Here is a 127,694-nt window from a genome sequence, read left to right on the forward strand (position 1 = left end):
TTTGGCTTCGAGGTCTCTTGGTAGTCTCTGTCGCAATACTAGACTGTTGACGGCAGAAGCAGTATAGTAAGGAAAATTCATAATTTCTTTACAATGTCTGTGGAATCTGTAATTGTTTTCAAGAATGTTTGAAAAGAACTTTTAAGAGTTTACATCAATTATAATTTTTTTGGATAAAAAGAAGCACTGATCCGTGCGACCTGATGACCTGGAAACAGTACAAATAGGAAGCAAGTTAAAAAAGAAGCCATGTGACTGGCGGACACAAAGGAGAGTTGCAGACACAAAGAATGGCTACAAGTAGAAGAGCTGGAGGATGAAAGCGATAGATACACAGATGCAGACACAAAGAGAAAGCAGACAGAGACATAAAGAAGAACACACAGAATTCTTATGAGGAGATGAAACAAATAACTGTCAGGAGGAGGCAATAAAAACAGAAAGTGCTGGAAAACTCAGCAGGTCTGGCAGCATCTGTGGATAGAGAAAAAGAGTTAATGTTTCGAGTCCAATATGACTCTTTGTTCTCAGGAGGATATTAGTTTTGCTGTTTGACAGTAAAGCAGACAGAATCTCTTGAAGGCACTGTGCAAACTGACTAAAAAGGTTTAAAATCTGGAAAGCTGTGTGAGTAGCTAAGGAGATGAGTGTTTTCCCAAAAGTGGTCAAACTGTGAACTTGGGATTGGTCAGTTAAAAAGGAACTCTGGAAAGCTATATTATCAGGATTGTCATGACCCAAGGGAGAGAGGGATCTTGGATGTGTGTCTTGCTGATGATAATCGTACCCAGGAAACTCGAAGGTGAAAGCTATTTTTGAATAGGATTCCTGGCCTACTTGTGTGAATGAAGAACAGCATATTGTGGAACTGTAGCTCTGTAGTATCACATTTGTGTGGGGAATGATGTGAATGTTTGTGATTGTGTAAGACATATCTTTGTTGTATCGACAATTTAAAGTGAAATTTACCTTGTTATTTGAAGTATCATTTGCCTTTACTGTTAATTCATTTGTGGTTTGCATTGGTTCTGATTCATGTTAAAGTCAAAGCCTCAAAAAATGGAATCTTATTGATAATCTCTTCATGGGGGTCATTCAGTAAATTTGCTTATTTTGGTTTGTGGTTTCCCAAAGGGATTGTAACTCTGTTTTGTTCCATAAAGTGACTTCACCAACTAGATGTGGTCTGAGCTTCCAATGATTTCTGAGGTCCAATTCCAAGACATGATTTTCTAAATCAGGCCAGTGGTTGGTCCCTGTTCTGATGGTGTATTTAATCTTGGGCATCTTCTTCAGGGCGGATTCTTCCTTCTTCCATTCTCGGGCCAGTTTTTCACAAACACTGAATTCCCTTGCGACAGCACAATTATTCGATGAGTTAGCAAATGTTACAACTTTTAGTTTGAAAGCAGCTTTGTACACCATTGTTTTTGCTGGGAGACCTATTTCTGTTCTTCACTCGCCATGACATGCGCAGTCTGTTTTGTGTGGGCGTGCCTTAAACTCCAATGCTTCTTCTTTCCAACACGGTTTGTATCACCTGCTTGATCCCATGCGCTGACTTACAGTATAAGGTGAGTAAAACATGCATTTCTGGGGTGAAAAACTGAGGCCGGCTACAAATGCAAGGATAGCATTTCGTAGCTGAAAAGGGGGATGGCTGGGGGTGGGTGGTGACTTATACGCTGGGTATATGCTAAAGCATGATTTTTGGCACTGAAAAAATGGGGACCTCTTATTTGCTGCAATCTACAGTACTAGGTTCCTGTTCTGTGTCCATTTGTACACGTTCTTGTTTGAATTTGCATTTTGTATTACTTATATCAGTTTTTATGTTAGGTCTGTAAAGTTTTGATCCAATGTCACATCAATGGAATGGGAAGAGGCTGCTTTAGGTGTAATTCAAATGTCTGACCTCATAAATGGAAAGGATGATTTTAGTGAAAAATAATATGTTGTTTTTGTTAGGATAATAACGGAAATTGAATTTTACGCCATTGCGGTGAGATGTAAAATTGAACATTTGTTGATCCTTGGCACGCAGTCCCTTCCTGTCTTTTTTTTTGAAAGACGGCATCAAGGAACAAAACGTCTATTACTGTTCTTGCTTCTGGCTGGGTAAAAAATTAGGCTGCAGCGCTAGTTTTAAATAATGATAATCCATTTGTAACACATTGCTTACCACTCCAAAATTGAACGTGTAGTTAAGAAGGCAAAGAAAAATAATATATATGTGGGCCAGAATTTTTCAGATGGCGGGGTCTCGCCATCCAAGAATCGGTGGGGAACACCCTCCGTCGACTCCTGTCCCGCTGCCAATTTACGCTCTCAGCATTGATTGGCATTAGGTGGGACTCTCGCCCCTCATTCAGAGGGAAGTCCTGCCTTAGAGAGCTGCTGGCCAATCTGATTGGCCGGCAGCTCTCCAGTCTCTGCAGTAACAGCGCTGCAGTGGACCAAAGAAGAACTGCGCCAGGAGGCCTGAGACCAGGTCCGGGAAGCGGACGAAGAGGAAAGTGTTAGGGGTCCCAGGGTGGGGAGGGTAGGCAAGGCCTGGGAGTGGGGTGGGGGGGGGGGGGTCACAAGGAGGTTGTTTGGGGTCCTGGAGGAGAGGCTGGGGTTGGGAGGGAGGTCTGGATATCACCAGGCCTTCAATGAGGGGCGCCCCCAGTCAGGAGGCAGCTCCTTATGGAGGCGCACCCCACCCCTGCCCACCACCCCACAACCCCCACCCCAGATCTAACTTGGACTATTTCCAGCCTTCTCCAAAGGAAACTCAATCCACCCGCCAGCCTAAAATTTGAGGCTGGACAGGAAATGGCCCTTGTGGCCATCAATTTGGCCACTTAAGAACCTTAACTGGGGTAAGGGCAGGCTTCCCATCCATGGCCTTGCCTGCCCCAGCATAAAATCACTGCAAGGTCGGGGCAGATGGGCACCTGGAGGAACTCCGTCCCTGCAATTTTACTAAAAATTTACTAAAAACATAAAAAATTGTTGGAGGGTGGGGGGAGTGTAAAATTGGTGCTTTTTTTAAAAAAAAAAATTCCAGGTACTGTTAGAAAAGTACAAAAAAATTGAATGAGGAACTTCAGTCACAAAGTAAGATTGGAGGAGTCTTCCTTGGACAAAAGAAGGCTGAGAGGAGATTTGATAGAGGTATTCAAAATCATGAGAGGCCTGGACAGAGTAGACAGAGGGAAACTGTTCTCACTTGTGAAAGGATCGAAAACCAGAGGGCACACGTTTAAAGTAATTGGCAAAAGAAGCAAAAGCGATATGAGAAAGAACATTTTCACACAGAGAGTGGTTAGGGTCCGGAATGTACTGCCTGAGACTGTGGCAGAGACAGGTGAAATTGAGGCACTCAAGAGGGAATTAGAGGATTATTTGAAAAGAAACCATCTGCAGGGCTTCAGGGAGAATGGCACTAGGTGAAATGCTCTTCGGAGAGCTAGTGCAGACATGATGGGTTGAATGGCTTCCTTCTGCACTATAACAATTCTGTGATTCTGTAGTGGAAAGATAAGAGAAAGAATAGGAAATTGAATCTGATTAAAAAACACAAGCATAATTATAGTGCTTCAAGTATTGTCATTTTCAATATAATTATGTTTTAGTGTTAATCTTTGCAGCTTCAGGTTTATATTGCAGGAATAAAGTTTTGCCCTTAAGATTTAGTACAATTCCTGTAATAAAACAAAACTGCGACCCAAGGAGACAATCATTTTGCCAAACATGCGTTCGATCACAACAATAAAAGTTAGTAATTTTATGTAAAAGAATTGCAGTTTATTAGTGATATTAACATTACAGACAAAAGGGAAAAGTACATGGTTATCATCAAGTATGCACAAGTAATTATAATAGTTTGATGTCAATGCTCATGAAAACAGATTGAAACATAATTTTGGCATTTTAGTAACAAAAGTTTTTTTTCGTACAGTGGTAAAATTTATATACTGTAGACATAACATAGGAGGTCTTGTGGTGCAATGGGTAGTGTCCCTGTCTCTGAGCCAGAAGCTCTGGGTTCAAGTCCCACTCCACGACAAGGAAGGTGTGTTCATAACATGGCCAAACAGGTAGAGTATCAACCTGAAAATTCTTCCAACACACACCAATTACAGATGGTAAGAGTGGGAGAGATTCCTGGTCAGCCATGTGATGGAAAGAAAGTTAGAGCCTCTACCCATCATGATCCATGGCTCCAGGCTGCAATGTGCATGTAAAGGTGCATGTTGCCACAACTCAGACTCCCTGAGTGAGCTGTAGCACACCACCACCCAGATATAACATATATTCTACAATCTAGAGTTTATTAGTGAGGATCCTCAAACATGTTGAAAGTATTACAGATTTGTATTTTTTCTGATACATTTGCAATTGCATGTTCTATGCACCTTAAAGTGATCTGTACCATAAATGTGACAAAACTAACACATTGCTTGAATGAATTTTAAAACAACAGCATGTTTAAAAAAAACAGAAAATGTTTGAAATACACAGCAAGGTCATCAATCGAAAGGTCCCACCCAAAATATTTACATATCTTTCCTTTCTGATGCAGACCGACCTGTTGTGTATTTCCAACATTCTCGAGTTTTAGTTCTGATTTCCAATTGCTTTATTTCATTCTTTTCCAGAAAACCTATACGTTGTTATTTAAAAATAATAAAAAAATACAGTCTACTGTGTTGATACATTGGATTCATGATAGGGTAGTTTAATTCTTTCAAGTCCTGATCCCAAAGTGACAATTCTGTCAACATTATGAAGACTTACATCAATAAAAAATTAGGAAACAAAGCTAATGTTAGAAAAAAAGTGGAAAGGGTTTGTTTGTCAAATAGTTACTTACAGCATGTAACAACTTTAAGAAGTTCTAACTAATAAAATCCCACAAACAGTTGACCAGCACAGGTCAGATTTAGTGTTTGTTCTTTGTTGTATATGGTAATGTCTTCCCTTTACAGAAATTGCTGATTGTATACTTCCTAATTTAAAACTGTGACAGAAAATTGGGCTTTAATGAAAGAAAATAAACTACTATTAGGCAAAATCATTTAAAATTTTTGTTAACCATTTCCCAAAGCAAGCCCCAGCGGTGCAGGCTGCCACTGCTCATTAGACACAATAACCTCTCAAGAGCCCAGTGCAACCTTGCACAATGTTGATGCAGGGTAGTGTGGATTGCTTGAATTTCTTTTGTGGGTTTAAATTGAACCTAACTAATCATATTCACTATCATACTAAAACAGTGTTGTTATTTTAATTCCTTTGGACCATATTTAGAAAACGTAAATCTGGAGTTAAGGTAGAGATTAGTCAAATTAATAGTGAATCCCTGTTTTCGACATGATGATTCTATTAAGCTGTGCAATTATGCCAATGACATGTTGGTGCATTTCACATTGCCTTCCTAGAATTGTAATTCAATTTAAGTTTACACAGCTTGTTCACTTGTTCATCAAATTATGCCTCCAGTCCATTCGTCAGGTAGCTGATGCCAAACAAGATTACAAGTCATTAATAGTTAGTTAATAAGAGAGAGTTAAGTATAGTTGTTATGTATAACATGTTAACAAAGCAAAATATCCATCTACTACTCAAGCTCAATGATGCTTGCTCTATTATTTACTACTGCATGCATCTAGCATCTCAAAGATTTAGTGGCCACCTTTACTCAGATTCAAGTACCTACACCTAGACCACAGTTTAGTAAATTAATACATTTAACTGTCCTGCAGTAAAACTTGATTTTTTTCTCTAATATCACAAAACCTTACAATATTTTCTTTACCAGTATGGGATTTATGTATCTCATCTGTTTATAAAACACTACAGTAGACATTGTTATGCATCACCAAAAAGTACCTGTGCCCTGAAGCAAAAAGTACAATCTAATTTGTAAGGAATAAAGTAGATAACCAGAATTATATAATTTGATGTGGTCTGGAAAAGGATCTGGCCTCTTAATATTTACACTGAAATAACTATAAAGTGCTTAACATCCAGCAGGCAAGCATTTCCAAAACCGAATAAAGCTCTTAAATGTTTTCTATGAGCTATTATCTGCAGTTAAAACTATTATGCAGATCTTGGCATAAAGAACATCCTGCTGTTTGGTAGCTAGCTAATAAATTGTATAAGAAGAGCAAGTTCAACTATACATGTTTGAAGAACAGAATAACTTGGGTCACAACCTGCACACAACTCAACAAAGTCCCTCTGCAACATTTTAAAATTCAAGGCTAGCAAGAACGATGCCTAGATTAGGACCATTGTTTAGGCAGAGCACAGTTTAGGGTCACTAACCCTATACAAAAGAGCTCAAGTATCACTAAAATCACAGCTCAAAGTTCTGTGAATTAATCAATTACGAGGTCAATCATTGTCAAATAGCATCAAGCAGCAACTTTATAGAGTTGTCTCACAGGTCAACCAGCCTTTGGCTTTAATTACATTAATTATGTATGAGAGCCTCTTCACTAGCTGTGGTTTCATTTCGTTAGAAAATTTATCTTTAACTATAAAAATTAAACAAGAACCTTGTTACCTTGGTGCTGATGGTCAATGCTATCATCTCGCATTCTGAAGTATATGGTAAATATGAAGAATAAAATCATGTAATTAAGTTTGTAAAATACTATTCTGAAATAGAAATCCTGACCTGGAATTTCCTGCGTATTTGCACCCAGAGACATGCACAACCATAGCATATAGCAAATAAGCAGCCTAAAAGATTATGGAATTTTGGGTGTAAGTGAGCTGTGTGCCTATGTACAATACACCCAAAACTCCATCTTTTACAACAAATTATTGAATTTATGAAAGCATCTCTGCTCATACATAATAATACTGCTCTTGCCTCCAAGTTAAAAGCCTGATGTGTGGGTTTCCTTTAGTTCCACTTGCTCAGAGGTTTTCTTCAAATTATGACCAGATTTTCAGGCGCAGCAAGAAATTAAGTCACTTTTCAGGTGCTTAATTGTGATTTTGTTTGGGGCTTTAAAAAAAAATATTCTCACTGAGACCTGCTCTGTATTTTTGTTTCTTTGACTGGATTTTCATGACATCACTGTAAGCGACATTACAAACGGAAAAGCTTTCCCAATTACAGGTTCTTAAATATGTTGTAACTAATCTGCACGAATGATGGTTAAATGAGTTGAAACATTAACTTCTAGTTAAAAGAAAGAATATATGGCGCGGTACTCAATTAGTGCTCATTTGACATAATGACATTGGCAGAGAATTTGGATGCAATCTGATGTTGGCAAAACAGTTCGGAAATGGGCATAATTTCAGGTGCTACCTCTGGGTTGTGTGACCACAGGAAATTCAAGGCCCCAACGATGATCAAAACAATCAGTATCACCATCAACAGAATGCATACTTGAGCATCAAAAGTAGGTGTTAGTGATTTTTAAATATTGATCTTTAAACAATTCTTTTAACCTTCAAAAACAATGCAAATTCTGACCTATGTATTAAATTTTCACAAGATAAAAATGCAGGGTTTATTATAACTTGAAATCAAGCTTATAATTATCCAGAATTCAAACATATGGATAGTACATTAGGTGGACACGATATTATCATCAACTCCAGAGAGAGGTTCTACTGATTTGGGTTTTCCAGATGGAAACTTGCTGCACAGCAACAGATTTTACCCTTTCAAGGAAGCCCATAAATTCAATAAATATTTGGTTTGAAGTCCAGTAGTATTCTCCTTTTTGGCCTTGTCTTTTCTTTCTTCTTCGCAATGTTCTTTTTACCAACATAAATCCTAGGGAGGTCAGGTTCTTACCGCAGGGCGAGGGGGAGGTCGTGAAGGAGGGGGTGCACGAGATGGCGGTGGTCCAGGAGGTGGACTCCTCACACTTGACTTGGCTGATAAAGCAGGAGGGCTGGGAAGTTCACGGGTTAAAGGAATATATTCGTTGTTAAGTGGTGGCATGTGAGAAGCAGGAGCATTGCATGAAGGAGATGGAGTTTCATTTTCTTTTACTCTGGTGAAGTTTATGCAGCGGCCCTAGTTGGAAAAGAGAAATAACAAAATTACAATCTGTACGTGTTTGTTCCTGCACTTTAGACGAAGGTGACCTATGGAAAAATGGTTCACAGCAGTGGAATTTGTATTTTCTTCACAACGCATTTATTTGCAACTACTTTTGTTTATGTATCAGCTCACTAACAGCAAGGTTTAGCTTTGAGTTAATTTGTTCTTCTGGATAGCATATTGGTTTAGTTCCTTTTTTGATTTTTTTGTCCCTAAATACCAACAATTTGTTTATACATACACAATATTTAGTATAAAAGAGACATGTTAATCTCCACAATGCAAAAACCTAAATTGACAAATGTAGATGATGCAACAAATCACAAAAATAAATCTGGACTATTGATAACCATTGTCTAAACTCCGAGGATAATGAAAATCTTCAAGAACAACAACTTGCAATCATATAGCACCTGTAACATCATAAAACATCCCAAGGCATTTTATGAGCATTGTCAAACAAAAGTTGATAGTGAACTATATCAGGAAATATTAGGCCAAATGACCATAAGGTTGGTCAAACACGTAGCTTTAAGGAGCTTCTTAAAGGAGGAAAGAAAGCTACAGAGGCAGATAGATTAAGGGAGGGGATTCCAGGGCTTAGGACCTTGACAATTGAAGGCATGGCCATCAATGGTGGAATGATTAAACTCAGGAATGGTCAAGAAGCCAGAATTGGAGAAGCATAAGAGATCTCAGGATACAGGAGGTTACAGGGATAGGAAGGGGAGGCTGTGGAGAGATTTGAAAACAAGGATGACAGTTTTAGGATCAGGGCTGAACTGGGAGCCAAGGTAGGTCACATGGATGATGGGTGAGCACTCAGTTCCCTGCCCTTAATAAGCTCACAATTTCAATTTTGTGTGAGGATTTTTTTCTGTTTTTGACCATCTTTTGTTCTATCAATGCAAACACAAACTGCTAGTATGCTCCATGATCTTAATTAATTATGTTTGTACCAAAAGGACAAATAATTATGACGGAATAATTCTTCAGTCATGCTATCTACCGTCTGTTACAGGGAATCAATATTTTCTTTAAAAACCCTGCAATAAAGCAGTACCAGCTGTGATCTCATTATTCTTCAGACTTAATAATTAGATTTTTCACTGGCAATTGTCCTTTGTAGCAGCATAAGTTGGGAGACAAGTATAGAACAAACCATTCCCTCATCCACAGAGATTTTTATTTTTGTGGTGACTATCTGTGGCATAAGAAGCACCAATCTCAAATAGGCTGATGCTTCCTTTAAATACTCACTCTGGTGCAGGGATATCCTACATGTCATACTCTGAAGTTCAGGAATGTAGGACTTCTAAAGGATGCATGTGTGACAATTGTTGGCTTTTAATGTCTCTAACATCATTACTGGTAGCTGTCAGAGATACTTGGAAGAGGAGGACCTATGAAAGGATGTCAGGCAAGTCTGGCACTCAAGAAGCTTGACACCGTCTAAGACAAAGCAGCCCGCTTGATTGGCATCACATTCACAAACATTCATTCCCTTCACCACCAACGCACAGTAGCAGCAGTGTGTACCATCTACAAGATGCACTGCAGAAATTCACCAAGGCTCCTTCGACAGCACCTTCCAAACCCACGACTACTACCATGTAGAAGGACAAGGGCAGCAGATAGATGGGAACACCATCACCTGGAAGTTCCCCTCCAAGTCACTCACCATCCTGACTTGGAAATATATTGCCGTTCCTTCACTGTCGCTGGGTCAAAATCCTGGAACTCCCTTCCTAACAGCACTGTGGGTGTACCTACACCACATGGACTGCAGCGGTTCAAGAAGGCAGCTCACCACCACTTTCTCAACGGCAATTAGGGATGGGGAATAAATGCTGGCCCAGCCAGCGAAGCTCAGATCCCGAGAATGAATAAAGAAGACTGTGAATGTTTCTCTGAGCCGACCCATTGTGTACCTGACCTAACACTAACCTTACCCTTAATACTCACATCCCCATCTGTAGACAGAGGTAGCTAGAAGCTGCTTTAGCAGATAATTGATGCACCCAGGGGCTCCTCTTTCCAAAGGAAGCTGGCACAATAGATCTGATGGCACCACTGAGGTATGTGAATGTCTGACTAGCCGTATGCTTCCTCAAAAATGTCATCAGTTGCCTGACATCAAGCTTGCAGTGAAACTGTATGAAAGACAATATGCCAAGGTGATCAGGGCAAAAGGTTTTGTGAAAGGGGTATTGTGTTTGACTGAATAATTAGAGTTGTTTGAGGATAAAAGGGAACCTGTGGATGTGCTGTACTTAGATTTCCAGAAGGCATCTGACAAGGTGCCTCATCAAAGGTTACTACACAAAGTAAGAGCTCATGGTGTAGGGGCAACATATTAGCATGGATAGAAGATTGGTTAGCAAACAGGAAATAGAGAGTATGCATAAATAGGTCATTTTCAGGTTGACAAGATGTAATGAGTGGAGTGCTACAGGTTACAGTGCTGGGCCCTCAACTATTTACAGTCTGTATCAATGATTTGGATGAAGGGACCAAATGTATAATTACTAAATTTGCTGATGACACAAAAATAGGTGGGAAATTAAGTTGTGGAGAGGGCATAAGGGATCTGCTAAGGGATAAAGACGGGTTAAGTGAACAGGCAAAAATTTGGCAGATGGAGAAAAATGTGAACTTGTCCATTTTGGCAGGAAGAACAGAAAAACGGCATATGATCTAAATGCAAAGAGATTGCAGAACTCTCTGGAGAGGGTAGAACCGTCTTAGATTTTTACTAATTGCATTAGCGAGCGGGCAAAATGCAATAGCTGCTTTTTACGATGTATTGTCCCACACCTGCTGTATCAATTATGCATTCCCGGGAAACATGCTGTTTCCATGGCAGGTGGAATTTGCCTGCCATTCATAACCTTGCTGCTTCATCACACCCGGCTGCCATATTTAAAGTCCAGCTGCATGCACACCTCTCAGTGCTTCCAGCCCGCGACTGCTGCAAAGAAGACATGGCCCCGAAAGGCAAAATGACTGCAGCCCCCAGGTTTAATGACGTGTCCCTCCAGCGCCTTTTGGAGGCAGTGGAGACTTGCCATGATGTCCTCTACTCCCACTCTGGCCGCTGAATGGGCAGAAACCTTACTAATCTGGCTTGGCAGGTGGTGGCAGCGATGGTCAGCGCCAATACCTTGCAAAAGGGGACAGCCATCCAGTGTTGCTACAAAGTGAATGGCCTCATCCATTCCACCAAGGTAATTCACTCTACTCATCATTCTCAACTCTCACACTCACAAACCCATAACACATCCACAGGGATCTCACAGCTCAAGGGACAACACCACTAACTCTCATACACACCCTCACATTTCTATCAGGCTCATACACTCTCGAGCTCGTGTCCTCAACCTGTCCATGGCGCCACTCACCACCCAAACATTCCATGCAGTGCTATGTTTCTTGCTCACGCTCTCTCTGTTTTCATGCAGGAGAAGCCTGTTCACATCAGCAGGGAGAGGTCCCAGACCAGGGGTGGAGTGGCCCACATTAGGCTCCACACTCACTTTGAGGAGCATGCCATCGCACTGACTGGTAAGGACATGGACTGTGCCTGCAGTGACAGTGAGGTCGGCGGTGAACACCCTCATAAGGATCCTGCAGCACATCATCCCTCCCTTAACACAAATATGAGTGCTCTCACTCCTGCTTTTGACTCTGTTGCCATGCACTACTTATCTCTACTTTGGTTCACAAGGAGCTCTGCCAAGTGACCGATACCTTCAGCCAGCCAGTCCCTCAGCTCCATCCACGTCCTCATCTCCAGCCAAGAGGGCACCTCCTCCAGTGAAGAGGTGGAAATAAGCAGCTTGGAAGACCCATCACAGCGCTTACTCACACGCTCCACCAGTGTAGAGACACACATGCTTGGTGGGACCCAGATCTAGAGCAGGCTCGGGCTCACAACCTGGTCACCGCATGAACACATGTCCGCAGCAGCAGGAGGCAGGTTCATGTGAACTCCCCGGCACTCAGAAGACTTCTGGTAATCAGGCATCTGTGAGGTCCGAGTCAGATGACGAGCCCCTAGATTTGGCCTTCCAACTTATCCTGGAAAGTCAGCAGAAGGTGTGGGAATATCATGTAGAACTGGTGGAAACCTTCAACAGAGTGGGATGTGAGTTGGAGCACTGAGTCCACTTCCTCTCTGATGAAGTGGTGCCCACATGCACGTGTATGGAAGTCTCCATGGGAAGGATGGCGAATGTCATTGAGAGCCCGGTCCAACAAAATGTGGAGATGTGTGCAGACCTGCACTCTATCGCAGGAGCCATGGGTGAGTTCCTGCAGTGGCAATGCGAGAGGGAAGCGGGACATCTCGACGTGCTGCCAGGTGCTCCTTCCCCTCAAGAAGTCAGGCTGGGGTCCCCCAGGCACCTGAAAGGAGCAGCAGCTGGACACTTCAGGGTCAACCACACAGGAATCTCAGAGGCTGTCCCTTCCCTCCGAGAACCTGTGCTTGTGAGCCCCTCAACCTTGTCCTCTGTCAAAGGGAGCAGCTGACCAATGAGTGATTCTGGAGGGGAAGTGTGTTTGTGGTAGGGTCTTTCCGAGCCTTGTGTAAGCAGTCTCCCATGCAGGTGGATCCTTCATGTATCATACTCACCTCAATATCATGAACATTTTCAATGCTGTCTGCTGGAGTTCGCTTTCAGTTGTCCATCTGAGCTGACCGGCCTCTCTGTTCACCCAATGATCACACTACCATGCAGCAACTGATCTCGCCCACCACGATTGTCATTTCACTTTCGATTTGGACAGCATGGTCTGGATTCGCAATTTCGTCAGCTCCCCTGTCTTTTCTCCTCCTCAGTCACCCATTTCATTTCCTCCATTACAGTTGACCCCCCGGTATCACCTTCCACCTAATCTCCATGACCTACCAGCCACAACCCTTTTCCTTCAGTAATGTCCAGGTGAAGGTGCACCTTCCTTCCCTAAAAGAACACCCCCATCCTCATTCACCTCCTCCTTCCCAACCCCAGGGTCCGTGTCTGACTCCGAGTCCCCACCAAACACAGGAGGGATGGGGATCCGGGGGGCTGGAGAAGGGGTCTGGAGTAGGGGATGTCCAGGTGAACGTGCAAGGGAGGGGTCTGATGGGTCCAGACTGCCTCCTGTGGAGCAAACTGAGGGTGGGCGTGGTATGAGGAAATGGTGAAAATGACTGAGGGTAAAGTGAGGTGGTGAGGGGTTGACGGTAGCAGTAGTGCGATGGCATACCTCTCAAATTGAGTGAGGGGCCTAATGTGGCCCCCGGTCTGGGACCACTCCCTGCTGTAGTGAGCCAGCTTCTCCTGCATGAAAACAGGTGGAAAGAGTGTGAACAGGACACATGGCACTGCGTGAGATGTTTGTGTGGTGAGCAGAAGCGTGGACAGGATGCGGACGTGAGCTCCAGAGGATATGAGTCTGAAGGAAATGTGACGGTGTGGGTGGCGGTTAGCGGTGTTGTTCCTGTGGATGTGTGATTGGTTTGGGAATGAGAGAGTTGAGAGTGATAAGGCCGTTGACTTACCCTGGCTAAACGGATGAGAGAATTCATCGTCTTCCTGCACTGGATAACTGACCTCCTCTGTGCTCCAGTGGTGCTGTCTGCAGCTGCCACCGCCTCTCAGGCTGGACTGGTGACTCTGGTCAACCTCCTGTGGCCAGAGCAGGGGTAGAGGACATCGCGACGGCCTTCCACTATGTCCAGAGAAAATTCACTAAATTTGGGGGCTGCCGACTTCTTTGCTTTTGGGGCCATCGATTGCCTGCAGCAGTCCTGGTCTGGATTCGCTCTGGTGCACTTTAAATATTGTGCCCAGAGTGTTTCTGTGAATGCATTATTAATGCGGCAGGATGCGCCGGGAATGGGACTATACAGTGTAAAAACAGGTCACTGCAAGCAACGGGTGAAAATATTTTTTCCTGCTCATTACTGCACTTAGTGCAAATTTAGGATGATTCCAGCCCCTACTGGTGTAGCTGCCCCCTTTTTATTTCTGAGATCAACCCATATAGCCTCATTTGATGATTAATTTAGTATATTATCCCTCCTCACAGCTGTAATTGATTCTTTAACCATTAATGCTACACCCCACCTTTTTTTAGCTCCCTCTCCTGCCTGAAAACCCTATACCTAAGGATGTTGAGCTACCATTTTTGTCCCTCTTTAAGCAAGTTTCCGTTATAGCAATGATATCATGCTGCCATGTGTCTATCTGTGCCCTCAGCTCATCGACTTTGTTTGCTATGCTCCTTGCATTTAAATAAATACCTTTTAACATTGCCAAATTCCTGTGCTATAAACCTTTTAACCTTTGCTTCTTCTGTCTTTCAGAGTCACTCACTAATTTTCTGTCTCCTGTTCCCTGCTCTGAATTTGTCCAATCTGAATCTGCCCTCAGGTTCCCATCCCCCTGCCAATCTAGTTTAAACCCTTGCCAACAACACTAGCAAATCTCTCTGCAAGGATATTCCTCTCTCGCTCCTAGGCAGTGTGCTGAAGGCTGAATTAAACTGTGTCAGGAAAAAAATGCTATTCATTGGTAGTATGCAACTTGAGTATGAAGTTTGTTGAATTTTATTAAAACTCAAAAGACAATTGTAATCAACACGTTGGTCAGTAGGAATATTATTACAATGAACATTTAACATGGATAGGTGGTCAGTAATGCCTGTGGTGTGTGAACATGCAATGATGTATCCTGGAATCAGAAATATTTAGTGGATCTATGTTCCTATACACTATACCCATATCAATGACTTTCTAGGTAAATAGAGAGAAAAATTACCACCAGTACAAGTGATACACCTTGATGCTCTGAAATCCAATTTGAAAATAATCTCTTATATCTGTCCATATTTAATTAACAAAATGAGAAATACAATATGGCTGATCAGTGTACTTCCCCAGTACGCTGCAAGAATACAAACAGCATTGCACTTTTTCATTATCTACAATTGTAAATGCTAACTTAAAAATTACAAACACACACAGGATACAAACTTGTCCAACAAGTTGTTCAAACACTGCAGAAAAGATCAGCAAAGAAAAAATAATTTCAATCTGGTTTGAAGATCTGATTCTGCTCCCCAAAGTCTCTTTTACCTTGTACATCAAATTCATGAGCTGCTTGTTTACATGTTTCCACACAAATAAAATATTTGGCAGCAAATACCGTACTTCAAAGTTAAATACGTTCTATTCCCCTTAGTGACAGCTTCATTTGGGACTTTTATTTGCAACAACCTGATATTTGTCTAGAACTTAGAATTTATTCAGACCTCTTTTTCTGCCTGCTAAGTGACTGTTCTTGGTTCACCCTGTATTAACCTAATCCTCATTTATTGCTTGTGGGTTTTGATCTGCTAGGGTATCATTATATTACAATCAACAGGAGCAATGATGCAATACCATAACACTGCTGATTTAAATTGTGTTTGACTATGTACTTGAACTTGTTATTTGTTATTAATTGTTACCTGCATTAATATGGTGTGAATGAAAACGGAAAATGTTGCAAAAAGCAGATCAGTCAGCATTTGTAAAAAGAAAAAAATGGGTTATGACATTTCTAGTATTTTCTTTTTATCAAGTGCTAATGGTCTGTACTTCCAGAATTTTCACTTTTTAATTTTAAATTTGGATCAACTTACGTCAGTGTGACGTGTCCTGGCTTAAATGAGGATAAAGTACGTGACTGGAATCTTTGTACAATATGACAGTAAAAAATAAATGTGCATGCTTGATTTGGGTCAGACTTGATGCACAACCTTTTTCTGATATGAAAATATGCATGTGTATTAACATTATTAAATGGAAACACAAGTTTATTCTGATATTACAGCATATACAAAAAATTTCAGTAAAACTCCCAAATGAAGCCGATTTTAATTTGACCCCTTTCAATCGGAATGGAGGTGCAACCATGTAAATATTTACATACGGGTACATATGTAACTCAGAGTCACTCAGCGAGAGTTTAATTTCAAATAATTGCACCTCACAGTGTTTATATTTTAATTAAAACAACAGTTAAAAATAACTGTGTAACACGTTAAATGTTCCTTTGGGCAATCCGCTGATTAAAGAATATAACCATGGTTCCAAAGTGTCTGTGCTCATTTCATGCTATGTTAATCAAACACAAAAATACTCAGTAGTAAAAAAAAATCATAGCTAACCCATCACTGGTATACAATCAAGTAAGAAACCATGAATCTGTTCAAATTACTCTCACTCCAGTTAAAGTGAGAAGGGCCGTCAAAGTGCTGCCAGTTCCTGCCACGCGCTTTGATTACTTGTCAGACAAACAGATGGAGAGTTTAAAGGCCACGAGCCATTTTGTGACAGAAAAGATTCCCTTCTTTGTTTGGCACACTCTTAGGTCTTTGCAAATGAGGAAAAGGAATGCCCTTCTGCTTTAACTGCAATCAACAGTTTTGTTGCTTCTGCACTAAAGCAAATTACATCATGTCTATGCACAGGCTTCTCAATTAGTGAAATATTTCAGCAAACTACAATATGATTAAATTACTGCTTATTTTATGTGTGTGTAAATATAACTAACATCAATTGTCATGCGTGTCCCAAATGACTGTACTGAAAATGACACACTTCTATGGTCAGTGTTAGACTGAATAGTACACTTTCTATTTAGTTACACTATTTTACATTGGATCATTGTAATCACCAGATGTGTCACGCCATGATAAATATTATATGTTTTTCCATGTTTGCTTTTGCTTTTAGACCTGAATTTTCCTATGGCGTAAAATCTGTTTGAGTTATTGCTGTCCTTCATTGAAAACTGTAGAATTTACTCATTAAAAATTTTTTTAAAGTTGAATTCTTAACAGATAGTGGCATGATAATTTTTTTTTCAAGCAGATACAGCTTCTCTAGCTGACAAATTCTCTTTAGTCAAGAAGTCAGTTCTTAACTTGCCTGGAAGGTACATAATTGAGTTAGTGATTTAAGAGATTACTGGTTTGCAGTTTCCTTTTAATTCTCAAATTAGATGGGCAGAATGGGGAGCACGTAAGTGAATGCTATGAATGCTTTGTCAGCATGAGATCTACTTTGTGTTGCTCACTGATGTGTTGAAATGCAGTTCAATAAAGTACTGACAAACATAAATAAGGTAGCCACTTTTGGGCATAAGATGGAACTCATAAGATTCACCTAAGTTAAGAACTGACTTCTTGACTAAAGACAATGCAGCCAACAATTCTTTTGATAAACATACCACAACCATATCTTTCCTGGTGCAACACAATGAAAGTGACTTTTTAATATCAGATTGCTACTTGTACAAGATGATTTGATCAAAAATATGCCATGTTTATAAGTGCAAAAGTTCTCCTCAAGTCTCGAATGTTTGTGTTTTTCAATGGACTTTGAGGATATCATCCTTAATATTACAAGCTAGAAATCTTAATCTAACAAATGCTGATATTCAAACAGAAATCATTTCCAGGGCAATTTGATTTTAATCATTAGGTACAATATTTTTTAAATGTTTCTGTCTCAGAGGCTCAATGGATCAAATAGCCACTTTTTATGCTTGTTATTACTAATTTCTAATGTGAACACATTAAACTAAATGTAGTGAGATAAACTGCACAAAGGACAGGATAATACAATTTGTGTATCCTAGCAGGAATAGGTTTTAAATGATTACCATGACTCACAACCAGACGAGATAATGAGAAATCATGACACCATATTACATCAACAGCACTCTGTTTATTATAGGAACATATAAGAACATTTTTTTAAATCACAATGTTTGTTAAAAATGTTTCCTTGGGTTTTCAGATGAAGATGTATTAATTTATATTTTTGTTTTGTGGCTAATTTCTCCACGTATAATTTCAATGACAATCAAATCAGCCAAATGATCACCCCCTCCCCCACAATGATTTGGTAAACAGATTAATGAGGTATGACGGGTAATAATTACTCTAATGCAATACCCCTGGCATATTGTTCTCTTGCAGTCTGGTATGCATTAAATCTTTAAACCAAGGTGTCAGAGATGCATTGTCGAAGACTGGACTAATGATCCTAACCGTGACAGCTGTCCATTTCCCAGTTTGCATTTAGTAGCTCAGCCTGTCGCCCCTAAGAAGCAGCTTATCAGTCTGCTTACATTCTGCTCTTCGTGCTTCCATCATTAGTTCTGACAGTAAATCTCTCTGCTGTCTTGAACTGAAGCTTGTTGCCATTCATGACCAACCGAAGACCAGTAAGGCACCATATGGAACGACTCCCTTACCTCCACTCACATCTGTGCGGTATTCATACTGCACCATTCTGCTCTTTCCCATATGTTCATCCTTGTGTTTGGCTGTTGGCCGTACTGCTCACCAAATTGCCTTTTCTCTACCCAAGTGCTGAGGCAGCAGGCGTTACCCTCACCCTGACTTAAGCCCAATCAATCACAGCAATTTGTTTAGTCCTTGCCTAAGGACATCACGCCTGAATGCCAGCCCCTGATTATCATCTTGTGAATGACCTCATGTCCTTTTTAGGTCCATCTATTGAAGTATTCATTTCATTAGACCACCTAGATGCTGACTTGTATTGTAAATTACCTCTAACTGCATCACAAAGCAATCTCTGGTAACAATATATGAAGCCATTTCATTCAGCTGTTCTAAGAACTCTGTAATCCATGCTTAATGTTCACCTCCAAGACAATATGTGTGTTCTTTGAAACAGAGTCATTTTGCCTTGCTGTTGTTAAAGAGACATTCCACAATTAAAAATTCCTGCAGAGAATATGCTGGCTAAAACACATTAATGTGTTTTATTGTAGGTCAAAATGCATAACAATGATCCGTATTGTCACCTTCATTTTGTTGATAACTGACTAGTCACAATCTTATTTAGTTTTGCATCATTTTAGTTTTTGTATTTGCCCCAGACCAAACCGCAGCCATTGTAAGATACGATTCTTAACCGTTATAGAAGTGCCTATCATCAGCCAGAACAGTTAAAGTGAGGCTTTTAAGGGAAATATTTAACCATAAAATAATTACAAATGAGAAAGTCAATTTGGCTTATCTTAGTTCATTCATCCAGAATGGTCCTAAATGTCCTCCAGTGCAACATCCAGTTGGTTTTCAATTCCATTACTCTATTTAGACTCTATTCCAAATACTTATCACTTTTGTGCAACAAGCTTTTCGTTAAGTGCTAAGTTTGCCTTTTATTAGTTTGAAGCTCTTCTTTTCTTCTAATTTAATTTAAAGCTTTGGCTAAAGATTTACAATTTACTGTCTTGTATATCTCTAAGACAGCATCTATTGGACATCTTTCTACACGGAGAAGCCCATATCTCTTCTTTCTTTCCTCAAAACTCCAGACCTCTAACACTGGGGATCAGTCTTCATTGAATGGCTCTCTTGATTCTCAGTGATTAGAACTAAGCAGAGTACTCAAGATGGCATTCACCCAAAGCAGTATACAGTTTGATTGTGATTTTCTCACTTACATTCTATATAGTCCAACATTTTATTGGCTTTGTATATTTGGATCAGTCCAGTACGTTAAATGTTGAGTATACCAAGATTGGTCTTTTTCAACTTCATCCTTCTCATACATGAAGTATGTATACTGACCATATTTTCTTCCAATGCTCAGCTCTTTATGCTTGTCTGCATTAAAATCCATCTGCCACTGTTCTGCCCACTCACAAATTTATCTAGCTCATTCTGTATTTTTTCAGCTGTCTCCTCCAATTCCATTGCCCCTCCTATTTTTGATATCATCTGCAAATTTGACCAGTTTACATTCGGTTTCTGAATTCAAGGTACTGGTGTAAATTAGAAATAGTGGTCAAACATCAATCGCTTGGGCACCCCACTCAGCACTACCCCAACCCTGAAGTAACTCTTTGCACAAGTACCTATTGTTTTCTGTCAATTTAGTATCTGTAGCCAAGATTTACTCTAAATTCCAACAGCATTGAGCTAAACTAAGGTGGGATTTTCTGGCCCTGCCCACTGCTGAATCTCCCACAGCGGGTCCCGCCACGAGGGGCTGGAAAATCCCAGCCATAGCCTTTCTTGTGGAACTTTGTCAAATGCATTCTGGAGGGCTAGGCACAACATGCAATAAAACTTTCCACAGTATCATGGGATGTCACTTCCTTAAAGGAGTCAAGGAAGCTGTCAGGGAGAATCTTCTCCTTCGAAATCCAGGTTGACGGCTACTTAATAATCTTCAAGTTTACACTGGATTGTCAATTCATCTACTTACACAGAATTGGAATAAGACAAAGCAGCCCACTTGACTGGCACCCCATCCACTACTGGTGCACAATGGCATGCAGTGTGTACCACCTACAAGAGGCACTGCAGCAACCTGCCAAAATTCCTTCAAGAGCACCTTCCTTACCCATGACTTCTATCACCAAGAAGAACAAGGGCAGCAGGTGCATGGGAATGCCACTAGCTGCAAGTTCCCCTCCAAGTAACACACCACTGTCATTGCTTCACTGTTGCTGTTTCAAAACCTTGAAACTCCCTCCCAAACTGCAATTTGAGTAAACCTACTCACATGGACCGCTGCATTCAAGACAGAGGCATACCTTTACCTTCTCAAAGGCAATTAGAGATAAATGCCAGCAATGTCCACATTCTATGAATTAATTTTAAAAAAACTTATGAGTCTGCAGTTGCCTCGTTCCGACTTGTCACCCTTTAGAAATATAGGAACCACACAGGTCTACTTCCAACCTTCTGGGACCTCCCTGGTGTCATACATGGAGAACCTCTAAAAGATTCTCTGTGAAGTGGTAGCACTTGCCTCTGAGTTAGAAGGTTGTGTTTCAAGAGTCACTTCAGGGATATTGGGACATAACCTAGATTAACATTTCAGAGACAATTTTAGTGTTATTCCTTTATACTGGTTGGAATGAGACTAATTCATTATAAATAACAAAACTGTAAATTGAGAAACAGTGAGCTGACTCTCAGGTATACACTGAGTTTTAGTACTCTAGTTCAGCATGACAACTGTGGCAATCTTTGACCCAGAAACATCAAAATAAAGAAAAAATGTAATTTCTTTAAAAGGTCTGGGGAAACCATAATTCTTTCAAAAGGACTTTTAAGAGTTTATATCAATGGTAAAGGGATCAATTGGAATTTGCTTGGATAATAAGGAATACTGGCCCATGTGACCTAGAAGCAATGCTAACAGGAAGGAAGTTAAGAAAGAAGCCATGTGGCATGCAAACACAAAGGAGAGCCGGAGACAAAGAGGGAGCTGCAAGCAGAGGAGCTGGAGGTGAAGGCATTCAGTGCACAAATGCAGACACAAAGAGAAAGTAGACAATGACAAAGGCCGGAATTTCCCAGCTATGTTGGTGTCAGGCATCATGCGGGGGCGGGGGGGCCAATATGGCGGCAAGGCCAGAAATCGGTTTTACGCTGTCATGAAATCAGTTTGCAATTGTCCACTCCACCTGCCAAAGATGTTTCCCGCCACCTCATTGGGAACATCATTTTAAAACATTTGCATCTAATTATAAGCCCTGCTCGCCGGAATCCAACATAAAACTTACTGTCCACATCAGCGTGACTTCGGAAAAGCATACTTCACGACTGCCTTTAAAAGGCGTGCACCTGGTGACCTGAACTTCGAGGGGAACTTGAAGGTGAGTGCACACAATCTTGTGCGGCACTCGCGAAAATTGTCTGTAGGACATCAAGGTAGAAACGCTATGCACTTTTTCCCAGCTGGCTTTCAGTGCAGTGCCCGGGCAAGGGCTTCAGTGTAGGTCAGGCCAGTGGAGGGGTGGGTGCGTGGGTGGGCAAGGCAGCACAGATCAAAGGAAATTCTCAAGCACATGCCGGCGGGGGGCAAGGCAGCACAGGCTGAAGGAAGTACTCAAGCACATGCCATAGGGGTTGGGGTGAGGGGGGCTGGTGGTGAGGGAAGTGGCCACACACTTGGAAAAGTTTGTCAGGAATGAGTATTCTTCCAGCGCTGAGGCAGTTCAGCTGCAGTTCCATTCACATGCTTGTAGTCGGACCTCTGAAGCTTTTCTGCCCACTCAAGCAACACAAAAACATGAAAATGCCACCAAATGCTCTAGATCTTTTCACCTCTTGGATGCAGACTGCAAATTAATACACATTTTAGAAGGCAGCAGAGCAACTGGTTGACTTGGCAAGTTGTAGAAGCCACTTGAAATGTCTTTGTTATGGTTTGGGCAAGTATCCATTATGCAGCAAGCTAACAATGCGGCCTTGCAGCATGGGTTAGGAGAATGACTGCGCCTAAGCTGAGAGCACAGTATGCCATCCAGTGGCTGAAGCTGCCACCAATCAGTCAAGTGGAGTAGGGCAGAGGTGGGTGGGCTTTTGGGCAGCCAATCAGCGCATTTCACACAGGCCTTCCAAATGATGCCTAGTACGCTCCTGCATGCATGAAGGGACCTACAGAATCAACCAAGACAGGTTCTTAGTACACCCCTGCTAACCCACACATCTCTCTCTTTGATCCTGAAGGAGGAGAACATCAGGATCATGGAGCCTGGTGATTTAGCGGTATGCCTCATGGCTTACAGAGACCAGGGAAGAAGGAGAGAGCAGCGGAGGCGACTGGCTTGGCAAAAGGAGGAGTATCTCCCTCAAGATGAAGGGACAGCAGGGCCTGTTGCGCACGCAACTAAAGATCCATAGCGAGCCATCGGTCATTGGTGCCACCTCCAAGACCCAGGATCTATAGATGCTGCATGTCATTCCTGCAGCTGACTGAGAATCAGTGTTGCTTAAGACTGTGCATGTCTGAGGAACTGGTCGGTCACAAATGCCACCTGCTGCAGGATTTGATGCAACGGGAACATGGAGGGTATCCACTGCTGTAAAAGTGACTGCGGCACTCAATTGTTACACCAGTGGCTCCTTTCAGCTCTCCACAGGTGACCTGTGTGGGATCTCACAAGTCTCCACACACAAGTGTATCCAAGAGGTCACGGACGCTATCTTCATGAAGGCATTTTGCCTGGAGTCAGGGAAGCCAGGAGTAAGAGCACTGGGATTTGCGCAGATCTCTGGATTTCCACAGGTGCAGGGCGGCATTGGCTGCACTCATGTGGCGCTTAGATCTTTGTGGCAACAAGCAATCAACTATGTCAACCGCAAGGGCTTCCACTTGCTGCATGTTTAGCTGGTATGCAACCAACACAAACACATCCTACAGGTCTGTGCACGATTCCCAGGGACCGTCCACGACTCCTACATCCTTAGCAGGTCTCAGGTCCCTGGCATCCTCCAGGGTCCAGAGAGGCTGCAGGGTTGGCTCCTCGAGGAAAAGGGCTACCCAGAGAGGACGTGGCTGATGACGTCAGTGCGGCGGCCTCAGACCACAGCAGAGCGACGGTATAACGAAGCTCATGCTGCAACCTGGACTTTGGTGGAGCAAACAATAGGCTTTTTGAAAATGAGATTCTGAGTGCCTCAAAAGTTCTGGTGAAGCACTGCAATACAGTTTCTAGACAGTGTCACGCATCATCGTCGCTTGGAGCTCCCTCTACAACCTGGTGCTGCAATGGGGGGATGACCTGGCTGAGAACAAGGAGGAAGAGCTGCACATCTCCTCCAACAAGGATTCGTCGAAGGGGATGACAATGATGAGGTCCTCAAAGGTGAGGATTCCTGCAATGAGGCTATCACACTGGCTAGTTGAGGCTGGCCCGCTCAGGAGGCCCTCATAGCTGCAAGATTCATGAAGGATGAAGTTGAAATGCAGTGAGGACAGGCCTGACATCCTCGCCTTACATCTGTGAACGTTTGACTTGATGGCAGTGCACATACCCTCAGTGCTCAGGCTCATTTCATAGAGATGCAGTAGAGGCCCTAACAGTTGCTAGATTCAAGGAGGATGATGATGACATTCAGTGAAGATACCACATAGATCTTCACATAGCCTCTGTGAATATCTGACTCCTGTATGACTGAGGATAGCTCACTTGCACTCTGTGGTCAGGATCATATCAGCCGTGAAATTTTAAATGTACCTGGTCCTTTGTTAATCTTCAGCACCTGATCATTTCAGGGGCACAGCATCACTGGTCTCAGAAGCTGAAGAGACAGGGGGTGCTGAGAGCACACAAGAGAGAATGACTGATAAAAGCAAAATACTGTGGATGCTGGAAATCTGAAACAAAAATAAAAATAGCTGGAAAATCTCAGCAGGTCTGACAGCATCTGTGGAGAGGAATACAGTGTGCAGAATGACAGAACTCTGTGATGCCTGCTGACGACATTCTGGCAGCAATGACACGCATCGTCGAAGTGCAGGCATTACTAATGTGTCTGGTGAGTGTGAAGCTGAACCATCACTTTGGTCTGAACTTACAAATGGCACAGGAAAGAGGCCCTTGACTGAGGCTCCTGCCTTTGTCTTGTGCAGGAGCCAAGGCGAGTAACACAAAAACTGCTCATCATAACATGGAGCCATAGTCAAGGAGCCATTCTTGGGGGTTTATTTACAATTGTTAACATTTAATACAAGTGATTAACACCTGTGCCATGGCTGTGCAACTGCCTAAATAGCCAAGTGGTTATGGTACTGGGTTTGTAACCCCAAGATCAAGAGTTCAAATCTCACAATGGCAAACTATGAAACAATATAACTTCATCTGAAACAGATGGAAACAGGTTTACTCAAAAGAGTATCAAGAGTTCAAATCTCACAATGGTAAACTATGAAGCAATGTAACTTCATCTGAAACAGATGGAAACGTGTTTGTACTCAAAAGAGTTACATTCTCCTAAACTACCTAACCCTGCTCCCCTGATGTTCACAGTGGAGGTGGAGGCAGTCTGTGATGACCTTGGAGGGTGTCCTCCGGAGGGCAGAGACCTGGGCTCTGGCCTGTTTTTGGGGTCCTGCTGTGTGGCAGTGGCATCCTCCTCAGCCTGTGGAGGTGCTGGGGTCACAGGAGGAAGGGATTCAGGTGGGCTGGACACTCCTGGGGTCACCTGGGTGGATGGCCTCAGGGTGTTCACCTGAGGATCCTCCTCCCAATGGGTGCCCAAGGGCACCCTGGCTGACTCCTTGAGGAGAAGGGGAAGCTGGAATGAGATCAAGCTTCCCCATGCCCCTCTTGTGTTGACACTGTTGGAGGCCAACTATGGTTTGGCGAGGGAGTTCAGCCAACCAAGGTCTCAATGGTGACTGCCATCCTACCAGTATTGACTTTGGTGGATTGGCATGCTAGCACTATACCTCAGACTGAAGGCAAATGGACTCCTCCATTGTGCCTTGTGATCTGAGGAGTGCAGTAGACGTCCCTTCCTGATGTTCCCGTGCTTGCCTTTGCAGCTCCAGCAATTGAGGTATGACCAAGTCCAGAGGCTCTTCATCTGACTCAGACTCAACAGATTTTTGGCCTCCAGCAGTCCTCCAAGTGCCAGAAACCTGGGAAGTCCCTGACATCACATGCTCTGGATCAGACAGTGCGATGTGCTCACCAGATTGTGACTCCGAGGCTACGCTAGAACTAGGTCCTACTAAGGTCTCTGCACTGGTGGAGGGGGTGGGTGAACACTGTGATGGGTGTTCAATTAGGGTGTCATCAGATTCTTCTTCCAAAGAGTCTTCAGGGCTTGAGTTAGGAACCTGGCTCGTGGACCCCCTTGGCTGCTTCCCAGATGTGCCTATGAATGCATGGAGAGACAATTGGAACATGACAGGGAACTGCGGAATAGGGGAACTCACTCACAGCATGGTTGTCTGATGGAAGTTGCACTGCAGGATTCTCACTTGATTGAGCACCGCTGACCTCACCGTCAGCACAGGAACGGTCCAGGTCATCGCCGGCCTGCTGGATGACTCTATTTTTAAAGCCTGCGAGGACCTTGGTGTCAGGCATTTTTTCATCAGTCTGCGACCTCTCACTTTTTTGTGTGCTAGCTTGACCTGCATGAAGACAAATGGAGAGAGTGTAAGCAGGATGCCTGCCAGGCCAGATGTAGAGGATGCTTGGCATATGTGGATGGTGAGTGGTGCCATGGGCAGGATAAGGACATGATCCGCAGGGCAGATGAAGGCATGAGTGAGAGAGTGAAAGGTGATGTCCCTTGAACTGGCAATGAGTGAGTGATGAGTGGATGTGGAGTGTGAGTTGAGAATGATGAGAAGAGTGACTTATTCCTGACAGAACAGAGGAGATCATTCATCCTCTCTCAGCACTGGGTAGCTGTCCTCTTTTGCAGGGCGCTGGCACTGACCACCACTGGCACTGCCTCCCATGCTGGATTTATCACTTTGCTTGCTGATCTTTGTCCAGAGCGGGGGTAGAGGACTTCACAGCGGGCCTCCAGTGCATCTAGTAGGCGCCCGACGGAAGCGTCGCTAAATTTGGGGGCAGGATGTTTCGCCCCTTTGGTGGACATGAGCTTGCAGCAGCCTCTAAGAGTGCTAGCTTTGTGCAGGCATTGTGCTTTAAATATGGTGCCTAGATTACTAGAGGCCTGAGGTGATGGCTGAGCAGGCGAATCAGAGGCCGCGCTGCCAGCGATCCAGTGTGTTTCCCCAGAACGCGTGAGGCAGGATGTGGCGGGAATGGGACAATATAGCGTGAAAACTCACCATTGCGACCGGTGGGTAAAACGTCAATTTCCCCGCCTGCTACTGCACTTTGTGCAAATCTGGACAACTTTGCCCAAAAAGAGGAACACAGAGAATTCTTGTGAGGGGAAGAAGCAAATCACCCTCAGGAAAAGATCACTTTTTCTGTTTGGCAGAAAAGGAGGCAGGAGCTCTAGGTGGCAATACGTGAGCTAGCTAACAAGGTCTAAAACGTAAAAGGCTGTCTGAACATATTAGAGATGCTAAAGTTCTGGTTGTTTTCCCAGAAGCGGCTCAACTGTGAACCAGGGTGTTATTGGTTGGTTGGCTGAAAGAAACACTGGAAAGCTACACCATCAGGACTCTTATGACCCAAGGGAGAGAGTGTTTGTAGGAGTATGCCTTGCTGATGATAATCATACTTGTGAAACTTGGAGGTGAAAACTGTTGTGAGATAAGACTCCTGACCCGCCTTGCATGAATAAAGAAAAGCATACTGGGAATTCTACAGCTACATTGTGACATGTGTTTGCAGGGAGTGATGGGGGTGCTTGTGGTGGTATAAGACCTATCTTTGTTGTATTGACTACTTAAAGTGAAATTTTTCTTTCTACTTAAAGTATCAGTTGCCTTTTAATTCATGTTCAGTTTGAATTAGTACTGATTCGTATTAACATAAAAGCTACAATAAGTGGAATCTTGCCAATAATTTCTTCATTTCAGGGTCATTCAGTAAATTTGGGCCAGGATTATTCAGTCGGTATGCGGGGGTGGGCCCAACATGCTGGTGTGTAAAATGATGCGCAATGTCGTCGGGCGTGCGTCCCGACATCATCAGGCTGTCTTACGATGTTTCGTTCAGCGGGCGCACATCCATGAGCGGGATGAGGTTTCCTAAAGTTTTTATGAATGAAATAAAAAGTTTTTCAGAAAAATAAAAACATGCCCCATCTCATGTGATACAGTCACATGAGGGGACATGTTTCAATAAATTTTTATTACATTTATTTATGTTTTTCAAAAACGCTTCAACCTCTGTGCATCAGGGAGATTGAAGTGCTCTTTCGCGCACGTGTGAAAGAGCATTGGCCCCGACTCTCTCTCCTCCTCTCACCCACACAGGTAGTGCTGTGTGCTACCGCTCGCGTCTTACGCTGGGCGGGCCTTAATTGGTTTGCTCGCATAAAATGGCGGCACGGAGCTGATCGGGGGGTGGAGGTCGGCTGCACGACTGCCCCCGCCCACTCCCACCAAGTCCGCCCAATGTGGGAAAAATTCTGGCCTTGGTTATTTTGGTTTACGGTTCCCCCACGGGATCATAATACAATTTAAGTGTAACAGCATGAACTCATTTTGAAAAGGCTTTTTTATTCTTTCATGGGATGTGCATATGTTGCCCATGCCTAATTGCCCTTGAGAATGTGGTGGTGAGTGGCATTCTTGAACTGCTGCAGTCCATATGGTGGTTTATTATAAATTAGAATGAATATTTTAGTTCTGTATGATAGATGGAATTATATAAGGGGATTTGGGAGAGGAAGGGATGTAGACAATAATTGGCTGAACTGTTTATTCTCCTTATATTGAGCCAGAACTTGCTGAAAAAATAATGACGCAATGCACAAGGTTATTAATGTGCAAATCAGCCAGAAAATTCAGGGGACTAAGAGATACACTTGTGGAATGAATCTCCAGAACTCGCTGGTCGAGTTACATCCTTCTGTTTACAGCATGTTGTCCTTGGCCTCCCAATTATTTTTAAGAACCTACTGGATTTGCACATTAATTATCCATTAAACTCGCAGCATAATTTTAAGTCTGGCAAGCAACTGTACATATTTGTTTGTCTGTTTCGTATCTTCATGCACACTTTTTTACCCTTTGGGGAATAATGGGGAATCTTGGAAGGATTAGCAAACTAATTATCAACCTGTTGAATCATGCCATGAACACTCCTTCTGTGGTCAACAAGTCCTGCAGTGGGACTTCAACTCAGAGCTTCTGGCCCAGAAGCAGGGGCACTGCCTACTGAGCCACAAGACCTACCTTTGCACAAATATCAAGGTGATAATTGTTAACACATTTCTAATCAACTTCTCTGGCCCAGCAGGGGAATAATTTAAAGTGTTCAATCTCATTCTTGTATGCATCAATTATTGTTTAAGGTTTTAAAAATGTCAAAAAGAGAAAGATAATTTTTTTCTTACTTTTCCTTTTCATCTTCTCTTCTTTCTGTCAATCCAACCTTTCTTTCCTTTTCTTTATTTCTCTTTCTGTACCTGATTTGACATTGGTTCACCAACTGTAATTCACTAATTTCATCCTCCCTCTCAGTCTGTTTCTTTCCTCGTCCTTCAATCGTATTAGGTAAAAGATACACCACTGGACCAACCAGTCAATGAAGTCCCAGATACCCTGTTGCCCTTGCGACTCTATTATCAGCTCACACATCCAGGATGTTATGGCACAAAGACTTTTTGAGCTGAAGAGGACAGAAGAAGATCTAACAAATGGGGCATCCACACACGACCACACTCCAAGAACTGGCCTACCGATAAATTACTCTGTGGTTGTAGGTGTTAAGAGTGATCCTGCATCACTTTTCTCAAAGAATTATTATAGCTAATTTGTTGAGGGAAATACTATGAATTACTTTTATTATGATGGCATTTTGGAAATGCAGTCCTGTTTCTCCATGTCAAAGGTTTTGTCATGCTGTATTTATAAAGAGAGGGGACAAGCTTTTCCAACAATTTTAGAGGGGCACACGATTCTATTCTGCGCTTGAATCTATTGCTGAATTTTTTTAGGTGGAGGTCTCAGCCTCTCTGGAAAGGTAGAGCAGGATTTTCCTCTCGTTGGGTGGGTGCGGCGGGCAGGCCTGGGAGAAGCTGCTAAACAGTCCGCCACCTTTGATCGGGCCCTGACAGAGATTTCATGCTGGCTGGCTAATTAATGGCCAGCCAGCGTGAAACGGGCGCTGAGAGCCTCAGCACTGCTGGGATGGGGGTGGGAAGAGTGTGAGCACTGAAGTTTGCGCATGTGCAGGGGTGCGCTCAATGAAAGCTCCCTGAAGGCACAGAGCTGTCTCAGGAAGCTGAAGATTTTAAAAATGAAAAATGAAGATTTCACAAATAATATAAACATGTCCCCACATGTGACACAGTCACATGAAGAGGGGCATGTTAAAAATGTGTTTTAAAAAATGTTATTTTTTTTATTCATTGCTGGAAACCTCATCCGACCCGTGGATGAGGTTTCGCAAAAAATGCAAAGACCACCTGGCCTATTCGCCTGCCCGCCAACCGTAAGGCTGGACACGCAGCAAACAAACCTATTTAATGAGCTGCTTAAGGGCCTTAATAGGCCTCTTAATTGTCGGTGGGTGCGCTGACGACTTTTACGCACACCTGAAGACTGAAATATTGCATGAGTGAGCGATGACATCGGGATGCTCGCCTGATGTCATCGAGCACTATTTCATGCTTGGGCGTGTTGAGCACGCGCCCACATGCCGAACTGAAAATCCTGGCTGTAAAGGTTTGGATTGATTTTTGTTCCAGGCTGCAACAACTTGCATTTATGTAACACATTTAACATAGTAAAATGCCCCAAGGTGCTCCACAACTGCGCTGCATAGAGATATCAGGGCAGTTGACCAAAGGCTTTGTTAAAAAGGTAGGTTTTATGGAGTGTCTTTCAGGGGGTAAAAAAGGCAGAAAGGTGGAGCGGTTTAGGGAGGGAATTCCAAAGCTCAGAGTCTCGGCAGCTGAAAAACATGGTGGAATGGTTAAAATTGGGGATGTGCAAGAAGCTAGAGTTGAAGGAGCACAAACATCTCTCTAAAGTTGCAGGGCTGGGGAAGGTTACAGAGATGGGGAGGGGTGAAAGTATTTGGAAACAAGGATGAGAATTTAAAAATCAAGGTGTTACTTAATCAGGAGACAATGAAGGTCATCGAGCACAGGGGTGATGGGTGAAAGGGACTTGGTGTGAGTCAGGACATGGGCAACTTGTTTTGGATCAACTTAAGTTTATGGAAGGTGAAAAATGGGAGGCCGGTGATGAGTGTGTTGGAATAGTCAAGGTTATCCCTGGCAATTCAAGTGATGATCCCCAGAGTGCTGCAGTCTGAGCAAGTCTGAGAAAACTCTCAGCAGGCAAAAATCGAAAATAAAACAGGCAGAGCCTCTGGAATGACTCATTATAATAATTACAAGTTTACTTTCCTGAAAACCTCAACAGAAGGTAAATTGTGAATCCTGGAATTTTTTTTGGAGGCAAGTTTTGATAGGTAAACAATTTCTACAGTTTGTTCATTTAAAGACAAAAAGATAGAAATTAATAAAGGTGAAGGAGAGCTCAGATGGTCAAAGATGAAGTGAAAGACGGGGGTAGGACTGATAGGCAGGTGCACACACAAGAGAGAATGAACGTGAAAGAGAGAGAGGGAACAAATGAAAAAGATAGAGAGAATGAATGAGAAAGAAAGCGTGAATGAATGAGAAAGAGAGAGAGAATAAATGAGAGAGAGAGAGAGAGAGTGAGTGAATGGGAGAGAGGGAATTAATTAGAAAGAGAAAGAGAATCAATGACAGAGAATGAGTTTATTTCCAATTTCTGTTTCAACTGTAGCTCAATAGCACTCTCACTCCTGAGTCACCTGATTCCAAGCTCAAGACCCACTCCAGCCCATTTACACAAAAAATTAGACTGACACTCCAGTATAGCATTGAGGGAATGCTGCACTGCTGAAGTGCTGTCTTTCAGATAAGACTTTAAACCAAGGCCCCATCTGCCTCCTCAGGTGAATGTAAGAGAATCCAAAGCACTATTTTGAAGAAGAGCTGCAGAGTTATATCCTATGTCCTGCCAACATTTATCCCTCAATCAACATCACAAAAACAGATTATTTGGTCAATATCACATTGCTTTTTGTGAGGGTTTGCTATGTGAAAATTGGCTGCTGGATTTCCTATACTGGAACAGAGACTACATTTCAAAAGCATTTCACTGGCTGTAAAACTCTTTCAGACATCTAGTGGCAGTGAAAAGTGCTATATAGTTGCAAGTTTTTCTTTCTTTCTGTGAATTGTACTTTTGACAAATGCTTTGCTTACTTGCACTTCAATCCAAACTTTAATATAAAACAGTGCAATGAGCTGGACGCTTGGTGACTGTGCAGTCAAGTGATGCAATCATGAATTGTAAGTCTCCTTCAATGTTATGGAGACTGAAATGGTCAGAACACACATTTTAAAACATGTTGCTAATAAAAAGTAAACTGCTGGAGAGAGGAAACTTTGACGAGACCTATGAGAAAAATATTTGCTACAACCAATGTTTTGCCAGCAACAGTTTGTGACTTTTGGCAAGTTTAGAATTACCAAAGCAGTTGCCTAAATCATGGGTTATTTGTCCTTCATTCTTAACATTGTGGGGATCTCAACTGACCAGAAGCTAAACTGTAACCACCAAATCAACACTGCGGCAGGCTGCGCACTTGATGGCATGGGGTTCATCTCCTTCAAAACCCAGCCATCACTTACAAGGCTCAAGTCACAAGTAAGGTGGAATACTCACCACTCGCCTGGGTGTGTAACCACAGTACCACTTAAGAAGTTTGATACCATCCAGGAAAACACAGAGAACTTGATTGGCATCCCTGACACTGATTCAATACTCACTTCTTCCATCACCAGAGCATTGTGGCTGCAGTATGTACTATAGCAACTCACCAAGCTTATTTTGACCTCACAGCCCCACAATCTCAATGTTTGAGAAAGACAATTGCAACAATAGTACGGGAACATCATAATGGGCTCCTCTCCAAGTCTTACACATGCTTCATTTGGGCATAGATCATTATTTCTTCATCATCGCGAGGAATATCCTGGAATTCCCTACCTAACACCACTGTAGGAGAATACAAACAAGGAGCAGGAGTAGGCCCTTCAGCCCCTCGAGCCTGCTCCGCCATTTCATAAGATCATGGCTGATTTGATAGTAACCTGAAATCTGTATCCCACCTACTGCCGATAACCTATCACTCCCCTTGCTTCCCAACAATCTATCCGCCTCTGCCTTAAAAATATTTAAAGACTCTGTTTCCACCACTTTTTCAGGGAGAGAGTTCCAAAGACTCACAACCTTCTGAGTGAAAATATTTCGACTCATCTCTGTTTTAAATGGGTGACCCTTTATTTTTAACTGTTAACTCCTAGTTCTAGATTCTCCCACAAGAGGAAACATCCTCTCCACCCTGTCAAGACCCCTCAGGATCTTATATGTTTCAATCAAGTTGCATCTTACTCTTCTAAACTCCAGCAAATACAAGCCTAGTTTGTCCAACCTTTCCTCATAAGACAACCCTCCCATTCCAGGTATTAGTCTGGTAAACCTTCTCTGAACTGCTTCCAAAGCATTTACATCCTTCCTTAAATAAGGTGACCAATACTGTACACAGTATTCCAAATGTGGTCTCATTAGTGCCCTGTACAACCTCCCTACTTTTGTATTCAATTCCCCTTGCAATAAATGATAACATTCTATTAACTTTCCTAATTACTTGTTGTACCTGCAGACTAGCCTTTTGTGATTCATGCACTAGGACACCCAGATCCATCTGCACCTCAGAGCTCTGCAATCTCTCACCACTTAGATAATATGCTTCTCTTTTATTCTTCCTGCCAAAATGGATAATTTCACATTTTCCCACATTGTAAACCATTTGCCAGATGTTAGCCCATTCACCTAACCTATTTATATCTTTTTGTAGCCTCCTTATGCCCTCTTCACAACTTACTTTCCTACCTATCTTTGTGTCATCAGCAAACTTGGCAACAATACCATCCATCCCCTAATCCACGTAATCCAAATCATCACCACTATATTGGTTCAAGAAGTTCTATTACTAACTTCTCAGAGCAACTAATGATCGGTATTAAGTGTGCATTGTCAGCATTACCCAAATCCCATAACAGATTTAGGAAACTTGAATGTCATATACCTCTCCATATCTACTGCCACTCTAAGAACTGGCAAGGTTACTTGTTCAAACCACACAAGCTTTCTTGTTAATTACAGCTGAGATTTGTCTAGCTGAGTGATTTGAAAGTTCAATACACAGCTAATAAGGCTGATTACACCTGCAATTTTATTGAAACTGGACAACTGTTTTTATCGTTAAATCAGTTACAAATGAAATATACGAAGACTCCCCAATTTAACAAAAACTGTTGTTTTTCCAGCTTGCTGGTCCTGGTTTCAAAATACTAATCATGCAGTTAGCATTTGTTCACAGATTGAAAACATATGCGAGCTGCTAATGCTGTGGTCACACATCCTGCTAGCATGTCAATATTTCATAAGTCTTTTCCTTGGTGGAAAGTTCCTTAAAACAGTTTTTTTTTAAAAATTTGCCATTAACAAAACAGAGAAGTTGTCTGTTTCTGTGCTCTTCCCCCTTGAGAGGCTCACCAGGATGTGTGAGAATAGTTTGAAAAATGAACTTTGCTTACTTTCAGTGTGGTGTTAAAATACTAGCAGAACCACATCAAAAGCTTACGGTGTCACGGCTGCTGAATCACTTGTTTCGTGGAAGGAAATTGGTCCATTGCTGATCTTTGAGGATTTATATTTTGAATCACTGACATCATGTATTATTTCAAACACATGTCCTAATCCTGATTACTTGTTTCCCACTCTGTGTAAATATTGGTTGACTGCCACGTCTCTGTTTTGAAGAAAATCAAAGCATGTACATAATCCTGCAGCTGGGAGTTATGCAAAAGATTTTTTTATACCACTTTTTATATTCACTTTTTGCAGTTTCCTGCCAGTCACTCACTAGCTGTTTTTATTTATTTTTTGCATAATACACTATTCTTTCACCATCTAAAAGTGTTTTAATTTAATTTAAACCCTTTTCCCTCAATGCTGGTTCTGTGAATCTTTAAGGAGGTTATGTCCAAACAGAAGCTCTAATGTATTCATTGTGAGAAGTTGGCAAAAGGAAGAAGTGGGCTTATTAACTAGAATTTGTGTGTGAGACAGGATGTACATTGCAGAATACAGCTGGACGATACAGCCTATTCAGAAAACTCAATAGGGCTATATTTGCAAGAGGAAGGGACATATCCATACATTATGTAACAGCTGACTGAAATCGGAAACCAATTTCTTCTACAGAAAGTCAGTGACGCCTTCCATCTGGCATTTTATTAATCATTAGCAATGCCCTGATTTTAGCTTCCTTGATTACTATTCACTGTAAAAATTGTAAGGTAAAAGATTTGTGCTGCAAAGAATTCTAACAAATGAATTCATTACTTAACAATGTACGGTTGCTCCCAACATGATGCACAACTGATTGACTATTTGAGGATTTGACCAATAACGCAATTATAGGAAACTCATTGGTTTTAACTGTTGGCTCAGTTGGTAGCACTCTTGCATCTGAATCAGAAGATTGTGGATTCAATTCCTACTCCAGGACATGAGCTTAAAAATCTAGACTGACACTCCAGTGCAGAACTGAGGGAGTGCTGCACTGTAGGAGGTGCCATCTTTCAGATGTGCCATTTAACTGAAACCCTGTCTGTCCTCTCAGGTGGATGTAAAATATTGCATGGCACTATTTCGAAGAAGAGCAAGGGAGTGTTGGATTTCTTCATCCTACCTCTAAAAGACTTTCATCCTGACTTCGCTTCCTGGTTTGGGTCTTCCTGATCTTCAGTAGGTAAACAATCAGTAGGCGAAGAGATCTATTCTAAGACCTCCCTCTCAATTTGTCCCTTATAAGCCCATGCCCACCACTACCATGGCTCCACTGCCATGGTTCACCTAGTGGACCTGGGGAGTAGTGTGGAAAGGATAAATGGGAGGGAAATGGGCTGCAATTCCAGGCCCTGCCCAATGGTATTTCCATTTGGGTTGGGCAGGAAAGGATCAGATTTAAAAACAGCAACAAATTCAGGTCAGGGCAGTAATAGCTCTCAACACTAAGGTTTGTCTATCCTACCTGATTCTGATCAAATAGAGTCTTATAAAGAACTTTGCTAAAATACCAATGCCAAATGAATGTGTCACAGCAACACATATTATACAATATAAAGTTTATAAATAAGTTGAACTGATTCAGAAGTTTTGTCAATGAACATCAGTCTAGTTGCCAGAATTGTTTAGTTGGTAATGCATATTACAAACATTGTTTGTAACTGGAGAACATCTTTCAACGTTCAAGGATCAAATTAACAATTCAAAAGTGGAGCTCCATGCACTGAAAGTAATATGATTGATCATTTCTGACCCAATTTCTGACCCACATACTATCACTTAAAACAAAATATTTACAAAACGATACCTTTTCAAAAGCATCACCAAGTCAAGTTTCATTGCCTTATGGTAGCTTTTACTAGGATCTTGTTACTGAATCATAGATATTTGGCTATTTAGAAAATAGCAGAGAGTAATGATCAATGGATATTTTTCAGGCTGAAGGAAGGTTTATAGTGGAGTTCCCTAGGGGTCGCATTGGGACCCTTGCTTTTCCTGATATAAATGGTCTAGATCTTGGTGTGCAGGGGATAAGTTCAAAGTTTGCAGATGATACAAAGCTTGGGAGTGTTGTAACCTGTGAAGAGGACAGTGTAGAACTTCAAAAGGACACAGGCAAGTTGGTGGAGTGGGCAGATAGGTAGCAGATGAAGGTCAATGTGGAGAAGTGTGAGGTGATACATTTTGGTAGAAAGAACATTTAAAAAAAAATTCATTCATGGGATGTGGGCTTCGCTGGCTGGGCCAGCATTAATTGCCCATCCCTAATTACCCTTGAGAAGATGGTGGTGAGCTGCCTTCTTGAACTGCTGCAGTCCATGTGCTGTAGGTACACCCATAGTGCTGTTAGGAAGGGAGTTCCAGAATTTTGATCCAGTGACAGTGAAGGAACAGCGATATATTTCCAAGTCAGAATGGAGAGTGACTTGGAGGGGAACTTCCAGGTGGTGGTGTTCCCATCTATCTGCTGCCCTTGTCCTTATAGATGGTAGTGACCATGGGTTTGGAAGATGCTGTTGAAGGATCCTTGGTGAATTCCTGCAGTGCATCTTATAGATGGTACACACTGCTGCTACTGTACATCGCTGGTGGAGGGAGTGAATGTTTGTGGATGTGGTGCCAATCAAGCGGACTGCTTTGACCTGGACGGTGTCAAGCTTCTTGAGTGCTGTTGGAGCTGCACTCATCCAGGCAAGTGTGGAGTATTCCATCACACTCCTGATTTGTGCCTTGTAGATGGGGAGTCAGGAGGTGGGTTACTCGTTGCATGATTCCGAGCCTCTGACCTGCTCTTGTAGCCACAGTATTTATAAGGCTAGTCCATTTCAGTTTCTGGTCAATGGTAACTCCAGGATGTTGATAGTGGGGGATTCAGTGATGGTAATGCCATTAAACATCAAGGGGTGATTGTTGGATTCTCTCTTGTTGGAGATGGTCATTGCCTGACACTTGTGTGGCGCGAATGTTACTTGCTACTTGTCAGCCCAAGCCTGGATATTGTCCAGGTCTTGCTGCATTTGGACACGGACTGCTTCAGTATCTGAGGAGTCGCGAATGGTGCTGAGCAACATGCAACCAATAGTGAACATCCCCACTTCTGACCTTATGATGAAAGGAAAGTCATTGATGAAGCAGCTGAAGATGGTTGGACCGAGGACACTACCTTGAGGGATTCCTGCGGTGATGTCCTGGAGCTGAGATGACTGACATGGACAGACAATATAAAATAAGGGGTGAAATTTTGAAGAGGGTGCAGGAGCAGAAAGACCTGGGTGTATACGTGCACAGATCATTGAATTTGACAGGACAGGTAGAGAGAGAAGTTAATAAAGCGTATAGTATCCTGGGCTTTATTAATAGGGGCATAGAGTACAAGTGCAAGGAGATTATGCTGAACTTATATAAGACACTCGTTAGATCTCAGCTGGAGTATTGTATACAGTTCTGGGTGCCACATTATAGGAAGGATATGAACACATTGGAGAAAGCGCAGAAGAGGTTTGCAAGAATGGTGCCAGGGATTAGAAACTTCTGTCACAAAGATAGATTGGAGAGGTTGGGACTGTTGTCCTTGGAGTGAAGAAGGCTAAGAGGAGATTTGATAGGGATGTTCAAAATCATGAGGGGGCTGGACAGAGTAGACAGGGAGAAGCTGCTCCCACTCATAAAAGGATCAAGAATGAGAGGGCACAGATTTAAAATGATTTGCAAAAGAAGCAAATGTGATATGAGAAAAGACTTTTTCACACAATGGGCAGGATTTTACACATCAGTGAGCGGGGACAGGGCCCACTCCCTGACTCGTAAAATGATGCGCAGTGACATCGGGGGGAATTCCCGACGTCACCGTGCCCCATTTAAATTTTCAGGAAGGTGGAGGCGCAACAAAATCAGCTGTGCACCTGCCGATCTGCCAATGGCCAATTGAGGCCATTGACAGAGGCTATTAAGTAACTAAAGGACCTGCCCGTCCAACCTTAAGGTTGACGGGCAGGCCAGGAGCCCCAGCATGAATTAGAAAAAGCATGAAACCTCATCCACCGGCGGGATGAGGCTTCATGTAGCTTTTAAAAAATTTTAATAAAGTTTTTGTGAAAACTATGGACATGTCCCAACTCATGTGACATTGTCACATGAGAGGACATGTTAGGGAAATTTTATTTTTCTATTTATCTTATTGACATTTACAGCTGATCTCCGTGAAGCAGCACTTAGCCTCAGGGTGATGAGTGCGCTCTATTGTGCTCATGCACATGCACAAAAGAGCATACTCTCGATTTTGTGATTCCACCCCCCCACCACCTGCATAGCGCTTCTGTGTGGACGTTATGCTGGGCGGGCCTTAATTGGCCTGACCACGTAAAATGGTGCCGTGCCCCTGATTGGAGCCGCCAATCGGAAGCGTGCCTGTGTACGCCTGCCATTCAACATCCCCCCAACAGTCGGTGGGGGGGAATTCAGCCCAATGAGTGGCTTGGATTTGGAATGCACTGCCTGATCTGGAATGCACTGCCTGGAAGTGTGGCGGAGGCAGGTTCAATTGAGGCATTCAAGAGGGCATTAGATGATTATTTGAATAGAAACAATGTGCAGGGGTATGAGGAAAAGGCAGGGCAATGACTCTAGGTCATAATGTGCATTTGGAGAACTGGTGCAGACACAATGGGCTGAGTGGCCTCCTTCTGCGCCATTAAAATTCTGTGATTCGGTGATATACATTGCATAGGTATACTTACATACACACACACACAAATACACACTCACGTATGCACATACACACACAAACACAAGCAAACACACACTCTGAAAAGATCCATGTAATTGAACTTCCATAAATACCAAAAAACATACAATGAGTTTATTATTATGAAGTTATTTTTGCAAGTTACAATGGTAGAACATTGTCAATTATTCTCAGATCCTTGGGGCAATATCTTAATGCAATAGCTGAAAGACAACACCATTGTGACATTCTGTGTAGGACAAGAATTATTTGTTCTATTGTTTCATTTCATCACAGTCCAAAAACAATAGGCCTTTCAGAAAAAAGCTGCACTTTCATCAAAGAGAAAAGTTAACTAGACCTTTGCATAATCAACAAGCTGAAAATAATTGTCTTCACCTAAGATAAAAGCAAAATACTGCGGATGCTGGTAATCTGAAATAAAAACAGAAAATGCTGGAAAAACTCAGCAGGTCTAACAGCAGCTGTGGAGAGAAAAAAAGAGTTAACGTCTCGAGTCCGTATAACTCTTCTTCAGAGCTAAAAGACTTTGACGCTTTGAAGGCTTTAGCTCTGAAGAAGTCATGCAGACTCGACACGTTAACTCTTTTTTTTCTCTTCACAGATGCTGTTAGGCCTGCTGAGTTTTTCCAGTATTTTCTGTTTTTGTCTTCACTCCTTGTTGGTTGATTATTTATTTATTTATTTATTTATTTGTGAGGATTTTTTCAATATATTTGCAATCAAGGTGAATGCTGATGAAATTGAGACAACTAACCTGACAGAGGTGCTGAGTCCAAACATTTGAAGTATCTGAACTAGAACCATACTGAAATAACCCATTAACTTAGGATACTGATCATTCCATTTCAATTTCCCGGCACTCAGCCACTTCCCCTAGTCAATTTCCCCATTTTCTTCAGTAGAACTCACTACACAAAAAAAAATGAAGAATCATTTTATTGCCAATTTAAAAACCTATATTTTTCAGGAGCTTTCTTATCTTGACAGAAAATCAGAGAAAAGCTGAACCTGAAAATAACCTGTAAATTTGGGTGGGGGGGGGAAGTCAGTTTTCATTCTGTGTATTGCTAAATTTTATAAAAACAAGAAAGCTTTTAGTGTAGCTACTACTGTGGACAAATTTGGATAAACACGAACATTGTAATAATTGTAAATTCAGCCAAAGGCTGTGCAGCGTCTGTTATGCATTGATGGGAATAATTAAGTCAACTATATATCAAATAATTTTCTATATTATATTTGTTTGCCAAAGCAAGGTGAATTGGCAAAATTGTTTGCAATACAGATTCACATATTATATAAACTCATCTTAGTGCTGAAAATGGGTCACAAGATGCACATGTAATGCAGGACATAATTTTCAGTGCAAAAAACCGGGATGATCAGTTTAAAAAAAATCGAGAGAAAATCAGTTTCAGATCTACTAATCTGAAAAAGCCAGATTTTATGGTGAAACTTGGTAAAAACTTACCTTAATGATTCCTTAAAATAATCAAAATTGCAACAGTACAATTAAGTAAAATAAAAATAGAATGTTAGAATTCTTTATTACACTTAATGGCACCAGGAAGGGTGGAAACTTGCTCTTTAATTATAATATAGCTCACCCTACAAAAAAAAACTACAGGCGGAATTGTCCCAGATTTGCACTAAGTGCAGTAGTGGGCGGGAAAAATAACGTTTTGCCCGCCGGCTGCAATGGCAGCTTTCACACAGTATCGTTCCAAGCCTGCCACATTAATAGTGCATTCCCAGGCTGTTTCGATGGTGGGTGGGCTCTGATTTGCCTGCCATGCCGTCACCACATTTAAAATGCAGCAGCGCTCAGTGCTTCCAGCCCAGGACTGCAGCAAAGAAAGCATGGCCCCGAAAGGCAAGAAGGCTGCAGCCCTCGAGCACCTTTTGGACACTGTGGAGTCCCGCTGTGATGCCCTCTACTTCTGGTCTGGTTGCAGGAGGAGCAACAACATTACCACTCAGGCTTGGTAGGCAATGGCAGTGGTGATCAGTGTCAATGCTGCACAGAAGAGGTTGACCGTCCAATGCAGATGGAGGATGAATGATCTCATCCGTGCAGCTAGGATATGGCAACCATCTCATCATTCTAAACTCACACGCTCAAGCCCATCGCATATTCACTGGCAACTCACTCACTGCCAGCTCAAGGGACATCACCACCCATTCTCATACACATACCCTCACATGTCCATCTGGCCTCATCTCCTCTGGAGACTGCTTCCTCAGCCCTCACCATCTTGAGGCCCCTTGCACAGATCAACATGTGTCCCCACACACACCCTGGGATACCCTCCTTCCCTAGTAAAGCCCTCGTATTGCAGCCTCTTCCCTTGCCTGAGGCCACTTCTCCCCATTCCCCAAGCAAGCCCTGGCCCTGCAGCCATTGAAAAGCCACCCACATCTGGTAGGTAGAGACCTGCCCATGAGTACTTGGGTACACCACGTTTATCTGTTGCCAATCTCCACCTGAATGGCCACGGGCAGGTCATGATTTGCAATCATATGGCTAAAAATTTCTAGTGCTGTGTCATTTTTTAATTCATTCACACAGGATATTTGCATTGCTAGCAAGTGACATCCACCAAGTCTTTGATGAAGATGACAGGCACAATGATGCAAAGTATACTTCTTTGAGGAGCCCTGAATAATTGTTGCACTAAAAAACTGAATAACCTGCATGCATTTCTGGTTGGCCAGCTCACCATATATGACACAAAACCTTAGTTTTTCAACAATGGTATGGTGACACAGGCTGGAAATCTCCACCCACATTGGCGTAGGAGGTCATGGTGGCTGGGGGAAACAATATGGCAAGAAGACCAAAAATCGGCTTTGTTTGCGATCGTCCACTCCATCAGTCAATGGTGGGCCATGATTCCTGCTGCCACAAATCAGGAGCTTAATAGCAATACTTTAGTATCTCATTATAAGCCCTGCTCGTCGAAGTCACCCCCCATGTCAAAGTAACCGCCCATGTTGGCTTTACTTCAGAATGTCGTGCTTCACAACTGCCTTTAAAATACACCTGGTGAGCTGAGCTTTGGGGGGAATTTGGATGTGAGTGCACACAACCTTGTGCAATGCTTGCGAGCATTGTCTGTAGGACATCAAGGAAGTGGCGCTGTGGATTCATGGGGGGCACAGGCAAGTTGCTTTTTCCCAGCTGGCTTTCAGGGGGTGCCAGGGCAAGGAATCCAGCGCAGGTCAGGCTGGGGGTGGCGGGGCGGTGTGCGGGTGTGCAAGGCAGCACAGTGCAAAGAAAGTAATCGAGCACATGCCCGTTGTTGGGTGGGGGGGGGGGGAGGTTTGGAGAAAGGGAGGGGGGGCGGTGGTGAGGGAAGTGGCCATGCACATGAAAAAAACATCAAAAGTGAGCATTCTTCCACAGCTGAGTCCCTTCAGCTGCAGCTCCATTGACATGCTTGGAATCTGAAGCTTTTTTGCCCACTCAAGCAACGCAAAAACATAAAAGTGCCACCAAATGTTCCAGAACTTTTCAGCCTTTGAGCGCAGACTTCAAGTTAATGTGCATTTTATGGGGCAGCAGAGCAATTGGCCAACTGGCCAAGTCGTAGAAACCCCTTGTGAAAGTTGGTCATGGCGCAGTCACTGGAGGAGGCACTCACAGCCCCCTGCAATGTCTTTATTATGATTTGGATCAGTATCCATCATGGTTCAAGCTGAAAGCTTGAGCTGAGAGCACAGCATGCAGTCCAGTGGGTGAAGCTGTTGCCAATCGGTCAAGTGGAGTGGGGCAGAGGTGGGTGGGATTTCAGGCAGCCAATGAGCACACTACACAGATGCCATTCAAGTGGTGGTCAGCACTCTCCTGCATGCGTGAAGGGGCCTTCAGGTTTAACCAAGAGAGGTTCTTAGGACACATATGCTAAGCCACACGTCTCTCTCTTTGATCCTTGTGTGAGTTGAGAGTGATGAGAAGAGTGACTTACCCTGGTACAATGGAGGAGATCATTCATCTTTTTACGGCACTGGGTGGCTGTCCTCTTTTGCCGGGGATTGGTGCTGACCACTGCTGCCACCATCTCCCATGCTGGATTGGTGACCTTGCTTCCTGGTGTTTGCCCAGAGTGGGGGTAGAGGACTTCATGGTGGGCCTCCACTGCATCCAGAAGGTGCCTGAGGGAGGCGTTGCTAAATTTGGGGGCAGCATGTTTCATCCCTTTGGTAGCCATGACTTTCCAGCAGCTTCTGATCCTTTAAGAGAGTGCTGGCTCTGTGCAGGGGTGCCTTTTAAATATGGCGCCCAGATTACCGAAGGCCTGAGGTCATGAATCAGAAACTGCCCCACCAGCGATCTGGCGTGTTTCCCAGGAAAGCATTATTAATGAGGTGGGAGGTGCCAGGAATGGGATGACATGGCATGAGAAACCTGCCACTGCAGCCGGTGGATAAAATGGCTTTTTTCCCATCCGCTACCACACTTAGTGCAAACCTGGAACGATTCCGCCCATATCTTTTTAAAGACCACAGAAATGACCACAAAAATGCTGGGCACCAATGGAGTTGCTCTATTTTGGAGCATCATGGATCAGCATTTGATCTGAAATCAAATTGGCAATTGGAAACAGGCTATATACAACTTGTCTGTTCACCTTGACTACTTCACATAAGGAGACTCCAGTCGGAACACAAAAGGGCAGGAATACAATATCCTGTCCACATCAGAACATATTTTAAAATGTGAAGGTGCCCTTATGGTTTTAGCAGCAATATAAATTACCAAAAGATGCTCCACCAACAATATAGTAAAACATCGTCAGGTAGCATTCTAAACAACATCTGACTCTCTCTGCTTACAATTCACCAAAGAAAGAACAGTCCTACATATTTATTTAATAGAGTACAATTTTTTCTTAGAAATAACATTATCATCGATATAAAACAAAGCTAAGATTTTGCAGATCAAGAAAAATTGCATTTTGTCTGCAGTTCACCCTCAGTCTCAAAATAACTTGCAATTATATAGTTCCTTAATATAGTAGAACAACCTGAGGTGCTTCACATAAGCGTAATCAGATGACAATAGACAGTGGGCCAAAGGAGGAGTTAGCTTGGTCAAAGAGGTAGGTTTTAAGGAGCAGCTTAAATGTGAAAGAGAGACAGAGAGGTTTAAGGAGAGAATTCCAGAGCCTAGGGCCTATACAGCTAAAGGCACGATCAGCAATGGTGGGGCAAAGGAAGTGCAAATGCACGCAACCCAGGTTTAAAAGATCACAGAGTTCTTGTAGCATTGTAGGGCTGGAGGAGATGACAAGAGATATGGAGGGGCAAGACCATGGAGGAATTTGAACAGGAGAATGAGGTGGATAACTCAGTGAACCAAGTTAAAATTGGTCCTTTAGAGTGCTTGACTTAACACATTGTTCATAGTTAGCAAAATGCAGTCAAATACATTTTACTGGAGAAAAATGCTTTTGAATATTTTCTGCTGTTTTCACTAAGATTGCACTGCTAAATACTTTGAATGTCTGAAGTGCAACCAGATGCAAATTGGCTGTTCTTGTGGTTTACAAAAATCATGATCCAAGTAAAATCTTGATTCAAACATGAAGTGCTCAGTAAACTAGTTATAGAATGTGTGTAGGAAACCAGTTCATCTGCCCCTGCTGTTTTAGTTCTACATCATGCCATCACCTTGTTCCCTGTGGATGACCACACAGGTTAAAAGGTAGGAAAAAAAACGACATATTGATTTATGCACCCCTTCCCATACCTCCCCATTTAATATTTATTTTGCCTAAAAGGCAAACAATTTTAGAAGGTTCTTTGAAATCCAAAGATTACTGCAACAATAGACAGGAAATAGCTCAGAGTGAAACATTCACTTCATTTTTAAGAGCTTCTTAGTGAAATATTTATAACTCACTATTTTAAAGTTACACTTAGTTCTAAAATTTATTTGGTCATGATTTTAACATATACTTTTTACTGACTGGGTAATTTGTTCATTATTGATTCAGTTGGCAAAATGTATCAAAATATCATGCACCAAATATCCAAATCATTAGAAAAGCTGATGGGATAACAAGTTCAGTGGAATTACTAACTCAAAACATCGTTTTCTTCAGCTTACTTAACCAAGCTGACACAGTACAATCACTAAATCTTCCTGAGTTAATAATGATATTTGTGCTATTAAAATAACAATATTTTATAGTGTAGGGGTTAGTAACTCCTCCAATCCACTTTCCCTAACAATATCAAATAATTAACTGCAAAATAGATAAATATAAATTCTTTTAGCTATTGGATTTTTAACAATACAACTGATCATAGAATGATATGTGTGTGTATACATATATTTCACATATGATATATATAACATATATAGACATAATGTATATTTTGAGAAATTAATAATGCAAAATTGGCATTAAACTTCTAATAATTGATTGGAACTGATTGCACCAAGATTGCTAAATACAGTAATCAGAAGGTCAATTAACATGTCATTCTGTTCAGTAAAGATGTTTAGTTATGTTTATGACTGATCTTACCTTGTCCCCAGGCTGTGGCCTCATCAGAGATACTTGATCATAGCCTCTGCGAAAAAGAGCCCACAAGGCATCCAATTTTCCCTAGATAAATTATTACAACAAAATGAGGAACAAGATTTACTGTTGCTTATCAAAAGGTTATCCTATCACACTTTTGAAATGATAAACATTAACTCAAAAATCTAGTCTACATTAATCTTATATGGTACTGATGATCACTACATTTAGCACCGAGCCGTTCAAATAATGACTTGTGACTGGCAGTTCAGGGGTCTCATGTACATTGTAGGAATAAAGTGTCATTTTGTATACTGTGGTCAAACAGAAGAAATGGAAATACATTACAAAAATTTAGTGATTTTGAATGTTATTCAGAAATGTTTTAAAAGATATACAAATTATTTAGAGAATTCGTTTCATGTTCCATGTAGGCTACTTTCAAAATTGCTACAGATAGATAACACCATCACCAGGTTTTAAGTTAGAAATTCTGATTTAAATTTTTCTTTTAATGAATTATAATTATTGAATCATTGCATATCTCTGGGCTCAAATGTGTCTCACTAGCTTTTCACATTTGTTCAAGATTCTCTGTGCCACAGCAACTATGCCTTAATGGTGACATGGCTAAACACTAATTGACAGCTCAAAGGTTTTAATAGCCACAACTATTTCCCACTACATGACTGTACACTTTGTTATGCAATGCAGGTTCACTCAAAGTCCACTGATTAATTTTCTGTAAAAGTACTGACACGGTTTATTATTTCTTAAAAAGGATACACAACAGTTTGTGACATGGCCAGCATAGTGCATGCGTCTGCACTATTTGGGTGATTATGTGGCGCAAAAAATACTAGATGGTTCATCTTGCTCTTTTTATAATCAATCAGACTGTACAATACGATCAAAAGGAGAAATAAATTACCTTAACTGGTGTATACCACTTTCTCTGGCCTGGCGGTGGCCTTCGGGGTTTGTAGGGCCGAGGATCCAGTGGTTCAAACTCTTGATCCGGCATCTTGATGACTGCATTTTTGGGTTTTTCTAATTTTGCACCTTCTTCAGTTGAACCTTTGTCACCCCAGCGTACCTGACCAAAAAATAAATTAAATGCAGTAAGAAATAGAAATCTTGGAATTAACAAATCTTGTAAAAGAGGGTTATATTTAGGAGCCATAATTCCTTTCTTTTAAGAAGAGGGAATACCTGTTTTTCTCAACAGTTATTAACTTGCTCATAAAATCTCAGGAACAAGCAGCTTTGAATCACAGGTTCTGAGAATGCAATTTTAATAGGGTAATTAATAACAGGGCAGAGCAAGCGTTCTCTCACTTGTTTTGTTTAAAAAGAGATATCTATTCACTTAGAAGCTTCACAAAAAAAAAAGTTGCAGTAAAGTTTAACTTTTAATTCAGTAAGGCATTAAGTGTTCATGATCATGGGAGAACAGGTTTGGGAGTTAAATATCTAAGGGTACTCAGTGTTTCGGAAGGATAGGCAGGAAGGAAAACGAGGTGGTGCAGCTTTTGTTAGTAAAGGAAGAGATCAGTGCTATAGTGAGGAATGATATAGGCACTGGAGAGCAAGGTGCAGAGTTGGTCTGGTAGGAATAAGAAATAGCAAGGGAAAGAAGTCCCTGGTGGGAGTAATCCATAGGTCCCCAAATAGTAGTTCAGTAGTAGGGCACAGTATAAACCAGGAAATACTGGGAGCATGTAAGAAAGGCACAGCAATAATCATGGGTGATTTTAATATTAGACTGGACTAATCAAATTGGCAAGGGTAGCCTTGAGGGGGAGTTCATGGAGCATATTAGAGATTGTTTCTTGGAGCAATATGTTGTGGAACCAACCAGGGAGCAGGCTATTCTGGATTTGCAGCTTTGGAGGAAAAGCAGACCTTAGGTTATATTCAGATTGGTGGTCTTTGGTGTATTTAGGACCCTGGTCCAATTTTGGTCTTCAGAGTGTAAAAACAAGAACGACTAGAGGCTACACTGAAAACACTAAAGATGAGTTCTAAAATAATTCTTATGAAGTCAGGATGACCTACAAAATTCACCCGCCTTCTGCCACTTCCTCCTTGGACCCCCACCCGCTGATCGCCTACACCCTGACCCCTATGTGCCCCTGCTTGCTGAGCTCCATGGAGCCCGATGCAGTTGGGGAGCCAGTAGAGTGTTGGGAGGGTTATGATTCCTGACCCCACATCACTGTGGAGTCAGTCAATTTCATATCTCAGGACATAGCCAAAACTGACGAAAATTAATTTACTTGTTTGACCTATATCCCCAATTATGCTGCCATTCTGAGTCTAATACAAATGACGATGCAATACTGGAGGATGACATCTGGATTTGCTGTGACATGTTGGCAAACAAGACTCCAGCTTCCTTCAATCCTTTGACCTAAGTTCCATCCCAGGCCTGATGTAAATATCTCCAAACATCGCTGTCAAACAATAATGAAAATAAATCTCCATCTTGTTACTTATACAGTATATAAAATATAGCTGTAAGTTTAAACAATTTTTTTTAGTATTCCAAAGGTCACAAAAAATCACGTTTTTTGCCTAAGTACTAGTCTATATGTTGCCTTCTCTTTTTCTGTTTCAGTAATTGGAAACAAATTTTCTGTACTAGTGCACAGATGCTTTTAGTGATGTTGGAACATGTTTGACAAATTCAAAGCACATTTAATTAGTAGTAGAGATGCTACTGAAAACATTAGCTTTACAAATTAATAATTGAGCATTGCAACATATTGTAAAATACTTTATTTTAGCTGCTGTTAACATTTTTTAATATTCCAATAACTCATTTGTAATTTTACATACAAGCATATAAATTAAGAGCAGGAGTATGCCTTTCGGCCCCTCAAGCCTGCTCCACCATCTGATAAGATCATGGATGATCTGCTTGTGGCCTCAATTCCACTTTCCTTTCTGTCCCCTATACCCTTTGACTCCCTTGCCAGTCAAGAATCTATCTAACTCAGCCTTAAAAATATTCATTGACATTGCCTCCACTGCTCTCTGGGGAAGAGAATTCCACAGACCTTGAAACACCAAAACAAAAAAACTTACCTCCTTAAATGGAGACACCTTTGGTGGAATCGTCCCAGATTTGTACTAAGTGCGACAACAGGCAGGTAAAATGAATCAATCTAGTGAACCTCCTCTGAACCGCCTCCAATGCAACAACATCCTTCATCAAGTGAGGGGACCAAAACTGTGCACGGTACTCCAGACGCAGTCTCACCAATGCCTTGTACAGTTGCAAAAACACTTCCCTAGTTTTATATTCTATTCCTTTAGCATTAAATGCCAAAATTCCATTTGCCTCCTTATTTACCTGCTGTACCTGCATGCTAGCTTTCAGCGATTCATGCATTAGGACACCCAGATCCCTCTACACTGAAGCATTCTGAAGTTTCTCTCCATTTAAATAATAAGTCGCCTTTTCATTCTTCCGACCAAAATGCATAACCTCACTTTTATTCACATTAAACTCCATCTGCCAAATTTTGGTCCAATCACCTAACCTGTCCATATCTATTTGTAAATTTCTTATTTCTTCATTGCAATTTACTTTCCCACCAATTTTGGTGTCATCTGCAAGACTAAGCCTTTAGCTGCACGATAGGACAAGTCAGCTAGGAATGTAATTGTGACACAGATGTCATTGTGGCTTCAAGTTTCAAATCTTAGGTCATAATCAACATTTTATTTAAAATGACAAGATTTTTATAAGTAGACTGTTCATGTCTAGCAGGTAAGAAAATCAAAGTTTTCCTGAACTGTTTGTAACGTTTCCAAAAATAATAGTGTGTGAATGGTTCAAATGTACTTTCAAAAAGAATAAGCAATATAAAAACCTCCATCCGTTTAATGCCACCCACTCCTCTTCCTCCATAGTATGATGCATCAACTGTTGGCCATTTTTTCTTTGCCATGCCGTCATCGTCAGATTCCTGCAAACAGAACAACAAAAGAAAATTGTCAGGTGGTGGAAAATCTCACTGGACTTATTTCCAAATTCTGAATCAGTAAAGTGAATCTCATACAGCGAGTGTTTTTCAATCTTTGATCCAAATTGTCATAGCCTTAACTAAAAACTAAGTGGATGTTCGCGCTGAAATAAAATAAAGGATTCTTGTGTTCTGTTTGAAACTCCATATCGGGTAAAAGCCAGGAAAAGCTAACGCTTGACATTTGGAATCAGCATTGATTCATGTTCTCTTCACATACAAATACAGGACAAGAAATTCTGACAATTCATGCCAAAATGGGTCATTATGTAGGGACAATGCTATATTATGCTTCTGTCTACCATATCTCTATGTAATAGTGACTGAAACACAGACCTCCCTGTAACTGTTGGTGTTTTGTACTCTTCACTCCGAGATTTTGAAGGCTACACAGTAGTGCGCTTCAGTAGCACAGTGTGACAACGATCTTTTTGCAAAGCACTGTGTTAAAATCTTTGACCCTTGACTTTTCATAACCCAGTTAGCACAAGGAGGAAATTCTTCAGTCTGACTTGAACTCTTACTATTTCAGTTTTCCTGAAACCAAGGCATATTATTTTGCTGGGGTTAAGGGGTTTAATTATACTATACTGACCAAATTGTAGTCTGATAATAGTTATTATGATTGTGGGCATATATACACTGTTTATATCAAAAACATCCAGAGTTGAATACTCAGGACAGAAGTTGAACATCAGTAAATTCAGGTGCAAGCACTTAAAACTCTCAACAAATTTCTCACAGAATGTAAGTATAGAATCACCATTATTAAATCAATTATCAAAGGATATGGCTACACGAAGATCATATCACTAACCTCCTCGTAGATTGGGGGAGGCGGGGGCTCTTTAATCACCTATTAGGAAAGAAATACAAAGAAATCAGGTACCTTTGATAACTTAGCATATAGAGAATTTGAATGACAAAAATTGGACACTTTTTTTTAACAAAACATGTTTTTATTCCAAATTAGGCATGATTGCCACTACCTCTACTTTCAAATAACTTATATATTTAATCTATAGTTACAAGTAATTCCAAAATTGTAGATAATATCCTAATAAATACAGGTTTCTAATGTTGGGGATTATTTTAGTGGTAGCTCATTAATTAGATTTGGCTTATGCCAACCTTCATCCAAGCTCTCTGGGTTTAGGTAAGCGGTGTGTCTGCCTTCAGGGAATACAGTAAACAAACAATGAACTCACAGTAGCCTGATTAGCACCTAACTTCCCTTTCCCACTCTTGCCAATGGAGATACAGACCTTGGGCTTATCACCTGTCTTCATTGGTATCGCTGAAGTCAGGTAATGTTGCAGGGGTTAATTATTCCATGATACAACATGTTGATACTCCAGCATGCTGTGCCAAATACCAAGCAATGTTTATGGCAGAAAAGAGCAACAACTTTTTGCATAAATAATCATAATTATGGGAGATACTTCCAATTTTCACAATCGTCTGCAATTATTGATCAAATATCATTAAAGGAACAGTTAATTTAAGAATTGATTGGTAACTTACCACAGTACAGCACAAAGGCCAAAACCACCACAGCAAGATCAATGCCAACAGCAGGAACAAAACTAATAATGCAATTAAAAGGATCGTTCCATCAGACTAAAAAATAAGAAAAAAATTAAGCGTGTTTGGCAAAAGCCATTCTATCAGGTAAATGTAATATTAATCTCAATGTTACAAATTTTGTAAAGCAAAGAGGAATCATTTATAAGATGTAGAAATGCTCAGCATTGAGGAAAATGCTAACAATCAGACTGCAATAATAAATAGCTACATGTAACCAGGCAAAGGTAGACAAACTTACTCTATAAGAGGGAGATAACCAGAAAAGAAAGAGTTGAGGATGTCTTAGAGAAGAACAAATAGTTTTGTAAAATGAGTAAGGAAGTCTTCCAGCTAAAAATATTAAACGAGAGAGATGTGCAGGCATAAGACCTAAAGAGAAAAAGAGCCAGTCTAAAAATGTTGACAGAAATAAATGAATCAACAAGTAATACAGGGCAGTAATTGATAGCAGAGGCAATTGTTGCAGAGGCAAATTACCTTTCGTAAATTAAATTTTATGCAGTTACTCTTTCATTGACAACTACTAATAGTCACTCCTAGCTTTATTCTCCCAAGATCATGATGAAGAAGACAACAGCCACCAAAAAAAAATGACTCCAAAAAATTACTAAAACAGCAGCACTGCCATGAGTCTTTGGTTTATGCCTTTTTGACCTTGAATGTTCATTTTCACAATACTCTACAAGCCAGCTTTCCCACCTCCACCTTCTACAAACTAAAATTCATACAAAACTCCAGTGCTATGTTCCCACCCAAAAGACTAGAAGAGCCATTATTGCCAACTTCTACTGGATCTCCATGCCTTAAAAATTGATTTTAAGAGCCTTTTCATTGCTTTCAAACACCTTGGGTGGAGTTTTCCGCTGCTGCCAGTGGCTGGAATCAAGGTGGGCTTGGGCACTGAATTTGGAGTGATGGAAATAGCCAGTTTCCCACCAGCAGGAAATTAGTTTGGAATTTTGTTCTCCCAACTTTGATGGTGGATTAAAGGCAGGTCAAGTTTCCCACTGATCTATGTAGGGAACCACATTTGCATCTCATGAATGCTCATTAAAAGGCCAACTCACTGGAATTATGTTCCCCTTCCAAATTAAGTGCCCTACCAGCGAGAATTTAGAACGGTCTGTTTCCTGACTGTATATAAATAGCTTGCACCTGGCGAACTTCAGTTTATCAATGACTTCGAGGTCCATAAATGTTGCTTTCTCATTCTCAGGGACCTCGCAAAACTTAATTTGAATGCTGTTAGCAAATGCTGTGCCAAGGCTGGACAAGGAAGGCAGGTGAAGGCTGGGTTTGGGTAGGGTGGAAGGGCGGAGTGAAGGCTGGACAAGGGAGGCAGGCTTATGGGGGAAGAGTGGGGAGACTGTCCGGGGAAGAGGGGGGAGAGTGTCCGGGGAAGGGAGTGAGAGGTGGGGAGAGTGTCTTAGAGGGTGGGGTTGGTGGTGTCAATGGTGTGGTCCTGCACGGAGAATTCAGGGTAATGATGATTAGAGGGAACAGTCACAGTCAGAGGAGGGAGTAGGATGCAGTAGGGTGGCAGGTCCAGGCGAGAGTCTGGTAGGTGAAGGTCACAGTGGAGGACAAAACAGGTGGCTCAGATAACTGGAGGGGGCAGGGTCAGGGTGGGCATGGGGATGGTAATGGCCGTTGGCTCTGAGGGGAGGAAAGGCATGTGGAGGTGGATCATGATAGGATCCAGGGTAGCAGGGGGGCGGTTCAAGGGTGACAGAAGGGAGAGGAATGGTGATATTGAGTGGTCTATGATGATAGTCGGGGGAAGTTGGTGGGTGACAGAGGGAGGGTAGGAGGTGGTGGTGAGAGTTTGAAAGGTGATGTGCACCATTTTTCCAAACTGATCTTGACTGCCCAGTTAGTCAGTCAATGAGATCCCTCGAGGTGGGAGAAGGGTCTTTTTGGGTGGGTAGAGTTCAGGGTCAGCACAAGTGGCCAACTAAAGTGACACCCTAATAATTGAGGCAACTGGATGTCAAAGATGCTCATCTGTGTTTCCCTCTCTATGGTGAAACCCACACAGCAGCAGGTTTGTTCCTGACTCATGGGTCTCCTTACATCGAGATCCCAACAAGGTGTGGAGCTGCTGTTCATTCTGTGCCACTTGCCATTGGCTGCAGCCAGAGCCAGGGGTGAAGAAAGGGAGGGAGGTGGAATGCTTCCAAGGGGTATGGCTAGGGGAGGGCAGCCAACTCATAACTCTAAACCTCATCGTCCTGGGCGAATGGTCATGGCTGACAAGGGATCATGTGGTTAGTCTTTCTACGCTGCCAAGGCAATAGTTTCTATACAGAGTTTCAAGGGTAGTGGAGAGAAGCGGAATAGTGTCTTGCGTGAGGCTTCTAGCACATGGTTCTCATCACCCTGGTCAAACAGCAACGTTTCCATATAAGTTCATGTATGAACAGGTGGAACACCCATTCCTGGTCTTCCAGGATGTCCTTTAACTGGAAGGAGCTGAGTTGGGGTGCCATGTCTAGATGGAGGCCAGGTGAAGGGCTTAGCACTTGGCTTTGAGATGGAGGGAAACCTGTAAAGGACATGCTCACGCAATTTGTGCACACATCCACTGAGGTGTCGATGATGTAGGCTGCAGGCAATCCTATCTTGGTAATGGTTCTAATCCAGATGAGAAGGAGGGTCTTTGCCAGTTGGCATAAGGCCATGAGGAGCAAGGGCCTAAGCAGCAAAAGGCAGTGGGGCCTCTAAAAGTTCAAGAGGCTGGCAAATGTGGACCACTGCAATGGTGAGCATTGACTCGACCATGGGTGTATCGCCAGTGGTGCTCTTATCTAGAGATGAACAAAAGGCAATGCCAGAGGTGCCCTGGATGTCCCCGAAATGGTTGCTCGCATCTGCCAGCTTCTCAGTATGAGCTGCGGCCACAAGGAGTAATGCGGAGCTCCAGGCCAGCAATGAGTGAAAGTGTGTCTGGGTGTTTAAATATGGCCAAGACCTCCAACCTCATGAGGTAACAGCGGGGTGGGCAACTTTCTGCCCACCCTGCCAAGAGATTCACCAGGCTCCTCGCTGATGCATAATTAATGAGCTGAAAAGCAGAGGATCCCACATGTTCACCAGCCCCACCACCCAGCAGGAATCACGCCGGCTTTCCCACCTGCCACCAGACTTAGTATCCAGAATGGAAAATTCTGCCCCTTAATTGCCACACACTACCAGAAATGCCCTCCAGCCACATGGCCCGGCATGCATAAATACTCATCTAACACTGGAATTCTCTTTGTTCCCCTGCTCTCTCATTTCCAAGATTGGAAACCACCCTTTCATTCACTTAGTCCTCACCCACAACTCCCTTTCTCAGTCTGTCCCTCCATACAGTCAGAAGCCCTCTTAGGACCCTTTACTTATACTGTAATCCCACATGTGCCCTTCTTTTACTCTTTCCCCATCTGTTCGGTTCTTTGTTAACCTTCTAGTAAAACATTCTGAGACCTCTCTTTGCTCATGAGGAGTGTAACAGAAATGCAGGTTGTTGCTGATTAGAAAAATATTTCTATAATGAATGAGGTGTACCACAAATTTCAACTTCATTTACATTTGAGTACATTTCGTCTTCTCAAAATTACTTTGATTGCAATCCAAAATATTTCCCTTTTGTCTGCATTTCCAACAGTGTACTTACACAATGTGTACTGGTGATACTGACAGAGCTGGATACAAATGTCAATCCCTGATTCATGCTTACTTGAAGGTAAACCACCCTGGAAGAAAAATATTAATATTGATTTGTAAGATATCCCTCTTTTAATACATGCAAGTTATATCTCAATTGTACTGCATATCTGGCTTCAGAACTACAGAAATATTTACATCTTTGTATTTAGGTGTCATAAGAAGCCTTAAAACAGCACTGGTTGGAGTCATACCTAATACAAAGAAAGATGGTTGCAGAAGGTTAATCATCTCAGCCCCAATATATCGCAGCAGGTTTCTCAAGGTTGTGTCCTAGGCCTGAACATTTTCAGTCACGTTATCAGTGACCTTCTTGGAATGCTGCTTTGGGCTGCATTAGAGTGCTTCAGTTGGAGTTTGGTGAGAGAGGGCGTTCAGTGAAGAGGGAAAGAAGGATCCTTTCATTTCTACCTCTCCTCAGTAAGAAGAGTGGTGGCCTTGGTAAGTAGGACCTGGTGAATATTTCTACTGTCTTTAATATTCTCTAAAGGACGTAAAAGTAAAGGGCGTAATTTAAGGGTAAGTTAAGGCAGGACAGCTCAGCCAAGTGGAATGCTCCTCATGTGCAGTGCAGAAAGTGTCTCCAGCTGCAGCTACTCAAAATCCGTGTTTTAGAGCTAGAGCTGTGGCTGGAGTTACTGTGGAGCACCAGCAAGGATGAGATCTTCGTGGATAGCACATACAATGAGGTGGTCACACCACAGGTAAAGACTACACAGACAGAAAGGGAATGGGTGACCGCCAGACATAGTGAAAGTACTAGGCAGGTAGTGCAGGAGTTCCTTGGGTCCATCTTCCTCTCTAACAGATTTTCCATTTTGGATACTGCTGGGGGCAATGGTTTCTCAGGGGAATGCAGCAAGAGCCAAGTCTGTGCTGCCAGTGGTGGCTCAGCTGCACAGGGGGTGGGGTGGGGGGGGTGTTGGGTTGGAGAAAAAAAGAGTGGAAGCGCAATGATAATAGGGGATTCTATTGCAAGGGGAACAGAAAGACGTTTCTGTGGCCGCAGGCGTGACACCAGGATGGTATGTTACCTCCCTGGTGCCAGAGTCAAGGATGTCAATCCACATCTGTACCAACGACATAGGTAAAAAGAAGGATGAGGAACTGAAGGCAGAATATAGGGACCTAGGAAATAAATTAAAAAACAGGACCACAATGTAATAATCTCAGGGTTACTCCCTGTGCCATGTGCTAGCAAGATCAGGAATAGAAGAATAGACCAGATGAATGTGTGACTGGAGAGATGATGTAGGAGGCAGGGATTTAGATTCCTGAGGCATTGAGACTAATTCTGGGAAAGATGGGACCTGTACAAGTTGGACGGGTTGCACCCCAGCAGGACAGGGATGACTATTTGCTAGTACTGTGGGGGAGGGTTTAAACTAGACTGATAAGGGATGGGAACCTGAGCGGGGAGACACAAGAGAAGGAAACAAAGATAGGAATGAAAGGCAAAAGTGGACAGCAGAGGAAACAAGGACTAGCAGCAAATAGGGCCATAGTACAAAAAAGTGTAAAAATGTTAAAAGACAAGCTTAAAGGCACTGTATCTGAATGCACAGAGGATTCGCAATAAAGTAGATGAATTAATAGCGCAAATAGAGGTAAATGGGTACAATATGATTGTGATTATGGAGATGGTTGTAGGGTGGCCAAGGCTGGGGACTGAATATCCAAGGGTACTCAATATTTAGGATGGACAGGCAAAGAGGAAAAGAAGGTGGCGTGGTGTTGTTAGTTAAGGATAAAATCAGTGTAATAGTGAAAGAAGATATTGGCTTAGAAAATCTAGATGTAGAATCAGTCTGGGTGGAGCTAAGAAGCAACAAGGGGCAGAAAACATCAGTGGAGTTGTCTATAGGCCTCCAAACAGCAGTGGTAAGGTAAGGGACGGCATTAAACAGGAAATTAGAGATGCATGTAACAAAGGTGCTACAGTAATCATGGATGACTTTAATCTATATATAGACTGGGCAAACCAAATTAGCAATAATACTATGGAGGATGAATCCCTGGAGTGTTTATTAGATGGTTTTTTAGACCAGTATGTTGAGGAACTGACTAGGAAACTGGCTATCCTAGAATTGGTATTGTGCAATGAGGAGGGGTTAATTATTAACCTTGTTGTGCGGGGTTCTTTAGGGAACAGTGACTATAACATGACAGAATTCTTCATTAGGATGGAAAGTGAAGTAGTCTGATCTGAAACTAGGGTCCTAAATCTAAACAAAGGAAACTACGAAGGTATGAGGTGTGAGTTGGCTTAGTTAGATTGGGGGACTTCATTAAAAGGCATGATGGTGGATAGGCAATGGCCACTATTTAAGAAATAAATGTATGCATTGCAACGGTTATATATTCCTTTCTGGGGCAAAAACACAACAGGAAAAGCAGCCCAACCATGGCTAAAAAAAGAAATTAAAGATAGTATTAGATCTAAAGAGAAGTCATGTAAAGTTGCTAGAAAAGTAGCAAGCCTGAGGATTGGGAGCAGTTTAGAATTCAGCAAAGGAGGGCCAAGAGATTGATTAAGAGGGGAAAAATAGAGCATGAGAGTAAACTTGCAAGGAACTTAAGAGTGGACTGTAAAAGCTTCTATAATTATGTAAAAAGATAAAGATTACTAAAGACAAATGTAGATCCCTTAGAGTCCGAAATGAGAGAATTTATAATAGAGAACAAGGAAATGGCAGCGCAATTAAACAACTACTTTAGTTCTGTCTTCATGGAGGAAGATACAAATAACTTTCCAGAAATGCTAGGGAATCAAGGGACCAGTGAGAAGGAGGAATTGAAGGAAGTTAGTATTACTAAAACAATAGTGCTGGAGAAATTAGTGGGACTGAAAGCCAATAAATCACCAGGGCCTGATAATCAACATCCCAGTGTACTAAAGGAGTTGGCCATGGAAATAGTGGATGCGTTGGTTGTCATTTTCCAAAATTCTGTGGATTCTGGAACAGTCCAGGCAGATTGGAGGGTCACAAATGTAACCCCACTATTTAAAAAAGGAGGGAAGAGAAGGAATTACAGACTGGATAGCCTAACCTCAGTAGTAGGGAAAATGCTAAAGTCTATTATAAAGGATGTGTTCGTAGGATACTTAAAAAGTATCAGTGGGATTAGACAAAGTCAACATGGAAATCATGTTTGACAAACCTACTGGAGTTTTTTGAAGGCATAACTAGCAGAATGGATAAGGAAGAACCAGTGGATGTAGTGTATTTGGATTTTCAGAAAACCTTTGATAAAGTCCCACATAAGAGGTTAGTGTGTAAAATTAAAGCACATGGGATTGGGGGTAACATATTGGCATGGATCGAGAATCGGTTAGCAGACAGGAAACAGAGTGTGGGAATAAATGGCTCTTTTTCAGAGTGGCAGGTGGTGACTAGTGGGGTATCGCAGGGATCAGTACTTGGGCCCCAGCTTTTCACAATATATTTCAATGATTTGGATGAGGGAACCAAGTGTAATATTTCCAAGTTTGCTGATGACATGAAGCTTGGGAATGTGAGCGATGAGGATGCTGTTAAGAGGCTTCAAGGTGATTTAGACAGGTTGAGTGTGTGAGTAAATACATGGCAGATGTAGAATAACGTGGATAAGTGTGAAGTTATCCACTTCGGTAGGAAAAACAGAATGGCAGAGTATTATTTAAATGGTGATTGATTGGGAAATGTTGATGTACAAAGGATCCTGGGTGTCCTTGTACATCAATCACTGAAAGCAAGCATGCAGGTGCAGCAAGCAGCTAAGAAGGCAAAAAGTACAGGAGCAAGAATGCCTTACTACAGCTGTAGGGTGTTGGTGAGACCACACCTGGAGTATTGTGTGCAGTTTTGGGTCTCCTTACTTAAGAAAGGATATACTTGCCATAGAGGGAGTGCAGTGAAGGTTCACCAGACTGATTCCTGGGATGGCAGGGTTGTCGCATAAGGCAAGATTGGGCCAACCAGGTATGTATTCACTGGAGTTTAGAAGAAGGAGGGGCTATCATCGAAACATATAAAATTCTGACAGGGATGGACAGATTGAATGCAGGGATGATGTTTCCTCTGGCTGGGAGGATCAACCTATGGAATTCTCTACCACAGAAAGCTATGGAGGCCAAGTCACTGAATATATTTGAGAAGGACAAATAGATTTCTGGATTCTAAAGGCGTCAAGGGTTATGCGGAGAAAGCGGGAGTATGGTGTTAAGATCGAGGATCAGCCATGATCATACTGAATGGCGGAGTAGGCTCAAAGGGCCGAATGACCTACTCCTGCTCCTATTTTCTACGTTTCTATCATAATAAGGGCAGAAGTACTGAAGTTCACTGATAATTGCACTGTGCTCAGTCCTATTTGTAACTCTTCAGATACTGAAGCAATCTGTGTCCATATCCAGCAAGACCTTGACAACATTCAGGTTTAGGTTGCTAAGTGGCAAGTAACATTCACGCCACACAAGTGCCAGGTAATGACCATCTAACTGTCTCCCCATGACATTCAATGGCATGACTATCACTGACTTCTCCACCATCAACATCTTCGGGATCAGCATTGACCAGAATTTTAATACTGTGGCTACATAAAAATACTGTGGCAACAAGGGTAGGTCAGAGGCTAGGAATTCTGTGGGGAGTAACTAATTTCCTGACTCCCTAAAGCCTGTCCACCATCTACAAGGCACAAGTCAGCAGTGTGATGGAATACTCCCCACTTTCCTAAATAACATTTGAGAAGCTCAACACCATCCTAGATAAAGCAACTCACTTAAATGGCACCCTATCTTCCAGTTTCAACTTTCACTCCCTCCAACACAGGCTACAAGATACATTGTAGAACTCACCATGGCTCCTTTGACAGCACTTTCCGAACCTGTAACCTATATCACCTGGAAGAACAAGAGCAGCAGATGGATGGGAACACTGCCACCTACAAGGTCCCTTCCAAATTATAAACCATCCTTTCTTATAAGTATATCGCCATTCCTTCCTGGAACAGAGACAGCCAAGCCTGCGAGGGACACATCTACTTGGGCAGCACATAAATAGACGGCGAGTCTCAGGGCCTTCGCTCACCTTCCGGGAACAGAGACAGCCGGACCTGCGAGGGCCACCTCTACTCGGGCAGCGGGCTGAGTTTGAAAAAACAAATCCAGGAGTGACATCACAGGAAAACTGTAAGTTCATTGGTTGGTGAGAAGCTGCTGTTAGGGAGTATGTTTAAATAGCTTAAAACTAGAAAAGCATAACATTTATAAAGAAGTAGCTACTTGGATTTCAGTAAGGAAGACTAGCAATAGGGAAGTAAAGTTAAATCAAATCAAAGTGAAATAAAGTAATAAAGTAAACCAAAATAAGATAAAGTTAGCATAAGTGTAGTAAGGTTACTAGTAATTTATTTGACTCATTCTACCTACTCCAAGTGTAATAAATAGTTTTTAGAGTTACGGGATGGCAGCTCGGCTCAGCCAAGTGCAGTGTACATCCTGGGTTATGTGTGAAGTCGTGGACGCACCATGTGTCCCTGACAAACACATCTGTAGGAAGTGTCACCGGCTGCACAAGCTCGAGCTCTGGGTTTCAGAACTTGAGCGGCTGCTGGAGTCACTGTTGTGTCTTCACAAGGTAGAGGACTACGTGGATAACACGTTTAGGTAGGTGGTAACATTGCAGGTCAGAAGGGTACTGCCAGAGAGGAAATGAGTGACCACCAGACAATCTAAGAGCATCAGACAGGTAGTGCAGGAGTCCCCTCAGTCTATCCTGCTTGATAATCGGTTTTCCATTTTGGATGCTGATGGGGGCAATGGTTCCATAGCCAAACAGCCAGAGCCAAGCCTATGGCACCACGCGAGGCTCAGCTATACAGTGGGGGAGGAAGAAGCATGGAAAAGCAAAAGGGATAGGGGATTCCATAGTCGGGGGACAGGCAGGCATTTCTGCAGCAGTAAATGTGACTCCAGGATGGTGTGTTGCCTCACTGGAGAAGGAGGATCGGCCAGAAGTCGTGGTATATTGGTACCAACAACATAGGTAAGAAGAGGAATGAGATCCTGAAAGCAGATTTCAGGGAATTCGAAAGGAAATTAAAAAGCAGAACCTCAAGAGCAGTAATCTCAGGATTACTCCCAGTGCAACATGCTAGTAATCATAGGAATAGGATGATAGATTGCTTAAATACATGGCTGGAGAGCTGGAGTAGGAAGGAGGGCATCAGATTTCTGAGGCACTGGGACCAGCCTGGGGCAGGTGGGACCTGTACAAGCTGGATGGGTTACTTCTCAACAGGACTGGGACTGATATATTTGCTGGGAGATTTGCTCGTGCTGTTGGGGTGGGTTTAAACGAGCTTGTCAAGGGGGTGGGAACCTGAGGGGTGGCCCAAATTGGATGAAAGTAAAGTTGGTAACAGGAAGTTGTAGTGAGACTAGAAGGCAGGAGAGGCAAAGCAGAGCATTGAGTATGCTTTAAATGCAGAATGATGTGAAAATGACAAAGTTAAGGGCACTCTATATGAATGTGTGCAGCATTTGCAATAAGGTAGATGATCTAAAGGCACAAATAGAGGTAAAATAGGTATGATTTAATTGCCATTATGGAAACATGGCTGCATTGTGACCAAGACTGGGAACTGAATATTCAAGGATATTCGACGTTTAAGAAGGACAGACAAGAAGGGAAAGGAGGTGGAGTTGCACTGATAATAAGGGATGGGATCAATGCATTAGTAAGGGAGGATCTCAGATCAGAAGAACAATGTGTGGAATCTGTTTAGGTGGAGCTAAGAAACAGCAAAGGGCAGCAGACATTGGGTAGGCAATTCATTGCTTTCCATCTCTCTCCTGGTGTTTGATAAGATGTTTACTAAAACCCGCTTTTACAACCATATCTGGTGTGACATTAGTCATCTCAATTTCTCTGCTCCTCTCACCTGTCTCTCTCTGAACTTGCTGCACTCCGTTCTCTCAGGTCCAACCCTGACATTGTCATCAAACCTGCTGACAAGGGTGGTGCTGTTGTTGTCTGGCGCACTGACCTCTACCTCGCAGAGGCTGAGCGTCAACTCGCAGACACTTCCTCCTACCTCTCCCTGGACCATGACCCCACCACTGAACATCACGCCATTGTTTCCAGGACTGTTACTGACCTTACCTCCTCTGGAGATATTCCTTCCACAGATTCCAATCTCCTAGTCTCCCAACCTCGGACGGCCAGCTTCTACCTCCTACCCAAAATCCACAAACAGGACTGTCCCGCTAGACCGATTGTGTCAGCCTGTTCCTGCCCCACGGAACTCATTTCTCGCTATCTTGACTCCATTCTCTCTCCCCTTGTCCAATCCCTTCCCACCTACATCCGTGATTCCTCTGACACCGTACATCATATCAACAATTTCCAGTTCCCTGGCTGCAACCACCTCCTCTTCACCATGGACATCCAATTCCTCTACACCTCCATCCCCCACCGGGACGGTCTGATAGCTCTCCGCTTCTTCCTCGAACAGAGGCCCGAATAATCCCCATCCACCACTACTCTCCTCCGTCTGGCTGAACTTGTTCTCACACTGACCAATTTCTCCTTAAACTCCTCTCACTTCCTCCAAATAAAAGGTGTGGCTAAGGTTACCCACATGGGCCCCAGTTATGCCTGTCTCTTTATGGAGTATGTGGAACATTCCTTGTTCCAGTCCTACTCTGGCCCCCTCCCACAACTCTTTCTCCGGTACATCGATGATTGCTTCGGTGCTGCTTCATGCTCTCGTCTGGACCTGGAAAAGTTTATTAATTTTGTTCCAATTTCCATCCCTCCATCATTTTCACATGGTCCATCTCTGACACTTCCCTTCCCTTCCTTGACCTCTCTGTCTCAATTTCTGGTGTCCACCAATATTCATTACAAGCCTACCGACTCCCACAGCTACCTTGACTACAGCTCCGCACACCCTGCTTCCTGTAAGGACTCCATCCTATTCTTCAGTTCCTTCGCCTCCATCGCATCTGTTGCCACTTTCAAAAACAGTTCCTCTGACATGTCTTCCTTCTTCCTTAACCGAGGTTTTCCACCCATGGTGGTTGACAGGGCCCTCAACCGTGTCCAGCCCATCACCCGCGCATCCACCCTCACACCATCCTTCCCTCCCAGAACCATGATAGGGTCCCCCTTGTCCTCACTTATCCCCCCACCAGCCTCCGCATTCAAAGGATCATCCTCCGCCATTTCTGCCAACTCCAGCATGATGCCACCACCAAACACGTCCTCACTTCACCCCCCACCGGCGGCATTCCACAGGAATCATTCCCTCCGGGGCACCCTGGTCCACTCCTCCATCATCCCCTACACCTCAACCCCCTCCCATGGCACCATCCCATGCAACCGCAGAAGGTGCAACAACTACCTCTTTACTTCCCCTCTCCTCACCGTCCAAGGGCCCAAACACTCCTTTCAAGTGAAGCAGCATTTCACTTGCATTTCCCTCAATTTAGTCTACTGCATTCGTTGCTCCCAATGCGGTTTCCTCTACATTGGAGAGACCAAACGCAGACTGGGTGACCGCTTTGCAGAACACCTCCAGTCTGTCCGCAAACATGACCCAGACCTCTCTGTCGCTTGCCATTGCAACACTCCACCCTGCTCTCATGCCCACATGTCCATCCTTGGCCAGCTGCAATGTTCCAGTGAAGCTCAACGCAAACTGGAGGAACAGCACCTCATCTTCCGACTAGGCACTTTACAGCCTTCCAGACTGAATATTGAGTTCAACAACTTTAGATCATGAACTTTCTCTCCCAACCCCACCCCCTTGCCGTTCCCCCAATTTTTCCAATAATTTATATAGATTTTTCTTTTCCCACCTATTTCCATTATTTTTAAATGTATCTCCATCCATTGTTTTATCTCTACCTTTTAGCCTATTTCGATCCCTTCCCTTCACCGCACCCCCACTAGGGCTATCTGTACCTTGCTTGTCCTGCTTTCTACCTTTAATTAGGCCATTCATTGTCCTTTTGTCTATGACATCCTTTGGCTATCTCCACCTATCACAGGCTCTCTATCCAGCTCTACCTGTCCCACCCACACCCTCCCTTCCAAACCAGTTTATATTTCACCTCTTTTCTATTTTTACTTAGTTCTGTTGAAGAGTCGTACGGACTCAAAACATTAACTGTGTTCCTCTCCGCAGATGCTGCCAGACCTGCTGAGTTTTTCCAGGTATTTTTATTTTTGTTTTGGATTTCCAGCATCCGCAGTTTTTTGCTTTTATCTTAGACATTGGTTGGGGTTGTTTATCGGCCACCAAACAGTAGTGGTAATGTGGGGCATAGTATTAATCAGGAGGTAAGAGAAGCATGTACCATGGGCAATACAGTAATCATGGATGACTTCAATCTGCATATACATTGGGTAAACAACTGAGCACTTAAGCTGTGGGAGACGAGTTTCTAGAGTGTGTTAGGGATGGTTTTCTAGAGTAGTATGTTGAGGAGCCAACTACAGGACAGGCTATTTTAGATCTAGTATTGTGTAATGAAAAAGGGCTAATTAATAATCTTGTTGTAAAAGAACCTTTAGGGATGAGTGACCACATTATGTAACATTATGTTTGAAAGCAAGGTAATTCACTTTGAAGCACGGGTGTTAAAGTTGAATAAAGGAAATTATGAAGGCAAGAGGGAGAAATTGGCTAAGGTGGATTGAAAAAATGCATTAAAAGGTATGATTGTACATAGACATTGGATAGTCTTCAAAGAACTATTACATAGCTTCCAGCACCTATGCATTCCTTCCAGGTGCAAAAACCCCAAAAAAGTCAGTCAGCCGTGGTTGACAAAGGAAGTTAAGGATTATTTAAGATTAAAAGAAAAGGCTTATAAAGTTGCCAGAAGTAGTAGTAAACCTGAGGATTAGGAGGTTTTTAGAATACAACAAAGGAGGACCAAGAAATTGGTAAAGGGAGGATAGAACATGAATGCAATCTAGCAAAAAACATAAAAACGGACTGTAAAAGCTTCCATAGGTATGTAAAAAGGAAACATTTGGCTAAGACAAATGTGAGTCCATTACAGGCAGAGTCAGGAGAATTCATAATGGGAACGAGAAATGGCAAAGAAACTAAATGATTACTTTGTGTCTGTTTTCACGAAGGAAGATTCAGGAAATCTCCTAGATTTAGAGATCCAAGGGACTAGGGAAAATGAGGAGTTGAAGGAAATCATTAAAAGAAAGAAGGTTGTATTGGAGAAATTAATGGGACTGAAAGTTGATAAGTCCCTGGGTTCTGATATTCTGCATCCCAGAGTGTTGAAAGAGGTTGCTACAGAGATAGTGGAATGCATTGGTGATCATTTTCCAAAATTCTATAGATTCTGAAGATTGGAAGGTAGCAAATGTCACCCCACTATTTAAGAAGGGAGGGAGAGAGAAAACAGGGAACCACAGAACTGTTAGCCTTACATCAGTAGTAGGGAAAATGCTAGAATCTATTATAAAGGATATGATAAATGGATACTTGGATAATCGTGATCTGATTGGGCACAGTCAGCATGGATTTGCGAATGGGAAATCATGTTTGATGAACTTAGAGTTTTTTGAGGATGTTACTAACAAAATTGATAAAGGAGAGTCAATGGACATAATATACTTGAATTTTCCGAAGGCTATTGATAAATAGCCTCCACAGGAGGTTGATTAGCAAATTAAAAGCATATGGGATAGGAGGCAATATACTGGCATGGGTTAAGGATGGGCTAACAGGTTTCTACAGAGAGTAGGAATAAATGGGTCACTCTTACGTTGGCAAGCTGTGACCAGTGGGGTACCAGAAGGATCAGTACTTGGCCCCAGCTGTTCACAATATATACCAATGATTTGGAAGTGGGGACCAAATGTAATATTTCCAGGTTTGTGGATGATACAAAGCTAGGCGGGAATATGTGTTGTGAGGAAGATGTAAAGTGTCTAACGGAGGATTTGGACAGACTTAGTGAGTGGGCAAGAACATGGCAGATGGAATATAATATGGAAAAATGTGAGGCTATCCATTTGGTAGAAAGAACAGATGTGCAGGGTATTTCCTAAAGGGCAAGAGATTAGAAAGTGTAGATGTACAAAGGGACCTGGGTGTCCTTCTCCATAAGCCACTGAAAGCTAACATGCAGGTCCAGCAGGCAATTAGGAAAGCTAATGGAATGTTAGCCTTTATCACAAGAGGTTTTGAGTACAGTAATGAAGTCTTGCTTCAATTGTATAGAAGCTTGATTATACTGCACCTGGAGTACTGTATGCAGTTTTGGTCCCCTTACCTCAGAAAGGATATTATTGCCTAGAGGGAGTGTAACGAAGGTTCACCAGATTTGTTCCGGGGATGGGGATGGGACTGTCTCATGAAGAGAGATTGGGGAAACTGGGCCTGTATTATCAAGGCTTTTGAAAAATGAGAGGTGGTCTCATTGAAACCTACAAAATGCTTAAAGGAATAGACAGGGTAGATGCAAGTAAGATGTTTCCTCTGTTTGGGAAGTCTAGAACTAGAGGATACAATTTCAAAATAAGGGTGAAGCCGCTTAGAACCAAGATGAGGAGAAATTTAATTACTCAGAGGGTTGTGAACTTTTGGAATTCTCTACCCCAGAGGGCTGTGGAAGCTCAGTCATTGAGTATGTTTAAGATAGAGATTGATAGATTTCTGATTAACAATAACGTAGTGTTATGGGGATAGTGTGGGTAAAACGCATTGCAGTGTTTGATCAGCCATGATCGCATTGAATGGCACAGCATGCTCGATGGGCTGAATGGCCTTCTCCTGTTCCTATGTTCCTTTACTATTGGTGGGTCAAAATCCTGGAACTCCCTTCCTAAAAGCACTGTGGCTGTACCTACACCACAAAGCAGCAGTTCAAAAAGAGGGCTCACCACCACCTTCTCAAGGGCAATTAGGGATGGGTAATAAATGCTGGCCTTTCCAGAAATGCTCACATTCCATTAACAAGTGTAAAAAAAAATCTAATGAGCTTCTGGCCGCATACTTAAACCAGGTCCAGTAACTTCAATGCTGTTTCCTTTGCAAATGAAAATGACAATCAAAGTAATGCGCTCATCCCTCAACCAGCCAGCAAACCCGAGGAAGGAATTAACTTTTATTTGTATGGCTTCTTCAATTTCCTCAGGATGTTCAAAGCTACTGCACAGCCAATTAATTACATTTTTTGTTAAAGTGTAAACAAACATAGGAACTAATTCACATTTAGCCAAGTCCCAGCAACTTAAATAAATGTCATATGAATGTGTTTTGAAAGAATAAAAAAAAACGGATGATTTCAAAAATGTTTTGTTATCTTAGAACAGAACCACACAAATCCTAGTTTTGAATGGTCAACTATTAAATCTTTTGCTCTCAATTATTTTCTCGTATAAGATATTTTATCAGTACCTCTGTACTGTAAACAAGAAAACTCATTGTTGCAGCAGTATTTTCAAATGGTTTAATAACTTGTAACAAAGGTACCATAAATCTGGAAAGCAAATCATAAGCGAAAACAATACCAAATAGTATTTGAAAAGAAATATAATTTGACTGACTCCTGATTGTAATATATGAAACATTTTTAAACAGCTTCTCAAATTATGGTTATGTTAATTTATTTTATAAGTCTTAGTTAGGTAACAGAAACTAAGACAAAACAAATCATTAATTTTGGATGAGAAGCTCCTTTCTGACGTGACATATTAAATAGATTTTATTTTGCAAGAGGATTTGCCTTTTACTTTACTATACAAAGCACAAGTTTCTAAACCAGATCATCTAAAATGATATGGCTGAATAATGGTGTGCTAAGAAGTAAAAAGCAGTCTTTTACTTCTTTAAAACAGCAACCCTGTACAAAATCAACAGCTACAATGAATATTTAGATGTGAAAACTATTCTCAGATTGCGGGTTGTGTTCCTCTAGACTATAAGAAAACAGAAAGTGGCTTTCTACAGTCCTTTAAGCCTCCGGCAATCCATCAATCAATGCCCACCACAGATGATGTAAGCATATTCTAATTTAAGAGCATCCAGACTGAAACAGCAACAGGAAGGGACTTGAATTTCAAATCTTGTGGATGTAAACATGTAGGTTTCTCACTTAAATAAATATCTAAACAAAATTGGATAATGAGAATCTCTATGAAAGTCATTACATTCAGTGCAGGTGCAGCAAAGGAAGCATTAAAATGCTTTGGGTTCAGTCTCAACAAACAAAATCAAAGGAAAACCACAATTTTGTCCTGTGCAGAATTTCCAGTTATACAGCAATTTAGTTCTCTGGTTAACCAGAGACTGAATTTGACAAAGCTGAGTTCATTTAAAAAAAAATGTTTTCCCAACAGCGATCAATTTCTACAAACCTTTTTTTAAATTGTAAATCAATTTTCAAATAATAGTCAGATGTTAAGTCATATGGTTTTGATTAATTGAAACTGTGTATGAACGAGAATTATTTTGCTTTAGCAATAAGTGCATAGGGTCAAACATTTCCTCCTATTCAAGGTTTAAACCATTATGCATAGAAATTTACTATGTAAGAGGCTTTTTGGCCCATTATGTCTAAGCCACTCATTGCTAGGGAAATTCAAAACTAATCCCACTACCCTGTTCTTCCTCATGGTCCAGCATTCTTTTCTGCTTCAAATGTGTACATATTCTTCCTTTAAAGGATGCAATGGTGTTTGCTCATTGGTTCCCTATGGCAAAGCACTCCATGCTCAGGCAACTCTTTGTATAAAAACATTTCTCCTAACCTCCTTTAGTGACCTTATTAAGTTGATGATTTCTTATCACTGATACCCGAGCCCAAGGAAATTTGTTTAACAAGACTGTTGCAAGACACCTTTTATAAAAACTGATTCAAAACAACTGCTTTTTGAGGGTGATGAAATTCATCTTGGGTGTTGTACTAAATGGATGGTAGCTAGCTGCTCAGCTACCCATTATATGATCCATCCAATTTTGGAAAGGGAGATTGGGTTGGGTGTATAATGTGTGGCTAGTCCGGTACCATTTATCTGTGTCTCCACAGAAGTTGAATTTCACCCCAATATATCTGCTAAGACTTTCATCATCCATGAATAACAGCCCCGCCCCCACCTTTCACCCCGAGCAGTTATCTAATTAATTATTCTTTTATATTTTATAAGCTTGTAACAAAATTACTTGTAACTTTTATATCTGAAAGTTTATTTAAATTAATTTTAGCAATTCTAAACTCCTGTCATATTGCTTATGAATTTCTTTAGTATTGTTGGCTCTAGTTTGATTATATGTCCCCTCCTAAATGTTAATTTAGTTTTAATTCTCCAATTATTTGGCTCTATGCTTCGAAGCACTCCTGTTTGCCTTACACAAATACATTTATTTTATATTCCATGCAACTCACATAAATGAAGATTCCCTACTGCTGTTCCCGCAACTTGTTTGCTAACATGTCTGGCCTGTTATTTTGGGCCAGATTTCTTGTTTCACTGAATTTTGCCTTTCTGTGTTTAAAAGATAATTGTACATTTTTAATGAATGAAATATGTACAAAGAAACACAGATTCTAACAAAATTAAAAAAAAACATTCAGAGCAGCTAGTCCATTATGCTGTTTTAATATGAAATAGGAACATAGGAACAGAAGAAGTTATCTTGAACCAGTTATACTACACAATAAGATCGTGGCTGATCTGTGAACTAACTCCATATACTTGCCTTTGCACATATCCATTAATACGTTTGGTTAACAGAAATCTAGCCTATTCAGATATAGACCATTCAAACTGATCTGTTGTGGTGAACACTTAAAAGAAAGATTAAGCTTATAGGATAATTGTGACCAAGTGCTAAGTGCTGGAATAATAGTAATACAAAAGCTAAATACTGTAGGTGTTGGAAATCGGAAATAAAAACAGAAAGCAGGTCAGGTAGCATCTGCGGAGAGAAACAGAGTTAACAATTCAGGACCTGAACTCAATGTGCATCATGATGAACCTGTTGAGTACTTCCAGCCTTTTCTGTTTTTATTCCTCATGCACTGTAGATTGAGGCATATAAGTCAACCCTTGAAGCCTCCAAAAATCCTTCCAAAAATGGGTAAACTTACAGGTTGAGTATAAAATGTGAACTGCCAGTGTGGGCGGTTGCCATTTTGAAATGTGAAAAACATAACACTGGTAATTCATATTAATGTGACACAGTTTATTGAATTAATTAATTGTACCTTTACTAAATTAAATTAAAATTTAAATTAAAGATACCTTTAACCACAATCAAAGCTTTTTGAAACCATCAAATTAATTGATTTTTAGCATCTGATGCAGAGTTCATCGAATTCACTTTGGCTATGATGTCATCGTAAGGATCCCACTCTGGATCAGATTTGGCGCTCTTGCTTTCAGAATCAGCCATCTACAACAAATCATCCTCCTCTCCATTCATTTGAATTGAATATTCTGCATTTTTTGAACAATCTGATGACACTTTGTGCAATAACAGTATCCTATGATTTGATAACAAAACCTCACAAAATATCAAGCAGGGCAGTGCGCATATTTCCACTCTTTGTGAAGGTTTTTTTCTTCACCAACCATCTATCTTTTCCATTCAGCACAGACATGATCCTTGAATGGCTTGTTAAGTCATGCACCTAAAGGTTGAACTTAGATGTTAGACCCCTTGGTATAACTGCAATGTGTGTGATATTTCTTCACACACACCTCTTGATCTCATCATGTGCCACACGAATAAGCTGCATTCTTTATGTAGGCCGCCAGGAAGCTTATTACATACAGCATCGATCCATAATTTCACTCCATCCTTATCCATCCAACTGTGTCATGGACATGCCCAAGAACTCCTGCAGGGAGCTTAACATTTGGCATGGTTTTATGTCTAAAAATTACCATAGGATTTAATTTTGTTCCGTTGGCCATGCAGGCTAGTACCACTGTCAATCTTGTCTTCTCACATCCAGACGTTTTCACCAGAACTGTTTTTGAACCTTTCCACTCCACAATTTTGCTGCTGGGCATATCAAAATTCAGGGTTGTTTCATATGACTTAATGGGTATTGTCAGTCACTATCAATTCATGCATTCTCCATGGCAATCGGTAAGCTATCGAATTTCTCCAAGTGTGTATTAAGCCCAAGGTTTTGCCAGTTTTCATTTCCAAACATATCGATAATGCTAAACTGAGACACAGTCCCATGGTCTACCGAGCATTTATGTAAAATGTGGTTGAACAGATTGGTAATAGGGTTACTAATTTACTCCATGCCCTACACTGCGCTTGGTCTGAGGTGCGCAAATTTCTTTCATTTTTTGATTTGATCCATTTATGCAGCTATATTGCTTCAATAGATGACAGCACCATAAACAGTACCTGTTTGGCACATGTCCGCACCATAAACTCATTTAAGTGGAAGCAGCTTGGCAACACAGTTAATAACATCGCTAAACACGCAACAAATCTCTCTGACCACATACTCTCAAAAAGCGAGGAGTTTGTTCTTGTGCATGGTTTTAATTTTGGTATGTCTTCATCCCCAATCAAATGGAATAGATAATTGCTGAGTTTGAACTCCTCTACTCCAAACTATCGCACCACAAACCAGCATCCACTGAAGATGCTGAATCCTTAAAAGCGCGCCTAGCTGATCTTGTACATGTATATTGCGGGATTCTGTCTGACTTTCACATGCAACGCGAATGTCTTACAACGTTGCGAGGTCTTAAGGCCAACCCGGACATACACATCAGTAACAAAAACAGAATTACCTGGAAAAATTCAGCAGGTCTGACAGCATCGGTGGAAAAAAAAAATTGACATTTCGAGTCTTCATGACCCTTCAACAGAAACATGTCTTTCATGGAATGACACCTAACCTCCTACCCTTCACATATTTCCAATAAATGGATGATATATTTGCTATATTTAAATACGCAGCTGCATGTAACAATTTCCTTACATGTCTTAATGGGCTCCATCCTGCACGCAAATTCACCTTTGAAATGCAGCAGTCCAATGAACTCCCCTTCCTTAACATTCTAGTTGAGAAATCTGCCAGGGTTTTCTCTACCACAGTCTACTACAAGCCTAGTTTCACAGTCAATATATGCATTGGGATTCTTATAGTTCCATACACTACAAAAGTGGTCTTAATGTGAATCTTGTAAATAGGGCCTGAGCCATCTGTTCATCATGCAAGCTTGATGCTGAAATAGGGTGCATTAAAGCCACCCTACAAGATAATGGCTACCCTGATTAGAGCATTTCACACTGTATATCATGCAAACCTAACAGGCCTAGGACCATCATTTTCAGACCTGAAAAGTGCCCAGTCTACCACAGATTGCCCTGGAAGGGCAAGGTATCTCAAAAATTTGAGCAACAAGTAAAGCTAGCTGTTTCACACTGCTACTATGCAGTAGCAACACAAGTGGTATTCGCCACTAACAGGATGGTGCTGTCAAGCCAAGAAGGTGTTCTGTCTATCACACAAATGAGTAACATGGTATATGAATTTCAGTGCCAGTGTGATGCTCAGTATGTAGGCCTTACATCCCAAAGATTGCTGGATCCTATCAAACAACACAGCCAACTGCTGTTTGCAACAGGCAAAGTACAGGCCGTACCCAACCAGCCCTTGCTTGCAAAACCCAAAACACAGCGTCCAACATTAGACGTGATTCTGCGATTGGACAACATTTACTAAATAATCCTCAGTGCACTAAGAATTATGCTGACAACCAATTTGAGATTGCCAGTCAGGCTCGCAGTCTGGCGCATTTGCATGTACTGGTAGCTACATATATTAATACACAGGACCCTGTTCTTTGCAGTGAGAAAGAACATGTACACACATTGTACCTGTTTCAGCTGAACAAAATAAATGAGTCATTCACTGACTCGTTCCTCAGGGCAATGCCTTGACGAACCAAGGTCAAGCTACTGGTTTAAACTTCAAACAATGCTTGGCAGCTAGCTGTCATTCACCATCAATTTGTGCATTCTCCATGGCATGGATCTACCAATCAGAGTCCACTTCTCAGCCAATCAGCACTCTCTTCTCATACAGTATAAATTGTTGTTTTGCCCTTATACTGGTATTCTAGCAAAGTGTCCTGATGAGTGCAAGACAAAGAGTTTCAACATGTCAGCTTGTGCTTTTTCTGCTGTCTGATAATGAACTGCTGGAAACTGATAATTTTGGCATAGGCAGTCTCTAAGCAATCTTGGTCTTCTGTCACAACTCAACACAGTTTTGTTCCTTAAAATAGCTGCACTAACTAACTGTTGGTCTGAAATCTTTGCTGGACATGGCTTGATTTGGCCTACTTAGTTTCTTGGTGATGAAACAGCCGTTCTGACGATTTTCAAGGACCCATCCCGATACATGCTTCTCGAAATCAAGCCAGTGGCTGGTCCCTGTTCAGACAGCACAATTGGTCGTGGGCAGGTTCCTTCTTCTTCCATTCTTGCACCAGTTTCTTACTAACACTGAATGCACTCGCTGCAGCGCAGTTATTTGATGAGTTAGCAAATGTTACGACCTTTAGCTTGAAAGCAGCTTTATGTTTCATTCTTTTTGCTGGAAGATTCATTTCTGATCTTAACTTGTCATGCCATGTGTGGTCTGATCTGTAAAGCCATGTCTTAAATAATCATACATCTTCACAACACAGCCTCTGTCGCCTGCTTGATCCCATGTGTTGACTTACAGAAGTAAAACATCATTTCTGGGGTGAAAAATTATGGCCAACTACTATCTGAGTATAACGTTTTGTAGCTAAAAAGGGGGCTTGATTTCCATGACTGGTATATACAAAAGCATGATTTTTGGCGCTGATAAAATGGGATCATCTTTTATGCCAGATGGACTTATACGTCGCAATCTACAGTAATAGTCTTTGCTGCAGTAAGTAATAGACTTAATTTCAGGCATTTAACATAATACAAAAAGTCACCTCATTACTTACATTCCAACTTCATCTATCACTGGAGCAGTGCAGAGTAAGTAATTATCTTCCACAACAAGAGGCTTCTCGGCTAAAAGACGGAAATATTTATTAGTACTGAAATTTTGTGTTAAAGGTGAATATTTCAAAGACTAATCAGAAATGTAAGTATTCACAATAATATAGAATTCTCTGGTAATGTGTGTCAAATTTAGTTTGGCAACACTCCTTTGAATTGTATTGGTACATTTTACTATGTTAAAGGCACTAAATAAATGCAAGTTGCTATTGTATGAATAAAAATATTTAGGATGAGCAGACAAGGCAACTCAAAGCTTTCTTATCACACCATTTTCTCCAATGCCTATAAACAACGTAGATTTATCTCTATAATTCAAAAACAGTTCCTCTGACATGTCCTCCTTCTTCCTTAACCGAGGTTTTCCACCCACGGTCGTTGACAGGGCCCTCAACCGTGTCCGGCCCATCTCCCGCGCATCCGCCCTCACTCCTTCTCCTCCCTCCCAGAAACATGATAGGGTCCCCCTTGTCCTCACTTATCACCCCACCAGCCTCCGCATTCAAAGGATCATCCTCCGCCATTTCCGCCAACTCCAGCATGATGCCACTACCAAACACATCTTCCCTTCACCCCCCTTATCGGCATTCCGTAGGGATCGCTCCCTCCGGGACACCCTGGTCCACTCCTCCATCACCCCCTACTCCTCAACCCCCTCCTATGGCACAACCCCTTGCCCACGCAAAAGATGCAACACCTGCCCCTTCACTTCCTCTCTCCTCACCGTCCAAGGACCCAAACACTCCTTTCAAGTGAAGCAGCATTTCACTTGCATTTCCCCCAACTTAGTCTACTGCATTCGTTGCTCCCAATGTGGTCTCCTCTACATTGGAGAGACCAAACGTAAACTGGGCGACCGCTTTGCAGAACACCTGCGGTCTGTCCGCAAGAATGACCCAAACCTCCCTGTCGCTTGCCATTTTAACACTCCACCCTGCTCTCTTGCCCACATGTCTGTCCTTGGCTTGCTGCATTGTTCCAGTGAAGCCCAACGCAAACTGGAGGAACAACACCTCATCTTCCGACTAGGGACTTTACAGCCTTCCGGACTGAATATTGAATTCAACAACTTTAGGTCGTGAGTCCCCTCCCCCATCCCCACCCCCTTTCTGTTACCCCCTTCTTTTTTTTTTCCCAATAAATTATAAAGATTTTCCTTTTCCCACCTATTTCCATTATATAAAATATAAAAAAAAAACCCACTAGAGCTATACCTTGAGTGCCCTACCATCCATTCTTAATTAGCACATTCGTTTAGATAATATCACCAACTTTAACTTTAACACCTATGTGTTCTATTGTACTATTGTTGTTGACATCTTTTGATGATCTGCTTCTATCACTGCTTGTTTGTCGCTACAACCACACCAACCCCCTCCACCTCTCTGTCTCTCTATCTCTCCGCCCCCCACACACACACCTTAAACCAGCTTATATTTCAGCTCTTTCCTGGACTCGAACTCAAGTTCTGTCGAAGGGTCATGAGGACTCGAAACGTCAACTCTTTTCTTCTCCGCCGATGCTGCCAGACCTGCTGAGTTTTTCCAGGTAATTCTGTTTTTGTTTTAGATTTATCTCTAGTTGCTTACCATGTACTTGCATTATTACAAATTAATCAACTTAATTTGAACACAAGCCTTTTAGAAGAAAAAAAGGCACTGAATCCATTTGCTTTTCAGAACCTAAAGAATTCTGTTTCTCATCCAGGAGTATCTTATATACTTGGGATTGTTGTGCAATTTAAAAAGGTATAGGAATGATTTATTATTTGACCCTATTGAAATTGTTGATGATCCAGTCAAAACTAAGATTTTGATCAATTTAAACTCTCTCTCTAATTCAGGGGACCATTCAACGAAAGCATAGACATGTTGGGAAGAGTTTTCAACAACTAGCCCCTGCAAAAATGGCAGGACCATGAGCAGGTCAAGAACCTGTTGAAAATTCCAGTAAGTTCCAAGCTACATCATTAGCATCCTGCTTCTGCCCAACCAGAGAGAGTTCTTGTCAAAGGAAGGAGTAATGATTAAAGGACACCAACTGGCATCAGAAAGGCTCATTTGCAGATGTATTTTTGAGACTGCAGCATCCACAGGAATGGAGAGGAGACCTGAGAATCTGCTCCCTGGGTTTCTCGCTCTTAACTTGAGGCCCTGCTACAGGATCTAAGGGAACTTCAGTGAGGTGATCTTTCCCAAGGACAAGAAGAAGAGGACAGCCTCTCCAATCAAGCAGGCATGCATGAAAGTGGTGGAGGGAGTCAGCAGTAGGACCGTGGTTCCTCCAACCTGGAAACAGCGCACCAAGGGGAATCAGAATTTCAGGAGGGTGGGAAAGTTGAGTGGCATAGCAATTTCAGGTGCAAAGCCACAACTTTCTCAGCATTCTTCTGCACAGCATTCCGCAGGACAACACACCTTGCAGCTCCACTCATTCCTCTCTCCCCAGGTACTTCACAACACTATGTGAGCAACCAACACTCATACCCACCCTCATTTTATTGCCCTCTTATACTCATGCCTGATGGACAACCTCCACAAATGTTGTCCTTCTCTCATATCCACATGAGCCATTTCTAATGCTCATAACCCTCTGCTTTCTCTCATTGCAGGAAAAGAGAGCACATAACTCTTTAGGGAAAGCCAGAAACATGCGTGCATGTTGGGTGGGAGAGAATCCTTCCATCACATGCACATTGATGGCCACTAGCAATCCATGTCCACCTGGTTCACTGGAAAGGACGTCTTGTTTCAGGAGGCTGCAGATGTCAGCAGTGATCTGCCGTGAAAATCTGAGCCTCCTTAGGTGCTGCTGCTCAGACATGTCAAGAGAGCTGATTCCCTGCCTGTAGACCCTGTGTAGAGTGTCTCACTTCCTTGAAGCTGAATCTTTGTGTCCATCCCTCTGCCATGTAGAGCAGTGTGTGTTTGAAGAGAAGGCAGCTGGTGCCAGTGTTGCTCCTGCTGCTGTTGTAGGTGTTGGTGGTGTTGTTGATCCTCTTGCTCCTCATCAGAGGTGCAAGGTAGAGCTGAATAAACTGCTCCCATGATGTGATGAAGGCTGTCAGCAGGGAAATGTAGCTGAAGGTGAGTGAAGTGCAAGACAGGTGAAGTGACTTCAAGAAGTTGGCAATCACTTGTCATGCATTGAAAGCACTCTCTGAAATGGAATGCTGTAAGCAGCAGGATTTCATGGTTGGAGCTAAAGCCTTGCAGTTTCATTGTAGAAGCACTCTCCACTGTGCATTTGTCTAATTGACCCTGGTGAGGCGCTGACAGCTCAGGAAATAGATCCACAGGCTGTTAAAACCAGAATGTTTAGATAAAACTATACTTACCTACAAGAATATATAAATGACTTAATTACTGTGTAGATACACAGGGGTTCCCCACTTCCATGCAAACCCACCTAGCCGAAACCAGGAAATGGGAGGGATCTCAACCCGATATTACTTTTAAGAGTTTTAACTCTCCACAGCACCCAAACCTGCCTCCCACTGCCTGTAAAAATCTATTACCTAGCTTATAGTGTCTACTTCAGTTATCAATGGATAGACTTCCTTCAAGTAGTGCTGACATTTAACCTAACTTGACAGGGTCAGGGAGACTATGGGCTAAAAATTCATCTGCTCCTTATTTTAGGCATGAATGTCACAATTCATGACCAGCCTACACTGATTTTGTTGGAGTTGAGCAGCACGCAAACTTGGTGCTCTCATCTCACTACATGATAGTGGCATGGGGGCAAAAGAGTTCCTCGCTGCTGGGCTTCTCTGTTCTACTATTGGCTGGCTCTGCACAGTGCTGAGAGCACACCATGTTGGCAGCCTGTTCTTCTCTAAGACAGTCTGTCCCTCTTAAAGGGACGTTGCACAGAATAATATTGCTGAAATTTAAAACATGGAAAAGGAAACACCAGGTCCGGGAGTGGGTCCCTGGATGACAGATGCAGCATCCTGCTATATGGCACGATGCGCAAGCTGCTGATGGTGTAATCATAGACCGCTTGTTTTCCACTCCATCCGCTTTCCTTCACACTAACTTCCCCTTCTGATTTCCTGCTTTCGTAAACCCGATGCATTAGTGGCAGGGGTGGACAAGAGGAGAGATATCATGGCCCTGCAGAGGGCCAGGAGGCACTCAATAATTACCTTCAGAAGGGAATTGCAGAAGGTGTCCAGGGAAGTCAACTTCTGCCTTCCGGACCTGAGGACCTGGGAGCAGTGCTACAAGAAGCCCAATGACCTTGTGCATGCAGTCAAGGTCAGCAAATGCATCTTCAGATGAAATCTCCCAGTTATTCAGCTATGGCAGGCACAACCCAAATACAGTGGGAAGAATTTTCCTCCCGTCGGGGGTTTTGGGGCGGGGGGAGTTCAGGAGTGGGTGTGTACGGGCGCACCTCTGATCGGCGCCCCTAATTGGGGGCACACCGCCATTTTACGTGGGCAGGACAATTAAGGCTCACCCAGTGTGACGTCCACCAGAAAGTGCTATGCGCTCCCTGTGTGGACGGGGCAGGGGGGATTCTCTCAGCTGAGAGTGCGCTCTTTTGCGCATGCGTGTGAAAGAGCGTGCTCATCTCCCTGAAGCTAAGTGCTGCCTAAGGGAGATTGGCGCCAAATTTAAAAATGGTGAAGGAGCAAAAATAAAACTTCCCTGACATGTTCCCTCATGTGACACTGCCACCTGACTTGGGGCATGTTCATCACTTTTAATCAAACATTTATTACATTTTTTGAAACCCTCGTGAAACCTCATCCCATCTGTGGATGAGGTTTCATGCTTTTTCTGAAGCCCGCCAGGGCTCCCGGCCTGTCCACCAACCTTAAAGTTGAACGGGCAAGTCGATTAATGAGCTTAATTACTTTTCAAATGGCCTCCATAGGCCATTGACAGGTCAGCAGGCACACAACTGATTTGGCTGCACCCCCACTGACCTGAAAATTGAAATGACGCGGGGTGACGTCTGGAGTTTTGCCTGACATCATCCTGCGGTACTTTACGCGCTGGTGAGCGGGCCCCTCCCCCCGCTCGCCAACCTAAATATCCTGGCCAGCGTTACACAATCACTGACATTCTGCTCTCTCTCTTGCAAGACAAAGTGGCATATAATAAACAGCAGCAGAGCTGAACAGGTGGGGGATAAGGACATCAGCCTCTCCTCAAACCTGTGAAGAAGATGGCTCTCAGCATCATGGGGTCGGTTTTGATGGAGCCTATAGCATCCAACATTGCTCAGAACTATGAAAACGATGGTATGTTCCTATCTTGTGCCCCTTCTCGAAACCCAGCATAACATCATCCTGCTATCTGGCATGATGAGCTGCTGGTGTGACCATGGACCTCTTGTTTCCCATTCCACCCCCCTTCCTTCACACCAACATCCCCTTCCGATTTGCCATTTCATAAACCTGAGAACTGCTGCCTGCCCAGCCACAACATACCAAGGAGCAAGAGGGAAAGCAACAGCACAGCACTGATAGTCGCATCGTCTGACCTAACACTTACAGCCACCAGATACTGGAGGCAAGAACAGAGTTGGGATCAGTGTGTGGTGAGTCATCCATGCATGAGTGGGCTGCAGCCAGATCAGGGGGAAGGAATGGTTTGTTTTCCAGAGGTGTGGGGGGAAGGGAGCGTCAGATCACAGATTAATTCTACAGCAGCGGATTCAGATGAAGACCTTGATAGAATGACATACAGGAGAATGCTGATGAGGATGCACACCTGAAGTTAAACAGAAACTAACTACATACTCAAGACCAATCTTTCTCAAGTCTGTTATCAATATCTTAATTGGTTGACCCCAAACTCTTTTGTGCCATCTGCCCACTTCTTGGCAAGCCCTGTGCTATGATTTTTCCACTCAGGTTTTCGACTTGCATACAGTTCCAATGGTGCTACAGCCTAAGACATGCAAGTGACTAAACAGCGGATGGCCACTTTACACTTGGGGATGGGCTAAGGGTCAGTCAGTCCTTTCTACAGCTGCTTCTTGGGCATATCTCAATGAGTTTCCAATTGACCACATGGAAGCTGTCACATAAAACATTGTGCAAACCTTTATTAAACATTGCTGCCTAGATTTAACATTAGTAGACAACACCTTTAGGTTGATCCTGAAAACTGATATCATGATACTTATGCAGGCTTCCCACCTCAAATTTGTCTATTAGGTTTTCAGGAGTCATAAGGGTATACCACTGTTTCTCAATTAAGTTACACAGAGGAGAAAGACATTGTTTGGAACTCCTTAGCATCGCGCTACAAAGAGAACAGCATAGCAGCAGGAGCATGAGATGGCTGAGACATGCAATTACTCCGTGCATGACAACAAATGCAGGAAAAAATGTAACGACCTTATCAGGTTTGGCAAGGTAAATGGAACCAGCCACACCTTCTAAGAATGTAATTAACTGAGAATGTCTGCAACATCCAATTAAGTCCCCCTAAACCTGAAGCAAAATTGACATGTTGCAATTTAGGCCACAAGCATTTTGTGCAATAATCAAGTGGCAGCAGGCACTGTATTGCATGAGTAATACAGGGAAGAGTATACTGTAAAATAGATCAGCTAACTGAATAAATTAATGGTGACAATAATGTACTCCTATGGAAAGAGTGAACATTGTGACCTGAAATGTTTGCTAGGTTGTACTGGCTTTTTCAGTGCAATTCACCCGAAATCAGCCAACCCAGTGCAGAAGATCGAGGAACGTCAAGCAAAAGTTTCTGCGATATTTTCAAATAGCTTCAAAACGTTGTGCTACAAGCCATGCCTGCTTACAAAACTGGCCATGTCCCCAGATCAAATTAACAGAAACCTGGCAGAAGGATGATGACATGGTTCCCCTTAATGAAGTCTCACAACCTAAATCTTCCACTACTTGCCCTGTCAAGACCATCGCAGTGGTTGTGTGGTGCCGATTACCAGATTGCACCTTGGCCTGACCCCCTACTCCTCTGGCACTTTCTCCTCTTTTGAGCACCTCAACATGTTTTATACTTCCCACCTCTCATTCAAAATCCTCATTCTCTACTATCCTCCCAAGTATGATAAAATTTTTTCTCACCAAGAGTCTTCACTGCTTCCCTTCCTCAGTGTCTGTACTGAATGACTACTCATGCTTGGTGATTTCAAGCTCTATCTCAACTCATCATGCTCTCTCCCCTCGGAGTTCACAGATATTGCAGTGTGCAGTCAATCAAAACTGCCTATGCTTTTTGTCATTTTAAATTTGTTAATGTTTTATAATAGGAACATTTATATTCTTGTAGTGGTGTCTCCCATCTCTTCCACTGATTAAATATTTAATGTATTATGGAATAAATATTGTTGTAACTTGTATAACTGGGAAACTCAGAAACTGCCAAAATGTTCTATGTGGACAGCTGCAAGGCCGTGAAAATAGAATCCACAGCTATGAAATATGATAGCAGGAGATGCAGGAAGCACATATTACAGATTTGCCATAGCTGCATTTGATAGAATTTTTGTTCCCCACCCTTGACAGTGTGAATATTCTCCAAGCCTCCAAATTTTTCATGAAAAACTAATATTCTTTAATAATGTTATGTAGGCACTTCAACAAAAGTGTATGTTTTATTGATGAAACCACTACTCATGAAAGCTTTCATTTTCATTCATGTACATAGCTTTTGCTTTGCATACATTTTTGTTCTGCATTAAGAAATATATTATAATTGAAATCGATATTGCTAGTTTTAAACATTTTGCTCTGTGCAATGCTTCATTGGTTGCCCAGCCGGAAACCAATGGCATTCTGGTGACAGTTTCCATAATATATAGTTTCTGATACACAAACATCTGACTTGCTTTCTCAATGGTATTCAAGTACCACTAACACTTGAGGCAATGTTTCTTTTTCCTTAAGGCATTTTTTTCAGTATGTTCTTCTCTATTTAGACCAGTTATCCACACAACTACTGAAATGCTTTGTGCAGGTCACTGCCAAGTCAACTATAATTGGGTGGCATAGCTGTACAACAAAGGTCGACCTGAAAAGATAAATCCTGTGATTTCCTTCTTTCTTTGCAGGAATATGTAAACTTTGTCCTGTCACACAGTGGCACAAATTGCTGGTGCATCTGGACTGAGTTGTCTGCTTAATTTATAAAAATCCTTTTTGGATGAAATAATAGATCACACCTATTGAATAGTATAAATACGTCACATAGAAAATCTTATAAAATCACATGATTTATAGTCTGATTTTGTTGCAGGTACTAGTTTGACATTGATAACTACTTTAGAGTGGTGTGAATTATCAGTGCAGAGGTATAAGCTGCTGGCTCTGCAATACACTTTGGTCAGACACAATGGAGATCTACCAATTATGTCTAGATGTGCAAGGATATCTAGTCAACAACTTTGAAATGGGGTTCAAATTTTTAATCTTACCAAATAGCTATTGGGACACAGTCTGCTAATATTGAAAACCTGGCACCACACCCCCTAGTTGCAATTCTATTACAGGCAGTGTGAAGCTGAAGTGGCATGAAACTAACCCCTAGGCTTGATCTTACAATGCTTGCTGAATTCAATGTGTTTTCAGACATTGGCCAGGACTTTTCAGCCGCTTCATGGCAGGACCCACTGTGGGAGATTCGCGGACCAGCCAAAAGTCCACTGACTTTCGCTGGGATCGGATGATCCCGGTGGTGGGCGGGTCTGGAAAATCCCGCCCATTGTTTTTAGTGTTACTGACTTTTCTCTTGCATGGACATGAACTGCAGTATAATTGGGCAATTAGAGTTTAATGGCTACATTTTGATATATATGTTAATGATTGAGACTTAGGTTTACAGAGCATAATTTCAAAATTTGCAGATGACACAAAACTTGGAAATGTAGTAAATAATGAGGAGGATAGTAACGGACTTCAAAGGGACATAAACAGACTAGTGAAAAGGGCAGATACATGGAAAATGAAATTTAATGCAGAGAAGTGTTAAGTGATACATTTGGCAGAAATAATGAGGAGAAGCAAATAAATTAAATAATACAATTTTAAAGAGGATGCAGAGATAGAGACCTAGGGGTGTATGTACCCTTAATAAAGGGATAGAACACAAAAACAAGAAGTTCTACAAACCTTAAAAAGGTGAGGTTAAGCCTCACCTGGAATACTGTGTTTGAACTTGGGTACCACACTTTAGGAAGGATGCTGTAGTAATTGTAACTTTAAGGAGTGTAGTGACAGTAGCTTTAAGACTTATTGTGTTGAATAGTATCACATGACAGTGTGAATGAAACAGCTTTAAGCAAGGGGAACCTTAGAGTGGGAGTTCTTCTAGTTATGGAGCTTGATGGAAGCATGTAACTGCTGCTGAAGCTTTAAATAAAGTTTGATGTTTTTAATGAGAAACCTGTCTGGAAAACCAAGCCCATAACAGATGTTAAGGCCTTAAAGAGGCTGTGGAACATATTTACTAGAATGGTGTCAGGACAAGGGACTTCAGTTATATGGGGACACTGGAGAAGCTGGGGTTGTTATTCTTCGGGCAGCGAAGGTTAAGAGGAGATTTGTTAGAGGTGCTTAAAATCATACATGGTTTTGATAGAGTAAACAAAGAGAAACTGTTTCCAGTGCTAGCAGGGTCAGTAAGCAGAGGCCATAGTTTTAAAGTATTTGGCAAAAGACTAAAGACATGAAGAAAAATGTTCTACACAGCAAGCTGAAATGCACTGCCCAAGTTCCCACTATATGAAGACATGTTTAAGCTACAAAGAAAAACTTTTTTTTAAATGAGCAGTAAAATTATACATCCCGGGCAGAAATATGAACGAGTATATAAATATAAAATATAAACATGCAAATATAAACTCTTGCAAAATTACAAAAAAAAGTTTACAAAAATTCTCTTTTTTGAAAACTTTGAAATTTCCTGTCTCATTCATGTTATTCTCAATAGGAAGCAAGAAAAGGATCAGCCCACCGATATTTCCGTAGATTACATCAACGCTGCTCTTCAGCTGACTTGCCCGGAGGTACATTTGAATAGTATGGAAGGAAGCCCCTGGAGAAATTTCCCTCCTACCCTCAGATGACCTTGCCAAGACTAGCAAACTTGAATCTAGAGGATTCCTTAGTGGAAATGTCAGTCAAACTGCGATTTGAAATACGACTTCCAAGTTGAGATTTAATGCTTCAGTACTGTAGCTATTAGGGCAACAAATAAGTAGTACTCTTCATTACACAAGCAATTGCTTAAGGTAATTTTAATGCTTTCCCCAATTGTAAAGTGCATTCAGATTGGAGCCGACAAGATAGCCCAACTGTGGTTTGGGATTTCTCTGGAACCGATTTAGCAATATTCAGACTGACACCAAAATTAAATTAAATCTATCTTGCTTACTGAATCCAGAATTTCAGGGAAGGGTGTCATTGGGGAAATAATATCATTTTGTCCAGGCATCAAATATTGCAACGTCATGAAGCCCTGCGTTGCCAATTGCTGTTTGCTGCCATATTATGAAAATGTTGCTGGCCATCCTGTCTAAATGGATTGAAGTAAAATGACATGGTCCTGGTTTTGGAAGAGATCAGTTTTGAGTCATGAGGCTAAGTACAGTATTAGATGTTGGTAATAAAAATCTGAACAGTGAAGATGGTAACTTATAAGTTCATATCTGCACTTACTTATTATCTCTGTGTCATTTATCTTGAAGCTGCAAAGAACTTGATCAGCACTCCGTGCACGGGAAAATCCATTACCTCTTACCACAACCTGATACGATTCTGTAACAATAGCATAATGGCACACAAACATTACGAATGCCTGTCAACACTATTATTTCTTATTTCTTAAATTTATAACACATGGATTGTTGTGCTAAGGCATGCTACAGATTGTATTGCACCTGAAGTGTAATAATTATGGGGTTAAAAATCACAAAGACAAGCTTGAACATTTTATGCAAAGCTTTAGTAATAGGCTACAGAGCAATCTCTAGTGACTGCATTTTTAGATTTAATGCAATCCTGACATCAACCACTGGAGCCTTGGGGCAGAATTTTCCCATTGGCGTGTGGGGGCGGGTCCCACACATCCACACATAAAATGACTCGTGGTGACGTCGGACGAGCGCCTTGACATCACTGTGCGGAATCACAATATTTCGCTGGGCGAGCGTGTGATGATGTCTACTTAAGGCTCTTGACTCACCAATCGGCGCCGATTTTTCGGCACCCGTGCAATCTTCGGGCCAGTGCACGGGCGGAACGGGCAGGCGGGTAGGAAGCATTTGTATCAACCTCACCCACGGGTGGGATCAGAGGGCTCAGTGGGGTCACGAGTGTGCACTGTCAAGTATGTATTTTTGAAAGTCTTTGAAACTTGCCTGTGTGACCTGCAGTACTTCAAAATGCATACCAGCTGCCTTTTCTGGACTCTTAACGTTCAGGTCAGCACCCTGCAGTAGGTAATCTTTTCTGGGCCTGCAGGTTTCTGGAAGCTTTTCCTCAGCCTGGGAATGGGAGCTGAACTGTCCACTGGAGGCAGCTCCTCTGATGAAGAAGGGAGGGCTAGAAGAGGGAGGTGTGCACATTCAGCCTCCAGGGGAGCCACCTTTGGGGGGATGGCCGCAGGGCCAAGAGGTAGTCCAAGGTGGAAGGGGCTGCAGCAGAAGCCACTATCCTATGCCAGGGTATACAGGTGGCGAAGCAGCTACCTCAATATGTCTGAGGTGCAGCGGCGAAGGAGGCTCCATCTCTCAAGGAACACAGTCAACTATATCTGTGAGATGGTAGGGCCTGAGATCTCCCCTAACTGTGTGGGTGGACATCCCATGCCAGTGGCTCTGAAGGTCACAGTTGCCCTCAACTTCTATGCCTCTGGCTCCAGGGGTCAGTGGGTGATCTTTGTGGTGTCTCCCAATCAGCTGTCCATGCTTGTTTCAAGCAGATTACAGACGCTCTGTTCAGATGGGCATTGACCTTCATCCACTTCCGTTGGGACGAGGCAAGCCAGACACAGCGAGCCAGAGGCTTCACGGCGATTGCAGGTTTCCCCCACGTCCAGGGTGCTACAGACTGTACACATGTGGCCTTCAAGCTGTCAGCAGATTCCTTCGTCAACAGGAAGGGCTTCCACTCCATGAACGTGCAGATAGTGTGTGATCCAGGATGCAGATTCTGTGCAAGGTACCCAGGCAGATCCCACGACGCCTACACCCTCAGACACTCCCAGATGCCGAGGCTCTTCAGTGCTCCAGCCTGGTTGGATGGATGGCTGCTGGGTGACAAGGGCTATCCCCTCAGGTGGCTCATGACACCTCTCCGCTATCCAAGAGCTGACGCTGAGCAGCGGTACATTAGAAGCCATGCTTCCACAAGGTCTGTGGTGGAGAGAACCATCGCTCTTCTCAAGATGCGCTTCCAATACCTGGACCGCTCAGGGGGCGCACTCCAGTACCCCCCAGATCGTGTGTCGGTGATAGTGGTTGCATGGTGCACTCTCCACAATCTTGCGCTGGAAAGGGGGGACGCAGTGGATGACAAAGACGTCGATGCAGTGGCTGCAGCTGCACACGATGAGTCCAGCACTGAGTCCAAGGATGAGCGTGCACAGGGAAATGCTGAGGGGGTAGATGCTGATCCAGGCATACTGCAGGGAGGCAGGGACACCCAGGAGGCTTTAATCCAATGAACCTGCAGCTAGCACACCACAGATGGACCACCAGGACAAGCTTGGGCAGTAGGCTTGATACTCGACACTTAAGTGCAAAATCTGCCAGGTTAGGAACAGTCACTTGCCTTGTTAATAAAGCTGAATGTCTAACAAAGCACTCATTACAGTTTTGGAAACCATACACATGCAGAAGAGGCAGCCTCAGCCATGGTGACATATCTGAATTTAATATGTCAAGCAAACTAACTTATACCAAAAAAAAACAATACTGCTACAGATCAGAACAAATCATAAGGACCTCATCTCAGGTCAACACAAAAGCACCAGTGAAAAACCCATGGTGTGCTTAAGGTGCCTTATAATTTCGTTTCCGGGTGCTACGTCTTGGTGCTGCCCCATCGCTTGGAGTGGCATCTGAGTTAGCCTGCTGACTCTCCTGTCTTGCTGGCGCCACAGGCACTCTCTATCTCTGCCAGCTCCTCCAGCGGCTGTGAAGTGCCCTCACCACTGTGCCCTGGGGCATTAGCCAACGTTCAAATTCCCACCAAGGTGCTAATATCTGCACTGATGTCTGCCTCGCAGAAATGGTGTGACATTGGTGAGACTTCAGGCCCCTCAGGTGTGAGAGTGGGCATCTGCTGCTCCTCCTCGGCCCAGCTCCGATGACGCTGAAAGGAAGAACAAGGATAGTAGATCAGTTAACATAGAAACAATGTCAAAGTGCATCCCTGTCCCCCGGATCATTATGCGCTCACCCTTCCATAACCAATGGTCAAGCCAGGTTACAAAATTAAATCAATTAACATTCAGCGCTGCTATGGCTGTTGGGGGAACAATGCTGACCTCACTGCTGGGCATAAATACCTGGCCATGGCACCCCAGCCTCACCAGCACCAATGGACCTGGGCGCATGGCACCTCTCCAGATCCAGGGCCTCCTACTCGAAGAGGCTAAGAATGGCGATCTGCGCATGGCTGCTGCCAGTCCTCGCACGCTCTGCCGCACTGAGCATTCTTCTCCTGAAAACGAGACACGAGCATTGATTTGTGCAAAAGGCACATGGACTCACTTCACACACGGCCCACCCCAACCAGAGTGGGACGTATCAGGGCTCCAGTGCCTCCTCACCCCACTGCTGCCTAACACCCACACAAAGATGCTGGGCCTGTTCCATATCCCCCACTCCCACTTCCCCCCTTTGGACACATGCTGCCTATATCATATTAGGCACCACATGGTATATCCTTCCATAGCAAGGAGGCGCAAGCACATGGAGCACAGCGCACAACAGATGGTTCGGTGCCACGCTACCTTGAAGCTCCCCTCCCAGCATGTCAGCACCCTGACTTGGACATGTCCTGGAGTTCAAACACAGCGCCTCGCTGCAGCTCCTCCAGGTTGCCCCCAAACCAGTCATGTGGGACTTAGTGTAACACATGCTGCGGGGGCAAAGCACATCTCTTCATCACCCTCTCAGGCTGGCCACAGCATAGGCAGAATCTGCTTGCCCACCCAGCAAAGGACAAATGCCGTTAATAATTCAATGCAGTAACTACACTCAGTGGGGATGGGGTGGGTGGGTAAGCAGGGTGCAGCAGTGGGGGGTAAGCCAATCTGCTGGGTTAAATGACCAATGCCAACATGGTACTCACCCTGCCAGAGCGCAACAAGTTGTTGAAGCACTTGCAACACTGGATCCAGGTGCGCTGCACCACGTCGCGGGAGCTCACCACCTCCGCCACCTCCTCCCAGGCACGTTTCGTCATGTGGGAGGGACTCGTCCTTCCATCCTGGGGAACCAGCATCTCCCACCATGCTAGCACCTCCTTGAGGAGGGCAGCAAGGCACTCATCCAAAAAACGAGGGGCAGACTGGCCCCCCCGCCCTATCCTCCAGCCTGACCTACTCCGTTGGCCTACCCTCTGGACTGGCCTGCTCACCAGAAGCCCTCTGGTGAGCCCTTCCACTTGCCACTGTGAGCAGCCTTGCAAAGGCTGCCAGTGCTCCATTTAAACAGGCCGCAGGGTCGCCACTGGACCCGGCAGACAGTGCACTCCCGCCGCCGCCCGCCCACTCCCACTATCCGCATTACGCTGGGCGGGCCTTAATTGGCCTGCCCGCGTAAAATGGTGGCGCAGACCCGATCGTGGGCGACGATCAGGTCCATGCCCAACCGACTCCCCCGCCCACCAGAAAATGCAGCCCTTGGTGTATTGCTTTTCAATATCATCAGCTTGCTTTGATTGCATAGCAAACTACAGCACTCCCAACAGCACTGCAATTCTAAACATTTTTATGTTTCTGGAAGGCTGATAGACAGATTTTTGATCTACAAGGGAGTCAAAGGTTATGGGGGGCCAGCAGGAAAGTGGAATTGAGGCCAATGATCATACTGAAAGGCAGAACAAATTTGAGAGGCTCAATGGCCTACTCCTGCTCCCACTTCTTTGGTTCTTTATAGTTAGTGCAACTCAATCCTTATTTTATATATAATATACACTCCTGTATTTCTCCTCAATATGAGGAAACCTCCTTTGATCTAAGAATGTAATAGCATTGATTTCAGTCCCCACATTAAGTCCAGAAGCTCAGTTAATATGTTTCTGCATTTGAATTATAAATCAAGCACTAATATCGATAAATTTTAATCAGAAATCATTATTACAGTGCTCTATGTTGTAATGGTGGGAATTGAGACAGCAAAAGCAGTTCATCATCATGGATATAATTTAATGAAATGTAAGTTTGCCCACAAAAGGGTTTTCATAATAAAAGCAAATAACGCCTTCAGATCTCAGCACATCCCAAGGCACTTTATAGCTGACTACTTACTTTTTGAAGTGTAGTCACTGGTATAATGCAAAAAATGTGGCAGCCAAATTGCACACACCAAGGTCCCATAAACAGCAATGTGACAATGGTCAAATAGTTTGTTTTAATGATGTTGGTTGAGAAATAAATATTGGCCAAAATACCAGGAAGAATTCCCTGCTCTTCTTCATGTAGCACCACGAGACTGTTTATGTCTGCCTGGGAGGGCAAACAGAGACTTAGTGTCTTAGCTAAAAGGCAGCACCTCCAACAGTGCAGGACTCACTCAGTACTGTATTAGGGTATCACAACCTTATGAATTGAGGCAAGAGTGGTACCACTGAACCATGGCAGAATTTAAACTTGAACAATTTAGGAAGCCCTTTCCTTCCTTGAATAAAAATAGAAAAAAATATAGATTCATAAACCCTGCTATTAAAATACAAAGCCACCAAATTGTGTACAAATAGTTGGGAATCCAGACTGATGCTACAACAGCCTCAAATATGGTCTGTTAGTTCAGCTTGTTAGCCCGCATTCTAATATCACTCTATATGAAGGAAGATAGGCACAAATCTTAGTGTGTTCTGCATAATGCATGAATATGACTTTACATTGAAATGTTCTTTATCCACACTCCTATTATTTGCCAGAAATTTTGTGAGAGAAACATGCATGAGACGTTGCCTCACTGTACAACTTCTTCTGTCAGTTATATTTCATTTGTTTCTCAATGAACAAATCTACTTAATGTTTGTTTTATTATCTGTGTTATATTTGTCCTCATTCTGTTTCTACTGTATTGTTGCACCATATATGTGTAAGACCGAACACATTTGGGTATTCAATTATCCGTCAATTTCCATTTCCTGTCAGCAATCATCTACATGATGGTGAATAATGAAGATTTTGTTTTATGTTCTTCGGTGACTCATTGGACAGGAACATCTCTTGTGTCATTCTCATGTTTTTAAATGACATTTTGGTGTTTATCTACCATAATAGTTTCCTTTCAATGGGAAACAAAACAACTTTCAAATATTGAGTTTGCCATAATACTGAATATTATGCAGCATTTATTCTAATTCTTCCAACGACTGACCAGTTGAACCCATTTTATTCCATAATTAAAACACAGAGCCATCAGGTATTAAGAGGTGATTATAATTCTGTAACTGTGTCACAATTAAAAAGGATCATCTCTACTTTCTTCTTCAAAATATTTTTTAAAAGTATTGGTAATGAAGGATTTAAACACTGATAATGATTACAACAATGAAGGCAAGGTCAAAAAAAATTTTTTTTTAATGAAAAAATGGCTGGCACAAGGCAAACAAAGCTGTGAATATAAAAACTGTGAACTGCCCTCTTGTTAATGTCACAGGGTTTAATCACGTCATTATAGCTTACATCTACCGCTCTTCTGATGTCCCACTTGCCATGTCAGCTGAGGTATAATACAAAACCTCCATTCTGTCAGCTAGCAACCAGTTCAAATCTCTAATAACATGTCATCACAATAAAGGTTCCAGTTCAGTTTTACATAAATTTCCTTTTGTGTTCAAAGTCGCAGACCAGTTTACGAATCAAATTCTTACTTGTGCCCAGCTATACGTGATTAATATGAAAGCTGAATGCCGAAATGGCTAATTCTATTTAATTTCAGGTTCTGACTGTGACCGAGTCCTTTTCTTCCTTAGTTACTGTCAGATTGTACATTTGTCGATTTTGACAAGATAGCGAAGGGAAAAAGGTCAGCTCTGAAATAATCGGGCAGCGCTGGCAGCGAGATGGTGGGTTGAAGCTGGTGCGCGCTGGCTGTGCTGTCGGCTCTGCTTTTGTGACTCTGATGAGAAGCTGACTGTTTGCATCCACACCTGGTAGTTGACGTGGCCAGTAGGATGCCACATCCAGCAAAACCTTTCAATCATGTCTATGTACCATGAGCATAATCAAAGCAATGATGCTGTCAACTTGTATACAATGCACCTCCAAGTCCAAATTGATGGCCTGTTTACAGGCTGCACGTCCTGGTCATTTCAAATCAACCTTATTACTAAGATAGCAGTGCGTTGCTCTATATCAGGAATTGCAGGATGCAAATTTTGTTCATGAATCCATCAGTATGCAGGCAGAAAGCATGAAGTGGCATGTTATAGAAACAGTGATATCTTCACACATGTCTGTCACAATTCAGGAATGCCATTTTTTATTATTTTTTAACTCTGTCAGTGCACACTCTATATTGACAGGTTAGACTACATAAACATTTAGATAATACTTTGTAGTACTGCAATGTTTTCATTTCAAGATGCCCTTGTTTATGTAGAATAACAAAAAGGACAGATAACATTAATGGGATGATCATTTATTTATTAAATATTGTTTCTTATGGATTTTGAAATGTACATGCTTTTCATTTTATAACATAAGCAATAATGTTGCTCTTCTTATTTTAATTGTTTGCAATTTTAATTTAGAATTGGGGAAACATATGGAACTAATGAGCTATTTCTTTGTTTATACAATCCAACGAATGAACTCAAAGTGATAGTTTTCAATATTTTCATTTTCGTGCAGATTTCCTACAGTCGTCTGTCAAAGTGTAAATATTACGGAATATGAATATGGTAGCATAACACTGGATGATGTTAATTTGGTTGGTTAGATTCATTTTTGTTAAATTGCCTTGAGAAAGTTAGAGCCTACAATGTATATTTCACAAACAAAATATATATGCAACACATATTAAAGTCCACATTTAAAATGTGAATTTTTTTATAGAAACAAAATGAACAAGCTTTTGCCTCAATCTTTGACTTCTGGAATTATCTATGTGATCAAAGACTTATTTAGTTTTGTATAAATTCTATGGGGGTAATTTTAACCTAACTGGTTGGGAAACCCAGAAAATTTATTGACTTCAATGAAGATCTAAAAGGGTGTTACACCCAATCTTGTCAGCTTCCTGATGGGCAGGTTAATTTTAAATTATCCACTATCTAATTATGCCTATAATTTGATCAATGGTGTTATAATATTTAGAACATGTTTATAAACTACATTTAGTTGGCATATTTAATTTAATTTGGTATGAGTTTAATTGTAAGTTTTGAGTTACCAAGGTAGCATTGCTCCAATTTTTAAATGTCTTGGGTATGAGCAGTTATTTATCAAAATACAATTGTTTTCTCTTTATTCACTTTTCAACTATTTTTAATTGGTTAATTCAACCAGCATTCTCATCTGACATCAATCACAGGATTATTCTCTGGCTATGGTCAATGAGTCTTTGTCCCATTTATATAAATAAATATCTGCTTAGGAATGGGGCTAAAGATTGTGAGGATAGGTGGAGAAGATTAACTGCTCTTGGGAACAAAAGTAAAATACTGCCGACATGGGAAATGTGAAATTAAATCAGAAAAGGCTGGAAAAACTCAGCAGGTCTGGCAGCATCTGTGGAGAGAGAAACAAAGTTAATGTTTCGAGTCTGTATTAGTCCTCTTCACAGCTCTCTGGAGTACAGTGGCTCATGAAGTACTTGTCTATCAAAATGTCTTGCTGTGGAAAGCAATCTCTTACATATTATGGAGTTTTAGTTATTTACTTTGGCGGGACAAAGGGAAACTTTCCAGAACTTGGTCTCAAGTGAATTAGGTAGAGAACATAGGTAAAATTTGTCTTAGGCAGTGATGGAAGGCAGGCGATAGTGAAATGTCAACTTGTTTTACATCGCCACTAATTCGCCATCATTCCTTTTACATTATTGCCCAAGGTGAATTTCACCCCAGTGATTGCAGTCTTCAGAAAGAATGGGATTGATGGGCTAAATGGGTTTTATGCATCTTATACTTGCTTACATTCTTAAAACTGGCATGACATTTTCACCCTTCCAGATTTCCTATTATGCCTATTGTGGCAGGCAAGTGCATCAGTCACGGTATAAAACTTCCAACATAAAATGTAGCACAGTGGAAAATAATTTTAATTCAAGTTCTGTGCATTAACAATTGATGTTTACATTGCTAACTATCTTACCGCATGCTGCAATGTGAAGGTTAGTCTTGATATTAAAGTAAATTATACTGGAACAGTTCCAGGTATCAGCACAAGAACTGTTATTAGCATGCACTCCATTTAGTTAAGACTCTTGGCTTTAGCCTGATCAGTTGGATCCATGGTTTTTGCCTTATTTTCTATTACTGTTAACTCAAATGAAGCCACATATTTCTTAATCAGTGTGAGGTACTTACTCATGGTGCTTGTTTGTATTCAAAAAGTGATCTTAAAACTTTTTGAAAAGTTATATAATCAGGAAGTACCAAACAAAAATTAATTCATTATTAGTTCATTATTAGTGGCTAATTAGACATTTGTGTATTTTTTAAAGTGATAAGATTGTAAACATGAAGGCTAACCAGGTAGCAAGACAGAAAGGGGTGATTTTTTTTTCATCTGAACCATTAGGTTGTGCCTTGACACAAAAGGTTGTGGACTTGCTATCCATTTAAGCATCTCTAACATTCCTTACAATTCACAGCTGTGTACTGATGGATCTGACTAATCTCATGCAATCTGTGAACACACCTCAGACATGAGCTTACTTAGTTCTGCTGAAGAGTCATGAGGACTCGAAACGTCAACTCTTTTCTTCTCCGCCGATGCTGCCAGACCTGCTGAGTTTTTCCAGGTAATTCTGTTTTTGTTTTGGATTTCCAGCATCCGCAGTTTTTTTGTTTTTATCTCTGAGCTTACTTATGTTACAAGTCTAGAGCTGAATGCTTCTAAGAGAACACCTACTACAAAACAAACAGGTAACTGATTGAGTGTGAACTTTACAAACTATAGAAGTGTGTGTGTTACTGTGTTTCTTCGAAACTTTTCAATTAAGAATTCAACTAGTAAATGTGGTTAAATTAATGATGCAAAGATGTTTCTCTGAAAGGTATCTTAAACCATCACATTAAAATTTGCTTTATTCATATATCGCCTCTTATCTTTATCATTTAATGATTCTTTGGCTTACATTGGAAATTGAAACCTACCTCCTGCACAGACACTTGATGGCTCGGCTGCTAGAATTTCAATGCAAGATTTCTTAAGAATCTGTTAAGACAGAGACGACAAAGAATGCTTTGGTGCCCAAAGAATTCAACTAGGAACATGTTTACAAAATGGTCAATCATGCTTTAAATTCACTCAAATTAGAGAATGGGGAAAAATATAAGGCTTAAAACTATATAAGCACTGCTGGACTAAAAGCCACTGTGCTATGCTGAGTTGGACCTACCGAATCAATAACGCTTCCTAATGCTTGAAATCCACCCTTTACTGGGAAAACATGATCAATGCTATCAGCTATCTTTGCCAACTAAAAAAGAAACAGAAAGAAAGGTCATGATTAAAAGAACACAGGACGGAGGAGCATTGACAATTCTTTTCCAATCTGGTGAAATTTTCACTAGACACGCTCCCCTCATGTTTTCTGTCATTTAGAACCATATAGGTTTTCATACTGCTTTATAATTTCCTGGGACTTCTGCGCTGCTGTGCTAAGAATTCTTTTAAGACCCTCTAAACTCATTAGCATAGCTCTGCTCCATTCAAAACAGTTGCGAGCATGAATTTCCCTGATTTATGCTAGTTTTCTTGTCGCATCCAGTTACACCAAGAAACTCGGTGCAGACAGTCTAAAGGTCACCAGATGGCAAGGTAATTTATGGCTGTCACATAATTCTCAGTCTGGGTGAACTATTCAAACTTTGCAACTTCGTCTCTGCAGTTTGGAATTGATTTGTCTGGGCAATTTCTTTTGCTTGGCTCTTGCTGACGTCTTCAGTTCTTGACCGGGGATCTGCGAATGTCAGAAACCAATTTGCCTTTGGATCTATTAATGCATTTGGAATGGCAAAGTTGTTGCAATAGCTGTCCCACAGGGCATTCCCACATTCATCATTATTATTATGGGATGGGCACAGACAAAAACATGGATCTTGAAGCACTATGGCAGGAGACAGCAGCGAACTCACTGTTTACCTACACCCCCCAACAGCCAACCCACCCCACCACAGTGTTTCTGGGGCCTGCGATTGGTTATGTTGCTTCCAAGGTTTGAAAAAGCATCATGGAAACTTTATATTAGTTAAATCAATTTGTAAAAACGCAAGGTGTACCTGAGTTTCATTGAAATCTTTTACACCAACACAATAAATTGTAGCTCCAAAATTTCTAGCCCTTTCAGCCTATACAAAAGAAAACATATTTGCCAAATTTAGTTATTTTAAAAATAAATTGGAGACTTACTTTCTTCTCTGTTGCTTATGAATACTTACTTCCATTTGTGCAAGATCATACAAATTATCAATTAATTCCCCATCCGTCAATGCAATGATGACGCTGGCAGCTCGAATCCCTGTAATTGCAACATCAGCATTAATATTTTTCCTGTATATGACATCCTTAATAGCATGGGAGCATGCATGGGCTAACTTACCACCCTGTACTCCGACAGCATTTAACACCTCAAAATAACTCTGCGCCAAAATTAGTCAAGGAAAAGTGGCACTATTATTTCTTACAAATTTTCTATATGCATTTCCACTGACTAATAATGAGACCAAGGAGAGGGGGAGGGAAGCAAAATATATCTTGTCATTAGCAGGCTAACTTTGATGCAGTAATATACTAAGTTCTCCTTAGTGAACTAACTACTGCACCAATATATTAATTTCTTTGAAAAATTAGCTATAATAGATATAAAATAGCTAACTTAATAACTTCATAAATTACGAGGAATGAGCTTGTAAGAGGTTTAACTAAGTTGCGGCTTCATGGACATCTAAAATTATGGGAGAATCTCAGTGTCCAGTCTTTCTATCTTCAATCTGTCCTGTACCAATATTAGACTTTGCTCACTACTGTTCATTCCTGCATATAAAGTGACCCATGTATGAAATGATTTTCCACCCTCATTACCAAAGAAGAGCTACCCAAAAATCTATGACCCATATATGAGACATGGGTTAACATTACAATAGGTCCTATTTTTCTGCCTCTCTGGCTAATGTTCTCTCTCTGTATCCCAATTTTATTGTTGCCTTCTATCAGATTGTCATTCTTAACAGTGCCCCACCCCTAATGTATAAGGATGTTTAAAATGCTTTCTAGCTTTGCATTACTTCTCTTACTTATGAGTCGGGAGAAAAGTTTATAGTTTATATTCAACAAATTAACTAAAATAATTTCTGGTATTAGTTTTCTGCTTCCCGTTGCATTAATGTGCAGTGGCAGCACCGTGTATAAAAGTCAACGCACATTAAAATCAAATTTCCCGCTCTCTGGGGAGCTGCACTGACTTATGGGTGATCTTCCAAAAAGCAGAAAATTGATTTAATATGTACTGACTGTTTCATGCGCTGCCACTGCTGCGCACTAACATAATCGTGTAGCGGGAGACTGGGAATTAAATTATTTTAATTAGTCTTTAAATGTAAATCAGAATATTTTCTTAAACAGTGCAACTTATGAGTGAGGGTGATAAAATGAAGAGAGATAATATTTTAAACAAGACCATGCATTAGAAAGAGGGGGGCAACAGACTGGGATTAAAACAGAAAACCAGCGAAAAATTGACAGAGAATTAAAATTTATATCTTCATTTGCTGTATTGTGGCTGAAACTCAGTCTGTGTTTGACTATGGGTACAGGTTGGGTATATTACATTTGACAACTGTCATTTTCAATGCTGTGGTTGAAGATTGTGTTGCAAGTTAACAAATACAGTACTGCTGCTGGAGATGAACACAGAGTCCCAAGCATAGTATCACAAATGGGGGATGTAAATTATTGTTTATACAGTCAGCAAGTATAGGTTTGTACCAGAGCCAAATACTGGCATCTCTTAGTCACAGCATCAAACTGTAATGTGTTTAAAACAAGCCCCTGCTTTGAACATTAAATAAGGTCATAAATTCCCTATTGCATAAGTAATAACCTGTGAATACAGAACAATCACTTTTCACTACTTCAGAGTTCCCAATCTCAGTTGCATTGTGCAGAAAAGTGCCAAACAAAGGCCACTATTTCCTTGCAATGGGGTGGGGGGGAGATGTGGAAATAGGGAATAAGCTGTCATTGAGCTATTCCCATGCCTTCTGGCTACTGCGGAGTACTGGCAGAGGTCTGGGAACAGGCCATTTGTTTGCTTCACTGCCGCATCTGATGGTTTACTGAGACCAGAGGAAGGGGCGGTGGAAGAAAACTTATTATTGGGTGTGTGTGCCCTAAAAATAAAACAAATCACATTTCTGAGGAGGAAATATACAATGAAACCTTGATAGAGGGTCAGTACAAAATAAGTTTAAAAAAAGGTTTTATTAACTTGAATTACTCTCGGAGTGACTGTATTTGTTGTGTGAAACATTTGGAATTATTTTATATAAAATGCAAGCGGTGTTAAAATTATACTAAAGGTTGGTGGAGTATCCTATATCTGACATGTCATAACTACTTGGTAAAAGCAAAAAGTTGAAAACATTAACAACAGTATCAACTTGCACTAATAAAGAACCTTCAAAGTGGCATTACAGAGGAGTAGGAAATAAAATTGGCTCAGAGAATAGATGGAAATAATAGAGTGGGTGACCAAAGGCTTAGTTAAAGAGACGCACTGTAAGAACGGTCTTAAAAGAGGACGGTGAATGGAGAGGCGCAGAGGTTTAGGAAAGAAATTGAGCTTTGGGCCTAGGCAACTGAAGGTCCAATAATGTTGCCCATTAAAGGCTGAAAAGGAGGGAGGATGCACCGGAGGCTCGAGTCAGAAAAGTGGAGAGTTTGGGAGGCGGGTGGGTTAGCGGGAGGGTAGCTGGAGTTGTAGGAATGCTACAGTGGGATTTAAACACAAGGATTTGGATCAAATATGGCCACCAAGAAACAAGGATGATGCCTACCTGAATAGTTTTCATGATAAATCTGTTCAGTTGCCTGTAGCAAGATTAAATGAAATATGGTTACTAAATAAAGTAATGCAAATCTTAAGCAATATGGCTTACTGACTGAATCTATGTGTTTTGTTTTAAAAAGCATAATTACAAACAACACAACTTGTGCTGGAAATTATACCTTTCTGAAGCCCTCATGCATGAATGTATCCCCTCCAGGCACTTCATTCCGAAGGGTTTTAAGGCCTTTCCGTATGGTTTCCCTTTAATTAAAATACAATTACTTAAGCTCAAACAATAGTAAGAAATTAATGGGTATAATTAGCATTTGCCACTCTTTTTTTGTTATTCAGATGCACTGTCAAAACAGTGACTAAATATTGGTGAGTTATTCTTCATTTCACAAAGCCAACAATGAAGACCTCTCAGTCAAAGAAAATGGCTTGTTATAGCAAAAACATTCACAATCTGTACCGTTTGAAGACTAAAATGCACTTTTCATGTTTGAGTGCTCTATGACAAGACTCACCGATTTGCAGTCAAGCTCATTAAGGTTGTACTTCTCGTAGAGAACACGATAAAAGACATTCGTAACTGAGGACTGAAAAAAGTATATTATTATTGAAGTATTTTGAATGAATTAACTACTAGGCTTGACAGTAATTATATTAAATAAACATGATGATACCTTAAAAATTTCTCAGCCAGTTGTTCCACAAAAGAATATATTTCAATCCAATGGTTTCTAACACTTCCAGATCTGAAAAAAAAGTAGTCAGCATAGTTATATGTTAGTCTGCACTACACAATTACTGACAAAGTACTGCGCTGCCAGGGGTGTTGTCTTTTGAATGAGACATTAAACCTTCTGCCCTCTCAGGTGGCTGTAAAAAATCCCATGGCACTATTTGAAGGATAATAGAAGCGTTCCCCTGCTTCCTGGCCAGCACCACCAGAAACACATTCAGACATAAGATATGGGAGCAGCAGCGCCTCCAGCCTGCTCTGTCATTCAACAAGATTGTGGCTGATCTTCGACCTCAACTCCACTTCCCCACCCAATCCCCAAATCCCTCAACTTCCCTTCGAGTCCATAAATCTAGCCTTGAATATACTCGCTAACTGAGCATCCATCTATAGCCCTCTGGTGTACAGAATTCCTAAAGATTCACAACTCTCGGAGTGAACAATATCCTCCGCATTAAGTCTTAAATGATCAACCTCTTACCCTGAGATGATGCCTCCTGGTTCTAGGCTCTCCATCCAGAGGAAAAAAACCTCTCAGCATCTACCCTGTCAAGCCCCCTCAAATCATATATCTCATTATCTAGTCATTATCTTGGTGTTGTTTATGGGACCTTGCTTTGCACAAATTGGCTGCCATGTCTAATCTAATTACAAAGTGACTATGCTTCACAAGTATTTATGGATTGTAAAGTACTCTGGGAAGTCCTGAGTTCATGAAAGATAATTTGTAAATACAAAATCTTTCTTTCTGTATATAGTGGAAAAACACTACATAACAGTTTAAACAATATATATAATTGAAGCCCAGAAAATAAATTGACTAGGGTGTTATGGAATATACCATGCAACAGGTATAACTAATCTGTTGAAATTACCTGTGCATCACCTTGCTAAAATATTATCATAATGTGGACACAACCTGTACGTGGTTATTTTGCAGTTCATCATTAAATATATATGCCATGGAATGATACACTATCTGCTGTTAATTCCTTGTACTAGACTGCAAACTGGCTTAGAATAAATTTGTAGTAATTACATCGCGGTCATGCATCATGTGGTGTGAACATCATCATAGATTGATATTGAGTGCACTTTAGGGCAAAGATTGAAAGTGCTGTTAACAGAAAGAAACTAAACATGAATAGAATCAATACACAAAATAAGAAAAACCTCTAATACATAGTTGGAACTGTTTTCCTTGGAGAAAGGAAGGCTGAGAGGAGATTTTATAGAGGTATGGTGTAGATGGAGTAGTTAGGGAAAAACTCTTGCCACTTGTGAAAGAATCAAGAATGAGAAGGCATAGATTTAAAAATAATAAAATAAATAATTTAAAATAATTGGCAAAAGAAGCAAAAGCAATATGAAAAAAAACTTTTTTATGCAGCGAGTGGTTAAAGCCTGGAATGCACTGCCTGAGAATGCGGTAAAGGCAGTTTCAATTGAAGCATTCAAGAGGGAATTAGACTGCTCCCTGAAAAGATTGAATGTGCACGGTTACGGGAGAAGGCGGGAAAATAGCACTAAGTGAATTGCTCATTCGGAGAGCCAGTGCTGAGAACATGGACCAAATGGCCTCTTTCTGTACTGTAACAACTATGTGATTCTGTGAAATATAGTTTATGGATACCCAGGAGTCATTACAAGGCAGAAATCTCATCAAAGATAATTAAGCTATACTGAATGAAGGGATTACAGCTTTGAAATCACTCTTACATATACATATTTTAAATAATGTTAGTTAGTCGCCTGTGGCATTGTTCAGAGACAGATAAAAAATGTTTCTCTGTTCCTGCAGATGTCCTTCATTCCTCTTAAACTAATTCTCTCCATGTCACTCTCTCTTGCTATTCTGTGTCTTCCATTCGATTTTTCTCTCTTTTGTCGCTCTATTTGTCATTGATTTTTTCCCTCAATCTCTGCTTATGTTCCTTTCCTGTGTTGTCAGTCTTTTCCATATTCCTTTCAATCTCTATTTTGGCTCTGATACATGTGGATTTTAAATTCAATTAATAAATCTGGAACGTAAAGCTAGACTCAGTAATGGTGACCATGACAGCTATCATCGATTGTTGTAAAAACTCATCTGGTTCACTAATGTCCTTTAGGGAAGGAAATCTGCTGTCCTTACCTGGTCTGGCCGACATGTGACTCCGGACCCACATCATTGCAGATGACTCTCAATTGCCCTCTGCAATGGCTGAGCACCCAGTTCAAGGGCAATTAGGGATGAGCAACAAATGCTGGTCTTGCCTGTGACACCCATAGCCCATGAAAGAATTTTAAAAAAACACAGAAGTTGTTTTCATGGCTGGGAAACCTAGAACATGAACATGGGGGCGGGGGGAGGGGGGGGGGGGGGGGGGGGGGGGGCGCAGTCTCAGGTTAAGGGGTCAATTATTCAGAACTGAGATGAGGAGAAATTTATTCACTCAGACAAATCGTTGTAAGGGTGGGGCACATGGGAGACAGAAGTTGGAGAATGTTGCAGTCTATAAGCATACTTTCAAACGACTTGAGTCTGAGGCCATTTTCAGGTCATGGGGCTTAAGAGTATTTAAGGGATCTGGAACCTCTCAGAGGCCAGCAGGTTTCAGAACACAATGGGAAGAGATGAAACTGAGGTCCAGGCCTGCGAGTAGGATTTTGCAGATGGAAAGCACTTGAGAGAGCTGAGGTTTGGGAGTACTTGAGATGTTGGTAGAATTTGAGGAAGCTGGCGCTAGGAACAATCAGAGGATCTACAGTGGCGTACCACAGAGATCTGTGCTCAGTCCCCTATTATTTGTCATTTATATAAACGACATAGATGACTATGTAGGGGGTAGGATTAATAAGTTTTCAGATGACACAAAGATTGGCTGGGTGGTTAACAGTGAGGTTGAGTGTCTTGGGCTACAGGAAGATATAGACGGGATGGTCAAATGGACAGATAAGTGGCAGATGGAATTTAACCCTGAAAAGTGTGAGGTGATACACTTTGGAAGGAGTAATTTGACAAGTAGTATTCAATGAACGGCATGGCACTAGGAAGTTCTGAGGAACAAAGGGACCTTGGCGTGTGTGTCCATAGATCTCTGAAGGCAAAGGGGCATGTTGGTGGGGTGGTGAAAAAGGCATATGGGACACTTGCCTTTATCAATCAAGGCAAAGATTACAAAAGTAGGGAGGTCATGTTGGAGTTGTATAAAACCTTGGTGAGGCCACAGCTGGAGTATTGTGTGCAGTTCTGGTCACCACATTATAGGAAGGATGTGATTGCACTGAAGGGGGTGCAGAGGAGATTCACCAGGGTGTTGCCTGGGATGAAACGTTTAAGTTATGGAGAGAGGTTGGATAGACTTGAGTTGTTTTCGTTGGAGCAGAGAAGACTGAGGGGCGACCTGATTGAGGTGTACAAGATTATGAGGGGCATGGACAGGATGGATAGGGAGCAGCTGTTCCCTTAGTTGAAGGGTCAGTCGCAAGGGGGGCATAAGTTCAAGGTGAGGGACAGGAGGTTTAGGAGGGTTGTGAGGAAAAGCTTTTTTACCCAGAGGGTGGTGATGGTCTGGAATGCACTGCCTGGGAGGGTGGTGGAAGCGGGTTGCCTCACATCCTTTAAAAAATACCTGGATGAGCACTTGGCACGTCATAACATTCAAGGCTATGGGCCAAGTGCTGGTAAATGGGATTAGGTAGGTAGGTCAGGTGTTTCTCATGTGTCGGTGCAGACTCGATGGGCTGAAGGGCCTCTTCTGCACTGTAATTCTGTGATCTAAGAATAGGAGTGCTCAGAGGAGCACTGTAGCATGGGATGGGAAGACCTCTGGGGAACTAAATCCTGAGGGTGGGGATGGAGGGGCTAGTCTGAAAACCTGGAGTTGGGAGTTCATAAAGGCACAGCCAAAACAAGCACAATGGGGGCCAAATTTGTTTTGTACAATTCTATAAAGGCACCATTCAAGCAGTTTGTGGAGAACTTTAAAAAGCATGAAAATAATAACGAGAGCTGAAAATTAGGAAAATCTGGGGTCCTTGTATCGATGGATTAAAATCAGAGAATGGGCTATTAGGAGGGGGGGGTGAAAAAAAATCGAGATTTGAGAAGCTGTACACCATATCACACCAAAGCCACCAGAGGAGACCATAACTGGGGTACTAATAGAAGTCCTCAAAGCACTTTAGGGGGTTGGGTGCATGCGGCAGGGGTGGGGGGGGGAAGTGGTGTAGCAGGAGAGGACAATCAGTTGCTAGAAGAGGCATGGACACCACGTACTGAGACAGAGGGCACAATCATTAGGTGAGAGGAAGAGTGTCCATGGCTACCAGGAAAAGAGTGCATTGTCATTGTTGCAAACAAGAGGAATTAAACTGCAAGTATGTTAGAATGGAAAGATATGTAGCACTGATAAATGTAGAAAGAGACATGAGATCCTACTCTTATATAGGAGCCCCAAAAGTAGCACTAAAGGATGAATCATGTATATGAAGAACGTAGGAAGACCCAAGTGAAAAACAGTAATTCCATGAATGGAGCAGAGTACAAACTGATACTCCTGATGAAGGGAAAACCTAAAGAAAGATGTCGGATAGATTTGCATCAGTAAAATAGTAGGTAATTTTCATGATATTTTTTTCTTGTACAGAACTTTTCATGTGCTTTTCAAACTAGCGGGATTCCTGGCATTGCAGATAGTACACATATGGCCATCAGGTTGCCACATGAACCACAATGTTTACATGAAACAAATCAGGGAATGTGATGGAATATCCAAAGGATTTCCATAATTTCACGTTAATTACATGTTGTACAAAAGCAGCAAAGGCCAAAGCTTTAAACAACAATGGCAAGGTAGTGTTAAAATTAACAATGGGAGGCTGTCAGAAATATGCATGATGTACAATGCAGCCAAATAAATAATTAGTCAGCAAAAATGGCACAGAAATTCTGGTCAGATAAAGGGAAATCTATTAACATGGCAACTCATTCTTGAGAGGGCAAGGAGCGTGCCATGGAGTAGGTTTTGTCCAACCATGGGAAGTCTGTGTAGGATCAAATATAAATAACATTAATATAAGAGGTTTTTACAGGCTTGAAGTGCAATCCCCATATGTGCAGCAAAACACCCACCAGAAAATGGGGAGCAGAGAGAGAGCATGGTGTTCAAATACACCTTTGATACTTAGCAATAAAAATGCAAATTAAATTAGTTTTTCACCAAAACTCAATGGTCTTGAAGATATATTCTATATTAAATAAATCAGCACATTTTCTAATCATCATAACTCATGCTATAGGGAATCTGCTGATACATATTAAAGTCCCGATTCTGTGAAGCCAGTACTCTGACAGTATAGTTTATAAAAATAGGGCGCAAGCCTCCAAGTGCCTGAAACACACTGCTCAAATTTTATATTCAGAAATCAATAACAAAGAATAACTAAAAAAATGTATGCAATGTGCCAATGAACACATTACGACCAGAAATAAAAACTAACAAACAGCAATTTCAAATTCTTCCAATCAAATATCAAGAGCAACTACCAAAAGCAAGGAATAGAAATAAAACAATCAAATTGCTGAAAATTATATACAATAAATTGAATTTTACAGGATAGAAACAGACCACACATCACAACAAGCCTGTGCTGTTGTTCATACTCTACCTCCTCCTGCCTTACTTCATCTCACCCTGCTAACATATGTTTTTATTCCTTTCTCAACAATCCTTTAGACTACTATTGGGCTGTCCACTATGTTAATGGTTCTCAAACTCCTTTTCAAATGGATTAATAATCACAGATCTGCCCCGATCCCACACATTACAATACTACACTATATAATATGCATAATATGAAACTGCTGCATGCAAGGAATGTTTTAAGAATGCTTTTAAGAAAACAAGTATTTTATTACAGATGTGAGATAGGTGCATCTGCCTCTCACTGCAGATTCTGTCCATCCTTAGTAAGATAGCCTTACCTCCTAGGTAAGATAGCCAGCCCATGATACACTATGCATGTGGTGGCCGCATTCCACCCTATCTTTGGGCTAGCATTTCACATTATTCTACAGCCCCCCCTGCAAAGTCTCTATGGACCCCAGCTTGAGAACCACCACACTAAACTAAACACTTCTAAAAATAAGGCCTATAAAATAATAGATGCAAAAAGTGATACAATTGACAAGAAAAGGATAAGAACTATCTATAGAAGCATGTGTGAAATGTGTTTAAGAACGTTTCCATCAAAGCCGACATCTCTCCAAGAAACTCATCATTCTAGTTCATATACTTCCCAGAGCCATCACTAGCAGCTGAAGTCAGACAGCTACAAAGCCTAGCAACCAACTGTGTCTCCAATTTCCAGTATATCACAGTCTGACCATAGTCATTGTGGAAAACCTTCCATTTATGCAGCAGCATGCTTGAAAATGATGGATGCTGTACAACTTGAAGTGCAAGAGCATAGAGGCTATACCAGTGATTGTTAGGTTGTCTTCCCTAAAGAATTGAAATATGATAAAACATGAACTTTGGAACCTCCTTGAAGAAAGTTTTGATGGGAATATTATCTGTGACACAAAGATAAAGTACAAAAGAGACATTGGCTGGGATGTCAGGCCAACAGGGGTGTAGCCCACCAGCAGAGAATGGGTGGGGAACTCCTCCTCTAAGGGGGAGGCCTTCAGGCACTTAATTGGCCGCTCTAGGGCCCTCCCCAAAATTGATGACCCCTGTGGTGGAAGTATTGTCGACTGAGAGCTGCTGGTCAATCAGAGGCCAGCAGCTTGTCATTGCCACTAGCACAAGGGGCCATTGGCAGCACTGCACCCAACTGAGGCCCAGGATTGCAGAGGGACCTCAGGACACAGGTGAGTAATGGGTGTCTGTCAGTGGCCACCCCACTGCCTCACGTTGGGTACCTCTATCATCGGTCACATAGTGCCTGATAGCAAGGCCCTTCCCCCCACTTACCTGGGAGGCCCCTGGTAAACCAGAGAGATTTTGCTGGGCAGCCTTCCAATGGCATGGGTTATCCATGCAGCCTCCATTTAATCACTGAGCTACCAATAAATTGTGTGTTTGGTAGAAAGGGTCGAGTTGCTCAGCTACCGAATCCATAGGGAGTGTGGCCCTGGTGTTTCAGAGCGTACACCACATCCGTGGCAGTGACCATCTTGCGCTTGGCACGTTCAGTGTAGGTGGCTGATCACATTCTCCAGGAAATCCTTCAGCACCCCGCGAGTCTCCTCATGGATCAAACCAGAGATCTGCTTGACACCGCCACAGCGAGCCAGACTGCGGGTTGCTGGTTTGGTGATGCCCTGGATATTATCACAAAGCAATTTGCGGTGTCACTTTGCTCTGCCTTTACCCAGTCTTTTGCTTCTTTTCTTTCTGCCAGACATGATGATTCTTCACTCAGATCACCACAGAATATGTGGGATCAGGGATAATGGGTGTCAATTGGCTTATAATTAATCCTAATTGACATTTCGCCACCACTGGCTAGGAGTCCTGTGAAAGCCCCTTCCACCTTCCCATTTAATCAGTAAAGGTTCTCCCATTGCCAGGAGACTGAAGTGGGCCTTCTCCCATGATTAAGTGGGCCCCACTGCCATAGTTCCAACCTCAACGGGCTGCATGAAATCCAGCCTGTCAGAACCATGGAAGGACAGAAGGAGAAAGAAAGAGAAAAAGACAGGATGAGAAAAATTGTGTCAGGTTTTAATGTTTTGTAAGTTACAAAGTTACAACAGCAATCTTTTTCATTTGTTTATGCTGATAAGTCAAAAACAATTTATAATGTTAATACATTTACTTCAACAACTATGAAAAATATTTATGGTCCACCAGTTGTTAAGGAAAACACCATTTATTTTCCAGGGGCCAATCAAAATAAGCTTAAACCACTGCCTCTTGGGAGCTGTTTTGCAAAATCTTTAAAATTCTTTGCACTGGAGATGTGTACATCTTCCCACTTCCATAACCCAGTAAAACCCTCCCATTGCAACAGTGTTATTTGACTCAACATGAGTAACCAAGGGATGGATATCTGCTGGCGTATCTATATTAAAATGTTATGTGCCTGAGTGCATTTTGTGCTTCACATGGTTGTTGGCACACATTTTATTTGCAAATTTTGCTTCACATCAGATCTAAATTGCTTAAAACTCATACTGAGAAGCCAACAAATCATTAATGAACGAGTAGAATTTTTTGAAAATGCTTTTGGGTACCATCTTGAATTGTCACTGGGAATCTTGAAACACTGAGGCTGAGGCTGGAATTTTTCAGCTCTCCCCGCAGGGTGGGTTCCCCAGCGAGCCATTGAAACCTCAATTCACATCAGCGGGACCAGAAGATCCCGCTGGCAGGAGGGGCTGGAAAATTCTGGCCTCAGTCTTGTAGTACAATAAAGGTATTTCAAAAGTTACAATGGTCACAAAAAAGTACAGAAGCATTTGCTATTTCAGTGCCAGAGAGGGTGTTTGACAGGAAATGAGACCTATCACACGGTTACAGCTGAAATGTACAATCCCAACTTCTTGTGGCAAATTTAGTTCATAAGTACCATGTAAGTACAGCTGTTTAATGCAATTGAATGATGAGTCAGGCAATGAGATGCCTTTTTTTGATACTGTGACAACCTTTGATCTGAAAGCAGTACAGTAAGGAACATTTGTAATTTCTTTGAAAAGTCTGTGGAATCTGTAATTGTTTTAATGAAAGTTTGAAAAGAGTTTGCATCAATTGTAAAGGGATCAATTATAATTTTCTTGGACTATAAGAAATACTGGTCCATGTGACATTGTGATCTTTGAACTGCAAGCAGTATCGGCAGGAACAAAGTTAACATATGAAATCCATGTGACTGGCAGACATAGAGCAAGCAGGCAAAGAAGCTACTGCAATAAAGAAGATAGGAGAGATAGAAGCAGGAGGTGATCAGCACACAAATGCATAAACAAAGAGAGTAGAGAGAGACAGAAAGAGGGACACAGCGAATTATTATGAAGAAAAGAAGCAAATCTCACTCAGGAAGAGATCAGTTTGTTTCTGTTTGGCAGAAATGGAGACAAGAGCTCTTGGGAGGCCCTGTATGAACTGACTAGGAAGGTCTAAAACCTGGAAAGTTGTGTGAATAGCTCAGAGACACTAAATAGCTGGGTGTTTTACCAGAAGTGGCCAAACCATGAACAGGTATTATTGGTTGGTTGGGTGAAAAGGGACTCTGGAAAGCTACACCAACAGGGCTGTCATGACCCAAGGGAGAGAAGGTTTGTAGAAGTGTGCTTTGCCGATGATAATCATATTCATGAAACACTGAGGTGAAAGCTGTTGTCAGATAGGACTCCTGACCTACCCTGTATTAATAAAGAACAGCATATTGTGGAACTCTGTGGCCACATAGTGCCACAGGTCTGCGGGGAGTAATGCACATGTTTGTGTTGTGTAAGACATATTTTGCTGTACCAATTATTTAAAGTCAAATTTAACTTTTCATTTGAAGTATCAATGGCCTGTTAATTACGTTTCACTGAAGTTGGTTCTGATTCATATTAAAGTAAATATTAGGAAAGGTGAAATATTGTTGGTAATTTCTTCATTTGGCAGTCATTCAGTAAATTTGATTAATTGGGTTTAGGGTTCCCCCACGGAGATCATAGCAGAAGCTAACAGTGGAGCGGGACATCTTCTGCGGGACAGCAACTTCAAGATTTTCACATTCAAAATGCATCTGTTTTCCTCTGAGATTGCTGTACGATTTGTATGGAAATTAAGGTCAGCACTGTTTGCCTCACTATTATTTTGAAAAGTAAAATTCTAGACCATTATGAACACAGTATTTCATTTTTAGCAATGAAAAATCTTCAACATTAAGAATTATTCTTGGATACAATCAATGAATTGAAACAAAAACTCTTGAAGGTTACACTCTACTCTTGGCATGTGTGGATTAACAAGCCATCAGTAGATGTTATTTTACAATCTCCATCAGTTTCTCCTGTTTATATATACTGTTACTTTGCACATTCATTAAAGGACTCAAGTCAAATACTTGGTCAAATTTATTCTCACACCAGAAAAATAATAAATCCTACACTTAAAAACCTTTAGAATGAGCATAATGCATTGAGTAGCAAATGAAATGTGCAGGCTTAAAATGTTATGAACTAGCATTTCCTACATGGATTGCACTATATGAGGGAACAACCTGACTTTTTTTTCTGAAGGCTCAAATGTAGTTTTTAGAGCCAGCAGCAGCATTTTGGTACTTCACCCAATTGGCCATTCAACATATGTAACCATAGACAATGAGTATGATAATTGACCACAAGGAACCATTGCAAACAAGTCTGATTTTGTCCTCACCTCACATTCAGACAACATGTGGATGCATTTCCACGGCTACTGCTCTGCTTTTGTAACTTTACAGAAATTCATCCTCTCTCACATTCTAGCAGGGATTAGTAGTTTGCAATCAGAAACAATAATAATTTTGGCTGATTTATTTGCCCTCCTCATCCCAGGGACACTGAGGCTAATGACATCTCCTTGATTTTGATATGTTCAAGAACAGAAACTTGCATTTATAAAGCGCCTTATAGAAAAATACCCCAAGGTACTTCACAAAGGTGCAGGAAAAAGATGGACACTGAGGCAAAGAAGGCAATGTTATGATATTGATCAAAGAGTTGAGTTTTGAAGAAAGTCTTAAAGGGAGATGGAAGATCACATTGGGCAGCGTACAAACCAAAGATATGAGATGATCTATTTCCATTTCCAAAAGATGCTTCTAAAGGGAAATACAGTGCATTGAAGACTGACTGGAGATATATATTTGAACCTCCACTCTGCTTGGTTCTCAACTTTCCCATGCTGTATGGAGCCACATTTCACTGGCTGGAAGCCACACATTTTGTTTAAAGAGTGAGTGAAAAATCATCTATAATATTTTCATCCAGATCCACTTATATGCCACTTATAGGCTCATCAAAAGCACCACTCTTGCTAGGAGAGGGAGAGTCAAGGAAATTAGGTATTTGGAGTGCTCACTCACGAACAATAGGGAAGGCTATACAAACCATTCTCCCCCCACCGACGCCCCAATTCCACCTTGCTAACCCAGGACATATTCTCCTCTTCTCCTCTCCCCCCCCACCCCCTACAAGAGGGCTGGCCTTAAAAACTTTACATATTTTTGGGGTTCCCAACAACTTCTCTGGCCTGGAATCCATGCTGCAGCTTAGAGCCAGCTGTGTGGTATCTGGTGTGCCTCACCTCACTGAGCATACCATTCTCGTCCAATACTCCTGGTCCCAACTGGGCCACTGGAGCAGAGATTCCAGGGAAAGGGAGTCCCATCCCTGGATCCATTCACTGCAGACATTTGTTTTCTAAATGACAGGACAAGATCCCAGCCCTTTAAAGATAAATTGGGACGAGTGGGAACCGGATATAACTTGGTCTCCACTGTGTTTGAGTCATCTCCATCAGTCTCCTTCCAGAATTAAAGTAGGAGGCTGGATGAACACCAGAAAAATTTCAGACACATCATCTATAAACAAATACAGGCAACACAATGCTTCAAAAATAGAGAAAATTTTGAACATTTTATGATTAACTACTCAATTAATGGTTTCACTTTTTAAAAAAATTGAATGTCAAGTTTTATATACATTTAAAAGTGAAATACCTAATTTCTTGGATTTTAAACATAACTTGTAACATTCCCTATCTATCTGCCAGCTAAATAGGATATTGCTACTCGAAACGTCCAGGGAGAGGAGAAAGGATGTGAGCTCAGTGAATCCTTTCTTTGTGCTGCCTGGCTCATATGCAGTTTCCAAGAAACACAAGCTGAAAATGGCCAGTTTCTCATACCCTGTTGCTGAACTCAACTCACTTTCTCATAGGAACCATAACCTCTGCTGTATGCGCACACAAGAATTTTTAACAGCCTGAGGTTGATTCTGTCATATGCTCCGAAACCATCTGACACGTATGGTAATAAAAACAAAAATGCTGGAAATACTCAGCAAGTTGGTCAAGCTCAGATAGAGAAAGACAGATTAATGCTTCAGCAAAGAGATATTAACCTGATTAACTGCTAAGCATTTTCAGAAGTTTTACTTTATTTCGGATTTCCAGGATTGCCTTTTATTTTTTGCTTTTTATTAAATTGCATACCTTAGCACCTTTCCTCTTCAAAATTGGAAAATGAGAAGTTTTACTATGATGTATTTCTGAATTTTTAACAATTCACATTGACATTGTGGTGACAAGGCAGGCTATTTCACAGTGTGTCAGTGTCTTATTTGAGTCCCTTTGTCACTCACCAGTGCAGACGTCTCTCTTACTCAGCACGGGATACATATCTGGCTCACCCAGTAGCAGTGTTATTCTCTTAGTGTCAAATGTCTATCTCTCACTGCCAGTACCAGAGTATCTCTCTCTCATACACAATCATCACCTCCTTTTTAATCTAGGCTGATATTCCAGGGCAATACTGAAGGATTGTTCATCATCAGAGGTGTAGAACAGACTTTAAGTCGAAGCCCAGTCTGGTGGTTTAGAATGATGTTAAAGACTCTTGGTATGGACGTATCCATCATCAGCATTCCTCCCTCCACAAACATCATTGGACAGATTAGCAGGTAACTAATTTTATTTAATAAAAACAGAAAATGCTGGAAAAACTCAGCAGCTCTGGCAGCATCTGTGGAGAGAGAAACAGAGATACCATTTTGAGTCCAATATGACTCTTCTGAGGAACTGGAAACAGTTCTGAAGAAGTCATATTGGAGTTGAAGCGTTAACTCAGTTCCTCTCTTCACAGTTGCTGCCAGACCCACTGAGTTTTTACAAGCACTTTGTTTTTATTTCAGATCTCCAGCATTTGCAATATTTTGCTTTTATTAACTCGTTTTATTTCCCTTTCTCCATTTTTTATCTAAGAACAGCAACTGAAATCCAAACTAAATAATGGATGTGAAGCATTTTCAGGTGTTTGAGGGTTAGAAATGCTACATCAATTCAAGTCCTTCTCTTTTCAGTGATTCTCTTCATCAGTGTCAGTTATTTCTCTCAACCAGAATTTATCTCCCCCATTGCCAGTATCTCCCTCACTCAGTGACAACACATCGCTCACTCACTACAGGGGTGTCTCACTCAATGACGGTCTTACTCATTCAGCAGCAGGATCTTTCACTCATGTGAACACATGAATTAGGAGTACTCAGTCCCAAGAACCTGCTCCGCCATCCAATAAGGTCATGGCTGATCCGATTGTAACCTGAACTTCACATACCCACCTACTCCCAATAACCTTTCTCCCCCTTGCTCAGCCTTAAAAATATTCAAAGACTCTGCTTCCACCGCCTTTTGAGGAAGAGAGCTCCAAAGACTCACCACCCTCTGACAGAAACATTTCTCCACATCTGTCTTAAATGGGTGAGCCCTTATTTTAAAACAGTGACCCCTAGTTCTGGATTCTCCCACAAGAGGAAACGTCCTCTCAACATCCACCCTGTCAAAACACCTCAGGATCTCATGTGTTTCAATCAAGTCACCTCTTACTCTTCTAAACTCCAGTGGATACAAGCCCAGCCTGTCCAACCTTTCCTCATCAGACAACCTGCCCATTCCAGGTATTAGTCTAGTAAACCTTCTCTGAACTGTACTCAGTGCCCATTCCACTCTTATTCAATGCTTCTCACTCAGTAATAGGGTTTTTACTCAATCAGTGCCAGTGTGAGGAGCCTACTCACTCAGTGCCAATGTGCCTCTCATTCACTGCCCCTGTCGATATTTATTGCACTCTGACTCAGCACCAGGGACTCTTGCTCTGTTAAAGGGGTTCACATGCCTTGTCGTGCCCAGGGCACTCTGTTACTGACAGTGTATCTCACCCTGTGCCAGTACCTCACACCCACTAGCTGGGCACATTGAGCCAAGAGCCTCTCATCCACTGACTATATGCTTCCAACCGAATGCCAGTATCTCTCACCCACTGGGTATATCCAGCCCAGTGCCAATATCACTCACCCACTGGCTGGTGTACTCTCACCCAATACTGGTTTCTCTTTACCCACTAGGTGTATCCAGTCCAGTGCATCCCACTCACTGGGTATCCAGTCCAGTGCCAGTATCTCCTAACCACTGGGTGTTTCCAGCCCAGTGCCACTGTCTTTCCCCACTGACTGGTTGTATCCAACCCAGTGCCAGTGTTTCCCACCCACTGGCTAAGTGTATCCAGCCAAGTACCAATATCACTCACCCACCGGTATTCTCAACCAGTGCTGGTATCTCTTACCCACTAAGTGTATCCAGTTCAGTGCCAGTATCTGTCACCCACTAGGTGGGTGAATCCAATCCAGTCCTCCCACCAACTGGGCAGCTGTATCCAGTCCAGTGCCTCCCACCCACTGGGTATATCCAGTATGCCAGTATCTCCCACCCACTGGGTGCATCCAGTCCTGTGCCAGTATCTCACAGCCACTGGGTGTACCCAGTCCTGTGCCTCCCATCCACTGGGTGTATCCAGTCCTGTGCCAGTATCTCACAGCCACTGGGTGTACCCAGTCCTGTGCCTCCCATCCACTGGGTGTATCCAGTCCTGCGCCAGTATCTCTCACCCACTGGGTGTATCCAACCCTGTGCCAGTATCTCTCACCCACTGGGTGTATCCCGTGAACCAGTATCTCTCACCCACTGGGTGTATCCAGTCAGGTGCTAGCGTCTCCCACCCACCGCCCTGGTGCAGCCAGCCCAGCGCCACTGTCTGCCACCCACTGGGCGTATCCAGCGCGCTCAGTGACAGTGGCCTGACCCTCTCAGGCGCGCGGTGGGTGGGGGGGGGGGAGATACGCTGGCAGGAAGGGGCGCGGGCGCAGATAGCGCAAGGCGGCGCGAGCCCGTGCTCTGCCAGCTCCCACCCCCCCCCCCCCCCCCCCCCCAGCACAACCGCCGCGTCCCTGAAAGGACTCCTGCGCGAGCCGCCTCCAACCCAACGGCTCCTGCGCGAGCCGGCTCTCAAACTGGGAATCCCTCTCGAGCCCGGGGGACAGTTGCCGGCGCGAGGGGGGGGGGGTGGGGAGGGTTCAGAAAGGCGCGGAGGAGGAGGAGGAGGAGGAGGAGGTGGCCGCTGCCACCCGCCGTACCCTCCCCCCCCCCCCCCCACCCTCCACCTCCACCGCCACACCAAAGATTCGCCGTGTCCCTGAGGGGCCCGCGGCATCCAGCAGCGAAACTCATTGCACAATGGGGTAAGAAAACTCGCAAGAAAAACGTTCACCTTCCCTAGGCACCACCACCCCCCCCCCCCCCCCACCACCACCACCTCCGCAACACCACCAGCCCCAACATCTTTGTTTTCATTCGCAACCACCGAAGTAAACAGGCACGCAGCGAGAGGGAATATATTTTTTAAAAAAAAACCCTTTTGTGCTAATTTACTATTCAATGTGGTGTGTGTCCCCACCCCCGCTGTGGGCCGAGTTCACTCAATTTTCATCCCAAGAACAGAAAAAAAGCTCCCCCCCCCCCCCCAACACACACACACACACACACACACACACACAAGTTCAGTCAGGAATAAATAAAGCACTTCCAGCATTGGGGGGAGGGGGTCTCCACTTACTTATCCAAAATAAAGTACAGGTCGAAAGCTCCGTGACAGGATATCTTGTCATGGTCTTTGTCCTCTCCCACTTGGCCAAAAGTGAACGAGCTGAAGAAGACGCCGAGGAGCAACAAAGCTCTGCAGACGCCGCTCGCCATTTTTCTCAGGGCAAAAATAGTCATTCGATCTCCGGCAAATCGCCGTCACTGGAGTTAAAATAGCTGATGGCTTTTTTTTTCTCTCTCTCTCTCTCTCTCTCCCGCTCCCTGCTCCTTGCTCCCTCCCCTCCTCTACTGCCGCCTCGCAAAATCCGTCAAGTGATTTTTGCCCCCCAAGTCGGAGTTGCTGAGCAGCCTCGCCAGCATGTCCTCTCCAATAGAGACTGAGGCTTCCTGACATCGCCGCACCGACCAACACCACCCACCACCCCCCCCCCCCCCACCTCACCCCACCCCGACCCAAACCCAACCCTCCACCTCCCCCCCCCCCCCTCCCATCACCACCTCTACTCTCGCCACACAGTCGGTGCGGAGGCTGGGACTGCAACTTAACCACCAGCCCTCCTAATTCCCCTGGCATCCAATTTCTAGCACCAGTAAGCACATTTTCAACGGGGAGAGAGGGAGAGGGAAAGGGGAGGAGGGGGAGGGGGAGGGGGAGGGGGGGGGGAAGAAGCGAGGGGAGAGGAGGAGGGGAGAAGGGGAGAGGAGGGGAGGGAGGGAGGGGAGAGGAGGGAGGGGAGAAGGGGAGAGGAGGGGATGGGAGGGGAGAGGAGGGGGGAGAGGAGAAGGGGAGAGGGGAGGGGAGAGGAGGGGATGGGAGGGGAGAGGAGGGGGGAGAGGAGAAGGGGAGAGGGGAGGGGAGAGGAGGGGATGGGAGGGGAGAGGAGGAGAGGGGAAGGGAGAGGAGGGGATGGGAGGGGAGAAGAGGAGGGGAGGAGAGGAGGAGGGGAGGGGAGGAGAGGAGGGGGAGGGGGAGGAGAGGGGAGAGGACGGAGGAGAGGAGTAGAGGGGAAGGGAGAGGAGGGGATGGGAGGGGAGAAGAGGAGGGGAGGAGAAGGGAGGAGGGGAGGGGGAGGAGAGGAGGAGGGGAGGGGGAGGAGAGGAGGAGGGGAGGGGGAGGGGGAGGAGAGGAGGAGGGGAGGGGGAGGAGAGGAGGAGGGGAGGGGGAGGGGGAGGAGAGGAGGAGGGGAGGGGGAGGGGGGAGGAGGGGGGAGGAGAGGGGAGAGGAGGGAGGAGGGGAGGAGGAGGGGGGAGGAGAGGGGAGAGGAGGGAGGAGGGGAGGGGGAGGGGGGAGGAGAGGGGAGAGGAGGGGAGGGGGAGGGGGGGGAGAGGAGGGGAGGGGGAGGGGGGAGGAGAGGAGGAGAGGAGGAGAGGGGAAGGGAGAGGAGGGGAGAGGAGGAGGGGTGGGGTGGGGAGGGGAGAGAAGGAGGGGAGGAGAGGAGGAGGGGAGGGGGAGGGGGGAGGAGAGGAGGAGAGGGGAAGGGAGAGGAGGGGAGGGGAGAGGGGGAGGGGAGAGGAGGAGGGGTGGGGTGGGGAGGGGAGAGGAGGAGGGGTGGGGTGGGGAGGAGAGGGGAGAGGGGAGGGGAGAGGAGGAGGGGAGAGGAAGAGAGGAGAGGGGAAGGGAGAGGAGGGGAGGGGAAGGGAGGAGAGAGGAGGAGGGGAGAGGGGAGGGGAGAGGTGGAGAGGAGAGGGGAGGGGAGAGGGGGAGAGGGGGAGAGGAGAAGAGGGGAGGGGAGAGGAGGAGGGGAGGGGAGAGGAGGGGAAGGGAGGAGAGAGGAAGGGAGGGGAGAGGAGAAGAGGAGCGGGGAGGGGAGAGGAGGAGGGGAGGGGAGAAGAGGGGAGGGGAGAGAAGGAGGGGAGGGGAGAGGAGGAGGGGAGGGGAGAAGAGAGGGGAGGGGAGAGGAGGAGGGGAGAAGAGGGGAGGGGAGAGGAGGGGAGGGGAGAACAGGGGAGGGGAGAGGAGGGGAGGGGAAGGGAGAAGAGAGGAAGGGAGGGGTGGGGAAGGGAAGGGAGGGGAGGGGAAGGGAGGGGAGAGCAGGAGAGGGGAGGGGAGGAGGGAGGAGATGACAAGCAGAACTGAGTGCAATACTTCCCCACAAGCTGCTACCGTGGATTAAGCATATGTGCGGCCTCGCAAGGGTGCTGCAAGCAAATCCCTTCATAACTTTCAAAAATTGGAGTTTTTTTTAAAGATATAACTGAGCTATGAGGAAAAGGTAGGAACGTGGGGCTATTTTTACAGCTCTCTTGATGGATGACAAATAGCAATAATTCTCCAGCAGCTGCTACAATAGGTGAAATATGTAATGGGATGCACTGCCTGAAAGGGTGCTTGAAGCAAATTCCTCAACCATTTCCAAAATTGGACAGCTTTTTTTAATTTAAGCGGGGCTGTGAGAAAAGGGTAGGAATGTAAGACTATTTGTATAGCTCACTTGATGGATGACAAATAGCAATAACTCTTCAGTGTTACTGATTCTACTACCTTTACCTACCCCCCACCCCCATGAACTTATTGTTAGTTTAGAATCACAACCGAAAGAAATTTCAGATCATGAAAGGAGCATACTCTGCTAGATCAGCAATAGACTGGGTCCTGAATTAAAAAGTCCTTTCCCCCGGGAGTTTTTACTCTAGCAAAATTATTTTAGGATAAAACATACATATTAAAGCAGAATAAACTATTGTGGTGTTTCCAATATCAGCTCTTACAATTCTAGGATATTGTTATTATATGTGGGCTCGTGAGGGTAAAGATGTGAGATTACAATTCTTTTACACTTGTTCAATGAATGTTTATTATTAAAACCAATAATAGATTACAGTTTATGGATGAGGGTTAGATAATAGCATAGATGGTAACTAAAGCTAATCATAACATGCCAATCCTACTTCAGATACATTACGTAGGTTCACTATTGTCCTTTAGGGAAGAAAATCTGCTGTCCTCACCTAGTCTAGCCTACATATGGCTCCAGACCCACAGCAATGTGGTGCACTCTTAAATGCCCCCTGAACAAGGGCAATTAGGGATGGGCAATAAATGCTGGCCTAGCCAGCGATGATCCCATGAATGAATAAAAAAAACATACAATTTTTGAATTCTCTGAAATTACAGTTTTGCATGTGCAAACAAATATCAATTAAAGATAATTATACTTACAATCCAGTATAATTTTTTCAGGATTTTGAAGTGTCTTTGTCTCAAAAAAGTTGGGGAATTCTCAAAAGGAGCTCAACACCATGTGTTCAAAGATGGCTGACTAAATTATTTGAGTTAATTTAAAGAAGTTCAGCAGAGCCCAAAAAAGACTTGATTGTGCTTTTTCTCTCAGATAACCAAATTAGAAAAATAAGTTCTTATCAATTTAAGAGTCATGCAGACTATCTGTTCAGGTGTCTAGAAAAAACCAGCTACATGGAATGTTTCCAGCAGCAAGGTAACTCAATGAGTTGTTGTTTGTGGCTACTCTTGACCTCCTGGCAAAGATTCAAATGCTGCAGCCATGTTGTTAACTTTTGTATGTTAAGATGTATTTGTGTTTGCCTAGTAATGCTAATTGACATCTCAAATTTACAGTATAACTATGGTCTCTAAAGCATTGCCTGAAATGGTGCTAGAAGCAAATCTCAGTGATTTTCGAAAGGGAATTGGATGAATGCTTGAAATTCAATTTTATACTGCTTTGGGGAAAGAGTAAAGTTTTGGGATTAATTAGATAGCCTCTTCAAACGGCAGGGACCGCGCCGATGGGCCGAAAGGCCTCCTTCAGTCGTGCATGATTCATTGACTCAGTCCAGAAAGCGCTTTCAATTGGCGGACTTAAGCACACCTCTCACACCAGCTTTAGTCTCCTGTCACAGTAAGACTTGCAACCCTTTTGGCCAATTTTAGTCCTGCCTATTCTGCCCCCCCCCCCCCCCCCACCCGCCCCTCGCACCACACCACACCACAGCATATCCCTTCTTAATCCTGAATTAAGTGTCAGGCATGTCCTTTCAATGAATGGCGGCATTAGAATTGTTAGATGGGAAAAGTATAGTGGTTGGAATAGTTAAATTGATCAAAAACTTTTTCCTTAATTTTCACAAAATCTTTAATCTGTGCTTAAACGAGAGGTAGAATGCTTAGAGTTGGGGAGTGAATGATGAGGCAGTTTGCCTGATCTCAGAATAGCCTGCAATATGTTTTCGTTAGGAAGAGGGCGCTTGAGAGATAAAATATAAATGGTATATAATGTTATCATGGAGCAACATTATTCTATTCATTTAAGCCCAATAAAAACAGTTATCTTCGCATCAATCTTGTCTGCTTGGGCATGGTTTACCCACATTCAGATGTTAAAAGAAATGCTTTCCGCTGGCTGTGAATCCTAATGTTCAACCTCTATTTACATTTGACCTCAAGTGCTGAACGGGTTTGACACTCGGAATATTAACATCAGACCAACCACTTCCCAGGGCATCTTAAGATGCCCCCTTTAAACGGAATTATATCAACCGCTATAAATACTTACAGCCACAGAAGCTCATAAATAAAATGGGACTTTTGACCTGTTTGCTACTGTTGACGCCAACTTTGAAACACAGCAGCAAATTTGAATTGGATTGTATAAAAGCACAATGTCACTTTTCCAAAAAAAAAAATGCTTCAACAAAGATTAACTCAGCAGTTTATTATAAGCATTCTACCTGTTGCCCCAATTTGCACCAGGCATACTTTTTTCAAAATGTTGTTACGATAGCGCGGTCTCTTGAATCAAATTTTAGAACCTCAAATGGCAACTAAATGTGAAAATTGTTTTACATAACAGGCACATGAAAAGGCTGAGGACTGTTTAAACGTGTACCTGCCTTATTTTAATTTTAATTTAGATCGGAACTTGTCCTGTGTAGTGTCTCTGGTTGCGGAGGGAGATCCGTTCTATGACTATGGTGTTCGTATGGAATGCAGCATACACGACTTCTAGTTATATTTTAAAGTATTAGATAGTAAAAAATAATCTGTAACCATTCGCGATGGTAAATAGCTCAAAGAAAAATATATCCACAGTCGTGTATCTTTGTCAAAGGACAAGGCAATTATAAAATTCACACATAAAGCCAAACATGGAATTGAAAATTGTATCGTGAATTGAAGGGCTGAATTTAAATTTGATGCATTTTGTAAGCAAACCTATTATTTTCGAATGATGCACTAGATCACTATCACATAATCAGTGAAATGAAAGCTGGGTCCTGCAAGGAATTTGATTCACTTTGCTTTCGCCATATAGTGTTAAGTTGGTGCCCCTATTAAAATGTTCAGGAACGTTAGAAGATGGCAAAATTAGCAGGCGATCTTGTACTGATGAAATAGTTCCTCGTTCATTGCCGAGTTCCATTAAAACAATGTGAGCATTAGTTAAAGGGGGGGGGGGGGGGGGGGGGGGGGGGTTGGCTATTTTAGATGTCAAGATGTTCATAGGAATTTTCTGTCAGGCGTTGACGCGCCTTTATTTGGAACGACACCTTTCAAAAATGATGTTGCTATTTGAATCTTAAGCATTATTTGATTGTGACAAGGTATTTGACCATTATGCAAGGGTTTTTTTTTACGTAAGCGTGTCACTGACCACCCTCGTAAGGAACGAGTTAGACCGTCGACCAAGAAAGCCGTCTGTTCTTGGCTAGTTATTTCGAACATTTGCCAACTAAATTGAACAGGTTGGGGTTCGCTTGCTGCAATGAAGGACTAGTTCCCGGAAAGAAATGATTTAGAATATATTTTAATTTGACTATCAGCTGCGGCAAAATAATCCGATTGGATGTCTTTAAGATTTCAACGAATGTAAGAAGTTACCCAGAAATTCGTTTATTCTTTGATTTTTTTTTTAAAAAGCCCAGTCACGTTTTGTTTCCACAGGTGAGTTGAAAAAAAAATACTTTATAGGATTCTTACAATTTGCTTCCAGGAAGACAATTCGTGGTGTGCAATGGCATGTTTTGTGTTGACAGAAAATATGGTTCCTTTAGTTAATTTGATAGACATTTGGCAGAGTTCGGAGCCGTTTCTGTCAAGAACTGTATAAAAATATTTCTTGCTCGATAGCATTTTCATAGTCCAATATCAAAATGGTTGCAGTCATGTCTCAATTTTTAAGCTCAGCAAACTGAGAATTCCACTCGCTGGGGTCTGTTTGTACAATAATCGCAGCGGTTATATTGAAATTACTTAACTCTGATATTTCCCTTTCTTTTGTAAAGTAAGATCTAGAAATCAAGCAGTGTTCCCCCAAATACGAGACACTTTCCGAATGTGATTAACGCACTGGTAGCGGTGCATCTTGTTCGACAAACCTTTTTTTTTCACTAATCTCCAGAATGGAAGAGATAGCTGTGTGACAAATGCTCGCGTTATTGTTGCACGATTGGCGTTAAGTGAATTCAATGAGACTTTTATTTTTAAAAACCTGGTAGTATTCTTTATAAATAATGCATTACCTCCGATGTTCTGTACATATTAATAAACAAGGCGGTAACACAATGATGTTGACATTTGAATCAACCCATCACCATCGTTCGTCACTGTTTTATTGCCTGAGCAGAAGATTCCAAAATTGTTCATTTCTTTATAATGTACAGCATGGAATTGAGTTCCACTTTTCCTAATATAAGCACTTAATTATATCAATGACCGTAAATTCTAATGATTTAAACTGACAATTCATTTCAGCGTAACTTCAGTTTTTAGTCAGTATTAAAGATCCGTGGTGCCGATTCTTAAGTGATTGATAGATTTAATGCTAAGAAATCCGTCGCGTATGAAAGCATAACACAGAATCTTTACGTTTAGAATGTATTCTGCTCAGTGGAGAAGTTTGTAGGATGTGGATATGTTGATTATCTCTATATAATTTAAATTGATTTCTAATTTGACCTTATAATAGGCTTTACACAACAAAACCTAACTCTACGGCTTCAGGTACCGCGCCCTCTATTTATCCCATCATCTGTTTTAAGAAAAAATATTAAATCGTTAACCATGAGTGGTAAACACCTCCATCAATTTAAGGGTTTTATAAACTTTCACTTCATTCAAACTAAGGCACGGATTTGTCATAAATGCATAATATCTTACTTCTGATTTTAGATCAGGTACATTACACCTCCTAAAATAGATATTGCCATATCTAGGTTTTTAAAACGATAACTTTTCTTGTTTAAGCCATTTAAGCTGTTATATATATATAGAAAGTATTGTGTAGAAAGCTATTAAATGTTGCTTTAAATGAACAGCAATTGTCCGTTCCCATGCGTTCATTATTAGAATTGCTCTATATAGCCCACCAATGAAAGTGCCAATTGAGGGTGCATGCAAGCGGAAGAGCCCTGGGATTGCTTGTCACGCTTCACTGAGCAGATGATGTTCCAAAGGAAAGTGTCTTTTACAGCGGGACAAACTGCCATTTCCACCCAGCGCTCGCCAGCGTCACTCTCAGTTTCACGATCAATAGAAATCGCTGCGCCCAGAGAATCTTGTACCTGAAGGGGAAAGTGAAGAGATCGATTCTCAGAAGCCCATCGGCTGACACTGGTAAGTGAAAGCTTCATTTGTGACTGTGTCGAGAATGCGTGATGTGTATGGACGTTTTATACGCGGTGGGGTTGCCGATATCTTGACACAAACCTCTTTTTTTGGGGGGGCTAAATATCAGTCACGTTTACAATATACGTGCTAGATTCTGATATGGTCCCAAATTATTTTAATGATTATAGAAATGTATATATATAATATATTATAAATATATAATATATATATATATAAATCAAGATGCTACTGTTAGTAACCCTTCAGACGCGAGCTTGTTTATTTAATCTAGTGCATTTCAAAATCAAGAACTGATATGATAAAAACATTTTTGGTATAATGAGGTAATGTGCGATATAATTAAATATTCAGCCATGGTTAAGAACTGCATGTAGCTTGAATGTAATTTTGTAAGACAGCAACTGCTAAGCCTGGATTTTTATTTTCAATTTGAAATGACTTTAAGAAACCCGAACACTAACTGATGGCGATCCTTGATAACGCACATAAAATGGTGCGTTTAAACATGATATTAACACTGCTGGTCGAAAATAAAGGCCGGAACGAAACAGGCAGGCAGATGGACAGACAATGGGGGATCAGCCTCAGTGAGCTGATACGCATCAAGTGAACAGTCCCTTGACTTTCCTCTCATACACAATGGGAGAGAGAGAGAGAGAGAGAGGCATTCACCCACATCGCATCTACTTTTCTGAGCGTTTAGACCAGTCGGTTTGCCAATTTCCATCAGATCACTGTGAATGGGCAGCTAACGGCGGAGCACGATGTCGCTTAAATGTTCAAACTGGGCAATACTGCAAATTAAAGCCGCAAGTTCTACTTTGCCACAGTTGTCTTTTCAAGCAGCGGCTGTTCACTGGGAAGTATTTATATTTAGGTTGCTCCCGACCGTCTGAAGCACTCGCTGCCTTGCACTGAAGATAATTATGTTGATCTTGGCGTCTTTATGTCAAATTGATTTTGCATGCGTGTCACTTCGGCATTGTGAAATAGAAGACAGATTTGAATTGGCTGGAAGGGAAGGAGGGCAATGAATGAACAGTAAAATACGGTACCATGCTTCCAAGTGTCACTGGACTCAAAGTGAGAGCCGGAGAAGTTATTTCACATTGAGGTGCGAAACGGGTTGAATAGATCTGCTTTGAGCTCCGGGGAGTCAGAAATAGAAAAACGTTAATGGCACAATCAGTAGGCATCTAACCGAACCTAAGACCAAGAGGTCAAAATGTGAAGAAAGTGTCAACAGAATTATCGGCAAGGTTAAAATAGCCTTTGTGTTTTATTAATATAAATATAGATATCCTTACTGATCTATGTCACCACCCGTGTCACTAGTGAATGCCCACGGACATATTCATTCAACACGAGCTCCCAGATCATTAGGTTTCCGCATCAATTAATTTGGGTACGAGCTCTCTCCAATGCTGGTGATAAAATATTTGGAAAGTGCTTCAGATAATAAGAGGTCGGTCAGGATTGTCACACATTAACAACATCGCTTCGCCTGATGAGCACACTATCATCCATTTCAAGGACTTTAAATAAAACCGTATCCGCTACAATTACAGTAACACGAATGCAAAATGGTTGGTAACTTTGCTACGCCGGCACTGTGCTGGCTGGCGGGCTGGCAATGTTATTCTTCGGGAGCTCAACGTGCCTCTCAATCATATTGCGAAAAAATCATATTGCAGATTTGCAAGGTGCTTACGCTTCGAGCAGTTGTACAATCGACGTACTTATTTGTAGTGCAATTAATATTCATCAGACCCAAATACTTCATTAAACTAGACAATTGCATCTCACATTGATAAACCTTGTTTATGGTGCACCTGAATGCCTTTAAAACTGACGAATTGGCGAGATGGATCAAGCATTCATGTCATTTACAATGTTTAGCTCCATTATGAATGTATATGGGTTGATTTTATGTCCCCGCCCACCCCCACCCCCCCTACCCAGCGCCATAAATACATTAAAAAGTTGCATGAAAATGTTATAACATTTTATGCTTACTGTTCTGTCTGTCCATAACGTGAACGTCACTTTATTTCCTAATATTGTTTTGCCCCAACAATGCACGATTTTTTTTAACGTTCTGGGATAATGCTGACTGCAAGTTGTAAAGTGTGAGGACAAGTCAGGAACAGTACCGATGCAACACACGTTATTTACACCAAACGCACTTCCAATAGTTTTAGGGTCGCTCAGATTTCATCCTTCACAGCTCTATTGCATCTGGCTCAACTATAAACTAGACACGTGCTGCACCTTGGCATATGGCAAGAGTTCCGTCCTGATCTGTTTTAAAACACTCGGCATTAAAAAAGGTTACATTTGCAATGTTTCAAATATTCGTTATGATAAAATTGTTTAATCCAGAACAAGGTGGAGCTTGTCTCTATTCATGTATTATGAATATCGCCCATCTTCCAGCCACACAGGACATCTTAAGCGGCTTTAAGACCGTATAATGTGCTGCTTTGATGGACTTGCACCGAAAACAAAATCCCCGAGTAATTCAATTGTCCCATCTTGTCTGTCGCAGGTGCATGATGGAACTTACCCCCTTCTCTAAGGGACTATGGGCAGGTGACAACAAATTTCTACATCATCACTTCACTGACATTTTAACCAGTGTGCACATTACCCGGGAGATCCCTGAGGACGCAATCTTCGGTCCCTGCATCCTCCAGAACACCTTTTATGACACAATAGCTTTCATTGCTTTGAAGTCTTCCGACCGGAGAAGTGTTCCCTACGTGTTCAGGGTAAGGAACCTCAAATAATCCAGGAAGAGGCCCTGGCCTTCGAAGTTTCACATTGAGAATGACACGGTCAGTGACATGTGGGGAAATATCACATCAAACCCTCCCTGGATAAATTCACAGCTTCTCTAAAGTTAAGCTCAAGACGCAGGTTTTTATTTCAGGGGCGAAGATGTCGGGTAAGGACAAAATCGACAGAACTATTTTTTGTAAGAAACTTAGGAAACAGGAGAAGGAATAGGCCATTCGGCCCCTCGAACCTGCTCCGCTAATCAGATGATCATGGTCGATTATCTGCCTCTACGCCAGTTTTCCCCCACTCTCCCCATATGCCTTGATGGATAATCCCTATTAATTTGGGGGTGGGAGTTCCACCGCAGAATTGGTACGCCACAAGTGATTGAAATGCGTTTTGCATTAAATCTCCACTTTATTAAAGCTGGCTAATGGAGTTTGATTCTATAGTCACATCCAGTGTTTACGGAATCCGAGTAAGTCACTTAAGTGCTCACCTCGAAGTTTGCTTCCATTTAGGTCGACGCAACTGCCATGAATAGCTCTACGGATGGAGTGTCCTGGTTGAGACTTGTGCAGGCGGCAAATAACCCGAAGGAACAAAATTTGGAGGCCTATCTGAAGAGTGGGCAGCTGTACTACCGCTCCACGCGGAGGATCAGCAAAGACGAGGAGCTGTTCGTGTGGTACGACAAGGAGCTCTCCACACTCCTGGGCTTCACTGATATCAAAACCCGAGCTGGCTCCAATGGTGAGTAATTGTGCCACCCCAGGCCACAGTTCGGGGAAAGCGAAACTGAAAAAAATGTATAATAATGAGCAGCACGATTTACCCCTCAAATAAGATGTACTTAAAATTTGTTCAGAGATTTGTAAAAAAAAAATTGTAAATTGTAAATAAGCCTGGTTGGTGGGTTTATGCCATAGGATAAAATGGACAAGACGAGTAAAACGACATACAGGTGACCGTCAGTCATAGGCCAAAATAAATGGATATCTCCGTTCAGAATGAAGATGTATCAAACATTTGCTTTTAAAAACTAAAATCAAACAAACATTTGCACAAAGTGCCCTTGAGACGTCTCGCTTTTGAAAGGCTAATGGAGATAGATCGATGTGTTCGGAAGAACATAGCGAGAAAGGGGATTAAGACTCCTAAACTCACAAACGCACACCAAGCTGCTTCTGATCCACACATTCCGACAGTCTCGGATCAGGTCTCCATGTTGGTGCAAAATAACAGCCTCGGAATTTGGCATTAATTGTCATTGATTGGCCCGTGGAAGCCCAGGGGAGAATGAAAATGCCACACTTAACAACATTAGGTGCTCCTGGGGCTGAAGGGCAGCATTTGGAAATTTAAGGCTCGCTCCGCACCACAAGCAGAGCCCACCTCCCTGATGTCACTTTGAATAGGTTCAACACATCGCGGTCCCGAGCACTGCCATCCTCAAGAGCACGAGAAACAAGCGCTTTCGCCCATTTCAGTTTTATTCGACCAACTCTTAATATTCCAGTCTCCCAGGTTCCAATCACTGTCAACACATAAAATGAAATAACCAAAAATGTTATATGAACCACGTGAAGTATGTACGCTCAGCATTTCAAAATGTTTTCAAACCAATTCACCGTTAGCTTCAGGATAGTACCTTTTCTTGACGCCATGCTTCATTTGTGAAGCGGGATAAATATTAACATTATTGCATATTGAGACAGAAAAATATGATCATCCCAGACCACATTTTATTTAAAAAATTCTGTTGGATTCTATTGCTCTTGTAATCCAAATCGTACAGGAAAAGGCGACGCTGAGCAACTCTATGTCTATGCAAAGTGGCACCATTATTCACGCCTATTTGTCAGCACCCATGGCATTACGTGTACAATGTCTGTCTGTGTCCAGTGGTACGCGTGAACTCCATAGACCATTCAGTTTAGGGTTAGAAAGTGCTTATACTTTTTAATTAGTGGTGCCGAGCGATGTTACTTTAACCGTCTTTTGAATTAGATAAGCCAAAGATAAAAGGGTAAACAGGCTTGTGCTCGTATCACATGAGCCTCTCGCTTAAATGTATCAGCTTTACACAAGCGGTAGGACAGAGAACCAAAGGACATTGACTTTAGGCGATTGGCAATAAAGAGCCATTGGCGACATGAGGGGAAAACTTTTTTTTTGTCATTCGCAGCGAGTGGCGAGGATGTGGAATGCACAGGCCCGATAGTGTGGTGGAGACAGGTTCAATCTGGGCTCTCAAAAGCCCCTGGAAGAGATTAAAATATGCAGGGCTACGGAAAAGGAGGGGGAGGGGGGGACTGGCTGAGTTGCTCTCGCAGACAGCAGGACCTGACAGGCCGAATGGCCTCCTTCTGTGCTGCAACCAATTCTATGATTCTAAGTTCAGTGCGTTGTGACCACCTCTGTTTTGATGTTACTCTCTGCTGTGCTTTATATAATAATGGCACGCTCAAAACGCCCCCTAGGTCATTGTGCTGTGTTTGGCGACACCGAATTTGCCGATCTTCTCAGCCCCTGGAAGCTTCAAGTCCATTCCGGAGCCACGAGCACATAATCGAGGCTGACACTCTGTGGAATACCGAGGAAGTGCTGCACAGTCGGAGGGTCGGTTTTACGGATGGGACATTAAGCTTAGGT

The 127,694-nt window shown here is 42.4% G+C and overlaps 1 protein-coding gene across 1 annotated transcript; it reads right to left on the bottom strand.

The window, feature by feature from the left end:
* Positions 1 to 3,770: 3,770 nt before the first annotated feature.
* On the bottom strand, positions 3,771 to 115,072 carry antxr1d (ANTXR cell adhesion molecule 1d). Its single transcript, XM_041176171.1, has 18 exons — positions 114,684 to 115,072; positions 98,992 to 99,063; positions 98,833 to 98,904; positions 98,485 to 98,566; positions 98,313 to 98,346; positions 95,697 to 95,776; positions 95,538 to 95,606; positions 94,655 to 94,735; positions 94,410 to 94,470; positions 84,561 to 84,659; positions 73,837 to 73,906; positions 54,795 to 54,873; positions 51,074 to 51,169; positions 50,367 to 50,405; positions 49,397 to 49,492; positions 46,447 to 46,611; positions 45,519 to 45,599; positions 3,771 to 8,038 (listed from the first exon to the last, which is right to left on the bottom strand). The coding sequence occupies exons 1-18, from the start codon at positions 114,845 to 114,847 to the stop codon at positions 7,802 to 7,804; spliced, it is 1,677 nt and encodes a 558-aa protein (XP_041032105.1). The 5' UTR covers positions 114,848 to 115,072; the 3' UTR covers positions 3,771 to 7,801.
* Positions 115,073 to 127,694: the final 12,622 nt, after the last annotated feature.

This window comes from Carcharodon carcharias, chromosome 28, assembly GCF_017639515.1.
Source record: "Carcharodon carcharias isolate sCarCar2 chromosome 28, sCarCar2.pri, whole genome shotgun sequence".
Taxonomy (NCBI): Eukaryota; Metazoa; Chordata; class Chondrichthyes; order Lamniformes; family Lamnidae; genus Carcharodon; species Carcharodon carcharias.

Bases quoted from the DNA above. Each gene is read 5' to 3' on its own strand.
- antxr1d (XM_041176171.1), bottom strand. From the start codon at position 114,847: ATGACTATTTTTGCCCTGAGAAAAATGGCGAGCGGCGTCTGCAGAGCT. The intron at 98,905-98,991 runs GTATCATCATGT...TACTTTTTTCAG, and splicing joins CTGGCTGAGAAATTTTTAAG to TCCTCAGTTACGAATGTCTT. The intron at 73,907-84,560 runs GTAAGTGCAGAT...TCCGTCTTTTAG, and splicing joins AAATGACACAGAGATAATAA to CCGAGAAGCCTCTTGTTGTG.